At 35.1% G+C, this 144,179-nt stretch overlaps 1 long non-coding RNA gene across 1 annotated transcript; it reads left to right on the plus strand.

Annotated features, from left to right (window-relative positions):
* Positions 1-55,923: 55,923 nt before the first annotated feature.
* On the plus strand, positions 55,924-120,431 carry LOC144367009 (uncharacterized). Its single transcript, XR_013426222.1, has 4 exons — positions 55,924-56,004; positions 96,664-96,836; positions 115,431-115,550; positions 120,371-120,431. It is a non-coding gene; the product is annotated as an uncharacterized LOC144367009 (long non-coding RNA).
* The last annotated feature ends 23,748 nt before the right edge of the window (positions 120,432-144,179 follow it).

Consider the following 144,179-nt stretch of genomic DNA (forward strand, 5'->3'; position numbering starts at 1 on the left):
AGTAGTTGATATATTGCTATAATTATTTTAATAATAAAACCAAATTATTGTATGACTATTGTTTCATAAAAGTTCTTGTGAGATAAAATTGAACTAAAACCTGTATTAAAATTGAGGACTTCAGGGGAAAAGGCTTAGGTATGCAATTAACAACCTTAAATGTGTAAAGAAAGCTTCTCTAGATTGAAAGGAGAAATTTTGGAGACTTAATTTGTATTTTCTTTGTGATCATATTATATATGACCTTTTTCATAACAATTTTCGGTTTTATATTCTTTTTGAAAATCTTGTTACATCTTTGAGTTAGAAGTTTCTTGAAAATTCCAAGTGTTCTTAACATACGATTCCTGCTATTATATTTAGAGCAAAAAAGCAAACATACACCCAAGTAATTACTTAGCTAATGATCTGTGATATGTCACATTACAAAGGGAACAGACCATTAAGGAGACCAAGCACATGATACTTTGAAAAATTTAGCAATTCTTAATTTCCTAGCTAAGAGAAGCAAGAATATGCTTTACATCATTACATATGTTGCTTATGTCTTATATTTATAAATATTTTCCTATATTATTTCAGCATCTCAGTTTGAATCTCTTTGCCTCTGTCCCTCTGAATCTCTCATAATATAGAGATCTATGTTAACAATCTTCCAGGACTCCTCTTATTTATTGTTTTATACTTCTGACAGTCAAACTATCAGTCATAGAGAGATTTATTTTGTGGAAAAAATTGTCTTTAGTACACAAACTGCCTCAATCACTGAGCAGAGACATCCCAGGGTTTATTTCAGGTTAGTATGAAAAGAAACCATGATCAGTTAGGGGTGTTTGCTTCAGATGAGGAAATGGAGCAAAGCAACCTGGGCGATGGGTAATCTCCTGTCTTCTTCCACACATTAAGATAACTAAGCTCCGTGTCATGATCTAAATAATTCCTGGTTCTAACATTTCATTCTTAAATCACCTCAGTAGCTCATGTGTATTTTGGGCCTGTTTCTTGAGTGGTGTACCTCTGTCTATCTGACTTCTCCAGTGAGATGTCTTTCAGCATCTAATCCAACATGGAATTCACTATCCATACAACAAATCAAGCTCTTCACTGTAGTCCATATGTGATATTAACTGCATTCCCCACAAACACTAACAGGTATTTTCACATTGGATCTTTCCAATTATATTTTCCTGCATATTTAGTAACAACTCTTACCTACTCTTCTGCCTTTGATAATCACCTTGGTAGATTTTCTAACAATTCTGCAGGACTTGTCTGCCATAATAGAAAGAATATTCTAGCATATGACTTGCTTTCTCGTGATCAGGTCTCATTCCACATGGGTCACCTTCTCTCTCCACATTTTATAACCACACATCTCCTCGACTACTGCAACTACCCCCAGGGGCTCTCATATTCACATTCTAAACTACAGCCATAATTATCCCCTTAGTCTCTTGCCTTAATCCTTTTACTCTAATCACAGATTTCCCCAAATCTACTTCCATTTTTAATCTAACATAACCTCTGGAACATTCACACTCCCTCCTCCTAAAATTCTTCTGCTTTGGGATCCTCTGTCTTCCTGTTTCCATGGCTGCTCCTTAGCAGATCTCTAGGTCTCGGGCATCAGCTCCAGCTCTTCTTAGCCCCTTTCCCCAACTTCATGGTCAGAACCAAAGGGCAGCATAAGAGGGCATAAGTCTGGAGGCAGGGTGGGGGGAGGAGATGGAACATCCTGGTACCTACCTGCCATCAGTCCTGCCCAGTGTCTAGCCTACTGGAAATTTCTATGATCTTCCTGCTTCTTTTTAATTAATTGATTTTCTTCTTTTCTCACCTAAAACATTTTTTCTGCAGTTTACTACTGATATAAATGTTTAATCACAATCCCCTTTTGTAGGGTAAGAAACAGAATTTAAGAGAAGCTGAGGAAGTGAGGAACTGGAATTCAACTCAGGCAACTTAATTCTATAGTTTGGACTCACAAATAATACTCTACTTCCCTCTTTTAATTTCAGAGAAAAATAAAGACGACTAATTGGACAGCCTCTCAACATAACTCCTTATTATTTTATACTACCAATTTTCTATATGTAAGTACACATATCTTTTAGTTGTCTTTAGTTCCTCATTTCCATTGTGGAGGAGGTGAAATCCTTCCTGCCTCCAATAGTAGACCCTTTGAGATGGGATTTCTATTTCTTTATTCTTCTGCAATGATTTTGGTCTAGCAATTAGCTTCTTCGCCTATGAATTATTTTCTTTATGAATATAGTTTTCTTTATGAATATGATTATTAGTTAAAAATAATTTCTTCCCTTGCTACAAGACGTCTCTTCTGCCTTCAATGCCAAAATGTTGTAAATGCAACCTAGTCTAGTTGTTATGTTAAATTCCTCCCTCCCTAATCACTCACTAAACCACAGAAATATGCCTTCTTCCTAGTGATGCTTTATTGTAAATACTTTCAGAAAGATCAATAAAACTGCAGATTGGTCACATTTTAGGACCCGCGTATTTATGTTCCTGAACTTCTCTGAAGCACTGGACATTATTGTCTTCCTTTGACAGTGTGCTTTCCTTCCTTTCATTAAGTTGCCCTGTGCCTCCCTGATTTCCTGCCACTCCCTGAAATTGATATTTGTAGTTTCTTCTGTCCCTTTCTTTAGAATTCAGGATTATTTATTATTATTCATTCAGTCCTCATCTCTCATGTCATTCCCCCGATGATGGTCCTTGAATCTTAATGTGCATAGGAGTCACTGATGATCTTAAAATGGATTTCTGATCCAGGAGGTCAGAGTGGGGCTCAGATTCTGTCTCTGCACAGCTCCTGGTTTCCTGAACACCACAGGTCAAAGGACAATACCTTCCGTGGAGGACAAGGGGTGCTTTATCCATGTGTTCAGGCTCATCTTTGCTGTGAGAACACCCAGGCCTACCTATATTTTGGGCCTGTTTCCTGAGTGGTGTACCCCTGTCTATCTGACTTCTCCAGTGAGATGTCTTTCAGCATCTAATCCAACATGGAATTCACTATCCATACAACAAATCAAGCTCTTCACTGTAGTCCATATGTGATATTAACTGCATTCCCCAAAAACACTGACAGGTATTTTCACATTGGATCTTTCTTATTATATTTTCCTGCATATTTAGTAACTATATTTGTGTATCTATCAATGCTGTTGTTGCATATTTCCAACATTTTTCTTCATCTTAAAGTTTTCTTATCCCAATGAAATCCTGACTCGTATATTAGATATTTGATATTTTATTAATTTTTTTACATCATATTTTTCATTTGGGTTTCAAGCAATCACATTTCTCTATTTTGATGCATTAGATTTTTTTTCATATTTTTATTGATTAACATATAGGTTCGTTCTTAAATAATGTAATTTATTCTTTTTTTTTTTTTTTTGTGGTGCTGGGGATTGAACCCAGGGCCTTGTGCATGTGAGGCAAGCACTCTACCAACTGAGCTATATCCCCAGCCCAAATAATTTATTCTTAAGCTATTAATAGTCTCATTTAGCTAATTAAAATATTTTAATAAAAATTTATTTCAGTGTTTACATATACAAAATATTTACATTGTAGCTATCATCATAAGCATAATTTCTATCTATATTTTGCCTATTATTTCACAAAAATATTGTTATATTTTCAATAATTTCACAAATAGAATATTATTTGAGATCATTAAATTTGTACAAGTATATCCTTGTTCAAAATAAAGAAAGCAGTAAAGTATCTTTCTGAGGAACCTGTATAATAACACAAACAGTATAATTCCTATCAATATTAATTTAAATTTCTATCAGATAATTTTGAATGTGATAGAATGTTAATCTAAAGTAGATCTTATTCAGTTTACAAAGTTCAGGTTAAATTATTTTTTTATCACTTGTATATTGAATTGTACTAAATGTAGAAAATAAGTGTTTGAGTTGGCAATCTAAAAATATATTCCTGAGAAAATTGCTATGAGATGCATACCAGAAATAAATACACTTAAGGCAAAGAATGGTGAGTAGGTGTTTCAAATTTTAAAAATGAGATCTGTGAAGAGGTTTATTAGAATGACATGTTTACTTTTCTCCAGGCATCTAATATTTATTTTTAGACTCTTGACTTAGGATAAAATCAGGATAAATGAAGCAAGAAGGCCACAGTTATTGATGGGCTGTTGAGTACACATGTTTACAAAGAATTTCCCTTTCAAAGCATCTTCATAAATCAATATCAAAGTTTATTTTATCATCCCTAAGTAAACTTTATTTTAGCAAACTGATAATCATTCATTGCCGAACTCTTAACTGGTCATGTTGACATAAAACATACCCTTTAATTTTGTTCCACAACATTAATAGATGCACAATATTCTCCTTTGTATAAAAAAGCCCCTATAAATATCTGCATGTGTTAGCTTGGTTCAAATGAACCATTATTTGATGTGTCTTCACAAATAGAGCTAAGTTTAGCTAATTCTCAGCTGCTTACCAGAACAATTTCCGAATGACTTCTTTCAGATACTTTTTTGTAATTACTGGTTTCTCTTATTTCTTCAAGCTTTATTTATATGAGGAGAATAATGGACTTGAGTCAATTTCCAAGTTCAACTCTCAAAAATGCCAGCATTTATTAAAAAATTTAGTAGCCCTTTTCTTAGACAAAAGTCTGAATAGCAATATTATATATAACAAGGAAATAATGAGAACAGAGGGAAGAAATGACTGAATAATAAGCCAAGTTGGAAAACTCTGGCCAATATTTGCTTTCTATAATCTTTTGGATAAACCCTACAATTAGTCTCTCAATTTCTTTTCCTTTTTAAAATAAAGACTCAAAGGAAAAAAATATGCATGATAAAAATTTATAAGATGTTGATCATTCATTCTGGATGATAAGGTAGTATAAAGAAGAACTAGTATTGTGGTCTTTATCATGTGTATTTGTTCTCTTATTTCAAAAAATATTTTTTTGTGTGCCTATCATGTGAAAGTCACTGTTTAGTCACAATAAGAGACAGTCTCTGATCATATGAATCCTACATTCTATCCAGTGAAGGTAGGTACTAAACAGGAAATAAAATTAATCACAATTTATTTTGATTAATGAGAATTGCTCTAAAAGAGTATGCAACATAAGATGGGAACAGGGTATGGGTGTGTCAACTTTGGTGATCAAAAATCTCTGGAAGTGCTGAGCATATATCCAGAGGAAATAAAATCATTTTATCAAGGAGATATCTGTATTCCCATGCTTACTGCAGTATCTTAGACAAAAGTATCTTAGACAAAAACTGAGATAAATTAATTAAACATTAATGGATTAATGAATAAAGAAAATGTAGTGTATATATAAACAGAGGAATATTATTTGCCCATAAAAAGAATGAAATTTTGTCACTTGCAGAATATGAATAGAACTGTTAGATATTACATAATTGCAATAACTTAGGAACAGAAGGCCAAATGTCACATGTTCTCACTCAGGTGAAGGCTGAAAAAGCTGACTTCATAGAAGTAGAGAGTAGACTTTTGATCACTAGAGGGTAAGAAGAAAAAAAGAGAAAGGGATGTTGGATAATGAGTAATAAATTATGGTTAAATGGAAGTACATTTTAATGTTCTACAACATAGTAAGGTCACTATATGTTATAACAATTTATTACCTATTTTATAAAGAACAAGAAGAGAGTTCAAACTTTCACAACACAAAGAAATTTTCAATGTGTAAGGATAAGAAAATGGTAAATATCCAAATTGGATTGCTACATAATGTATACATAAACCTAATTATCACACTGTACCTCATAACTATGTACCATTAAAAATAAGTGATTGAATAAAATCTCCAAAAATCACATCTGTGCTATCAGTTGAAGATCATGGGAACTATTTCATGCAGAAGGAACACAAAGGCAAAGGCTCTGAAGTGAATCCAAACCTGGCTGTTGATGGGTGACTTGAGCTGGTTAAGCAAGTGGAGAGTTGTGAGCTGTGTGTTAAGATAATTGGGAGAAGGGACAGTGGATTTGGTGAGGCATGAGAAGGTGTGTTGGTCAACTCTCCACTACTGTTACAAAATGCTTGTGGTGATCAGCTTATAAAAAGGGAAGGCTGATTTTGGCTCACATGTTTTCAGTCCATGGTTGGTTACCTCCACTATTTGGTGGGACTGTGTTGAGGCAGTAATTCACGGTCAGGAGCATGTGGTGGAGCAAAACTGCTCAATTCCTGGTGGAGAAGTGGATAAAAAGGAAGAGAGGAGGCTAAGCTCTTAATAGTCCTTAAAGAGCATGCCTCCAATGACTTAAACTCCTCCCATTTCCCAAAGTTCCACCAGGTTCCTGTAGCACCATGGGCTGGGGACCAATCCTTTAGCACATGGACCTTGGGGGGGACATTTAAGATAAAAATATATAGCATAAGGAGTTAGAATTTATTCTGATAACAACAAAACCATTAGAAGGTTTTGGCTGGGGAAGGTGATACCTGATTTATACCTGGAAGACATCTCTTTGGCTAACACTTGAAAGTCATTGTCATGGTCCAGTTAGGAGTAAGCATGCTCTGTGTCAGCGTGCTCATATGATGACATTTAGAAATTAATAAGTGAATGATATATGCCTGTGGTGATGCTGACAGGATTGCTAATTTATCACACACAGACTTTGAGGGAGAAAGAGATATTAAACATGCCTTTTGGGTTTGGTAGCTTGGGGCAGACTGTTGTCATTAGCTGTGGTGAAGAAGACAAGGGAGAAAAAAAAATGGTGAAAGAGGAGCTTGGACTTCCATAGATCTGTTTAGGGCCCATTATTTTTAATCGTTTATAAAATATGAATACTGTTATGTGTATGTATGATCTGATTCATAAGTATCATTTCTAAATAAAATAATAATAATTTATTTAAATTATGATAGTTTCTACCCTTGAAAGCGCCCATTGCGCACTTAGTCCAGGGTGTGTACAATGGGTATGAGGATTTGCCTTAGGGAGAGTCACAATTTTGAAGAATGTGGCTTAATGAATTTGATTAATTTGGCACAATATAAGACTAGCACAGCATGACCATCAGCTAAATCCAGGTAGTCCAGCGTAGAAGAGAAAGAAGTCGTCCTGCCATGAGAAGCCAGAGAGGAACCAAAGAGGCAAACTAGGGCTGGGTTAGGTGAATGATACACCAGAAAACCACGTACTCCCCCATGCCATGTTCTTTTGAATCCCAGGTAAAACAACAAAATAAAAACTGGGCTTATTTGGTGTGTGCTTTTATGAAAATGGCTAAGAGGCTGGTAGGAAAGTAGGAGCAGGAAGACACAGCTGATTTAGAAACTAAAGAATAAAGACTTTCAAATGAGAGGTGGGCTTTGAATCATTAGAGTTCATCAAGTTAGAATTCCAGTCAAATATAATAATATAATGAGAACTCTTCAGAACCACTGCTAACAATAGATAGGCAGATAAACATTCTCTTTATATAATCCCCATATATATATATGAATTATATTATATATATATATATATATTCCAATCATATGTTCTCTCTCTATGTATATATACAGCTGTATATAGTTATACACATATATAGTCTTTAAAATATCATAATCCTCTTGCTTAAAAAGAAAGATGTATATGAATGAATAAACATACTAGAGTACTTGTTCTATGCACCTATTTTTGGTGTATGCTTTGCATGCATTGTGAAAACACTTTCTTCTTTGCCTAAACACAGGGCTTTTATTTTAAAAAAATGATACTTGGCATATAAAAGGTGCTAAAGTGTTTGACTTTATTTTTCCTGATCAGTCTTGCTAGGGATTTGTCAATTTTATTAATCATTGCTTAATAAATCCTCCCCTTATCTCCAAAAATGAGCTAGAAACACAATGTCTTAGATCCTTTGTTGTATCTTTTACTGCTGTACACATTTTTCAAGCTCATTTTTAAAATATAGGTACTTGTTTAAGGTTTGCTTTTTCCCCTCTTGAATAAAAATCTTCCTGGGTTCAAGGATCTTGTGTGCTTTGTCCATCCCTCTAATTATGTATTCACTGTCTAAAAACTGTTGTTTTCAACAGTTTCAAAAAAACAAAGCTCTGTACAAGATGTAATAAAACCCTGAGGAGTGGCCTCTGCCTCAGTGCTCCATCTACACTGGGGTATGAGTTCCTGCAAAGACTTCTTGAAGTATCTCTTGTTGGCACTTAGGTAGGGAAGAGATATAACTTCCTATGTGAGCTAAGTATATCACTCTAAAGGAAACAATAAGCATCAAGAGAAACCTCATATAAACATATTGAAATAGGGATTTCACATAGCACTTATTGGGAAATGGTAACTCCTATGCTGGGGAGAGATGTCACCTCAGCAATGCCCAGTGCCCTGGGACAGCTTGAATATTCATTCCATGTCAGTTCTATGCACCTATTTTTGAAAGCTGAAAATAGACACCTAGAAAAGTACCAAAATTAAGAAGAAGCTTGAAACTTGGAGGGAGAGCTCTTGGGCGGTTGGGACATGAAACGACTGTGGCTTTTTATTGTTTTGGTGCTCCTTATGACTATTGTGAGTGACTACTGTGAACTGGACTTGTTTCTTCTTACTTCCCCGGAATATCCCTTAGATTACCCCCAGATGGCATTGGTGGAGAAAAATAAGGCAGGCAGGCAGGCAGCCCTCTGTGGAATTATTCAGAGATTCATTTTCCTGATTCATGACTGATAATGACCCCAACATCAGATTGTGATTGTTGCTGCACTGAATCCCAAAGTATAAACCACAACAAAAAATTCCCGGTAGCTTAAAACCATGAAGATTTATTTCTTGTTCTTATTATCTGTTTTTCCTGGACCAGGTGAGGACTGTGATTGGTACTGTCAGTACTTTCTGACAAGACCTAGGATATTACAGAGACTGCATAACTTTGCCCATTATGACAGTAAGAAAAGTAGAGATCTCTCATAAGACATAGAGGCTGCATGTAATAATCTGATATAAAGTGTCCCCTGAAGGCCCAGGTGGCAATGAAGAAGTGGTCAGAGGTGAAATGATTATGAGAGTAGTACTCATCAGCAGATTGATTCATTTGCTGAATGATAAGGTTGATAGGGTTATTGGGTGGTAACTGTAGGGAGGTGGGTTGTGGCTGAAGGAAGTAGGTCACTGAGGCCATATCCTGGGTGATTTTATTCTGTTCCTGGCTCCTCACATTCTCTCTGCCAAGAACGGTGCAGCTTTCCACCACCATGCCCGTCCAGCAGGACGTCCTGCCTCAACTTAGGTGCAGAGCTATGGAGTTAACCAACCATGGACTGAACTTCTACAACTGTGAGCCAAAATAAAGTTCACCTCATCTAAGTTGTTGTTGTTAGGTAATTTTTTTTCCGCACATTACTGGGTTTGAACCTGGGGTCACTGTACTGTTGAGCTAAAACCCCAGTTCTTTTTCTTTTGATACAGGGGATTATTAAGTTACCAAGGCTGGTCTTGAACTCATAATCCTACTGCCTCAGTATCCCCAGTCACTGGGATTATAGGAGTTCAACACCATGTTCAGGTTCTTGCCAGGTGATAAAGAGCTGACTAATGCACGGCGTAATATGTTTTATTGCTTTTTAAAAAACTGAATATACTGATTACTATTCAGAATGAAAATTATTCTCTGTTGGCGGGCTACCTCTGTCTCTTCTCCTGGGAGTTGTCTACTCACATTTCTTGCTCATTATATTTTTTCTAATATTTGTTAATGTTTCTCTTTTTGAACAAAAAGCAATTTATTCATCAAAGATTTTAATTTTTTGTATCCTTAATTAACTTTATGTTAATTTTTTAAATGGAGCATCATTTTATTATTCACATTTTACATTTCTGTATTATTATTATTATTATTCCTTATTACTATTATTCCTTAACAATTGCCAGTTGACTTTTGAATACACATAAAGATATGCATAACACGTAGATAGATTTGAAGGCTAAAATAAGACACCTAGAAAAGTACCAAAATTAAGAGGAAGCCTGTGAGAGGAAAATATGACATAAAATGCTAGCTCTCATGTGAACAAGGGGAAAACACTCACTTATTGAAATGGGTTAATTGGAAATCACTCGGCATGAAGTCATGGCCTCAAAGGAGTCTCTCTATCACTGGTAAGAGCCAAGATAGCTGTTGTCAAGTGCAACTGCCCCTGAGGTCCACCTGCTTACAATCCACAGCTCAGCTAAATACAGTTTTCTTCTGTGGCTTGTACATTGTTAAACAACCAACTATAGATATTTATGATTTTTTAATGAGATAACCTTCTCCTGTCCCCTGCTACTCCTAGGTTTTGAGGGAAGAAAGATAATGGGTTGAGTACTTCTGTTGCAAGCTGTCAAATTTTATCTATAAAAAGAGAAAAAGGAAGTGAAACACATTCATTGAGTCAGCATGTGTGCTAAATCAATATTGACTTGTCATTGGAAAGTGAATAAAAAATAATAAATGAAAATATAAATAAAACCATATTACAATTACACGCAAGGCAGCTTCTGGTGAAATAGTTTCAGGTTGGTAGTACTGAGTTCACAAAGACGTTTTCTCCATATTTTAGCTTTTGGTTTTGTTTACTTGTTTTTGTTTTCACAAAGTCGTTAATAAATTTCTGCATACATTTTCTTATATTTGACAACAAACTTAAAATATGTAGGCATCTTCAGACAGTATTACTCATCACTGTTCCGGAATACATTACTTTTAGTTGGTATTAAGCCAAGATGATGACATCATCAAGAACATCATCTTCTCCGTGGCTGTCACACAGTCCATCAATATCAATGCCCATTGGTAACAGGCTGACACCCCCTATAGGGTATGCAAGGCTGAGTTAAATACTAGCACTAAAGTACTGAATAGACATTGCAATTAAATCCAAGATTTCCCTACCTCTTTAACAGCAGGGCTGCAGGATGTCTTGGTGTGTGTGTGTGCCTTCTACCATTGTCTCCACAGAATAGCTTCTTGCACATGGAAGTTCTTCAATAACTAGGAATGAGTGAAGGGTGATAACTTTGTTTCATTGAGTTTATTTCCACTGTTATGTTTCTTCAGTATAAAGATTAGTGACCATAAAGTAAAGTATGTAGGGGAAAGATATTCTTTAGTAAAAATTCTCAAGACTAAATTTTACACATGGGATGGTTTCTTACTCATTTACTAAATATGAATTACCCCCTTTTGGGCTAATCTGGGTTGGTGCTTTTCACTTTCAATAGCATGGAGTATGTGAAGGAACCCTGTATATTAAAGACAAAATTATGATGTTGGGAGCAAAAGAAGAGCAAGGACTAAATGATCAATGCTGCCATCGCTTTTGTTCAACTACTCTTTCCTACTTCCTTTTATCTTACTTTTTCTTTCCTTTTCCTGCTAGTCATTATGAATTTTGATCGTCTATTGTCACCTCCTTTCCCATCTCTCCTATTTTCTGAGAAAGAGAAAAAAAATAACCGAAAATCTCTTCCCAAAACATGCACATGCTCTGTTTTGTGGGATCCAACATCCACAACTTAAAAAATATCACAATGACATTGGGGGCATGAAGTGGAATGCTGACAAATACATTTTAAAATAATTTTAAGTTTTTCATCTGTCTGTTGGTAACTAGTCCACTGTCGTATCTATTACCTACAAAACTTCTTGAAGTGGAAAAACATACATCCTTTTCAAGATGTGTAAACACATAATACAATGGGAGGTCCCCAAGGGTTTCTCAGCGTTCCTTTAAATCATTGGAAATTCTTTTGTTCTCCATTTGCACATAATAGATTTAAAACCAAATCCTTTATCCCTCAAGATGTGACAAGGAGTTAACTTGAAAGTCTTCTTTCATGTGACTCAATCAATGAAAGGAACGCCTTCCTTGACATTCGAAAACTTGCAGTTTTACCTCACATCTCTTCACTGGAATATTGGCTTTAGCTTTCTTCTGTTGTTGGCTGACAGCTGACAACAGTTCTTCAACAATCAGAGCTTCTTGTCATGTTGACTTAAATATGTATTTTTTCAGTTTAGTCCCAATTTAAAAAAAAAGAAAGAAAGAAAACAATTACAAGAAAAAGAAAGAAAGAAGGAGAAAGGAGAGGAGAAATAAAAGGGGGAGGGGAGAAGGAGAAGAAAAGTTTTGATATATGTGCCACTTAAAATTTGAGTCACTCTTAGCCAGTGTAGTGGTGTACTCCTGTGGTCCCAGCCACTCTGAAGGCTGAGACAAGGAGGATCATTTGAGTCCACAAGTTCAAGACCTAGAGAGACCCTGTCTCAAACAAAATGAAACAAAACAAAACAAAAATAAATAAACAAACAAATATAAACAAAGAAAATAAACTTTTATTAACTTTAAAAAAACTGAGCTCTGAAACAGGTATTCTGAGATATTTATATTGAATGGAATTGTCTAAACATGTTTTGTTATAAAACATTTAAGACATAAAATAAGGATCAAGAACACTTTAATTACTTTTTTTGAATTGGCCAAATTTTATTGGAAATGAATTAAATTTGGGGAATTCTGAAATTAGAAAAAATAGCAAGTATATGACACATCTAAGATTTGATTTTACCCCTATATTTTTAGAAAGAAAACTATGGCAGATATGATTCCTTCAATCTTACTTTTCCAATAAATATATTTCCAAAATATCTGCTAACTTGATTGATATATGTAACTTCAGCTAGTTAAGTAGCCAATTAGAGAAGTTCAAACATTGCTGTTAGAAGTATATATAATCTGTGCTAAAATGGCATTTGAGTTACTTATTAAAAATACTTTAAAAGTAAAAAATGTTTGCAGTAAATCTCTCATAAGCTCTTCCACAGTAGCTTTCTAAGCTGGATCTTTTGATCTAGAGTAGGGATGAAATTCTTTAGGTCTAAGTTTTCTAACTTGCTAGTCAATCAGGATGTAATGTTTCTAAGTTTACAATAAAAACAAATCCACATTTGGGTTTGAGAAAGAGTGTTTAATCATATTTCAAAGAACAGAAGACAAATTAGTAAAGGAAAAAACATATTCAAATCACCTTTACAACTATGGTCTCCAAATAGCAAAATAATAGTTGTTATTTCAAGCATCTTTATTTGGCCTCAGACAAATGGAAAAAAATTGTGTACACTTATATTTGTTCACAAAATATCCTCCCATAAAATGAATGAAGTGGTAAAAAAATAGTGAAGGTCTCATAATTAATATATATCCCAATATGTTTACAGTTCATTGTCAACTTTCTTTTTTGAAAAAAAAATTAATTGATTTAAAAAATATTTAAAAATGCATGACAATTCTTATTAAACATATACAGCACAATTTTTCATATCTCTGGTTGTATAAAGTATGTTCACACCAATTTGTGTCTTCATACATGTACTTTGGATAATGATGTCCATCACAATCCACCATCCTTGCTAACCCCCTGCCCCCTCCCTTCCCCTCCCACCACTCTGCCCTATATAGAGTTCTTCTATTCCTCCCATGCTCCCCCTCCCTACTCTACTATAAATCAGCCTCCTTATATCAGAGAAAACATTCAATATTTGTATTTTTTGGATAGGCTAACTTTACTTATCATTATCTTCTCCAGTGCCATCCATTTACCTGCAAATGCCATGATTTTATTCTCTTTTATTGTCGAGTAATATTCCATTGTGTATATATGGCACATTTTTTAATCCATTCATCTACTGAAAAGCATCTAGGTTGATTCCACTGTTTAACTATTGTGAATTGTGCTGCTATAAACATTGATGTGTCTGTATCCCTGTAGTATGCTGTTTTCATGCATAAAACTCAACTCAAAGTGGATCAAGAACCTAGGAATTAAACCAGAGACTCTTCATCTAATAGAAGAAAATGTAGGCTCTAATCTTCATCATTTGGGATTAGGCCCCAATTTCCTTAATAATACTCCTATAGTGCAAGAATTAAAACCAAGAATCAATAAATGGGATGGACTCAAACTAAAAAAGATTCTTCTCAGCAAAAGAAACAATCTGGGAGGTGAATAGAGAGTCTACATCTTGGGAGCAAATATTTACCTCTCACACATCAGATAGAGCACTAATCTCTAGGGTATATAAAGAACTCAAAAAGCTAAACACCAAGAAAACAAATAACCCAATCAATAAATGGGCCAAGAGCATGAACAGACATTTCTCAGAAGAGGATATACAATCAATCAGTAAATATATGAAAAAATGTTCTTCATCTCTAGCAATTAGAGAAATGTAAATCAAAACTACTCTAAGATATCATCTCACTCCAGTCAGAATGGCAGCTATTATGAAGACAAACAACAAAAAGTGTTGGCGAGGATGTGGGGGGAAAGGTACACTCATACAGTGCTGGTGGGACTGCAAATTGGTGCAGCCAAAATGCAAAGCAGTATGGAGATTCCTTGGAAAACTGGGAATAGAACCACTGCTTGACCCAACTATCCCTCTCCTCAGTCTATACTCACTGTCAACTTTCATAAATCCGTTTGGTGAGAGGCATTTGGGGGACCAAGGAGATGCAGTGGCTCTGGGGTCTGAACATGACAAGTCAAATGGCAGTGATTACCCCTAGGGCATAGTAATGCAAGATCCAACAGCAAATAACATCCTATATTATTTAAACTTTGATATATTGTCATCGTGATTTTTGCATTAATCTTGTGTTTTTAAATATCGCATGATCATTTATCTTTATTCCAGAATTTTCTGTTGCTTTCTTAATCTGTCCCCAAAGTGAATGCTTCATTCACCTTGTCCTGACTAATGTTGAAACCCAGGCACAGCATCCCTCAGCATCCCTAGAAGAGCCTCAAAAAGTAGAGAAGTAGGGGAGATATCAGGTTACCAGAAAACATTTAGAAGCCAACCATTTTGCAGTTGTGAATACACAAGCTTGTCCTATCAGCATGATTTTATTAGGAGGAATTCTAAAATGCTTGAGCAAAAGGAAGTGGAAGAGTGCCATTAATTTGTTAATCAATCCAATAAATCATGAATTTCTACGTTTAGTTTTTTTTGCAGCTAATGGAAATTTAGCTCTAAAGAAACATCTCTCTCTTGAAATCCTACACTTAAATATTTTCTAAAGTTAACTGACTGATGAGAATTCTTAATCTCATCCTTTATGGATCCCCATGATAAAAGATTCAATTTAATTTTGCCTTTAGGACAGAGGCTGTTTGTTTAACTCTCTTTTCTCAAGCGGTAGAAATTAAAACTCCAATCTCAAAGCAAAACCAAATTAGCAGGAATAGATCCCCAAATTCTGTCACTTATTCACCTAGATAGCTCCCTGAACACACAGTCACTTGTCCTCTGAGTCATCTCACTACTCCCCTTTTGTACTGAGTATTCAAATAGGCCTGAAAAGAGACCAAAGGGATGCTGGCATCTCTTCCTCTGATAATGGATAATTGAGCTCAATATTATTTTATGACCAGCCCCTGTGATTTCAAATAGCCTTAACAGGTTGCACTGTATAAAATCGAGCTAGGGAATGATTCTTTTGAAAATTAGCATGTTCAATCAAAATCCAGCCGGCTTTCCCTTTCAAAGCATCTGTTGTCATTTCAAATTCATGAACCACTTTAGCACTGTCTGCGACATCAATTGGCTTTTGAGCTATCAGTTCTTCCTAGATAGCAATGTGTTCAACTGAATGTTAGTAAAAGACAATCTCAGGCTTTGATGGCTTATCAAAGTGTTTTCATTAAGCTACCTTTCAGAATCATTTTTGTGGTTTGCATTGGGGTTAGATGTTCTATACATATAAAAGAGAAATACAGTTAGGCTTATCCAAATATTACAGCTACTGTTTTACCCCACAAAGAACAATTCCTATCCCTGAGTTAAGAGTTAAGGAGATGACAGTCAAATGGTTCAGCAGTATATGTATACCCTCCTCAGCTGACTCTTAATAATAGATAGGACCAACTGGGTCTTAAACACCTATAGTTAAACCTCATGGAAAGAAATTAGAAAATAGTTAGGAAATTAAATATAGATTATGTAAATTACATAAACAGTATCTTTTTTGATAACTTAGATTAAGAGGGTTGTTTATCTAGAAAGAGGGACCTCCTATTTCAACCCCCCAAGATTTTGATTCTCACTTGAACTTTCAAACAACTTTGGACATAGTAGGAGATAGTTTCCTATGCCTCAGGTTATAGGATATAGAAAACTATATTTCAGATTATTATATAAATTAATCTAAGGATCTGAATTTGAGGAAAATTTACATTTGTTTTGATGGTGGGCCTTTATAATGCTCTAATTAATACTTCAGTTAATGAATTAGCCATATTCCATATCCATAATTTCTTTCTCTCATATAATCACATGCGTAAAGAAACAAATCCATACTTTAAAGATGGGCAAAAGTTGAAATCTTCTCTATTGGGAAAGAACACATATATAGCTTTAACAACCAATATTTTGTGAAACTTATATGTATTATTTTAATTATTTGTTCATCCAACATACATTGATTTAGCATCTACTTGAATAAGATGCTGCAAGTTAATGGAATAAGATGGTAGACCCAAACTAGTCTGTCTCTTGCTTTTTAGTATAGTAAAAGAAATGGACTTTGAAAAATAATCTGCATGCAAAATTTTCATAAGAATAAATGTAGCTACAGAATACTACATAATGCTATTTTGACTGTGAGGCACAATTGAAGCAACTCAATAAATACTATTTTAATTACCCCTGTGGGTTTGTGATGTAGATGGGAGTGAGAGAGGTGGTATTTTAAAACTCCCTTCCACACTAAATGGAGTACCCAAGACCACTGATTGTGAAATTAATCTAAATCTGATTTACCCTTAAACACACACACACACACACACACACACACACACACACACACACACACACAGAGTCCATAGCTCTATTCAAGTGATCTCAGTTTCAGTTAATATAGATTTACTTTGGTTTGCTATTATCTGTTGGCAAATGGTACTTATTATATGTTGGGTTAAAAACTAATCAGTGTCTAGGAAAACTTGCAGTAGGTTAAAGACTGAGAATGTGATAAGAAAGGAAATGGAGAGAGGAAGCTGTCCACTGCCATATCTACAGTCTTTAGCAGAGGATCTAAACAGAGTGACCCTGGTTGTAAAGTAAAGGAATATACTTATAAAACACCTGAGAAATCCACCTGCACAGTGGTTATGTAGCCCATCCCATATATTCTCCTGCTTGTAGATACTGTGCCATCCTCCATTACATTCTGGTCCACTGCCACCAAGGAGTACAGAAGTAATATAATGTCCAAAATTTCCATGTTGGGTTTCCAAGTTCTTTCTTTGGGACCCATAAACAGTACGCTCAGGGTATTTTCAGCCCTGGGGGTTGCACATTATAGCATCCATTTTTAACTCACTTGCCTACATGCATGATTCATGATTAGTGGTTTTGTGTGAATGTGTGGTTCTGAAGATGGAACCCAGGCTTTTCATGCATGTTAGGCAAATGCTCTACCACTGAGCTACACCCTCAGCCTGCATGATCAGTTTATGCACATAAGAGAATATGAACATTTTTATTTTTAAAAAATTATTTGGAATGACTTTAGCACTGGTTAAATAGTTATTTTTCATATTGCTTTATTATGAAATTGACACTTAGAATAATTATCATCTAAAAATGTGTTCTGCCATGCTACATGTTTTGCAAAGATTTTATCATCTTGAGTAATAGAAAAAACTAAATTTCATCTTCAATTATTCACCTCTAACCTTTGAATAATTTCTTATTTACTTAAATGAAATTTTTAGATTCTTCTTTGGGTCTACCCTGTATCTTAAAACAATAGTCTATCTATGTTCTCGGAAAAAGACACGAACAATCCAGATTACCATTCAGTTTTTGATGAAGAATATTGAGGGAGGCAGGTTGAACTTAGAGCCTTTCAGACTGTGGCTGAGCTTCTCTGGACATGCCATGACACTTGGCACATTGGAGAATTCATCAACTGCTAGTCTTTCTTCTGTCTTTTCTTTATTTTCACTTGCAGTTTTATTTTAGCATTAATCCCTTAAAATGACAGATCAAAATGAATAATTTCATAAATCTAATTTATAATTATCCATGAAAGGTATTCTTTTTTATCAATAAACATTAATTTTCTATTTCTGAACTGGATTTGAGTTCACTTTTTCTTGTGGTCACATTTTGCTATATAGTTCTCAAATTTGTAATGAATGTGAAGGGGAAAATAAAACCAAGGATTACATAAAGCATTTACAGCAACTTTCTAGAATGTGCCTATTCCCTAGAGTAAGCAACAATTATATTGGAAAATCAATTTCTATTCTTACAAAGATAAGTATGAATTGGTAGGTGCTCATAAAAACCTTAGCCTGAAATAAATTAAGCCTTAAGGAAACCACATTATGGGCTAATAAGGATTTGTTAAAATTGTTTTTTAAGACATGCAGAAGAAGCAATAGTTTTATGTTTTCTTGTGCTGTACCCAAGTAATAGGGACATATTCTGTGACATAGGTAAAAATGAGAGTTGCCAAATTAAAACATTTAATCTAAAAGATAAATTTATCTTGGTTTCAAAATATCAGTAAATAATACTCACTGCTAAGGTATATAATGTTGATATAACTTAACAAGTCCTTTACAGTAAGTAAAGACCTATATTCTCTGTTAGGAAGAGTGACTTTTAATTTAAATGCACATAAATGTCCCCATTTGACCTATATATGCTCTGTGTATTCTTCTATGAGCCAGTGAGGAAGTCTTCTTATCCTAGAATTGACCTTCGTTATATTTATTGCTAAAACAATGCCTCTCTTATAACAATTGCCTTATGAATAATTTCTGTTGAAACTGAAGTCTCTTTATAACAGCTTGCTGAATAAGTCTATGGTATATTTTAAACATGTCTATAGATACTCCGTTCTGCTCAGAATCTACTTTGAAATCTTGAACCTAACAAGGAAGTCTGTATTATATAAGCAGCTTCAGTAGACAAAATTAGATCGGCTTCAAAAACAAATGTTTGTTTTCAGAGTCACAAAGGAACAGGCCCTTCCAAAAAAGAAAGAAAGAAAAAAGAAAAAAAAGAAAAAGAATACAAAGGGACCACTTGTTATTTAATTTATGAAATCTTACCAGTACTTATCTATTCCTTTGGGACTTCTCATACTTCTTCCTTTTTTTTATTAAGGGAAAAATGCAAACACCACTAGAATTCACACATTAATGATTCTATAAATGTTATAAATGACACAATCTGAGTTTGATACTTAATTTTTTTCCTGAGAGAAATTTTCCCTAGGCTAGAAATGAAGGAAGCATTGATGATTGACATGTATCGTAACTTTGTGCACGTGTGTGTATTTGTGTGTATGTGTGTGAGAGAGAGAGAGATTGAGATAAATAGAGAGAAAGGGGTACAGAGAGACTGAGAGACAAGAGAGGAAGAATGGGGAGGAAATGTAGGTGTGGGAAGAACATGCCAAAATAAATGAGAATTCTAGATAATATTATAATCATGTTACATTTTGTTACTTAATAATTTAAGGCAGGGCTTATACTTGGTGTTCTTGGTGCCCTTTTAGGTTATTAGGTTCTGCCATTTAGAAGCCTTCTATCCAAAAAATGTTTGCCAGCTGACTTGGTTAACACCTGTCACTGTCTTGTGGAGCAGAGAAATGGTTTTAATAAAGCTCTTTCCAGACAAAAGAGAAGTGCATTGTCTCTCTCCATGGAGGGACGGTGGCTTTTGAGATCACGGCGCTGTGTGCTTGCCTCTATTTAGCGTACAGGGTTGCTCAACTAATAACTGGGCTTGCTCATTAGAAGATGTTTCTGCCATCACTTGGGAATTTGAACTGTTGGTATACAACTTAAAGTTAATTTTTCATGGAGTTCACCATTTCCTTTTTGTGTTATTCTTTCAGCACAGTTGCCAAATATAATAGTTTTATTTCTCTATGCAATATATATAAACTGTATTGCATATAAACTGTAAAGATAGCATCTTAAAATTTTGTTTAAACAATTCTGAAAACTCATGCAATAATAAAAAAGAATTGTTTTCTACCAGAATGGAATTAAAGTCTCAGTAGAGAGTTCAGAAGTCACTAAGGTAAGGAACAATAGTGCCCCCCCCAAAAAAAAATGGCCTCTACTTTTCTCCTTTTTCTTTAAAAATTTTAAGTACCATTATTAATATATTTATCTGTCTATAAAGGCTCTTATATATATTTAGAGTTTATTTTTCTTTACATCGCTCACAATATGATAGAACAAAAATATTTCACTGTCAGATGACAGGCACAGATACTCTCGGTGGGAGATGAGAAAATAGCAAAGGGTACATTCAGTAAAGATTTCTGGCTGATGTTCTTAGACAAGAGGAACACTGTCAGCCTGAACATGCGTCTGCCTTCCTATGATTGGCTTATTTCTCGTCTGTTCTTTGGGAGAATATGTTTCTTTATTTCATTTACATATCACTTGCATTTAAAATAATGGGGGGGGGGAGAGAAGAGAGACAGAGAGGGAGAGATAGAGATAGATAGATAGATAGATAGATAGATAGATAGATCAATTGATAGATCATATCATCAGATAGAAGCAAGGGAAAGACAACTACAAGATTCCATATTACTTGTCTCCTAAATCTGGGATTTGCACCAATAGTTAATGTATTGCGATTCCATTGAGACATAAGCTTCTTCTAAAGCTATTTTATACTAACCTATTGTGTTGGTCAACTTTGTATTCCTGTGACTAAAATACCTGAAAAGAACAATTTAGAGGAGAAAAAGCATATCTTGGCTCAAGGTTTCAGAGATTTAGTCCACAGTTGGGTTGGCTGACTCCACTGCTCTGGGCCAAGGTGAGGCAGAACATCATGGCAGAAAAGCATAGTAGAGGAGCACTGCTCTGCTCATGGTGGCCAGGAAGCAGAGAGAAAAAGGGGAAGGGCCCGCAGGGAAAATGAAACTGTCCGGGGCACTGGCCCCATGACCCATCTCCTCTAGTCATACCCCACCTGCCTACAGTTCCCAGTCAGTCCATCCAAACTAAGATGTACTGATTGGGTGACAGCTCTCATAATCTCGTCCTTTCTCCTCTGAAATGATTAATGCATTCCTGCATTAACACAGGAACTTTTGTTGGGCTCTCATATCCAAACCATAATGCCTATCCTAAAGTGTCCATAATGTATTTCAGCCAAAAAAGGGATGTTTAAGGTGAGAGAAAAATATTTTCTTATGATTGACAGTACCATTTCCAAGATTGTTAGCATTTAAGGATAAGCATCCAGGCTGTGGACCACCTAATATTTGGTAGTATTTTGTAGTGTTTAGGAATGGTGGTTCTATAGACAAAATTAAAATCCCTTATGATAGAATCCTTGCCATTTTTGGAAAGTTACTTGATTTTTATAATGCACCCACTTTTTCTCTTTCTTCCTCTCTCCTTCCTTCCTTCCTTCCTTCCTTCCCTCCTTCCTTCCTCTAACTGTAAAAAGAAAAGAATAATTATAGCAACCTACAATTATAAGATTGTTTAAAAAAATAAATAGCAAAATATGTAAAAATATTTAGGAGTGTCTTCTATTAGTTTTCTATACTGGTGTAACAGATTACCACAAATGAGTACCTTAAGCTACATTAATTATCTCACTGTTTTGTAGTTCAGGCATCTGAATTGTGTCTCAGTAGCTTGAGTTGAGGGGTAAGCAGGACTGTGCTCTTTGCTGGAGGCGCACTAAGAATCTGCTTCCTCTCTTCTCCAGTTCTTGGAGGGGGCTGGCCTTCCTAAGTTGCTGGCTCTCTTCCATCTTGCAAGACAACAATGAGTAGTCTGGATTCTAGTGTGTCACCTTGCTTTGACTCTCTGTATCCCTCCTCCACATTTAAAAGACCCTTGTGTTTGAAGTAGGATCACCTAAATAATCCAGGATAATCTCCCAATTCTAAAGTCAGGTGATTAGCATTCTTAATTCCCTACTATACACAGCTTAACTTATTCACAAATGCCAGGGTTTAGGATGCTGACATTTTTAGCAGGATGACATAGTCCTATACCTAGTAAGAATTTTAAAATATCAACTATTGTTAAAACACTTTTTAGGATAAATGTGTGGATTTATTAGTTTTTTATTATCATCAAACCCAACACAAGGATAAGGAAATTATTGTTTGTAAAAAAAAAAAAGTACGTGAGTTAGAAAACGAAGTGTGTGTATTGAAATGAATACTAAAGAGTGAATGATCCAATTTTTATGACTCTTGGAGAAGTACTCTTTTAATTGAAAAAAAAATTCTAGTGCATTTGTTTCTATCTAATTTGAGCCATTCAATTCCATGCACAGTTAATGAGATATTGATAAAAATTATTGGGCTCCACAGAGAAGTATAATATGCATATCTGACTTGTTAAATTCAAGAAGAAAAAGTCCCCAATACTAAGCAAGGAAAGGGAACTAATAAGAGTGCATAAGATTTTAGACATCACATCAGATGTTCCGTTACTTTGATTCATTCTCACAAATGTCATATGTGATTCAGGAATAATTGTCCTGTTTTATGAATAAGAAATCTAAAATTTAGAAAGGTTGAGCACATTAATGAAATTTGCACAGCTAGCGAAATGTGAAGTTAGTGAATTGATAGGCTTTATTTTTTTTTAACTCCAAGTACTTTACCTTCTCTCCATTCCCTTCTGCTTCCTCTTTAAACTACAGCTTATATTGGTTTCTTATCTGTACCATTACTTTTCTAACAAGACACATTTTAGTCTTCATATAATACATGACATTCATAGCATAAACATACAAGCTATAATACAACATTTTGGACAGTTGTGACATCATTTCCTAATGCCCCATTAAGTTAGCAGAAACTACTATTTTAAGGGCAAATAATATTTTCCATTCAGTAGTTGGCATATTTATAATTTTCAGTCTATGCATGTTTTCAATTTCACACCATCTGATTCTGAACTAACAATTTCAGGCCAGTGATATTTGTCTTTGTCTTTCTCTTAATGAACCAAATGTTTCCAAAAACATTTAATAATGTAATTGTGTTACTAAGAAAGATAAAGCCATTTCCTCTGCAGAAAGTATTCTTACTATCCCCTGAAGATTGGAATTTAGTTGGGAGTGACCCACAAGAGTGATTAAGGTCAGTTTGGTCACGCTTGGAAACTGGTTGTCTTCAAAGACAAAAATTTTATTCAAGATTCTTTTCCCTTTGATTTCTTCTCCCCTTCACTTATTCATATTCATACGATAATAATAACAATAACACTCTAATAGTTCATAAAACTTTAATAATAATGTCCTAACAATTCGTGAAGCTTTGTACTAGATTGTGAGCAACTTGAAGGCAAACATATTTCTGCATTATTCCTATGTCAATTCACAGGGGCTCATGGTAGGATTGTATATAGAGTCAGCACTTAACCAATGCATTTTAAAGCACTTTAATGAAGCTGTTTATTTCTCTCTCCGCATAAAGGCTTTTGTTTTATAACAAATACCTTTATGCAGTTATAACAAAACATAAAAGCACTTCTAGCATCCACAATTTCCTTCGGCTTGCTATCTTTGAGCCCATTCTCCACGCTTCACCAATTCTCTTGCAGAAGACCCTAGGCGAGCAAAGTTGCTAGAAATGTAAATTATTCCTTCATAGCTTGAAGTTAAGGTAAGAAAAAAATGTATTGGTGAAAAGTTTCAAATTACTGTATACATAATTTGTAGACAAATCAACAAAAATTATAAATGGTTCAGTGAGCAAAAGCAGTATACACAAAAATAGATTAAAAAAAATGAGAATGTGTCTTATCTTTGTTAGCACTGGTATTTCCTAATTGTAAAGCATCTCTTACGGAACTGCAGGAGATAGAAATATATGACTTATTCATAGTTCCAAGAGAATACATTTTGGAATCAATATATAATTGACTTAAACTGTAAAGAAAAAGGATAATTTGACCCATTCCATTTTTGAACTCTTTATTGTGTTCATTACATAGGAAGGCAATGTTCTCAAATATTCTTTTTCAGAGAAAAATAGAATGCCATCACTGAAAAAGAATCTTCCACCAACATTGATGATTATATTGAAATTCTCTAGACAAGGATTCTCATTGAGACAAGAGAGATGTGTGAATTAAATGCCGTTCAAGTGTTAAATGCGGTTCAATTTCTACAATCAGAATTAGGGATACATTTGAGGTTCACCAATTAAACTTTGGCACTTTGGAATCAAATGAAATTTTAATATTTCATCTTTATTATTGTTCCAGACTCCTGTGTGTTTTAATTAGACACAGAATTGCACTTGCTCTTTGATCATTTGTTGTTTTCTTGGTTGCTGACTGAATTGCCATAATTTGGAATCTTTGACAAAATGCTGGTGCTAGTTGAAGTGATTGACTCGTACGACAGACTATATAATGAAGTCTAGATAATGTGCCACCCACAGGAAGGTGACAGAATAAAGGAGAAAGGTCAGTGCAAAGGGGTGTTTCTCTGGCACCTAATTCTTAGTCAAGCCATACGTTTTGGAGTTTGGATGGAGGCACCTATATCTAATTCCTAGGTTTCTAGGTGGGGCATCCAGTATCACTCCCTTATTTCTTAGCCTTTGTGAGACAAGTTGAGCACCCACCAAGTGGAATTCTGAGCTTTTTCTTGGCCAAAGTTACTCTATAGTAAAGGAGAAGTTTAATGGTTCTGCTGTCCTTCCTGTAATGTGTCAATCCTTACTTTCTTCTCAAATAAGACATCTCACCCTTCTGTTTATGGTAGGATTGTACATTGAGTAAGCACTTAACCAACGCATTTTAAAGCACTTAAATGAAGCTGTTTACTTCTCTCTCCTCAAAAAGCTTTTTGTTTTATAACAAATTTTCCCTCCTTCAAAAATAGTCTTAAAAGATTTGAGTTATATTTTTAAATTAGTCTGAGCTTATCTTAAGCATGTTTTGTTCTCTTGACATTGTGATTCTTTTACATGATCATATTTGATTTTATACCCCTCTTTCCATTTGTATAGGTCATTAAAAATATGAGTTCATCATAAAGCTCCCTGTCATTTGCATTAATTTAAGTGCCTTTTTCCCCCTTCCTCTCTGGAATAATTTGTAATTATATTAGCATCAGTTTTATAGTCTTCAGGCTTTCCTGAGTTGTCAATATTCTTCAAACTCTTAGAATACAGACAATATTTCCTGGAACGTTTTAATGTTTTATTACTATGAAGTTATTTCTTATTTCTTATGGACTGAGTTGTATATATTGTGTGAATTTTTGAATGAAAATAACGTAAGCATGTTCATCAGGGATGGGGAAACCACAGATGTGTTCCGGTTTTTAATTCCTTGATGTAAATACTCCCAGGGTGACAAATTTCAAGCTTCCTGCACAGCAACACTGAAGAGAAGTAGGGAAGACATGTGAGCAACTGTCTCTGGGAACTGATGTGTCTTGGTTCCAGAACCAACTCTAGTTGCAGATGCTTCATCTGGAATTTAGGGATCACTGTTAATTTTTAATGAATAAAGTACGACAACTACTTTTTCATTTATCTATATTAGACATTGTACATTGTCTTCTTCTCACATACAGGGTTTAACAGGTCATTCCCCTTTGCTTTCCTCCCTCCTCCTTTCAATGCTATTGAGTGACAATCTTTGCTTGAATCAATATTAAACTTTAGTATGTTTATGAATAAATGATTCACACTGAATGCTATTCTGTACTATTGTTATTTTTCATTTCCTACTTTCTACTAAAGTCAATGATTACCTTTTTTAAAAATTTACAGTTTTCTTTGTATCTATTGCTAATTTTTTGCATATCGTCTAATGATTTCTCAGTAGAGCTCTCTCTTTCTCTTTCTGCATCTTTCTCTCTCACTCTCTTATACACACATACCCCAGCACACACCCAAAACACACACACACACACACACACACACACACACACACACACACACATTCTCTTGAAGGCTTATCAGAATAAAAAGGCAAGGAAATGGCAGACAGCATGGTGGTGATGACCACCGTGCATTTACCTTGCTTCACTCTGCTTCTTACCAGGCTCTCTCTGCCTGGTGCACACCTGCATTCTGGGGTGGCCTTTTGTCATTGAACTCAGGAGGATGTTCCACTTTCTCTCCAGGGTTTGTGGTTTGTCTCCCTGGTTTTCTATTTTCCTGTATCTCTCTCCATATTGGTTTACTCCTTTCTTTATTTGTGTATGTATCCATATATCTATCTATATTCAGATCTAGATCTATCTATCTCTATATCTTACCACTATTTTCTGAGAAAGGGAGGTAAATATTTTGAAATAGTATTGTTTTAGTGAGCTTTTTTTTTTTTTCTGCTGTGACCAAAAGACCAGACAAGAACAATTTTAGAGGAGGAAAAGTTTATTTTAGAGGGCTCCCAATTTCAGAGGTCTCAGTGTGTAGAAAGCCAACTCCCTTGCTTTGGGCCTGAGATGAGACAGAATATCATGGCAGAAAGATGTAGAGGAGAAAAGCAGCTCAGAACATGGAACCAGGAAGCAGAGCAAGTCTCCTCTTACCAGGGACAAAATATAAGCTCCAAAGGACCTACTCCTAGGAATGTACCTCCTCCAGCCACACCCTACTTGCCTACAGTTACTAAGCAGTTAATCCCTAAAAGAGAATCAATGCACTGATTCAGTTAACGCTCTCATAACCCAATCATTTTACCACTACACTTTCATTGTCTCATACAAGAGCTTTCAGGGGACACCTCATATCTAAACCATAACAGGTGTATATCTGAAAATGTCTGTAAGCTGTTCTGCCATTTAATTGATGGTTTGAGTGGGCACGGATCTCTAGACTGAGATTCTTTTTTTCATCAATACTTTGGAGGCACTTTTCAATTGCTTTCTCTTATCCACTTTTGCTATTGAAGAAGTTGAAGACATATGACAGCTCTCTCTTTGTATGTGAGTAGTCACATCTTTAGAAGTTTGAGGCACATCCAGTACTACCATCAAAATGTTGTGTGTTGGGAAAACCTCAGATATGTGAATCCCCATCAGCTCTTGAAATATGACAACTCATATCCTCAAGATCTTGAAAATTTCCCCAAATTATGTCTTAAATAGTTATTTTTTCTTTTTGTTTCCTGATGGTACTTCTTGCTTTTTGGATATTGGATTTTTAGGGTTTTTAAAAAATGTTTTTCTTTTATTTCTATGTCTTTCACCTGAAAGAGTTCTTCAATTATAGTCTCTCTCTCTCTCTCTCTCTCTCTCTCTCTTTCTCTCTCTCTCTCTCTCTCTTTCTTTCTGCACCAGGGATTGAATCCAGAGGTGCTTAATCACTAAGTCACATTTCCAGAACTTTTTACTTTTTATTTTGAGACATGGCCTCATTAAGTTACATAAAGCCTCGCTAAATTGTTGAGGCTAATCTTGAATTTGTGATCCTCTTGCCTCAGACTTCTGAGCCACTGGGATTACAGATGTGCATCACCAACGTCCACCTTCAATTATATTTTCTTACTCTTCTAGTCAATCTTTAAATTTGTATTCTTACACTGGTAATCCCAAAATCTCTCTCTCTCTCTCTTTTTTCTTTCTTTCTTTCCCTGATAGTCTCTATCACTCTGAGGCTATTAGAAACATTTTTAAAAGATTTCTTCTTCTTGCATGGTAGCTGTTTTCTCTAAGATCTTTAACTCCTTTTTCTTTAATTTTCTGTATCACAGATTAAGAGACTTTCCCCAGAATTCTAGTGATTCTTGATTGTCTATGTCTGCTAAAAGTGAGGTCCTGACAAGGTGATTGACAGGTGGTATTTGTACTTAAAGACTTCACTGGGGGCTTTTGTTGACATTGGGAGGCAAGTATATTTAAATATTTCTGCTTAAATTTTTTAGGTTCTGACAGAAAATAATCTTCCAGTCTTTTGCTTTCAGGGTTATGGTTGGCCAATGTTTTTGGAGCCTGATGTGGGCAGGGAAGTGGGTATGGGAACAGAAAAGCTCTCAGCTCTCAGCATCCACTTTGCAGAGGTGATTGTGTTTCTTTTTGAGGATGAGATTCCCACCCTGGATCATGGGGCGTTTTACAGCCCACAGAATCTCAGTTTTAATGTCTCCAGAGAATGAAGAATCTGTGTTTGCTTAGTTAGGATTGGATGGTCAGTTAGTCAAGGTGGTGGAAAAGATTCTATGCATCAAATTACCATTAATCTTCAATAGTTTAACTCATCCTTCTATTTATCCAGAAATACTTGAAATTCCCCATTTTGAGCCTCCCCAAAATTCCGTGCAATGGCTGAATTTTCTCTTAGTTTTTTTCTGTTGCTGATTTTGGTTTTAGGTTTTGGTTTGGTTTTCCTTTATTCTGTTGGATCACTTAGAATATTTGCTGTTCAGCTTCTAAAAGTTTGTTGCTGTTGTTTCTTCTATATTCCCTCTACCTTTGCAGGTTTAAGTCTAGTTAAAGAAAAAACAACAAAAAACAAACAACAACAACAACAAAAAAACCACAAAGAACAACAACAACATTCATTGTAGCTTTAGTGGAGTAGTGAAGGGAAGAGATCAGACCCATGGTTAAATCTTCCACCTTTATTCTGAAGCCTTTTCTCTGAACTTTGTGACATCTGCTTTTCTAAAGCACGAAGCACATTCTGGAGAGACCCTGGTCTCCCACCTGATGATCACAGACTCTAAGAGTGCATGTTCATCACATCCCAGCGTTCCTGTCATTTCCACTCCACTAAGTCTGCTCTCTGTGCTTGCTTGTCATTGTATCCATGGTAACAGTTCCCCTCCTTACTCACTGAAACTTCAGAGAGATAAAATAAAAAGGAAGTCAGAGCATCTTTGTGCAAAATATGTTTCCTTTTCTGGACAAAGGCTTGCTTCAGAACAGGAGATGGTGATGATTAGGTGGGAGATAGGAGAGAATGGAACAGCATAATTTCTGCTGATTACAGAGTGTTAGAAACCTCTACAAATCAACAACAACTTTGCTGGTATTAATGCTGGCTAATGCTTTTCTTTGGGGCTTTATCTCAAAAGATGCTTCTTATTGTGTGAAATTAAACAACACATGTTCAAGTAATTACAAAGATATATGTGTCTACTTGTATCCAAATTATATTTGAGGTAGGAAAGAAATTCTAATTCTGCAGAGTTTGGGAAATGCACAGAACATTATTTCCTTGTGCCTTAAGAGAGAGAAATAATTCCCAAACACTAAAATATAAAATCCTAAGTAACATTTCCTTGAATATGACACTTCTGCAACCCCTGCCCTTTCTCTGGCATGAACCACGGGGGTAGGTTGGGGAGGGGCCGTGAAGCTCATGCCCAGTCTGGTGCCATGCACATGGCTTCCACAGCACTGGAAGCACAACCTGGTCAACTTTCAAGAACATCTTAATATCCTCTCATTCATATATGGACTCTTAGAAAGGCTGCCTTGCAGAAATAGAAACTAGAATGGTGGTTGTCAGGGGCTGGAGTGTGAGGCAAATGGAAAGTTCCAAGGATCTAATGCACAGAATGGTGATTGTAGTCAATATTGTATTGTTTACTTGAAGATGGATAACAGTAGATCATGAGTGTTCCAACAAAATGCATGTTGTTTATGTGAGATAATGGGTGTATTAGTTAGCTTGGTTGTAGTCATCATTCACAATGAATATGTATGTCCAGTCATGTTGCATGCTTTAAGTGTATACAATTGTTTTTGCCAGATATTCCTCAGTAAAACTGGAAACATTTTGGCTTTAACTTGTCCTTTGTCACACACAAAATAAACAATATTGTACTCTATGTAAGAATATCTTAACATTCCCCGTTATTTTCTCTGTTTTCTGAGCTTTTTCACCATTGATTTTTGTGTCCCAAACAAGAGAATGAAGACTATAAGCTTCATACTGTGGTCATGTCTACATAATCTGCAATTTGATAGATTCTAATGATCATCTTTCTCCATCCATTCATGTGACCCTAGGCAAAGTCAGTTGTCCTTCAACCTGCTCCAGAAGTGTGGGCCTGCTGAAGGAGCCATCATAAATCCTCCTTTCTCCAAACAGACCATTAGCAACCTCTTCCTCCTCACAGTTTCTGTCATCACTGAAGCAGATTTACAGCCTAACTTCTCCCACCACACTCCCTCTTGTCCCAAGCTTCTTCAGGTTTTACAGATGCAAATCCACTACCCTTCAAGTCCTTGCCCTAGAAAGTTATAAGAACATCTCTTACCCAGAAAGAAGAAATCATGCCCAAGGATGCAGCAGGAGAACTGTGGACTTTGAAATTGAGGTTGAATTCCTCTTAGAAAAAAATGTATGACTAGCTAGCTCATGACTTTGGAAAAATTACTCCCTATACCTGAAACTCTGATCCCAGTCTCTTAAAGTCTTCTTCTAGAAAGTTTTGAGAATTAAAAATATTTGTAAAATATAGCTTTTTCATAGCTATATTTTTATAGCTTTTTCATCTAGTAAATATGGTTGTGTAATTAATAGGAGTTAATATTACTATTTGCAAATTCTGATACAAATTAAAGAATAATCATAATACAGTATTTAAAAAGTAAATAATACCTACATTTTTTTCAACACACTAAATAATAAATAGATATTTTTATTTTGCTTCCCTAGGTTAAACCAGCAGACAGTACATTTCTGTCTCTGCAACCAATGTGTGGAATTGTTTGGCTTATGAAATGTGAGCATGATTTTGAAAGTTACTTGTGTCAAAGAACACATTCATACTGCTAATGTAGTTTAAACTAAGTATCTTTTAAATGCCAGGCTTGAAGCCTTTTCATTAAAAGATTTATTGTCTCTTCCACTGTCAATAGCCATGCATTGTTTTTGAATAACTAATAATGATAAACATCTTAGATAAAAATTTAGACAACCTAATATGCCCAATAATGAGAAAAGATAATATTAACATTTAACTTTAAAATGACCTTTCATTCTGTCACTAGAAGTTCATCACAGTTAAAATTCAACACATTTCTTACTTGACCTTGGTGAAAATGTAAAGACCTGTAAGATGGAAGACCTCAATGGGGAAGTTGGGATTTAAAAAGACAGAGCAATCTGTTAGTGACCTAGAATATCACATTGGGTGTTTTGTTATGCTGCTTCTGGGATTTAGTAATGGAAAATGTTGACTAATTTTGAGAAAGAAGCCATATATAGTTTAAATATCAACTCTATCTCAGACAGAATGAAAAGCAGAGCAAGACTTTATCCTCAAGAACACACTGTTTAGTCAAACAAAGGATTGTGAAGTGAAGCAAGATGAGCCTTAGATAACTTGAGAGGCTAAAAGAAGCAGAAGTCCAGGCTGGGGGATGAATGGGGAGTTTCAAAAGGATTCTGAGAGGACAACATTTAAGCAAGCCATTGAATAAGCTAGTCCAGTGGAAAGACTTGCAACATGTTTGAAGAATTATCATTTCCAAGTGCTTTGAAACTGTTGAGCAAACAGTGCCGTAGAACAGGATTCAGGGATGATAATTGCTTGCACTGTTATTGATTTCCACTTCACTATTTCATGCTAGTGCACAAAACCAATTTTTTGCAAACAAAAATTTTGCTTTTCACTGTTTTGTAGATGGCTTTTATGGTGCTGCAAAGCAGAGCTAACAACTGAGTATCATTGAAAAAGCCACGTTTCATGAAAGCATTCATCTGAAATGCTCTGCTTTTAAAGTCTGGACCTCCTTCATGTCTCAAATGTATACTAAGACTTTCCTCTGTTTTTTTGGTTAGTTCCTAGCCCTGTTTTTTTTTTTTTTTTTTTTTTTTTGTCTCCTACATCGTTCTCTTCCTTTGATAGACTTCCATCTCTTCATCTCTTTATGTTTGTTTCCTGCCTGTACTTTGCTTCCTTATTTGACATACAAATCTCTGTGTGCCCTGCTCAGTGGAGTCCTGGCAAGAGACTGCCCATTGTGGATAATAGACAGAAGGCCATAGTATGTCCCTCTGTGATATCCAATGGGTGCCCCAACTCTATTGTCCTAACCTTCTAATGTCCCTGCAGTTGGGATAGACATAAGGGAACAATTAGCACCATTACTACTGTTGAAGGTGGAGAGAATAGAGGTACAACTTTACCTTACCCTGTGGGGGAATAGAAAGTAACCCCAATGTCTCTCATATATCAACTCTTCTCCTTCATTGCACATTTCCTTTCCACAAATCATTGAAAAATCTTACTTTAAAGAAAATCAAAAGTAAGATCATAGGATTCTTATGCATTGCTCTACTTCTGCAGGTCCTGTGACATTCAAGCAAGTGTCAGTATCAATCTTTTCTTCTTGAATCATTGATTTTTTAATCCCATATTCTTCTACCAACAGCTATTAATTGCAGCTGTCTGTCACTCTGGGGTGGACAGGAGAATAAAGGCTGTCTTTTCAGTCAGTGAATCTGGTGGTCTGCAGAGCTGCAAAGAGGTACAATGATTGAATTCTGCATCCAGGCAACGTTTTCAGGGACCACATAATAGGCTTACCCATCCAGCTACATGCCAGCCAGCGTAGCCCAAGGAGGGTTGCACACTTCTTCTTTTTTTCTCACTTTGGTTTGATCTCTCAGTGTTCTCTGTTTCTAACATTTATTTTTGATGCTTTAATTCTCTCTTTTTTAAAGCTTACATTTTACTCTAAAGATATAACTGAAATCAGGGGTATTACATGAACAAAGCAGCTTACACATGTTTTTCACCGACCGAAGGCAGGGGGCGCTATATGCAAAGAAATCTGCAGCAGCAAGAGAATTTTCTAAGACAGACACCTGAAGCCGTTTATCGTGCCACATTATAGAATTGCTTTAAAATGTATCATTTCTCTCAGGTGCTGCCAAATGTACGATGATGCATGTCCTTATGGAGATACACAGACAGCAAATGTCACACACATATTCTTCTCATCGAAGAAGCAATGTGTTGTAACTAATAATGATTTCTTCAAATCACAGATTAATTGGTGTGCAATTAATTTAGCATATCCCAAACATAGCAGAGTATCCTCCACCTGAGTTCATCTACAGTAATGAAACATTTATGCAGATTGTATCATTGCTAGGATAATTAGAAGTTATCCTTCTCAATAGAAGCTACAATCTCACATTAACCAGATAAATGAGAAGTTAGAGAAGATTGTCAGGGGCAAACAAAACAAAGTAAACAAATAAATAAAAAACAAAAACAAAAACAAAACCCCAAGTCTTTGTTTTTCCTTCTAAATAGCTGGCATATTTTGAATGTTTTCCCCAAATGGTTAGAAGTTTAAAATTTCTTGTTCTGTAACTTGAAAACAGATCAAAGGAAAAATGGAGAGCAATGAGCATAAATCACAGGAATTATAAGCACAAAAGGTAAAATGTAGTACAGAATATTACATAATTTCAAAAGCCTCCTAAAAGAGCCAGAACTACAAACTTCGAAAGGTCAGTGAATATTGAAGTGTTTTGACATGCCATAAGGATAAAAAGCCTCAAGGACAGGCAATTTGAGTTGTTCCAAAAAAAGGTATTATTTCTCTAAAACATTCACTTTTGAGATTTCCCCATATTATAGTTATCTTCAGATTAAATTGCATAGGCAAGATATGGGAGACACTTTAGAAAGCTTTCCAGCAAGCCAAGTCCAACATCTAAGATGAATCATTCAGGATAAAGTATTCATCTCTAAGTGTTCACGTCTCCCAGACCTTCGGAAGATGCCAAAGTAAATTTGAATGTTTAGAGGGACTAACAGAGAAGTCACATCCATAGAATGAATTTCCAGGTCCAGTTCATAAATACTCAAATTACATCATCTAAATGTAATGTTTTAAAATTCAAAATGAGAAGAAATAATATATTGACCATATCAGCTAAGGTGGAATTGGTGGTGAATGGAATTTGTACTGATGTTCTTTGTATGTGGGAGTTTGTTCATTTGGAGAATTAGTAAAAAATACTAAGAAAAAAAAAACTTCTTTAATACCTTGTGATGACTTAATTGGACTGTTCACATATTCAGGGACTTCACTCCCACCAGCCTAGTGACTTAACACTCCTGGTAGTTTCAAATAAAACAAATCAATAACAAAGCAATAAGGCAAGAGAGGAACAAAATTAATGTTTTGCTTGTGATAACTACATCCCAGGGGGCAAGAAGAGATGTTGTTGTGTTGCTACTAATTTTCATTCTTGGAAAGTAATGTGACCAAGAGAAAAGAAGAAATATGTTATAGCTTAAAAATGTTTACCTGTATGTTATATAATACATTTACTTACGGGTAGCTGATAATGGAATGTCTTCATGTTAACTCTTCACTGGGTAGTAAAAGGGAGATGGAAAGAAACAGAAGTCACATTTCATGTCCTCAAAGATGTTAATAGTTTGTTGAGGGAAATGGAGTCATACACATTTAACCAAAGGATAAAAATGCATGATGAGGAAGATCAAGTCCAACTGCTGTCCCAATTAGAACAATTTTGATGTGTCGAGGAAAAAAACAAAGGTCTGAAAGCAGAAGTACCTGTGTTCAAATATTGGCTCAATGATTTTTTAGCTCTGCTCTTTATGCTTGCTCTCAATCTCTGTAGCCTATATCATCAACAAAAAGAGAGAAAACTGACTTTTCTTGTATAATTATGAGGATGAATAAGAAAATATATGTAAAATCTCTTGACTCTTATAACACAAAATTGCTATTCCCTTGAAAACTGCATCACTTGGGACTTGGCACTTGGGAAGTAGGTCAGCAATAAAGTACTTGCCTAGTATGAATGAGGCCCCGAGTTTAATCCTCAGTAATGAGAAAGAAAATTAAAACAGAACCAAAATATATGTGCACGCGTATGTGCACACACACACACACACACACACACTCACACACACAACACACACACAGAAAACCTCTGTGCCACTCCAGCAACTAGATCCAAGTATCATGGTTACATATGGAGCCTCTCTCTGAGCTCAGAGGCAACAGAGCAGCCCCCATGGTTCAAAATCCTTTTAGGTTTGTTTCCTTTTCTTTTCAATCCTTTTTGCCTCTTTATGCTTGTTTAGAGGCAGAAATTATTAGGTCCATGGGTGGAAGAGAAAGGGTTATAGAGGCCAGAAGAAGGAGGGTGATAAAAGCAGAAGAGAAATAGGGACTCTGTCTGTCATGGATCTTATGTACTATGGAGCAAAGGAGGACGTTCCCATGCTTTCACTCTTGTAAATGACACTTACTGACCACATGATGCTCTCCTGGATGCTTATGTAACAGCATGTGAAACAGACCTTGTTCACGGAACTTGTATTTTGTGAAGTCAGGAGTCAAGTGTCAGGAGTCACAGGGGCAAGTACAGTAGATGGTAATAATTGACAAAAAATAAATAGGAAGTGGAAAAAAGTGTGTCATAGAAATGCCAAAGTTTACACACTCTGGCCAGGGGAGGCCTTAGTAAAATACAAAGGACTTGAAGGAGAGGGTTGTACAGAGACCTGGCTAAAGGGAATTCTCAGCACAGAGAATAACAAATGCACAGCTCCAAGTAAGGGGCAGATGCTTGAGTAGAGGGAAGGAAAATCGGTGTTGACAGAGTAAAGCAAGTAACAGGTTGGGGGATAGCGGGATAAAATCTTATGGGAATTTAGAGGCTATCTTAGTCTGGGTTAAGACAGGATGGGGCATTGGAAGGTTTATCAGTCATCCGCTGTCATAATAATTCAATGTAATAAATCATTCACAAAATGGATTGCTTAAAGCAACAATCATCTGGTAAAACTCAGACATGTTTAGGTAGCTGGTGTCAGCTGATTTAAGGTGAACTTCTTTCCACAAAAAAGACTCGGTTCAAGTCTGCTCTATGTGTCTCTTATCCTTTGACCCTGGGCTACCTGGGGTATGTTTTGCTCATAGCAGTGAGGTCAAGTGCGCAATGCCAGATAAGCCTCTGATGTTGCATCCACTAATCTCAATGGGTGACGCAGGCCATGTGGCTGTTGGAAGCCAAGGGGCAGGAACATTCACTCCACCTCTGGGTTGGAGAAGTGTGATGTCCCATTTCAAATGGTGTGGTCGCCATGGTAGACTCTATCATGGAGCTTGAAACAGACAATTACATGACTAATTTATTTTGACAGAACAGGGCTGGCAGCTGTTGAAAACAGACTTGAAAGGAGGAAAGAAGACTTGGAAGGATACCAATCCAAGAATGACCGTGGTGGCTTGGATATGGACGGTAGCAGTACAGATAACAGGGGATGTTTGCGTTAGATTGTATCTTGAGATTATAGCACGACAGTTGTCAAAGAAAAATTGCAAATTAAAGGCAAGAAGCTTTATTCAAGACTCTGGAGTAGGGAAACACAGATTGTACCCAATTCCACTGAAATAAAAGATGAGCGGCTTCCTAGGTCCTGGGGTGAGCAAGTAAAAAAATATTAGAAAATGGTACAGGGGAGGTCAGTCAATGTGATTAGTGTTTGCTAATTGTCCTTCTTACCTGTGGTTGCTAATTGTTCCTCATCAAAGGAGTTCAGCTCCTCTTCTCTCACAGGAGAGTGGGGAAGTGGTACTATCTTCTTCCCTGACTGTAGGGTGACAAAGTGTTAAACCCATGAGATTCCACAGAGACTAAAATTCTTAATGTGTGTATATAGAAATCAGAAAAATTCCTGGCACATAGGAAGCTTTACTTGTTCTTAAAGTCAGTAGATTCTCCAGAGTATGAGACCAGGTATAAGAAGAAGGAAAGGAGTCAGGAATAACTTACAGGTTTTTAGCCTGAGATTTTGCAAAAATGGGGTTGTACTTTCCAATTCTGGGAATGCTATAGGTACAATATTATCATATAGGAATGGTAAACCTGTAACAGTTCAAGTTTGTGAGAGCTCAGAAAATGGCTTAAAGTGGGTAACGTAATTTCCCTTTCTTACTGGCAAAGGGTGAATCATACACTGTATTTTTAAAGGTCTGAGTAGGATGTTAAAAGATTTTGATCTTAGTTCTTTCCTCTCTGACCCAAATTAGACACCAGTAGTTATAGGAAAAGGAATTGGATAATAAATCAGGAAAATATATTAATTATCATAAATCTTCTTAAAAATACTCTGAGAAACTTTTGAAAGTTTGGTTGTTAACTTTAACATGAATTTATTTGTGTCTTTAAGCCATCACCCCTAATTCAGAAAGCAATGAATTTGTTTGAACAAATATTCGTATAAAAGCTGTGCCTTATTTACCAGAGTGTCCCCAGCTTTCAGAGCAATTCCTGCCACTTGGGATGGGCCTGATAAATATTTATGGAATGAATGAAACCACAGGCTGACACTTTCTCTTTAGAGTCATGTGTACACGTGCATATTGCTTTTGAAACGCTGTGAATTATTTGACTTGTAGCATGGGCCAATTCTGCTAACCTGCAATCTGCCAACGGATAGATCAATATATTAAAATTCTTGACTTGAGGTTCACATTAACATTTTTTAGATAAAAACATGGCCAGTAGGGTAAATTTCATCCAACCTCTTGATAGAATTTCCAGGCAGTAGTTGTTCTATTAATGATTACATTAAAAACAATTACAAAAACAATTGGGATTTTATTTCATTTAGATCAAACAGTTTGCATAATGTATAGGCATAGGTCTAAATATTAAATAATATGTTTTTGTGAAAAATTGTTTCTCTCTAGTACTAAAGCTAAGGGTTATCAGATTTAGTTTTCTGGTTTTCTTCCCTCCCTCAAATGCTCCCCTCCCCCTTCCTTCCTCCCTTTCTTCCTTTCTTCTTTCCTTCATCTTTCTTTTTGCAAGAAAGTTTGATCTTTGAATGTGAAACTAGATGCAGAGTTGGGAAATAAAGTTTTTTTTAAAAGATTAATAAAATCAGAGTTTTATCATAAATGATACATTTTGTTTATTTTAGATTATCCTGATCCATAAATTCTTGGAAGACATATGTTTAAAATGTTTCTTCATAAAAGGAAAAGAATATCTATGAGCATGTTGCAAAGGTGTAATTTGAAGGACTTTTGCGTCATTGTATCCTGATGGAATTCTTTAATAGTTTGAGATTTTGTTAGGCTCACAGGGATTTCTTTGTAAAAAGAAATAATGTAGAGGAGAGAAAAAAAGAGAGCAAATTGGTACACACACACACACACACACACACACACACACACACATAAAATGGTAAATCTTGATTATCAGCTTTATTGAATTAAGGGACACTTAGGAAATTGGTAAAGCACACTCTTGGATGTTTCTGTGAGGGGGTTTCCAGAGAAGATTGCATGTGGGTCAGTGAACTGAGATGAGGTGACCTGGGAGAGTCACATGTGTGACCACACTGAAGGACTTAACAAGCTGGAGTCTGGAGTCTATGAGCAATGGCAGAAGGCTGTGACTCTCCTGAGAGTTCCAAGCCTTTGGTCTCAAACTGGGAATAAATTCCTCTTGTTCTGAGACTCCAGCTTCTTAGACTCCAGCTAATGATTTTTCCAGCTCAGTAGTGTACAGATGGCCATTGTGGAACTATCTGGCTTTTGATCATGAAAGCCAATCTAATAAATCCCCTTTTATTATTTATATATATATATGTATAATAAAATATTATGTAAATTATATTTGTATTATATATATATATATTTCTTATGATAACATGAATAATTATATAAATTTCATTGATTCTGTTTTCTAGAAAACTCTAATATACAAAATAAAAGAGCTGATGGTATCTCAATGTTTGTATTGATGTCCCTCCATATTTTGTATATTGAGCTCCTCCCTTCGAGGCAGCTGTATTAGGAGGGTGAGGGCTTTGGTAAGTGAACGAGTTGTGTTGAAGCATTTGGTAATAGAATGAGTGCTACTATAATGGTCTCCAAAGGCCAACACTCCTTGCCTGCTCTGCCACATGTGGTTACAGCAAGAAGACAGCTGGCTATGAGAAGTGGGTTTCATCAGGCACCCAATTTAACAACCTCTTGATATTGGACTTTCTAGACTACAGAAGTGTGATAAGTAAATTTCTGTTGTTGATAAACCACTAAGCCTATGGTATTTTGTTATAACAGTTAAACAGATTCAGACAAACAGCATAGAGAATTACAATTCTGCCAGCATTCAGCTTGCTTACTAGACGATATAAAAGTATTTAATTTAAAAAATATGCATCTTATTTACAATTGAGAGAGGAGAGGTTTTCCAAGAAATGAAAATCAGGTGTAACATTTCTCCTCCAATATTAGTATAATTTACTTGTATTTTGTTCTCAACAAATTATGCATAAACTCAAGTTTTGTGCTTTAAAACTAATTTTTAGTGATGATATCAGGGCTGTTTTACATTCATTTTTTATTTTTCTTCAATGGTAATATACATTTAGTGTTAAGTCTTGCAGTCCTTAAGCCTCTTTGTTAAGTGGTTAATGATTTGTAAACAGACATTTAAAAGCTCATTAAGGAAACCTAAAATCCTTGTGAAAAGTTATTCCCTAGGTTGATCCAATTTTTGTACATTGACTCTGTGTAGGATCCTAGAATTGATTTTTTTTTTATTTCTACAAGCATTTGCACAAGGAATTCCAAGGGCCTAATACAAAAACTTGTTGAAACATTATATTCTGATTGGATTCTGTGAGCTTGATTAAGAGGTTACTTCCAGGTCAATTCTTGTGATTAGTGGACAGGGGAGAGCTGTGACACAATCTTATTTGTTTTTAAAGCATAAATTTGAGTTGAAGTTTGATGTTGATTGGTAAGGAAAAATTAGAACCAATTATATATCATTATTTATATGATATTAAAATATCATAGAACCTTCCTTGTACCTAAGAGATCTAATAATAAAATAATATTTGTGATGAGCAAGAAAGGAATTCTTTTATGCTATTCCTAAGACTTCATGTAATTCCTGAGATTGAGGAAGAAATACACGAGAAAGAACATTAGAAACATCCATAATAATTTTTATTCACTCTTCTGTTATTTTCCCCTAATTTCTTATTTGTCTACCCATATTTGTGTGCTTTATGACGGTTAAGAACATGTTTATTTATTTTTCCTAATCAGCAGTGTTTTTATTTATTTCAATTCTCTAGCTAATCTCTTTGACATCTTTGTGACCCAAGCACAGGTTACAATAATTCAAAATTTGATTTCTATTATTTTTACAGATATGATTAGATATTTATATTGATATTCACCCCTTCCTTTCCTATTATGTTTGCATATGCTCAGATATGCACAATTACAAAATCTATATCAGATTTACTGTAGTCTCAAAGACACTCTACAATCCTTCGAGTTGTTTGAGAATTTTCCTTATGGGTTGCTAAGGTTGTTGCAATGGGATTTCACAGTATTCAAACACTTGAGTCAATAATTTTTTATTATGGTTAATACTCAATTCTACTTACTGTTTTAATTTATTTCCAGGGGGATATTTAGGTGGAAGTTAAGTGACAGAGGATTGGGAAATAGGTACCCTATTATTTATATAATAGGTAAGTATTATTTTATACTTTAAAACTTATATACCATTGCTTTAGAAAGAGGCAGATGTTCTCAGCCTTTTAAAATCAAACTTGAAAATTGGGAGATGGTTCATCAATGGAAAAACTCTTATCTAGATGTTTGGCTGATGAACACATCATTAAGACATTTTCAGGGAAAAGAGAATTTCACTGTTAATACTGGAGATGTGTGTGTTGAGGACAAAGCAAGATGAAGATATCTTTCCAAGCAAATTTAGTTGTTTCCATTTCAAGTAGTGTGTTGAGACTGAAGTAATGCATTGACTTTCTTGGGTCTTTAGGCACCAGGGAAAGCCTTAACAAGCATCCTCATGTTTTCATTAAAACAGAAGTTGGTCTTACAAGGAAAAAAGAAAGTGTTTTCTTTCAGAGGAAGATAAAACAGAAGTTTAGTGAGGAAGTCGTTTGGAGACGCAGGGGAGGCATACACACATGATCAAATTACCTTATATGTATAATTTGTTTCATGTGCTTCAGTAGTATGGATTCTGAAGAAAGAAGTGGATAACATTAAAACTGTAGAAAAGTACTGTGTTTTCACTAAGAAGTTCACTTTTAAGTTTAACATATTTCTTCTTTAACTTCTTGATTACTTGAATAAGTAATGGGATTAGATTATTATAACTTGTATGAAATTTTCAAGTTCCACAATACATATAAGATTTTTCTCCATAGCATTTCATTAATATATAAACAATCTGAAACAGATGCATGTTTGCTTCATAGAACAGGGGAATCAAATCGCCAATGAACCAACCAATAAGCCAAAGTATTTTTAGAAATTTTACAGGTACTTTTTTAAAAAAATTATTGATAATGATTTGATATGTGGGGATCATTAAAATAGAGGCCAGTTGAGGTTAGTTATATATAAAACAGATCATTTTAACCTCAAGTCATTCATTCTTTTTTCTTTGACTGCTACCTCATATGACTCTTTTTTGCTTTTTTAGACCTAACTACACACAGTGTTTTAATAAAGTTACTAGTCTAACTGGAATAGAACATTCACATGACTTTTATTTAATGTATTTAGAATAGACTTTTTGCATCAATGGTAAAATGAATATAACACATGGCATGTTATCGTAATGCATTTATATTTTTTCATATATAACTAGCTCTTTAGAAAACAGTTTAAAGAAAAGTTTAAGTAGAATAATGTCACATGGAGTATCTTTAAAATTACTTGCTGCCATGATTTGGATATAGTTTGAGTGTCCCCAAAGTCTCACAGGTTGAACTTAATCTCTATTGTGAGGTGATAAGAGTGTGGACCCTTAATCTTATAATGATATTTGGAGGTGGGGCCCTTGGTGTGTGATTGGGATTGGATGAGATCAGTAGGATGGCTGAATCTGGGCAGCATTAAAAAAGGAAGAGAAACCAAAATCACACAGGTGCATGCTTCCTGCCTCTTGCCATGTGGTTCCCTGTACCTCCACAGGACTCTGACAGCAAGAAGACCATCACAAGATGCACCTCCAGAACTGTGAGATGAAATAAGCTTTCTTTCTCGATAACTTATCCAACTTGTTATATTTCGTTTCCCTAGCAACGAAAAAGCAGATTATTACATATGCCAAAAAAAAACCACTTAAGCACTTGATAATTTTCAGTTAATCAAATGGTTGTTCTTATTTTCATTAGACACTTAGAAGGATCAAAAGCAATTCTTTACTTTTTTTAATCAGTCACATTTTAGAGGGATGGAATTGAAAGTTATGATACTGAAGAGAAAGTAATTTCAAAATATTTTTCTAGAAGATCATAATGAAAGGAAAGCCATCATTTGTGAACATTAACATGAAGAAGACTCTTTCTCTGAAGAAGTAGGTTAGTTAACAACAATGTGCTTTTGAAGGTATTTGCTCCAAGTCCAGAAGACCCCCGTATTGCCAACCTGAGTGCTATGAGGTTAGGGAAGGGACCAGTGAGAACATCTTTCAGATCAGTAAAGTAAGTTGGGAGAATCTTAGGCTTGTTCTATTGTTCGTTGTTGTTGTTTCAAACTTAAAGCAAAGTAAACATATATAAAGGCTGTTCTACACATCAATGACTGAAAATACCTGAAATTGATAACTCAGTACAAAAATCCTCACTGAAAATTACTTCTGCTTTCATATTCCAGAACTGAAAAAAAAAGTAACCAATTAGTTAACAAGTGAAAAGGGAACATCACAAACAGGCCTATGACATGTTCATGGATGGCTTTGATTGAGGGTTCTTTGTTGTTTGTTGACTCTTTTTCTATTGTGGGATCATTCTATATATTTTCATGCCTATTTTTCCCTGAAAAATATATCTTTGAAACTTCTCAAGTTTGTAAAAAAATTCTTGTTAAATTTGAGTTCAAGTTGCATAAGGCTCAGATCAAAGCATTTCTATCTATTTATATATACAAATCCAGATATGCATATGTGTGCATATGCATGTTTTATGAAGTCTATTTTGAAGACAGATGAACCGAGGATCATACTGAAGAGGAAAGTAAAACAGATTTGGAGAGTAATATAGTAACATTATCAAATTCCCTTTAACTCCCATTTTTCTAAGGACAGTCTGTTTTGGAGGATTCACTTAGGAATAGCCAAATTTCTATGATTTAATTGGATATCCAAAAGGATAGTCAGCTGTACTTTTTTTCTAACTTTGAGTTTAGTCTTCCATTGTTTTTTTTTTATGGCTCATTCAATGTTTCAGAAAAAAAAGTACCATCATTTATTCTTGGAATCAATACTTTTAAAATAGCAGATGTTTAAGATCTAGATATCTTCCTTGGTAGGAAGGTTAAGTAATAGCCATCAGGAACTTAATTTCGATGACAAATATATAAATTATTAGAAATCTCAGTACTCCATTCTGATGAAACTTGATTCCAAATCTCCAATTTTTTTTTTTTTTTTGCTTTTTGCTTGGCAATAATAGCATGCACCAAGCTTTAGAAATCCTCACCTAAATTCAGGAGATAAAATGAATTAAACAATATGAAGTGTCAACAACTGAACAATCTCAAAAGATACATTTGCTTAAGATTAGCCTCTGCAGAAGGCAGCATTGAAGATAAGATTTCTGTATTGCTCTTGAAAGGCCATCTGCTTTTCCTCAGTGGCTTTTCAAGGAGCCTTTCTTCCAGGCCCGTGTGCTGCATAACCACAGTTTGAAGGGCCAAGGTGAAAACTGCATGGTATCTCTGTTGATAATGCTTTCACTGATCAGGTGGTTTGGGTATGGTGCTGAATGATAGGAAGCACCTGTGTTTTCTAAAAATCCTGATATTATTTACCCAGTAAACACTCTGGGGACTAGAATAGTTTGTAACTTTACTCTGTTTCCAATAGCTAGTCTTCCTGTCTTCGAGAATTGTAATGTCTCATCAGTTTGAATCTTTACTGCCACATGGTTTTGCTTAAGTCCTTTATTAACTATTTCCAGCAATAATTTCCAGCAATAATATCAGTATAAACAATTGAGAGACAGCATTAACTCTTCATTTCCTTATAAGTAGGAACTATAGTATTAGATTTAAAGATTATGTTAGAGTAGATTGAGATTATCTGATTGATCCTACTTCAGATATGGAGGGCCCAGTTGGACTATCAACAAGACAAATTTAATCCTTTTTTTCCCCTACTCAATCTTTGAAAACAGAGAATAAATAGAAGAATCAATCCAAGGTAATCATTTGGTAGTGTTAAAGAAGACATTCTTTCTGATTTCCTAGGCCTATGAAATGATGCTCCATGGAAATAGTACACTGTCCCAAAGACACCTGAACAGGTGAGCCTGTTCGCCTGACTTCAGAGCACTCTGGCCAGGAATGAATCATCCTATACATAAGTGTCTTGTTTATTTAAAATGTTAGTCTAGCTACATAAGGATATTCTTTTGTTATGTGTTTGCCACCAGTCAATTTTATATTAGTTTTATGCTTTGTGCTTTTACTCATAAGAGAATTTCACACTAAGGCAGATAGAGGAAATGGCAATTATCATTGAATTTGATTTCCCGTTCAGTCATTTCCAATTTTCTTTACCCTAGAAAATCTGGTTTATTATTGGATCAGAAATAAGGTGATTATCCCTAATTGTATAAAACTATTATGATTAGAAATTTAAAATTTGGGTGTGATGCAGTTGCTATTAACTTGTAAAAAAAAAGGGAAATTAACTGTTTTCCATACTTTCACTCACAAAACACTTTTGACACCAAATCTTTGCAGGGTTCTGGGGGTGGTTCCCACACCAACCGATTCCCCAAATTGCTGGACACTAAAATCCCACGTAGTGAGTGTCCAGGTTCTCAGAGAAACACTGACCAGTTTATTATAAAGAACATGGAGACAGAAAAGTCAGATGAAGTGGTGCCTTGTGTCCCTGTGAGTCAAACTGTGCGGCTTCCCTTGCATGTGGATGTGCTCCCAACCTTCAAGTTCTCTGAAACCCATGTTAGGAATTGTTTCAGAGGCTTTATTACATAGACATGATAAATTGTTAATTCAGCTTCCAGAACTTCTCGCTTTCATGGAGGATGCAGTGTGGGGAGGAAAGCCCTAAGTTTCTAATCCTGGCTGGGTCTCCCTGAGGACCAGCCCCTGTTCCCAGGCTATCTAGAACCCCATCAGGTGCCACCTTATTAGAACAAAAGACACTCCTTCACCCAGGAAATTCCAAGAGATTTAGGAGGTCTGTCTGCATCAGGAACCAAGGTCAAAAGCAACATAGGAAATAATAAGGGGAGTTCTGTGCCAGGGACGGGGAGTGAAACCTAAATGTTTATTTCTTTTTGTAAAATCCCAATTGCGATGTAAAACAACACACATTTTTATTGTTATTTTTACAAGTGAGAAAACCTTTGTAAATATGAGTGTATGTGATATAATGTAACCCAGAGGCATTCTTTAATTCTTCTGAAAAGAATTTAAATTCACTATTAAAAAAATCACATTAACATCTTTGAAATCGATTGTTGTAGGCCAAACAATGGATCCTATAAAATATCCATACCAGTGCATGTGGCACTGTCATGGCAAGAGGGTCTATGAAGGTATGATGAAAGGTGTGGACCTTCAGGTGGGAGGTAATCCTGGATATGCAGGTGTGCCCAACCTAATCATGTGAATCTCTCAAAACAGAGAAATATTCCCATTTTGGTCACAAAGAAAGATTGTGAAGATAAAGTTGGAGTTAGAGAGATACAGTACTGTTGATTCTGAAGAGGAAAGAAGGGGGATACAAACAAGGGAATGTGGTGGCTGCCAAAATCAGAAAAAATGAGAAAACAGTTTGTCACTCAGATGCCCTGAGTTTAGCTCTGAGAGACCCAGGTCTTCCAACCTACAGAACTATAGGATATAGTATATTGGTGTTGTTTAGGCCGATAAGCTGTGGTAATTTGTTGTATCAGGATTAGAAAATGGATGCAAGAGTAGTTTTTAATTACTGCCTTTCTATCCCACCCCTAGTTGGGGCTAGCCTTCTTATTGTCAAAAAGATTAGAGTTAGTCAACTTATGCTTTACTTACCATGCCACAGAAAGTCTGCAAATTTCTCAATGATTTTTTTTTTTCGTGTCCACTTCACCATCCTTCAAGATTTAGGGAGACATGAACATCTCTCTTGTGAGTAGTGGCTGTCTTCTTTTATAACATCTTTATTTTTCCTTACTGCCATATAACATTGGCAATATATTCACTACACCCTTAGATTTTCAAAGTAGTTATGAAGCTTTTCTGTCCACCATCTGAGATTTGTTAAGACTAAGCTTTACTTTGAACATGTGGGGACATGCTTTTTTTCCCAAAAAATGAATATTGTTATCCTAAATGGTTTTCCCTTATATATAATCTGATTCCTTTCTCTTATGGCTTTTAAAATTCTCTCCTTATTCTGTATGTTGGGCATTTTCATTATAATGTGCCTTGCTGTGGATCTTTGTGATTTTGTACACCATGTATATCCTAAACTCCTTCTCTTTCATTCCTCCTACTGTGGCTGCCAATGATTCTAATGATGTGGTGTCTTCATTTGTTTGGGGCACTTTCTTCCCTTGTCTTTTCATGTTGCTCGTGTGTCTTCCTTTCCAGCCTGTGGGTCTAGATTGTTATTGTTCTTATCCTATAGGTTTTTAGTGCTCTTATAGGGTCCCAAGACCTCTCCTTTGTAGGGAAGAACAATGTTAACAGATCCCAATATCAACAATATTCCACCTATGAACAATTTGTTGTTATTAAGATGTTTACAGTTTAGTCTTGATGTACAGAAATGTTGGATTCAATTATTATCTAAAATATAATCAGTAGTTTTGTAAAAAGGTTTGCAGTTTCTGACAGTGGACAATAAACTGGGGGTGGGGCTTAGGACGATATGCTGAGGAGGTAGGATGTGAGGACATAGAGTTAATATATCTTAGGAAGTATGAAGGAGAAATCTAGTGAAGAGGGTTAGTAGCAAGAGAATAGATAGGAAGCAATTTAGGGTAGGCGAGTACGTGGGATGACAGCAGAGTACATAAAACAAGCACACATATGTATTTAGAAAAATACAGATGTTCAAACAGTAAAATTTACAGGGGGAAAGAAAAATGAAAGAATAAAAAGGAAAAGAATAAAAAGTGCCTATACAACACCTCTATATTATATTATTCAGATGACTCAGTCCTCAAAGTCCTATTTCATGCAAAGTTCTTGGTTTCACATATGTTGGGGATGTGAGGGCCAGAGGATGGAGGGGTAGAAGAGAAAAGACAAACCAATCAACCAACAAAAAACTCAAGGAAGAAGCCAAGGTTGTAGTTAGCTTTAGAGAGCTGTATCTTTCCTGCTTCTCTTCTCGTCCAGTAGGTGGCGCTGTCTGTTGTAAGCTGGTGTCCCCCTCTGGATGGGAAGACTGGTCCTGGAGCAGGGCGCCTGGATGCTGCGAGTGGCACTCACCAGTCCCTGAAGAAAGACTGCACCTCACGGGTCTCTTTTTGGGACCATTCGCTCGTATGATGTGAGCGCCCGGTAATTTCTCCCAGATTTCCCAGTTCCTGGTCTCTCCCTCACCCCAGCAGTTCCCAATTGAGGAAACTCTCACCCTGGGGCTCCCATGGGCAGCTCCCTGGTGGCACTGCACCCCTGTGTTGGGCAACTACTATATTGGGTTAGCGCTTCGGGGAAGGGGGGAAGGTTGGAAACCTGGTATCTGGCCACTGGAGAGCCCATCTGGGAACTGCCCCCAGCTAAATGGCGAGAATGTTGAGCCAAGATGGTGTCTGTCTGCTTTTAATGCTGGCTTGTCTTGTGGGGTGGAGGGAGCCTGGTGAGGTGGGGGGAGCCTGGTGAGGTGGGGGAGTCAGGCGATGGTGTTGTGCTGTGGGTAAGTGGTAAGTGACTTGCGTGGAGCGGAGCCAAGTCTTGGCGATTCTGCTAAGGTGCTCGCTGAGTCTTGTGTGGACTGGAACTTTGGGCTTTGAGTCCTGCTCCAATGCTGGTGTCCTACTCAAATTCTGAGGCCCAGAGCCCCATGTGGGGTCACAGCGCTGGTGATTTCTGTAGAGTGCAGCTGTATAGGGGTCCTCTAATACTCTCGGAAATGTGGTGTCTACCCTGCTTTTTTGAACACTATACTTTTGTAGTATATTTTAAAGTTACTTATTATAATGTCTCCTGCTTTGTTCTTTTTTGCTTAGGATTGCTCCAACTATTCTTATTTGTGGTTCCAAACAAACTTTAAGACTTTTTTGTTCATTTTGTTGTTGTTTTGTGTCGTGTCCTATCATTGGTATTTTGATAGAGATTGCATTGAATTTAGAACTCTAGTACTATTAGTTCTACAGGTGCCATCACTTGCTACGGACTACATTGCTTTCTGAGAGTTGTATTTGCTGAAATGTTAAGTGGTCTGAAACCACATCAAAATGTAAATTTCAATGGATGTAGTCTCTAGAGTCCCAATGTTGGATGGGAGTTACATCTATATTTAACATTCTTGAAATTCTTTCCATTATCCTGGAAGAACATCAGCTAGGTTGGACCGGCTCATTCCACAAAGCTTCTTTGCACTACAGGAAAATTTTTAAGTGGGTAAAAATGCATTGAAAAAACTGTCATAATGCAGGCAGGTTTGGTTCCTTGGTTTGGTTTTTGGGTTAATTTAATAAACTCTGTGGTGTATACTTGGCACTGGTACTATCCATTTAGCAAAGGAACAGGAAGAAATTTGGGGTCAAATGATGACCTCATTGGGACATGGAGCAGAAACTGGGATGCTACTACATTGCCAGAGCTGACCTCACCAGATGCAACCAGGGCCTCTTAAGTGATTAGAGGCCTGTGAATTCAGTATATACTTAGGAGACAATCAAAAGCCATACAAAAGTTGAACACAATATTAATGACTAATTAAATTTTTATAGTTTAGAACCAGGGGATGGACTGAAGTACCGCATACAGTGAGTGATTAATTTGTAATGAGAGCAAGAATAAGGAGGCCAAACCATTCTGGGAAGGAGAGTAGGGGAGAGTACCTGTCCTGTATAGATATCTATTCTGGTTGTCCAAACACCAAATCTTCACACATCACACCCTCATCCTACTAAGTTCTCATCATTCTTAATATCAAACCAAGGAGAATAAATAGGATCCTAGAATCAAAAGAAGTCATCCATAAATGACATTTAAGGCAACAGAACATAATTTAGCTATGAATAAGTGTCATAGAATTCTACTTCTATTTAAGCCTTGGTTAAAGACTAACACTCTGGTTAGGCAAAGGTTTGCTAAAATTTGGGGTGCTCAATTTGTCATTGCAATTTAAAAAGAAATTGACCATGTTTGAATTACAATTAAAAAGAGAAAAGCTATGAACATTTTTTGAATATAATATGTATCTTTTTTTCCCCCTGACAATAGATTTGAGAGTATTGATTCATTTTTGGTGAGGCAATCTTGCTGGAGACTAGAGAAAAGGTCAGTTTTCTGCAAAATTACTTTCATTATGTTGTCCCTGAAGGTAAAAGACAAGTTAATTTAAAATTGCAATTACATCTTTGTACCAAATATATCTAGATTAAAAATAACAAGGAGTGTTTTTTTTTTTTTGGTTAAATTTTAAACAAGTGAAATTAACTCAAATGTCATTAAGACTCTGTTTTATTTTAAGTAAATGTCTAACAGGAGCTTGGTTACTCAAAATTAAAATGTAATTCTTTTGAAATAATTGTAGTTTCAAATAACTGATTTTAATGACAAATTAGAAATTCGGTAAGAGGATTTGATTTCTATTTTGATTATGTATATTAATTTCATTGAACAAATTATCTGCTTTTTAATATGCAGACAAATATGTTTACCATGGAAACAGTATTCTTGTTGATTACTCAGTAGAGCGCTATGTTTCATTTCATACATAATTTTCCCTGAAAAAAAAATTTCTATAAGATCAAGTATTAGGTCATTTCCCCCACACTAATGATAGATTTTCAGGCAGAGGAGAAGAATATTTGCAGGTTCCCTATTGTGCTGTTGCTTTACATGTTTTCTGTTCTCAGAAACAGAAGCACAAATATTAAATAATTTACCCAAGTCACAAATGTAGCAGATGAATTTCTAGAAAAGATTTGTACCTAAAAATATATAGATCTGACAGGGTCAGAATGTAACAGGTGTTCGTGGCCCAATCCCTTCCAGAGGCATTTAGCTCCAGGTAGCTACCCCTGGCCTGGGTCACCAGAGGCTTCCTTGAATCTGGGAAGGAGGGTCACATGGTATCCAGGCAGAATCATATAGCTTGCACAGTGGTATATTCTTCAGTGAGGCAGATTCCTAATTTGAGAACAAAGATCCTCTACCTCCATACTCACCTGACCACTAAAGATGAGAATCACATCTTTCTCCCCTCTGTTGACACAGCATGACTTTGCAATTCCCCCCCTCTTCATTAACATCACTTTAGTTTTCAGAGATTCTCTTGCCTGGACAACTGGTTTGTTCATTATAGGAACTTCTTCAAAGACCCATCTGTTCCTCAATGGACTCAGGAAAGATCATGCATGTAAAGTTATGCTGAAACAGACATTCGGATTTTTCATTAGTCAACATTTAGCCTAAGTATTGTTACATAAAATGAACTAGAAATTTTTCCTGATTTTAATTTTTATTTTGTATATATATTTTTATACTTTTGTAGACATATATGGAAATATTTGTGCATTTGTAATATAACATCCATGTCTATCCTTTCCCAGTTTTGGCACAACAACATCCTTTAAACACTGTCCACAGAAAGCTCACAGTTATTGGGTGATGTTACTACACATTCAGAGAAATAGTGCAACAGAAGCAGATCCTTTTGTGGGGAGATTCACATTGCAAATTATAGCATCAAAGAATATGATTCAACTTGATTTACAAAAACGAAACATAATAACACAACACAAAACAAAACAAAACAAAAAACTGGTGAACCTTGCTTAATCTGGCATTTCCCAGCAGCATTTGAAATCCTTTATTAAAAATGCTTTTTACTACTGACATCTTGTTGACCCCAGGTATATCGAGGGAAAGTTTGACAAATACTTCCCTAGGTTGTACGTGCAACACTGACACCTTTGTCTCTTGTCTTTATCTCAAGGTTGTAATCTAATAATATGCTCATAAATAGAAACACTTTTATGAACTTCTACCTTCTCTGCCAAAAACAAAACTCACAAACAAACAAAAACAAAAACAAAATGGAAACTGCAGCTTCTCTTGCTGACATGTCCTTGTTCCCATTGTGACTTTAGCACTCTTGGATTTGTTTTCCTTAATCCACCTCTTAATGATTTCCTGTCTTTATCTTTATGAGTCAGCCCCCCAATATCAACTATTATTCCTTTGTTGATTCTCCTATGATCACTAGTTTTCATATTTTATCACAAAGATCTCAGATGACTAAAAATTAATACATAACTGAAGCTTACTTTGTATCCGAGTCCAAAAGTTTACGTTTTTATTTTGTTTTCTGTTATCAGTTGTGTCCAAACAAATTGCCCGGTATAGCCTATCAAAGGTTTTTCAAAGAGATTGTTAAAATTAATTGACAAATAGGCTCACCCCAAATTTGAATATAAATTTCTGCTCAGTATTACAGACCCTGGAAAAATATAGACCTAAAGATTATATTCCTTGTCAATTTTTAATTTTATAGGTTTAAAAATGAGGGAAAAAAACTTATTAAAGTCCATGTATTAAACTATTTTTTTCTCAAATGAGCCTGATAAAATTAAACATTATATTGGATGTTTTAATATTTGCAATTACAGCTAAAGCGGTTCTAGCTACCTATATGGAGTTTGGGGTTTCTTTAGCAAACTTATTCCTAGGCTAAGGTCCATGGAAATAACCTTAGGACCTCAGAGTGCAGAGATCAAGGTGACGTCTCTGCTATGTTCCATTTTTAAGAACATCCAAAGAGTTAGAAGAATGTAGAAGAATATCAAAATACTAACGTTTCCACCCTGTTACCACACAACAAACTTAAGTGACAAACAGGTCCCTAGTCCACAGTGAAAATTCCCAATCAAAATTACACTATAAAAGTCAGTGCTAGTTTTACCAATGATCATGGCAGAAATGCAGTAGTTTCAGAAAAGGAGGGACAGAGCTCTCCTGGGTATTAGCTTCATTCAATATCAGACTCAAAGATCACAACATGTAAATATAAAATCAATTGACTGAAACCTCTGTGAAACCAATTAAAATTGACCTACATGGTCAAAGAACCCTAAGGGGAAGGACAAACAAACAGCTTGTCATTCTATTGGAGACTGGCATTAAAATACTGTTGTCTTCTGGCAGGGCTTAGATACCCAGTGAGGTAGCAGCTATTCTCAATGCGTACATTTCTTTTCCACCCCACCACTCAAAACTCAGTAGTTTCTCTTTCTCCATCAACTTTCATGACACTCATACCAGGAGACAGAGTTGGAAGTGCAAGGTATCTAGTGACATGACCTCTACAATGTCTTAGGTCCCAGTATTATTTTGTAGTACAGCATATAGATGAAGCCAATGCCTAATGCTGTGGATTTTCATTTTCTTTCCAGTTATGCTTTCTTTTATCAGCAAAATACTTTTGAGGTTTATCCACACTTTTTCATGTATCATTATTACTTCATCTCTTTTATTGTTGAATATTATTCCACCATATGGATAGGCCACATTTTGGCTCATCCGTTTACCGATGAATGGACATTTGTATTATTTCTGATTTGGAAACATTATATTATCAAAATATAACACCATAAGTAAGACCATTAAAAATAACACTTGTCTGAATGTTCAAGTATAAATCTTTCATTTAACTTTTCCTTTGTAACCCAGCAAGGGGTGTAATTATTTTGTCTTATTATAACTTTTTTAAAAAATTGAAAACTTTTTTTTGACAAAGTTAACAGTGACATTTTACTTTTTTTATCAAAAAAGAGCAAAGTTTCCAATTTCTTAACATCCTCATCAATACATGTGTGGTAAAACTAGTCATTTTTTAGCATTGTGATAGATATGTAATACAATCATATTACTATTGTTTGAGCTATCATTTCTGCAATAAATGTTGAAGATTTTTTCATATGCACATTTTTATTTGCATATTTTATTAGGTTGAGTATTCATTCAAATAGTTTTGCCTTTTTCTTATTCAATTTTTGTCCACTTTTCACTAACTTGTGTTTATTATGTGTTTTTCTGTGTACAAGTTTTTGAGTCAGAAATATGTTCTGAAAATATTTTTTGTTTCTCTGTGGCTTATATTGCTATTTTATTAATGGTGTCTTTTGAAAACACAGCCTTAAACTTTTATGATCATTTTTATTTCTTTTAGGGAATATGCTTCGGGGCTATCTCTGAGAAATATTTTCCTAATGCAAAGCTACAAGGATTATTGACTATGTTGCTTCTAGAATTTTTAGAGTTTAGGTCTATAATCCATTGCAAGTTATCTTTTGTGAGGTAAGGGTTCAGGATTCTTTCTCCACCATTGGATCTCCAGTTGCTCTAGAGTGATTTTTTGAAAAGACAATAATTTCCCCAATGACTTATGTTGACTTACTTTTGTTGAAAATCTATTAATTTTACATGGATGAAGTTATTTCTAGATTCTGTTCTGCTTCATTGATATATATGTCTACTTTTATGCTAATAGTTGGACTCTTGAATACTATATCTTTCAAGTAAGTTATGAAGGCAAACATTTTATCTTCCAACATTATTCTTTTCACTAATCGTTTGGCTATTCTGGGTTCTTTGCATTTCCAGCTAGACAATTCTATTTAAATATGTAAAGATATATTTGTGGAGAATTGCCTTTGTTTTTTTAACCTTTATTTTATGTATTTTCATGTGGTGCTGAGAATTGAACCCAGGACCTTACATGTGCAAGGCAAGTACTCTACCACTGAGCTACAGCCGCAGCCCAAGAATTGCCATCTTAATAATATTTAGTTTTATAGTATATGAGCATATTTCTTCATGTATTCAGGTCTTTAATTTTTCTTAACAATGCTTACTAGGAATCTCTAGTGTTCTTAGAACTCTGTCTTGGGTTGCAAAGTAGCAAATTATATTCTTCCTACCAAAGCAGAAGAAATAATATCTTACCCAAACTGATATAATGCCCAACTCAGAAGATCCCAGTTCTCACCAAATATAGGCTTGTACACACCTCCCAGCCAGCCTATATTAATACTGTCTCCAAAAAAACCCTCTTGATCAGGGTTCTACCACATGCCTTCTTCTCATTGTTCTGCTCTTCAAATGCCTATCCTGTAATTTCCACTGTTAGTGCCCCAAAGCTTAACACTTTTTTTTCTTTTTTGGTGGTGCTGGGGATTGAACTCAGGGCCTTGTGCATGCAAGGCAAGCACTTTACCAACTGAACCATATCCCCAGCCCAACACTTTCTTGAATTGCTCTACTATTCGCACACACTTCAGAACCCTCTCCACTTTAGGAAGGGGGAAGTCATCTGTTGATACGAGGAAAAGGGGTTGGAAGAGAATCATACTAATTTACTACTGCCTCTCTCAGGAAGAAATGAAACGTTTTGCTGATGAACTCTCTATTTGGAACAAGGCATTAAGACTGGGAATGAAGCATCCATACTTAGCAAAATTCACAGTCACACGAATTTCCACAAATCATTTTACTCTTTTGTTTTTAAAAGCATGGCTTATCTCCAACTCTGAGTAAATCCCAGTGTCAACATTTTCTGTTCTTGTTTTCAGCCTGGAAAAATTTGTTAGGCAAATAAACTCATGCAGATTCATTAATTATGCTTTTTTTTCAGTGATAATATGGGATTCCAAAAGATGTCTAAACTGTGATTACCATTATATTCTAACCATATTCTTAAGCATATATTTTTTCTAATCTTTACTGATGTTTTTCTCTTGTATCTACAACTTTTAAGACTCGTCTTCCAGTGTTGATTTTTGAAATGTTACCTAGAATAATGTTCTATGTTCTTCAGGTACTCAGGTACTGAAATGCACACCTTAGATGACTTCATATTTTCTCAAATTCTTTACATTTGCCCTTTTTCTACTCTCAGGGGAAGGAATTATTCTCCCTTTAAACTCAATTCCTTCATATGAAAATACGTCTATCCTCTTTGATCTTTTTTCATTTATTGAATTTCCCTACACAACAATTGCTAAATATTAATTAAAAAATAAATCATTCAAAGTGCTGAATTTACATCTCTTTGTGCTCTGAATTTTGACATATGATATTCTATTACATAATCTCATTTTTCCTTATTGTTTTCATTTTCCTGTTATTGATGATGCTTTCCAAATATCCTGAAAACAGAAAGAAAAAAGAACACCTAGATGTGCCCTGAAGACTTTCTTTTTATTTTCTAATATATATATACACACTGAACACTATTGTTAGAATAAGTTTTAATATGTTTGAAACCTTGTCATAAAATAAGAATAATTCTGGGAATTATTGACAGTTCATAAAAAGCTTTGGTTGTTAATAAAGCAAGGCATAATAGAATCCACAGGTTATTTTTCTTTTCTGCTTCTCTGTGGACCCATTGTTCCCAGCCTTGTCAAAAAAAAAAAAAAAAGAAAGAAAGAAAGAAAAAAAAAAGACTCAGTGTTTTTGATAATCAGTTTCAACCATCTCTCCCTGCTTGCAATGGTTTGTTAAAAACATGCTTCTGGCAATCTGTAAACCCAAATACAATGCAAAGTTTTCATTATTCTTCAACAAGTTAGACTGTCTGAAAATCCAGCCAGCACAGAGGAAAGCAGAGCTATGTCTGGGGAAGAGAATGAAAGTGAAAGCCAGAGTTTAGCCAGAGGGAGACATGCAGACTCCTGGTCACTGTGATCAGCCGGGCCTGAAGCCAGACTCCTTTCTATAGCTTTCCAGTTAATGTGAGTTGATACATTCACTCTATTTGTTAAAACTACTTTTGGTTGGCTTTCCAAAGCCTGAATATAAAGTATTCTGAAAAATCAGAAAAAATAAGTAATGGGAGGAAATTTAATTGGTAGTGAGAAAAATTGAGAGTAGAAGAAACTTACAATTAAAAGACCTAAAACTGTGGGATCAGTGGAGTTAAGATCAGGTGGACTGCAGAAGAGTATCTCTTTCAAACTGTTTTGATTTTTTTTTATTAGAAACAAAGTTGTTGATTAGACTAAGGCCTATTATTATCTCTGAAGAGAGCCCCTTGGTTCAGTAATATCAGGAATCAGATATATGTGAATTCTATAATATACCTTTGGATGAACAAAGGTCTAAGCTTTGATTTCTACTGGCTTAACTAAAATAAGAAAGAGAATGGTGCAGCTTGCTTTGGCCATCAATCCATGGTGACTGAAATAAAGTTAGCTAATCACACATCACAGGAGACTGTACTGGCTGGGTCTTTTGCCCCCAGCAAGGTGGGGGAACAGGAACCCCAATTGAGAGTGCCATTGGGAAATGGGAGGACTCAATTGTCTAGTTTTGTGTGAATTTCCTGCACTACATTATCTTCCTGACCAAATCAATTACCTCCCATTCTGTTCACCCATGATGAATTAGCCTTGTGGCAAGGGGCAGACCATTCTTAGCTCATTAGCCCAGCACATTAGTTTGGAGGTGGAGGCCTGGAGGGAGGCTGTTGAATTGCAAGGCAAGATTATATATAGAAACCAAAGCCTGCAGGTGAAAGATAGGAGTACAAGGTCCAGATTAAACAACTCTAACATAACAAGATCTGTCGCAGAAGCTGAGCACTGAAACCAGATCTGGTGCCCAACTCCTTATGTTATGATAGCTGGAGGAAATAAAGTATTGCAGGACTGTAAGCTCCTCGTGACTAGGTGATAAAGATCAGGGGTGAGTCATGTGTCCCACTCCCTGAGAGAAGCCAGACTTTTTGAGTCTGATCACACCAGGAAGAATGTCAGATGTCTTACACATAGTTTCTCTTTCTTCTCTGATTGGAGTTTTGTGATGATTACCTGTTTTATCTTCATCATCATACAATCAGTGTGTTGAGGTGTTTAAAGATATGTTTAGCCATGAACTGTTGCACCTTGAGGTCATATCTGCACTTGGCTATGAAGACTCCACTCTACCCCGAAAGCCTAGTTTGCAAACAATGAAATAACTAAGCTTCAGTTAGACACTCTCTGAAGGACTTTGCTTATGAATTATTCATTTGCATATTTCTGGGTTGGGAATTTATGAAATTTTATGAATTTCAGGAAGAAATAATTATGATGGCTGGCATGTCAAATGACAGAGGTATAGAAGGCATCCACCATTTTTTTTTTCAGAGAGAGTGTTTCCACGGATCTTAGTAAGATTGCTAATCCATGTTTTGATTCTTCTAAAAACAAATATGGGGATGTGACCTATTCTGACAATTTTGTTAGAATAAAGCATTTACTATGATATTTTTGAAATGTGTGGTGCCTCCTTGAATATAGTGCCCTTGTGCAGTGTACAACATTTATTACTAGACACTCTGACACTGGGTAAGCCACCAAACAATAAGGAATCACACAAATGCTGAAATTGAGAGCATAATGTTACGAGAATACTAGTGTGGTATAATAGGGTAAGTTATATGAAAGAACTTCTAACATCCATTTTTCCAGATAACTGAGATTGCAGTGAAAAGATCTTATGACTCTCCTCAGATGTTTAGACCTAGCACTGTAAGCAGTAGTGAGCCAGTCAAGATTTTAAGATGGAAAGTCACATCATTAGAACCCTGACTTATGAAGTGCAAAGTATGAAATGGCAACAGTAGAAACTAGGGTCAATATGATAAAGAACCTGAGAGATTTCAGACAGTGTTGAGCACCCACCTGGTTTTACCAGTGTTGTTTATATCACGAGTAGTATTTATTTACCCTTAGTCCTGCCCGGGGTTTTAGTCCTCATAACAGAGGAGGTTTGGGAGAAAGACATGTTGGTCTCACATTGTGTATCTCACAGATTTTATTCAGAAAGTTGACAAAATATATAAGATAGTCTAGAAGAATACATGTATAAAATAATAAAGTTACATATATTGTAAAAAGGGGAGAGAAAAAACACTGGTTATATAGGCCTTTGTCATAGAAAAATTTGAAATAAAAAGAAAATAGTTTTATAGGAATTGTTAAGTTGGAGAATGTACCTAGGATTTTTTTTTAAATGATGTCAAGATTGTAGGCAATGAAAAAGTGCTCAGGAAGCAGAGAGACATCTGTGATGTCCACTTACCAGCTCCTGCCTTCCCACCATGGACATGGCCTTTTGGACTACAGCAGATGGAATCTACAGGTGGGATTTATGGGATTCCTCAGCTATGGGAAAACTTGAATTGATACTTCTTGATATCCCAGATTGTTTAGTGACAAACATAGGTAAAATTTTCTAGGGAATCAAAGATTTTATTACTCTAGATAGTTTTTGGATATGAGATACCTTTCTAAGGGTATTTCAAAGATAAAAAATATTCCTCCATGCCATCTAAGAAGTTTACTTGAGAAAGTTAATTTGAGAAGGAAATTAACCATATCACCTGTTTTCCATCTTACCCAGGAGAATCAATGGACCTTTGGCCCATTGCTTTAACTCTTTTCTCCCAAAGCAATTCAGAAGCATTTTTTTAATAAGTGATAAAAAAATGAGTTTTATGCTCAGTCTATTTCCTACAGTTTTGGAAGCCTACTGTAAGATATGGAAGAAGTTTGTGAAGGACCAGTTGACTTGGGAAATAAGATGGCTTTCCTGAGAGAAGTGAAATGGAAAGTTTTCCAATCCTGAGATGACTGAAGGAAAATAAGGAAGGTGGCTTTTCACTTCCTCTTTCACATACAGTCTGCATCTTGATTGACTGTGCTGTAGGTATTAGACAATTTTAGAATCAGTTTATAAATAAGTATGTCTCTCACATTTATAAAAAATGTTTTCTTTTAAACTGATGAATGCTTATCTTCCTTTTTATGAAGAAAAAATATCTACATCCCGGCCAAACATATGGTGTGCTTTAAAACTGCTAGCAAATAACGTACATAATTGGACAGCCCATTATCTTGATTATTATTATTACTTAACACGAATATAGCATTTGACTAAAACGGTGTTCACTCAAAGTAACTGACAAGCATTAATTACTTAATGTGTTCATGTTCTTTATGGATAAGTTAAATATAGTTGAGTATATATGTGAGTACGCACACACACACACACACACACACACACACACACATACACAATTTCAGGACTAATAGGGAGTTCAAGGAAATATTTGTTGCCTGCCAAATGTGTGTATCATAATGTCTGTAAAATTCCCAACAAATGTACATCAGTCCCTGTTCAGAAATATGCTTTCAGTAACAACATTTATGTTCACTTTCAGATTCAAGTGCATTTAAGAAATTCTCAGATACTTTTAGACATGTTTTAGTACAAAGGTTATTTTATTCAGGAACGTTTTTTGTTTGTTTTCAGTTAAAAGTTTGTGATAATTTCTTTCACAAAAGATAGTATGGTGGCCCTATGTCAGCATGCTTGTATCTAGAGTGGATGACTTGAATAAATAGAAAAAACACAAAAACCCTCTTCCCTTTCTGAAAATACATTTATAATAGAGACTCAGTGCTATCAGATATCCTCTGTTCTCCTCCGGGTACTGGAATCTCATGCCTGCTGATGAACAGTTAGCTCCCCACTCTGGGCTAGTGGCAACATACAGCTAACTAGTACCGCAGACAGATTTTCCTTTCAATGTGGCAGAGTGCCCAAATATGCCTGAATTTAATTGCTTTTCCCTTCAGTTGTCATATTTTCTTTAAGTCAGGTGGAAATTGGTATTCTGGGTCACTGAAGGACCCTCTAGCATGTGCAGAGTGAAAATAATGATGGTTGGTGGTTAATCATTTCTCGCTCATTAGAATCTCTATAGAGAAAGGTGAGAATGAAAGTCTCCCTTTAATTTCAAACCCCACAACATTCCCCTCACCCATCTAAGACATTCTGACTGAACATATCACGTGGGCCAGTCCATGTCACATATATATTCATGACACTGTGAATTATTTTTATCTCTCAACTAATCAACATTTCAGTTTATAAAAAGTAAATAGAAAATACAAAATTTCTCTCCTGAGTCTCATCTATTAGACAAATCAGAACTAGATAGGCAATAAATACTATAACTGCCAGAATGTTAGGAAGTAAAAATTATGGTAGAAGAGTAAATCAGAGTAGCATGACCCATCCCCTGGGAGAAACTTCTAGAATATGGAGAGAAGAGGCTTGGACAGGGATTAAGATATCCCATAAGCCATATCAATCAACTGTTTTACTGTTGTGTTTCTTTAAGTCACTTTTGCTTTGTAGTGAATTCTTTTTAATTAAATCCTATTTATAATTGAAAAACAAATTCTTTCTTCTGAAAATCTCACAAAAGACGGGTTTTCTACCTAGATAATACACATATATGCACAAAAATAGAACATTTTAAGGATTTACGTATAATACCCATCCAAAGACTTCATGTGTGGTTTATAATATGTTAAAATCTCTCTATTTGATAAAATGCAAGGAAATGAAAAGTTCAATTTTTATATAATAATAAGCTCGAGACAGGAGAGTTATTAGGTTAATAGCAAGTCATATTGTCAACAACCTTAAATTTTTAGAGTAAGGATTTTTCTATAATTTTCATAAATTTTGAAAATACACAAATGTACAAAATACATCTTAACAGAAAATAGGACTGATTTTTAAGAAAAATTGACTGCTAACAGTATAAAAGCACCAAGGAGAAAAATACTACAGTTGAAAAGAAAAAAGTTTGAAAACATTTGACAAGTTGTTTGTGTAAATAATTCTGTTCAGAGGTGGTGAATCATAGGGACTATTAATTCCAAGTCAGTGGAAAAACTGGCAGAAATATCTCCTCTATAGGAGTTCTTATGAAAATTCCATAATATTCATCAATGTAATTCTTAATTTTGTATTCTAAATTTCAACAAGTTAACTTTATTAAGTCATGATTATAGCAATTTGGTTCAGTTACTATTGTATATGTGTGAGCATTATATCTCTAAGTCAAGGATATCTATACTTATGTTCTTTTATAAAATAATTGTTAAGATAATTTTCCACCTTCTTAAATTATTCTGAGGTGAAATCAGTTAGTGTTATTGGATGGTTTACTGATGAGGAAACTTGATGAGGATTAGTAGTCTTACTTGTACAGAAAGAGAACATTACTGCAGGATGATACCTGAAACACACCACTTAGATTGTCATTGCCAGGTTTTGTAATTCAGCTGATTCTCTAAACCCAGATAGGAAAGAGATATACCTGTCTTTTTAGATGTAGTTTTCTCAGTGTCTAATACCGAAGACATACTTATTTGTGGAGTGTATACATGCTCATTCTAAAGTTATTTATTTTCGTGTTATTGAACATTTTGTACAATATACTTAGTTTAGTTAATATAAGTTCTGTGAACAAATATGATTGGCTAAGACAAAAGTATAATGGTTTTGTATAGAATTGAACATGTTATAGTTGAAATTTCTTTAGTGACTCTTTAAAGAGAATATTCATACACATACCATGTACAAGTGTTTATTTTCTGAGAACATACTCCTGTTCAGTCAAATAAATTATTCCAGTCAGCCAATAGATGAGGCAACTTTTATCACTCTTGAATTTTCTGCACAACTATAAAGAAAGAGTAACACATAGCTAGGAAGTCTGGAAGAAAATTTACAAATCCATATCTGTTCTTCCATATTTTTCTTCTATTATTCAATGAAAAAAAATAGTTTGATGGTAAATTTATAAGATTAATACTTAAAATAGCAACTTATTATAAAGTAAGTTAAGTCTTCCAGATAATTTAAAACATGGACTGTAGTTTGAATTTTTAAAGTAATCTATCTCTAAATTGGACTATTAAAACCAGTACAATTGTTTTCTTGTAAGAAGAACCTGCATCAGGAACCAGGGTAATTTCTTATAATTTTGGACTTGCAGGATTTGATTTGCAAATAACCTTTCAGAAATTCTGATCAGAAGTTATTATAGATATTTCTGATTAGTAAAATTAATTAATAAGTACAATTTGTTTAATAGAAACATTTTCTTTTGAATGTGACTCACAGGGAGCAGAGGTCTCTGTCTTTCTGGTGGCAAAAATATTGAGGCCCAATGAACTCCATTTGACTATAGGAATTGGTAGTTTTTTTGATAGGAAATGCTCTGAGGTAATTAATTTGCTTTTCCTTCAAGGTTTTAAAATATTCAGCTTGATCTTTTGTCCACCTGATTAACCAGTTAATTAAATTTTTATGTAAGTCTCCTGACCTAGTTAATTTGCCAGGAGCATACATTAATGGAGAGTAGCAGATGAGGTTCTTCCTGACCCGTCTGTACAAATCGTTGCCCCTCATCTACTTCCACCAGAAGGAGCTCCTGCCTTTATTAACATATGGGCCCTGGTGGAAACACACAAGCAAAAAATAAACACTAAAGCAGAGAGGTTTTGAGAATCTGTAAAGTTTCACAGCAGAAGGAAAGTCAGTGAGTGAAGAAGGAAGATGTGAGAAACCAACCTGAAAGGGTGGCTTTGAAGAAGAGAATGAATAAGTGAATATGCAACTAGTTTGTGGGCTGCAACATCTTACTTTCTAGGCATTTTCATTTATTCAAAGCCTCCTACAGCTTTTACTTAAAATTACAATGCTATTGTAAAGTCATTGATTTTTAAGACTTTAAAAGTTTCATCATTTTTGTTACGGTTGCATTATTTTTTGGTGCTGTGTTCTGAACCTGGGGGCACATTACCACTAAGCTATACCCCCAGTCTTTTTTATTTCTTATTTTGGGACAAAGTCTCACTGAGTTGCTCAGACTGGCCTCAAACTTGTGATCTTCCTAATTCACCCTTTCAAATTGCTGGAATTATAGAAGTGCACCACCACTCCAAGCTTGACAGGCCTGTATTTCAGATGCATGATATATATGTGATTTAGGAGGCTGAACTTGGAGGTGGACAACTGTTTATTAGAGCAGGTGAGTCACTTGGACGCCTGAGAAAATGGGCAAAGGGGTTAGGACAGAGGCATCAAAAAAACAAACAAAAAAAAAAACCTGAAAATTGCTCTTAGTGTTAGGCCACCTTTAGGAACAGACAATGCATTTCCTCTTAACCCTGTCCTTCGTCTCCTCTTTTCCCTCTTACCTGCCTCTGCTTTTCCTTTCTTCCTCTTGATCTGAAGATTGAAATTTTTATTTCCCAGGCTACAAATTCAGGTTCAAATTATTTATTCTGTTCTTCCACGAGGACACCATTAAATATAGTTCAAAGACCTCAGACCTAATCATAATAGTTTCTGAGGGGAAGTGTTGGTTAGTTAGAAACTTTTTCTTTTTAACAACAACAAAATTCCCAAGTTGGGGCTGCGTGTGTTTCACATACCTGTGAACTACCTATCCGCTTTCCCTTTTTTATCTCATTAAAATAAAAATCAAGGAATTCAAGTAAATTCCTTTCACTTATTACCCCAATTGATCGTTGTATTCTCAAATATCTGTGAAGAAAATTAATGAGCTTTTGCAAAGTTCTGAAACTGTGCATATCCTTGGAAACTAATGTTGTATTTAGCCTCAGGCATGATGGATTGATCTAGTGCACTGCTACACTTCGTGGCTTCAGAAAAATGATTTATAAGAAGAAAAGCAGGCATCATTTTGTTTATGATTTATGGGTTTTGATCTTTAATCTTGAATTTTTATATCATTAGTCCTGAGAAAGGGATATTATAAGACAGGTGCAATGAGACTTCAAATATCTTCATATGTATAAATCAGTTTAGTATCCCTATATTGCTTGTGGTTTTTATGATGGAGCACATAATCACAATGAGCACATAATTTTTAACCCTCGCATAATTTTTCAAAACTGTATCTTTGCCAAATTGCATAACCATATGCATATTCATGCATATATCCATAAATATATATGTGTGCAGGTGAAAAACACAATTTAAGTTTAAGTAAAGATTACATGAGAGAAATAGTTTGCTTGAAAGAATTTAATAATTAAATACAAATATTTCATGTGGAAAATGAATTCCTTTTTAATATGTGAGGTCACCTATACTTTACAAAATAGAAAGATTTTCAAAGATTTATTGACCCAAGTTCAAGAGAATTGCCTTTCTTCTTCTTGCCAGGCCCCAAACAAATGAATAGGTTATTTTTTATATACGAGTGAGTAAAAGGCCCAGTACTCTATAGAGACATCAGTCAGGCAGATTTTTCAAAAAAGACCTTTTTTTTTTTCCTACTCAAGATAACGTTAAAAAATTATTCTACATTACCTGTGCTGTTTTCTTTTCTTGCTATTTTTTTAATCCTTCATCCAGTGTTCTTTCTCCTTGAACAGTTTCAAAGGTTTAAGCTAAGCTTGAAGTTTCATTTTAGAAGGCAAAATATAGCTAATCTTCCATCCAGGCCCATGAAAATCTCTTGGTCACTGCTTTTATTATTTTATTTTATGTTGTTGAGGTAACTGAGCTTCTTATCTATAGCTCATATGATGGAGAATTGTTAGGAGTTCAGTCAAAAAGGCAGAACCAGTAGGAGGTAGATATTATGCGATTCATTACAAGTAAGCATCTTAATCATTTGTGGGAGTTGGCTAGGAATGTTCAGAGTCCAGAGGGCAGGCTAGACCACCTGGGCATGATCTACCATTATCACCAAATGCACTATTATTTGATCTTTAATTTTGAACATGAGGAAATAGCCTTTTAACAAAGAAAACAAACATTTTGCTGAAGTAGTTCAATTGAAGATATTCTGGGGGAGAATTAGTATTAATTAGTTTTATAATTAGGCATCTTCATCTCAGGTTTGGCATCATTATACATTAAAATGCTTCTCTTAAAGCCACTTGAAAAAAGAGTTAGTTTAAATAAGATTCCAGTAAAAATTTTAAAAAAGGGAAACATAAATATGAAGATAAATTCTCATCATTTTAATCAGAGCACAAATAGAGTCAAAACAATAAATTTCTTCAGAAAGTGAGAATTTTCTGAAGAACCCCACAACACTTCTTTCCTGATTTTCACCCCATATCTGGTCCCTTTTGTTTGTGACATGCTTCTTGCACTAATTAGCTCTGTTGTTTGTTTGTAAATATCTCTAAAGTAAGCTAAAATAAACTGTAAAGCAATTTGATCTTTAAAATTTTTCTTTCTAAAGTCACACAGAGTGTCTAACCCAAGCCCAATAATTCAAGATTTTACATTAGTCTCCTGTTTAGGATAATTGAGTCTTACTGACTTTTCCTGTGTTATTTCATAGCAAAGTGAGAGCTTATGTGTACCTAATAACTGCTTAGTAAATATTTGTTGATTGATGACAGAGGCTGGTTAGAAGGGTTTTAATGAATCATTAGTACCTTCAATTAATAAATCATGACAACGATATGAATGTTGGCTCAGTTCTTCTTCTAAGACTCTGCTTGCACAGACACCAATCTTCCATGGGTGGCTATGAGTTCATTGCTTTATATAGATAATTAAATATAATATTTTTAAACACAGACAATAAAACTCTTCCAGTTAATATTCAAAATTTATGTCTAGATGCATCTTCTCATGCACACACAAATATTACTTTGATTTGGGAAAAAATGAACTATTAACTGCTTTCCCTCTCCCATGACACATCAAACTATAATTAATTTTTACCTATTGAGCACTCCTTCTCCTATAACCAGAGCACACCATTCAGCACAACAGAGAGAGGTATCACAGAGGAGCTTTTCTGTAGTGGGAACGGATTGTTTCCTAATTTGCCAGTAATTTTGCTTCTTTAGCATTCTTGGTGCCTTCACCAGTATAAAATATTAAAAAAAAAAAGCCAAAGCAGAGAAAACAAAAATTTTTTGGTAATACTTTCATTTATTATTTTCACTTTCCTTGAAGTGGAGTAAGTTCATTTTTTACTTTAAAAATTTGGCAATGATTTTCTCATAGTCTCATAATCTCATTTCACTTCTTGCTGGTGAGTGAGATGACCATTTTGTGGGTAAATATCTCTGTGAACCTCCAAATAATGTTTGAACATTTTCCTGAGGTTGGGCTCAGAGAGCTTCTGGGATTTCCTAAGGTGGAGAGAGAGATCCACTGCTGGGTGATCACAGACCTGCCCTCTTTTCTTGGTAGCTACTTTTGACAAGTACAGAAAACTGAACACCTGAGGACATTGAGCCAGAGCCATGGGGTAGTAAAGCCAAACCCCATTACTGATTAATTATATTTATTTAGTTATTTTTTTCATACTTCATGACAGAGTTAAGAAAAGTATAGTGTTTTGGCAATTGTAGCCTTTTGAGTCAGGCAGACATTACACATGTAATTGTAATTAAAAGCAGTAAAAGGGGATACTGAGGCAGCATGAAAAATGGAAAAATGAAATGGGAAGAGCAGAGAATCTAGTTTTCAATCTTCAGGAACTCCAGGGCTTCAGGTCTGGGGATGTGGTGCAGTGATGAAGTGCTAGTTTAGCATGCAGGGGACCCCGGCTTTGATCTCTAGCAGGACTGCAACAAAAACAAGCATTCCAAAAACATTCAGTGTTTAGAGTAAGAGGAATTGGCAAAAGAGGCTAAGAGAGCAGCAATAAAATTGCAGGAAAACAAGGAAAAATTGCATGTCATGGGAAAAAGAATAAGAGAGGGCTTTGTTTTGAAAAGAAGAAAGCAGGCAACCGAGCCAAATACATGTGTAATGTCTGACCAGAAAGATCAAGGAAAATAAATATGTGGCCACTGCATCATTTTCTAAGCTACTGCACCCCATTATTCTCAGTGCTAATGTGCTGCCATCGATTGATTTTTGAGTTTGGTGCTCCCTACATTGATAGCACTTTGTCTCCAACTGTTGTCGGTGACTTGAGCACTACAAGAACAGTGATGTTATTAGATTGAAACACATATCGATAGGAACAATAGTCTCACTTGCTGTTGAGTGTTCAGAGCTGTCTCTTCCCTCGAGGAAGATCCTTGACCTCTGGATGCAGGAACTAGTGGACTAATCCTACAGCATGCCATTCTTCAGACACACATCTGAAAGCTGTTCCCTTCAATTTTCAAAAATTCTCAGCCAGGCATGGGGCTACATGACTGTAATCCCAGCTACTTGGGAGGCTGTAGCAAGAGGAACACCATGAGACCAGCCTGAGCAATTTAGCAAGATCTTGTTGTAAAATAAACGAATAAAAATGGCTGGTTATGTAGCTTCATAGTGGCGCACCCCATGGATTCAATCCTGGGTACCACACAAAAAAAAATTTAAAAAGTTCTCATGGTGGTGACCTGATGCTGTGATATTGGGCATTTCCCTCTTTCTTGTTCATTCACTGTAGCTTCCTGAAATCATCTTCAAAAGAAACTTTGTGTACTTGTTTTTGGTTCTGCTTTCAGGGAACCCAAATTAATGTGGATTGGTAGTTGAAAGGAGATTTTGATTTGTAAGAGTTTTGTTCATTTGATTGTTTTGAGTTGGGGGAATTATAAAAATGTAATGTCTAACCAGAAAGATGCAGAAGTGAAGGAGAAGAGTGAATGCAAATGAGAGAAAAGGGGTCCTTAACAGAGGTTGACAACTCAGGGAGAAAGTGATAGAATTCACCAACAATATACAATTACCTTAGATGGGCACACTCAGTGATACAAACAGGGAGAAAAAAAAATAGGTGCTATTTTGTAGATTTTATGGTGGGAAAAGCAGGGACTTTCTTTTGATGGTTTCCAAATTTTCCACTCATTTAGTCAATGTGCACTTACTGAGTGATCTCTGGGCTAAACACGTAACCTATAGAACAAGACAGTCCCCACTCTCTTGGGAAAATGTACCCTTTTCAGGGAAAAGTTTGTGGGTGCAGGGTCCACGCTGATTATGTGTAAATTTTACCAACAACAAATGTTACCACATCACATAGCCTGGAAAATAATCTGGACTGATAAATGGATTAGAATTTACAAGAGGAAACAATGTAGAAGTTGAGATCTGTAGAACTGGAAGATGTTGTGAGTTGAAGGATAAATGGGTGCTGGCTTTCAAGGAGAGGGAAAGAATATAAGGGCAGAGATGAGAGTGTTTCTAAAGACTAGAAAATGATCAATGTGCCTGGGTCATAGGGAATGAGGTACAGTGTCCTCCAAGCTGCAGAAATGGGGAGCTGCCAAGTGGAGCAGAATCCAATTTGCCATGCTAAGAACTTTGGATTTTATTCAAAAGGCACTAGGAAAGTGCAGGGAATGTTTAAGTGAGGAAATGATATGATTACAATTTGTAATTGTTAAAGGTTACTCTGTGATAGTTTTGGTAGTAGAGAATAGATAGAGGATAGATTTTCAAGCAGTCAGACTAGTTGATACCATGCTTTCTAGTTTTTCCCCCCTTCATTATTCATGTAATTTATTACTTATTACAAAGTAATTCACATGTAGCTAAAACAAAATCACCATGAAAAGTACTTAACGATCTATGCAACTTTTCCATCTTCTTTGTTATTCTGTTTCATAATTTTCTGTTTGTTATTATTTTTTTAAGATTTTATTTTTAAAATGCTGGTCCACAAAATTGATGTGATGACCTATCGTGAAGATTAGGAGATGGTTTTAGTCATGAACATAAAAGATATCTTTGGTCTCAGCTAAATTATAGCTAGGGCAGATGCAGATAAGTGGTCAGACTCAAGTATTTGTGAGAGAGAATCAATGAGGCTTGGTGTGAAGTGGTTTGGGAGAATGAGAGAGAGGCACCAAAAATAACTTGCAGATTTGTTGCTTAAGCAGCTGAGTGGATGACTGTGCAATTTGGCACGTTAAGGGGCATCAGAGGGGCCTACATGAAGGAAACCAATGATATTTCAGTTGTCACACTGGGTGTTAGAGGTGCTTATAAGGTATCTTGGTACACATGATGAGTGGGCAGTTACATACATGCATAAGAGGCTATGGAGAACTAAGTCAGGGATATAAGTTTGAAAATTTCCAGCTTTATTATATATTGAAGTCATAGAGATAGGCTTCATAATCTAAGAAAATAGTATACTCTGAGACAAGTGTCTAGGACTGACCATTTAATTTTTGCACATGTGAAGCTTATTTACTTAAATTGTAGCATAACTATTTTTTTTCTAAGCTCTTTTGTATTGTTTACAAGATAATTTTACTTATTGTAATACTTGGAATACAAATATACTATAACACATTCAAACTTTCCTCTTAACATTTAGATTTTGTCTACATTATTTTTACCATTATTCTAATAATGTTGGAATAGGAACTAGATTCATATAATTCAAAATCTTAAAAGGCATGTAAAGCAAAACTTGAAAGACTTTTTCCCTCTCAGATACCAACCATGACCTAGATGCTATCTAAATCCATCTCTAGTCTCAGCCATCACCAGTGGACAAGGGTGTTGGCAACATCCCTCACTTCCATTCTCCTTCCACCATGCAGCCCAGACTTTCCTGCATCTGTGCCCTAGACTGCCTTCTAGTGCTGATCTTTACTTGATTTTCCCCTAAACTAAAGCTTTGGCTGTTGCACTCATTGCATAGGTAATATTGGTAAAGAGGAGACTTGGTTTCAGCTCTTAAATTAGCATCACCCTTTCTATCAGTGTTGTGATAGTTGTTGGTCCTGCTTTATCAAAGTTCACATAACTGGAGTATGCATGTAACTTCATTCATTTTAGGCACAAAGGGGATGCTATTGATAATTAACTGAGAAAACAGAATAAACTACATGAGATGACTGGTCATCTTCATTATAGCAGAGAGCTTTCTGTTCACCAGCATTAAGTTTATTTTCTTGATTGTGAACTACTTCTTTCTTAAAGACTTTGGAAAAATTTCACCTTAGCAAATGGAAAGGAAGGAAATAGGGTGCTGTTGGTGCTAAATGCACCCAATCCAGCCTGTGACACTTACAAGGCTTAAGCACCTATGGCATACCTAGAGTGATTGATTGGAAATTAGTATTTGTATTCATATGCCAGAGTCTTAATTATGGTTTTGTGGTTTGTTGTTGGTATAGGAAAAACTAGAAAAGTCCAAGTGCTTATGATCAACTTCTAGTTTTACCTTTTATGTCAAGGAAAGTTGACACTCTAGAAGTGTGGTGAAAGAGGCTTTGGCTGTGGATTATACTTGTCCTTTTTATTATTTATCTTTACATTTAAATATAAGAGATCAAAGATGTTTGATTGGGGGAATTCGATTTGATTATTCTTCTATAATGCATAAAAGGTAGCAAAAGTTAAATTAGCATAAGGAATCCAAAGCAATGTCTTCTAAGGAGAGTATACTTAAAATTTTTAATTATTTCAGTGTAAATCATATTCTCACATAATTCACAGAAAACATGGAAACATTATTTTTGAGGCTCTGTCAGATTTGCTAGACATCAGAAAGTTGTTGCTTGGAAGACATTGATCAGCTAAATCCAAATATTTTAAGTATCTGAAAAGTTAAATTGGAAACTGAAAACCCGGGCTGTCCTATGCTTCTTAAGGATACCGAGCACTGGATCCTTTAATGCAGAATTATTTCACACAGCTCTCTTGAGGTCTCAGCATTAGGCAGTCTACCACGTCTAAATGTTATAATCAATCCATAGATGAACTCCTAAAGAAAACGAATGTTCCCAAATTCCATAAAGATTGACGATGGCCCTGAAAGGATGGCATATATTTTGTGACAGAGCAAGATTTCTTATCTGTCCTGGGAGCCATTGACTGCAGACACATTGCTATTCAAGTAGTGGTAGTTAATGATTTAATCTTTATTAATAGGAGAAAAGATTCCATTTGTTTAATATGCAGGTTATTTGTGATGCTAAATGCAATGTAATTGATGTAATTTAAAAGTTCCAGGGATAATGTCATGATTAATTCATCTGTAAACAATCTGGCATCTTTCATTTTATTGAGGCAGGCAAAATTTTTAACTAGATGAAATGTGGGTAAGAACATTTATGACAACAATTATCATTTAAAAATATAATGCAGTATGAAAGATGAATGTCCTACAGGGCATTCTGCATTTGCTGTAAGGTCTTAAGAGCTGTAATTTGGAATGATTCATCGTCTCTGTATGAAAGAAACACGAGGACAGCATAACTAGCTTTGTGTCTTTGGGCTGAATAAGCCTTTAGAATTTCACAAAGGAGGTTACTGAGTGTATTTCAAGGGTCAATTTCTTGAGAGTTTTGCTGTCTCTGTGCAACTGTTCTCTCATTGAATCATTTGTTCATCCATTCAATAAATATCAAGGAGTACATTTTAAAGGACAAGCACTTTGGAAGGGACTGGGGATGTGTATACACATGTTGTTTCTGCCATCAAAGTAGAACTAAAATATTAAAGAAGATAGTTGAAGTCAGACATAAGTAATATACCAAGGTGTATATAAAATGGATACTATGGGAATTATGAGAGGGGATTTTTGAGTCAGGTGCTAAATTTAGGATCTAAGGATTAGAGTTTGAAAATATTATTTTATAATATGTCCTAGTAATTTAATTTTAATAAATGGAGGTGAACTCACTGGCCACCTATTTTCTAAAAATGTATTATTGAGTATCCTTTCATAGAAATATGCTGCATGTGAGGTCAATAAAACTAACGTTTTCTTTAAATGAGGCTTAAACTCTTCATATCCAGGTCTGCCTATACAACCAGTGGGTCCAGTGAATGGTGGAAGGCCTAATTTCAGGAAGAAGTATGATAGAGTAATATATCCCAGAGAAAGCCAAACAGATGGGCTTTTTATTCTTTGTGTGTGTGTGTGGGGGGGTGTGAGTTAGGAGATATTTATTTCATGAAATAATTTTTTATGTTCTTTACAGATAATATGGAAGTTATTGTTACATATGAGTAAATAGAAACACAGAAAGAGTAAGTAAATTGCCCAGGGATGCATAGGTGTAATAAGAAGAGCCAGGATTTAAATTAGGTGGTGAGGCTTCAAGAGACCCTGCTTTTCTATGATGTCCTTGTATTCTATTGCAGCCTCTTGGATTTATCAGTAGTTAACTCGAGATATCATTTGGGATCTCTTGGATTCACTCTTGCTTAGTAATAACAAATAAATCATTTAATTTGAAACTTGAGAAACTCAAGTTTGAGTTGAATTATGAAACTCCAAACTTATTATTCTGTAATGAGTTCCTCTACCAATTTATCTATAATGTTAAAATTAATATACAGGTGCAATGATAGTGATATTTATTCATCTAAAGATACTGTGAGTTTCTAAAGTGTAAGAAATCCAGAACTGGAAGAGAATGCAAACATTTTGAAATGGGCATTTAGAAAAATGAAACAATGCAGTGGAGATTCAATTAGAGACTAGTAAAAGGCATGCTAATCACCTAAAAATCTGACTGAGTCTGAATAGCAGGTACTGGCAGTAGACCAACTGGCATGACTTTATGTCTTGACTTTCACTAGCATAAACAGAACGCGAGTGTCTGTGTGTCTGGGAGCCAGGGGATGGGAAGCTAATGATCCCATCTACTCAGGGTTACTGAAGGGAAAGGCACTAAGGCAGATGGATAAGGGAGTAATTGGAATTTTAGGAATATATATTTACATAGTTTTGTACAGTTCAGTAATAATCCAGATAAATTGCCTGGGCCAGATGGTTGGTTTATCTAGCCATGCGGTGTGCCTTTTTGTATGCAAATGAAATGTCTACATATCAAGAGAGCTTTGGGAAGAATCCAAAATGAAACAGCCAATTCGACCTAAAAGGTGATAAATTTAGGGCCCAGAGAGGAAATATTGGAGGTTGACAATATTGTTTCCTAATATGTCCTAGTGATTTAATTTTAATAAATGGATGTGAACTCACTGGAAACCTAATTGTTCTCTAATGGCTGTATTGTTGAGTAGTCTTTTGCTTAAGTATGCTGCAGAGGAGAGCAGGCCAATATAACTGAGTTTTCTTCAATTTTTTGTTTATTCAAACCATTTCCATTTTAATTTCTCAAAAATTCATTCATTGTGTTAAGGAGGCCTTTAGTGATTAAGACATAGTAAATTGTAGTAAATTCATAGTAAAATCAACAGTCCCAGGGAAATGCCAGTCTGAACTAAGATGATGAAGCAAGTACAGCTGGCCACCAGATTGGGAAGGGGTCTACAAAGTCATGATTGAACTGATGCCCAACTCAACACATGTAGATGGCACTCAAATACTACCCTTGATTAGGGAAAATGTGGCAGTGAGTCATCTAGGATGAGGAACTAGAGCAAAATTTGAAAGAAGGAAAAATTCTAGATGCAACAGGAGGCTAGAGTACTGGAGCAAAAGTCCCAAAAGTGAGACCATGTGGCTGGCCTAGGAGGCCACATTAGATGGTGCAGTGGGTTAAGTTGTCCGATCTAGCTGGTAAACTCTTTCATGTCCTTCCTTCTGCTAATAATTTCTGAACCCTATTCGAAGAGGGAAGCATGTGATCCAAGCCCAGAAAACTGATATTATTCCACCTGCCTGACAACAATGATTGGTCCAAGGAATAAGCATGTGACCCAAAGAGGGCCAATTAGATTGTTCCCTTGGGATTATAATCTGGGAATTGATAGGAAGAAACTCCTTTTATCTCTGAGGTTGCTAAACTAAGATGCTCATAATAATCTTCCCTGGTTTTATGGAGGTAATCTATTAGCAGTAAGAGATAAAGATCTATCTCTTTAGGATAAACAAAAGGAATCAGTGGTCATATTACCACAATTCTGTAACCTACACTTGAAGTCCTGATTTAGATACTGACTTATTTAAGTTCTATACCGATCTAAACAAAATTAGCCACTTAACAATAACCAGTCACTTCTCCCTCTGTCATGGTCAGCCAATAGTGTGTTTTTGTTTTTATAACAAGATCACAACTAAGAAAAACCGGGATTGATAAATTTGATAAAAGAAGGTTGTGGTTAGAAAGAGGAATTTTCAGAATTCAAGCATTTAAAACTGCATCAGTTCTGAGAGATGATAAGATGTAATAGAAGGAATGATTGATGAAATGTCAGAGTTTATCAATGTGTAATTCCTAGAGGCTATGGCAATGAAGGTTCAGAGACAAGGTTGAAGAATGCTTAGCTGTTTTATTTGCAAAATTATCTAGAGGGAGAGGAGATTAGAGATTAATAGGTCCTAACAATGAAAATATTCAGATTAAGGTATATGTAGAGAGAAAAATTAAAAGGGAAAAAAAGCTGTTATGCCATAGAAGGGAGCAAAATAGTAAATGAAGTTCTGCTATTGTAATGAAAACTACTAAGCACACTGAGTATCAGCCTCATGCAGGCCACTAGATTATGTCTATTTTTAGATATCCTATTCAATTGTAAGTTTGTTTGTTTTGTTTTCGTTATTTTGAGTAACAAAGAAAACATGAAGAATAGAAAAAGAAATTTCTTTGGGAATAAATTCTGCAGAAATAGCACAGTTTCTACCCAGGGAGATTTTGCCCATGAGGGATGTCCACTTAATGAGAGTGTTATATGGTGGTTATCACTTTGATTTCCCCAGGAATCAATAAGGATAGCCCAAGGTCATAGTGTGGCAAGTAATTGGGTCTCCTAATTGATCTCCACTAGGTGGCAGTATATAATGGTTTTATTAACAACAATAGATTTGTAGTTTTATTCCCTTTGAGATTTTAAGATTTTGCTATGCAAGTTGGTGTTTCAACAAATAATGTTTCTTAGAGAAAAATTTACTGTGATTTTCTTGTTTTATAGATTAATCTGTGTCGCAGACCATCAAATAATGAATCTTATACAAAAACTTTGATCAGTGAAATAGTCTGATCTAGGACTTCCAGAGAAAGAACATATTTTTCAAAAGAAAAAAAATATTTATGACATTCATTCAAAGACATATACAAGTCAGTGGTTGACCAGCATCTTCATTCTCATTAGGTTAGGCAGAATTAAAATGTTTCAGGAACTTTCCACTCCATTGTGTTTGCTCACATCTCAAAATGGCATAATTTTGGCACACACATACATAAAAATACCATTTGTTATTTGATTAATAGATGTCTCCTATATAGACGTATACCACATGATATCAGGAGCTGTAAGTTCCAATTCAATTATGTAAATCATAGATTTTAAAAGGTCCTAAACTGGGGATGATGGCAGATGCCTGTAATCCCAGCAGTTTAGGAGGCTGAGGCAGGAGAATCCCGAGTTCAAAGCCATCCTCAGCCTCAGCAACTTAGCAAGATCCTAAGCAACTCAGTGAGGCTCTAAGTGCCCCCAGGTTCAGTCCTTAGTACTCTCCCAACCTCCCAAAAAAGCCCTGAGAAGAAGTACTGGGTAATATATAATATTTTTTAGCAAATGAATGATCACAAAATACCTTATTGTTTGCATATTGAATAATCATGCATGCAAAGCTAACACACCCTCTTTCACTGAACTTCAAGAAAACTTTAGTGAATACCAGAGAGAGAGAGAGAGAGAGAGAGAGAGAGAGAGAGAACCAAGAAAAATGAAAGAAGGCTAACAGAGTTAAAATCTCAGACATGCCAAAAATGAATGATACAGAGGATTTAGGTAGTCAGAAGCTATGCTAACTGGTTTCTAAACAAGGTAAAGAACTCCACGCTAGGAACACATTGTATCTCAGAGGGTAAAACAATAACATCCCACTTCTCTCCTCAGCATTACAAATGTCATTTGCATTTCAATGATACTACACTCTAAAGAATATGTTCTACTAAGTTTGTTAGATAAGCCACATGTGCTGTTTCAACTCACATAGTAATAAACTTGATCTAGTTCTTTGGCAGATTTGCATAATTCCCTAACTGTACTACCAGTGATTCCCCATAAGAAATGTATATAGACTCTCTATGAAAAATAGTGTTTCTGAAAGCCAACCTCCTATGTGGATTGTGTTATTATTTTGTTGGAGAATAATGCTTAGTTCTTTTCTTCTTGATCCCAGGAGTTTTTCCAATTTCTTTATATTTCTATCCTAGAATGTTAAATTTTCTCAAGCCCCTTTCGAAACCATCCACGCTTTCTACTCGTTTCCACCTGTTAATTTTGAATTTCTCTTGGTCTCATATTTACTGTCCTGCTTCTATTGTATCCCCCCCTCCCCAGCTCCCTTAAATAAATTGTGGCTTCAGGTCTTCATGCCTCAATTTTTCTTCCCCACCAAATGGCTTTTCCAGAAAGCTCCAGGGAAACCTTACAGAATGGTGGAAGGCATTTATTTTTCCTGGGCCATGAGGTTTTAATAAAAATTATTTCTTCTTATTGTATGAAATAACTGATTCATTATATTTTAGTGGTATTTTAAATTAGAGTCCAAGATATGATTGTAATCACTGAAATGCATCAAGTCTCAGGCTACTTCTTAACTCAGTCATTTTCTCAGTATATCAAAGAGGTTGTGCAGCTCTTTTACATCATACTTGTCTTTGAGTTTCTTCCCAACGGGTCTGAGGCATCTCTTTCTAGAAATGTGGTCAGGAGATTAGGACTATTAAAAAAGAAATGAGAAAAAAAAATTGCTATTCCAATTCTACTATTCCAAGTGGAATTCTGCAGGGAGTAAAATGCTAAAAATTTTCGAAGTAATACACAGAAGACTCACACCCAGTGGTATGGGAGGGGTTGGTCTTGGCTGACTGACCCCGCAGCAGCTGAGCATGGCCACATGGGGGGAAACACAGTGCCCCATGTGGCCACAGAGAGTACTAATGTTCAGGATCCATGAGCCACACTTCCTTCCTGTGCAGGGAAGATAGAATCCTATTTCCTAGGGAGGGACTTCGAAGGTGGCTGAATGGAGAGATGGCATAACCATCCTGTGGTGCCCTGGGTGGGTAACCCTGTAGAGAGAAAGTCAGACCATGGGCTAGATATAGAATATTCCATAGATGTAGAGAGGCCTACAGTGCAAGCAGAAGTTAAAATGAGATGAGCTCAACCATTGGTCTCCATTAGACCCTGACCAAGTTAGGAAAAAAAACACCTGTGAATTAAACCCTTCTCCAAAGTAAGACCTATTGCCAACATGTTGGCAATGAACAAGAGAACAGAGGTATTAAGTTAGGACTAACTGGGGTGTGAGAGGAAGGAAGTAGATTGAAAAAGGACTCCTACCCATTGGCCTAGAGGTACTCTTGCTGTGGGTAAGAGAAGGAAGATCATGGAAGCCTGAAAATAAACAAGGCTTTAAACATTTGAGAAAGACCTAAGTGTTCAAACTAAGTTTTATACCAAATGGGTCTGGTTTTAGATACTCCCCTCCCAAAATGGAGCAAATTTAATGGGGGTAGGGGGGTTATAAGAGTGTTGAAAAACATTGAATCAATAAAAGGAATCATCTGATTGATTGATTGAATTGTACCTTTTGATTAATTGCCCTTACCAATTGATTTAATTCATGTATGAGTAAATTTGTATCCTTGGTATAAATATTCTGTCACAGAGGGCAAGTCATTTAACTTGATGTGAGTACTAACTAAATGTGAGTACTAATTTACATTTTCATTTGTAAAAACAAAGGAGTTGGGCTAATGACTGTTAAGGTCTTTTCCAGTTGTGAGTTTGTATATATGTACAATCTGTCCATTTTATATTGAGGTCACCAATGTCCCTTTGTTTTAATTTACTTTTATTAAACTGTTGTATGGAGCTGGCCTCATTGCAACATCAATTTTCATGATAGCAACCAAATCAAGGAATGTAAAGTCACAGATATAAAATAGAACAGAGATGTCTGGTCTATAGAAACTGAGTCTGCCATTCTGCAAACATATTCCAGTCAACTGCAAACAGGAGTTTCTCAGAAGCTGTTTCTGGCTCTCCTCTTCTTCCTTCCATGCCCACCCTGCTCAGCATGGCTTAAGCTGGGGGACAGTAGATGTTGATCCTGGAATATACAGCATTTCCCTGTTTAAATCCCTACTTTATACATGTTGTTTCCACTAAATATTTATTTGTTTATTTATTTGCTTACCTTCTTGATCACTCTTCTCTTGCCTAGCATGTCATTCTGATAAATTCCATTCTTTTTTCTTCTAGAATCACCTTAAAAATGATGTATCTGTGACTTCCTTTCACTCTCCTGATCTGGTCTTCTCCACAGCTAAGTCTTCTGCTCTCTTGTGACATCTGGAATCTGTCTCTATCACAGCATGTATGTATCCTCTAAGTACTAACAGTTCTATTCACTATATTGAAGCACATCCTAATGTATTTCCCAGAGTAGTTTTATCCCCATGTCTGATTGCATGTGTAAGTACCACTGAATAAAACCTTCATGGTTGCTAATGGCCCCTTAGTCAGACTTAAATTAGTTCCTGGTCCCTCAAGGAGCAGAGTGAATGTCTCACATGTAAACAGATAACTGTTATTCAATACCTAGACCTCCCACTCCTACATTTTATTCTACTGAATATTTCTCTCTCATGGCCCCTTTGTTTTTTATTTGGTCTACCCTTATAGGCCTCTAATTTCACTTTTCAACCAAGTCTTTTCATTGGTTATGAACAGATTCTGAAGATATGTTAATATGGGTTAACATTTTTTTAATTACAAGGTGATGCTAGAACATTGCATTTAAAATTATTTTGTGACCAAGATTTTTTGAAAATTTGCTCTAATTATCCAAAGATATATACTAAGTTCTTAGTCAAAATAGCAAAACTAAAGGATTCACCATGTTCATAATGGATACATTCTAATTTTAAATTCTAAATAAGAAAAGGCAGAAGGTACACAAGTTTTGCATGAGCAGAATTTTCCTTCCATAACTGAACCAGGAATAGAACATATGTCAATTTTATTCCTCACTTGGGAAAGCTAATATCACTTCTTCTGTATCCACTTTTGTTATATTCAGTAGAATAAATAATAAGAAAGTGACTCCATTTGTAAAGGAGAATGGTCCAGAAAACCTTGAATAGAAATTTCAAATAACATGGTAGTTACAAGCTGAGTGACTTATTTGTCATGGAATCAATAAAGCTATATGTGAGAGGTGATGGCAGAAAACTAGACAAAAATCGTATAATATTGCAATAGAAGTACACCTGGAAATGCTAAGAAATGAATTTGAAACCTATTTCATTGCTTGAATGGAGCCTGTGTTCTGAATGATAAGAGAACCCATTGTGGATTTTCTATCTGAACGATCTTTTGTAATTTAAGCCACAAGAACATCATTTGAAACTGCCCAGTGGAGATTACACAGTACTCTTCATGTAGTCTGAAACAGGCCATGGGCTTGGAATTAGTGAAGTAATTGATAAATATAAAGCTTCAGCATGACACATAATTTAATTTTCTAACGTTGAAATGGAAACTCAGCATCTCAGAAGTGGGCTGCAATCTCAACTGGCATGCCTTCTTGTATAGTGGAGCAACTGCAGATAGGCAATTATTTTCTTCCAAATTAAATAACTTTGTGATGCTGTTTGCTGAAAGATGCTGCTTTCTGACAAAGTCACTTTGTGAATGGCCACTTAGGAATGAACATTGTGATGGTTCTTCGAATCCTGTGGACAGTTGATTTCCTTTCCAATTTATTTAGAGCAAGAGTTTTGTATTCGACCCCTGTTGTGAAATCTGGATTTCTATGTGTGAAGAAGATCCAACAAGTCTGTAATGAGTAAAGGCACCTGAAAATTGTAACAAGTCAGCCAGGGCAAAGGCCACTGCTTCACATTATAACTTCCCAGACTAACTCAGTCTGTCCAATGCAAATAAGAAAACCGGTCTCTCTATTCACACTGTCTTTTTTATGTTGTTCAAGGAATAAGAAGTGTGACAATATTCTCTACACCTCTACTTCTATAGTTTACCTATCAGAATGAAAGCTTTATTTTCCCCTCCATCATATATATATATAATATATATATTTCTTCCATACATATGATACATATATATAAGCATATATATATATACACATTCCTTCTCTAAATATTAACTAGGGAAAACATATACATATATTATATATGAATATCATATATGATATATAGCACATATATGATATGAATATCATATATGATATATAGCACATATATGATATATAGCATATAATATGTGCTATATATCATATATGATATATATGTGTTATATATCATATATGGTTTGCCCTAGGGAAAAACATACACATATATCATATATGTGTGTTTTTTCCAAGTTAATAAAAATAATCACATTTTGAAGTAGAAGAAAACTACCCCAAATTGGAAAGTGATGTGGTAAATTTTGACATTCATTTTTTAATTTTTAAAAACAAGGTGGTTAATTAGCAACTTGTATAATTTGGTAAGACAAGAGCTGACTCATCCCTTCTCTGAGTGCTCCTTCCCTTCAGCCCATCTTGCTAGTCCCACTTGTTCTCACTCTTTAAGAGCCCCAGCCTTCCCCCACTTTCAGCTCTACTGCTGCTGCTTAGCCTTGCCTTTCATTATTGTCTTGACTGTTAGCAATCATGTCCTAATTCTTTTCTGTCACGTTTCTTATTCCATTTTCATATTACTGTCAGAGTAGCCTGTCTAAAATGCAAATCTCATTTCCCTATTTATGAAAACTCCATCACTTCTCGGAACCTATTGAATTCATTTCTAATTTCTAAATGCAGTATACCAGACCTTCCATGCTTGGTCCCTGGCCGAACAAGCAACTTTAACCATCTTCCTTTCTTACATTCACAATGAAGCTCCAACTCCGCTCAACCAATTTTCTGAATGTTGGATGTCTCAGACCTTGTGACACTTTCCTGTATTGTAACTGTGGCTTGAAATGCTTTTCCTACTTCACTCTTCCTCAGAGAATCAAGATTTAGTGCAAGCATCGAGTCCTTAGGGAATTCTACTCAGATCTCCTAAAGCTCGGTCCTTCTATGTGGCTTTCCAGCGTCCTCTTTTGGTTAGTAACATAGCACTTTCCATTACATGATACATGCTGGTGTATATCAACCTGACAGAGTGATATATTATTCAGTTTTGTATTCTTGGGACCTGGACTTTGTCAGAGAAATGAGATGCTTGCTTAGTAGAGAGAGTCAACAAATGTTTCCTATAATCTTATTTTCTTCAAGGGTTCATGGAAAACAGGAGTATCATCTAGGATAAGCGTATGCTGTCTGGACCCTCAACCTGCAGGCATATTTTCTAGGTGTTTATTATCTGTCTGGAATTCAGAACATTAACTTCTGGATTTCCTGAAATATATTACACAAGGAAATTCTATACTGTTGCTTTGATCATTGGTGTTGTTCATTTCAATCAAAACACATCTTGAAGACAATCATAGTCTTAAATTCACACACTTGGCATCCAATAAAACAAAGAGAATATCAATGCCAGTTTTTTCCTCCTTCCATGTTTTCCTCAAACTTTGCAATTTTTTTGACCTTAATATCTTGTTAACAGGGGAGGCCCTGTTAAATGTTCTTCCCTGTGGGCCTCTCTACCACCTTACTCCCTGGTTTAGCTACTGTTTCCCTAATTATCCGTTCTTTAGAGTGACCTCATCTGTCTCTAATCAATCCCTTTTTAACAATTCAATTTCTTCAAAATTCTGTTCCTAGCCATCAGTTTTCTCTAATCACTGCTTAGTAGTAATCTTAGCCATTTATATATTTTTTCTTTTATTTCTATGTTTTTACCAAATATATATTTCTAGATGTAATATCCTTCATAATTGCCAGAAAAAAAATGGCCCTTTCTGAATTAACATGTACAGAAATGTGCTTTTTCTACAAGGATAAGTTTCTACTTGTGCATCTCCTAGCATTGTTGTTGGAGATGCTATCTTTCAAATAACTTTTGGATGAAAGCATCAGCACTATTCGTAATTTCTTATGTTTCTCATCCCTACAGTTATCAAATAAAGCATCATATTGTACATGACTGTGAAGGATTTGAGATTTGATCATATTTGCAAGCTAACAAGTTATCTGGGTACAATGTCACAGAAGACAAAGTACTCTAGGGTCACAGATAATGGACATTCTTACTCATAGTGCAGGAGGCAGCACGAACTTCATGTCACATCGGTTTCTTATGACTCCTCAGTCTCATGGTGTAGGGCAGAGAAAAACCTAGGTAGCTGCCATACATACAGTGCATTTGTGTCCCAGTTGAGGAATGCTGAGTTCAGGAATCCCATGTCTTTTATAAGAAAAAGCAAACCAAACTACGAAATCTTTGCCCTTAAAGAAAGACACCATCTCCATCTTCCAAAGAGGTAGACAATGCAAACACTTTTTAAAGATAGGGACAAAAAGAGCAATTATTTCTGCTTCTAAAACATGTAAAACCACAACATACCCATAAAGAAATGCTTCCCAATACATGTCTTGCGTGTTCTGTCTTCTATCCCCCACACTTTATAGGCTGTGTGAACTTGGACAAGGTCCTGAGCTTCTTACAACAGTTTTCTCATTTTCAGTGGAAATGCTACTACTACTCAAGACAGAGTTGTTGTAAGTTGATACATATAAAGTGCCTGTAGTGCGATCTGGCACATTATATGTGTCTTTAAGTTGACTTGCTATTGAATAACTAAATAGTAATAGACAGATGCAGTCATCAACTTCATATTTACTTTTCCATTGCTTTGCCACTGTTGCTTAGTGTCTCCCTTTCGTGTACTGCTCACTATACATTCTTAACTATGATTCTCTAAGCACCTGTATCTACTCTCTTCATAATTTCCACAACTGGTTTTCTAGAATAAATTCCCATGGTGTCATTCCATTCTTCCTAACACTTTTGATGATCCCGGCTGCAGATAGAAGTTGACTCTTGGTATGGAACTCAAGTTCCTTGCCCATCTGACTTTTTGCTAACTTTCTTTTCCATTTACATTCACCAATTTGATCTTCTTAATTTTGTGAACATTGATAGGCACATTTAGTTCCCCAAACCTCTGTTTCCGCTGGGCCCTCAGCCAGAAGCCATTTCTTCATCTTTGTCTATGGAAATCCTTATAAAATTACTAAGGTCATTCCATGCCATTGCTTCCTCAAAGCCTTCTTGCAAGCACATACTCTGACTTGTCTATTTTCAGTGCTCCCTGGTTTGTAAAATCATTTCCAGTGATGTGGTCCTCTTGCTGATCATCTACTCCCTGTCTTTGTAGTCTTGTACTTCAACCTTCTACACATCTAGTTAACTCACATTTCCTTGTCACTGTATTCTAAAAATGCTCTTCATCCATATGTATTGATAGCTCTCTTTCCTACAGCCTTAAGATGCATCAGGATGGCCTCCTTCTGGACATGTGATTTGCACTTATCCAAAGATGAACATAGCCCTATTCTGCTTCCCCTATCATATACTAAGTCTTAGTTCTAAGGTTGTGTTCCTACAAGTCTACACACAACTCATTAAAGTATCACAGGCTTAACATTTACTATTATTGATATAATGCCTATTTTTGTATACAAGGCTTATCTTTTTAATAATTCACTGTGAAGTTCCCCATCAGAAAATCACCTGTAGGCAAAACTGCAAATACTAAATAAGGTTTTCATAAACATAAAGAATGAAAGCTCTTAACCTTCTCAATTTAAACTGTGTCAATTAAGACTGTGTGGGAGGAGACTTATTGCAATTAAATAATTGAAAATATTATGTACAATTATAGTTAAGTGAGAAAAATCATATGAAGATTCAAGAGAAATGTGTCAAGGAAAAACTAATATAATTTTTTTAAATTCTGTATATTAATCTGAACTCACAAGAGAACTAAATTACTATTCTGAATTTTTATTTAGTTTCTCATCTCAATTGTGCATCTCTTTAGTATTTTTTGAAATGTGTTTCAATCTTGGAGTGACAAATTTCTTGAACAATCACAAGATTTTTGTTTCCATGTGTTCCTTATAAAACCAAATTCATAGAAAATGCTCAGCAATGGTCCTTGCTGTATTAAAAAAAAAATCAATCAACTTAGAATGCTACACTTTGTTGATATTTATATCTAAATCCTTAAGTACAATGATTGAATGATTTATTTTGCATATTTTGTTTATTAAAATATACTCTAAACAAAATTTGATGTTAATGAAACAAAACAAAAAAAGCAAAACAAAGGTTACCATTAATATAGAGGTAATTAAAAATCAAAACTAACATACTTGTGACCATATCAAATGTTTGTTGTAGGAAGAAAATATGTAATTCATGAAATATAGTAAAAATTGTCAGTAAATATGTGACTATTAGGGTTTACAGTCTCTTTCTAAAATTTGCCCATATATTTCTGCTGTGAACTATATGCAGTTAATTCAGAAAACCTAGAGGGGCAATAGGGTATTAGAAATGACAAACAGACACGCACATACACACACACATACACACACACACACACAGAGAGAGAAAGCTGAGACCAGGTGGGATATTAATTTCTGGTGGAGATTAATGACACAGAGCTAGCTCCAGATGTTTATTATATAGATTTTAATATCAATTTTTTTAGTGTGTGTGAGAAAGTTTCTTCAAAGCATGCAGAGTGAAGGGCAACGTTTTGGGAAGTCCAATTATAATTATCAACTTGGGCTCATAATTCTTTACCTCTGGATGCTGGTGTCTGAATTCAGGGCCAAGACTGATAGTGCCATGCCATGCATAGAAACTCCTTTGAACAGATTGTCACCATAGCAACTGGGCAGTCTCAACTTGGACCTTTGCACAAGGAGTTCCCTGCATAAACCCACTCCTGTCATCAGACAGTCAGAGACCATGATTCAAATCACCACTCCAGACACACATCTAGTACAATTAATAAAAAGGGTAGTGTATGCCTTTTAAATACATGAGATGGCACTTTACCATGTACTAGACTTTTGTAACCAGAGCACTTGCCCTAGATCCTGCAAAGAAGTACTGAGAAGGTGATAGGAGAGTGTGTCAAAACAAGATAAGGAACTATGAGACACTTTCCTCTGCCACTCTGGCACTTTAGTTAGGTGTACCCCTACTCCTTATGTGGCATATCATGTCAAGCTGTATTATAATGGCAGTAGATCTCAGTTTGCCCTCTTAGTCAGTAGTTCATTTCATTTGCTAGTGACTGAAGGAAGACTTCTTTTCTGTGTCTGATGACCAATGAAAAAGTGGTCAGTATCTGTGTGAGTCATTTCCAAGAACTTCTTTCTCTCTTAAATCCAACTTTCCCTGTATTCTGGCACAGTTTTCCACAAATTGCAAAACTGGACCAATCTATCTATTTAGAGTAATGAGGATTACAAAAGAAATCTTCTTGGCATCATAGCAACCAAGCACCTATCTCAAATTCTCTTCTAGTTGCTACAATCAATTTAAAAATTAACTCGTCTATTTTTATTTTTGGCTAAGTTTCTATCTTTCTTATCAGCAAATCTACTTGCCTATAATAATTTATTTCTTATAAAATCCATATAGATTCTTTTAAAATTGAAGGCCTGGAAATTGTTTTAGCACCATGAAACCTGAGCAAGAAATAGGCACATCTGTTCAAAGGAAATGACATATACAAATTTTGATGAGAAAAAAGCAGTACCTTAATTTACAAACAGAAAGTTAGGCAGGACTTCCTTTTTATTATAATTTTATTGATACTTATTTACATTATATTTTTATTGACACATAATAATGTATTAGTACATATTTGCAGAATACAACATAATATTTTTATTTGTGTATATTTTGGATAATAATCAAATCAGGGTAATTAGCATATTTGTGTCACCTTAAACTTCCATCATTTCTTTCTTTCTTTCTTTTTTTTTCTGTTACTAGAGATTGAACCTAGGGACACTTAATCACTGAGCTACATCCTCTGCCTGTTTTTATATTTTTTATTTTGAGATAGAGTCTCACTAAATTGCTTAGGACCTCATTAAGTTATTGATGCTGGCTTTGAACTTGTGATCCTCCTGTCTCAGCCTCCAGGAGTTACCAGTATTACAGGAGTGTACCACTGTGCCTGGGTCCATTACTTCTTTATAGTGAGTATGTTCAAGATCAGTTCTTTAAATTTGAGATATACAACACAATATTATTAACAATATTCATCCTACTGTACCATAGAACAACAGAATTTATTACTCTTTGTAATTGCACATTGTATCCATTGACCATTCTCTCTCCAAATCTGCACACCATATTCTCCTCAACCTCTGCTGACTACTATGCAACTCTGAACTGAGGTCAACTAGTTACAATGTAAAAATGTACAGTAAGATAAAAACTGGTGAAAAATCAATATTCTTATCATATTATTGTATAGAGATGATTGAATTTATTTATAAATGAAGATAATTAGGCTTTGGAATAACAATTTTTTCTAAAATCATTCACTTAAAGAAGAACATCATTAATAGAAGAACATTTAGTAATCTTTCCATTTTTCCTTGTAGAATTTGATTGCACACATTTAATTGGCCAATTCTGATATTTTCCCGAGATTAATTCATTTTTAGAAAACTTTTTCTCCAGTTAAGCATTATTTATTCATTTTTAAATTATATTTTAACATAATTTTTATATTTGACTTTTAAAATTATAGCTCTATATTGGGTGAAAGAGTCGGGTTTTGAATGCTAAAAAATATGGCTGATGCTACTGAACTAATACCCATGTTATGATAGACCATTTGTAACTTGAATAATTTGAAATAAGTTAATCTTAACTGTAGTCATGAATCTTTTCCCAATGTTCTTTACAGTCTTTGGAATAGAGTTTGGATAGATTGCACAACAACTCCATAGAGATGAGCAGATAAATAGGCAGCCAGACAGTTCCTCGTGCATTGTTCCAACATGAGCAGTTCTATGCAACTACGCATGCTCATTTTAAAAATAAAATGTGTATGTAAAAGACCACATTATTCTTGTGATTATGAATGCAATCATAGTTTAATATTCTTTGTGTTTTGGTTATTGAAAGTCTGTAAAGCAGTTTAGGAAAATGTTGAGTTTCCTAGGAAATATGTCAACATTTTCGATTACAAAGTGTATCATTTTACTGAGGATCTAAAAGGGTACAATGGGCTTTCCCAAGGGAGAAGCCGAATTTTTCACAGTATGCTTTTCTTTATTGGAAATCCTGTTTTAAAATCACAGAGGTAGCAAGGCAGAATTCTCAAAGGTTGTAATCAATCCAGACTTTTCCTACACTGAAGGTTCTAAGGAAAAAAGCAAAAATAAAAATAAATTTGACAGTCATTGTTTGCCAAGGCATTATTTAACAATAATTTAAGTATGCATTACGTTTTAATTGCTGTAAAAAGAAGTAAAAGATGATATATTGAACATTCCCATGTATAGGTTCTGTACTAAATTCTATGGACACAGAAATAGTAAGTTAGATAGTTACCCTACTTTCCATGAAACCTGCAATGCAAAGGATGAGATAAAGCTGAAACAAATAATTATACAAACTGTTACTTAACGACAATTGTAAAAAGCACAGCATACTGTGAGAAAGAATATATTGTGAGTATAGAAGTACTTCCTAAGGAATGGACTTTTAACCCAAATTGGAGCTGAGAGGAATAGAACTAGTAAGGTAGAGCAGTGCCTAAATCAGCTGACACTAAATTAAGAATGATTTTTATAGTTTAAACATACATGCACATTTTTAAAGAAAACTATGCAAATTAGCTAACTTTAATCATCTGAAAACATGGATTGGCATGATCACATATAAATAAAGACCAGATGGCAGGGTAATCTAGTGATGAGAATTAGAATAATCAGAATTTGTACTGATGTTAAAAGAGAAGAAGATTTTGGGGTAGGTGGAAGAAGAGGAATGTTCTTTTTCATTTTGTTTATTTAATATGCCACTGATGCATATGATACAGCTAGTAGATTCTAGAAACTGTGTGGAGCTCTGGGAATCCAAAGTAAAACAAGCATTGCTTCCTTATTTTGAGAACCTTATTGTCTACAAAAGGCATATGTGAGTACATGTGTATTTACATTATTTTTTTTTCAGAAATGTAGTGTAATATAGGAACCTTGACAGAGGTCATTGCCTTGAGAAGAGAGTGAATTACTGTACAAAGAAGTTGAAAAATAATTCTAATGAAAACTTATTATCATGCTAAATGCATACTCTATGTTGCTACATTCTGGAAGTGAAATTCGGAGTTCACAGGGTGTGCAAATTTTAATTTTTGTTTTCAAATTATGTTCCTATATGATCATGCCTCATATGCTATGCAAACTTATAAATATTAGTAAGAAATTATTTGAGCTATTCTCTTTGCAAATAAGATCTACTCTTCTAGTAAATTTCAAGTATACATTGCACTATTATTAATCATAGTCATTGTGCTTTACATTGGATCTTTAGAATCTATTCAGATCTAGCTTATCTCCAGTAGTGACTATGTCCCCATTCTCCTACCCCCAGGTCCTGGAAACCCCTATTCTGTTCTCCACTTCTCTGAGTTCAAGTTTTTATATTCCACATTGCCATCTTCTCTGATGTAACTGAATATCACAGATGGGTTATTAAAATGAACAGAAATTTGTTGTCTCATGGTTCTGGGATCCCATATCATAGAGCCAGCAACTGATAAGAACATTATTGTTGCATTGTCACATGGAAGAGGGCAGAAAGGGAAAGAGGGGGTGACCTAATCACCCCTTGAAGGTCTCACCTCTTAATATTGTTGCAAAGGCAGTTAAATTTCAGCATAAGCTTTGTAAGAAATAATCATTCCAACCATGGCACATACATGAGATCTTATGTTATTTGTTTGCTTGCCTGGCTTATTGCACTTAATGTACAGTCCTGAAGGTTCAATAGTGTTCATCCCAAGAAAATGTGAAGGTTTCCATCATATTTTTATGGCTGAATAATGTACAATTATGTTTGTATGTGTGTATGGAGTTATTTCTTTATCCATTAATCTGTAGACGGACACTTAGGTTGTTTCCATTTCTTGGCTCTTATGAACAATTCTGTAAAGAACCTGGAAATGGCCTACTGATTTCAATTCCTTTGAACAAACATACCAAGAATTGAGATTGCTAGATCTTGTGGTAGCTCCTCTTTTGATTTTTTGAAGAACCCTTTTGCAGTTTTCCATTAGGCTGTGCCAAATGACATTCCCACCAACATTGTGGGGACGATAAGGGCGTCTTATCTTCACACTCCTGTCAAAACTTATTATTTCTTGCATTTTGAGAATAGCCATCCTCAAAGTCTGAAGTCATGTATCATTGTGTTTTAATTTACAATTCCTTGATAATTACAGATGTTGATAACCTTTTCAGGGACCTGGTGGTCACTTGTATATTTTTAGAAAAATATTTATTCAGGACTCTTGCCCACTTTTTAATTGGGTTATTTTTTGCTATTGAGTTGAATGACTTTCTTATATATTTGAAATATCACTCCCTTGTCTGATAGACTGTTTACAAGTATTTTCTTCCATTCTATATGTTGCTTTTTTGTTTTATTGACTCTTCTCTGTTCCAAAGGTTTGTAATATATTGTAGTCTAGCTTGCTAATTTGTGTTTTTGTTGCTCTGTTGTAGTGTCATATCCAAAAAATAATTGCCAAGATCAAGGTCAAGGAGGTTTGCCCCTGTGTTCTTCTGGGGGTTTCACAGTTTGAGACTTCCCATTTAAGTCTTTAATCCATCTTAAGTACATTTTTGTGCATGGCATAAGGGGAAGGCCAATTTTCCTTTCCTCGATGTGGATATCCAGTTTCCCCAATACTATTGAGGACACTATTGCACATCATTTCAACCTTGAGAAAGATTAGCCAACTATATACCTGTGGGTATATTTCTGGGCTCTGAATTCTCTTCCATTGTTCCATATATCTGTTTTTTTTGCTGGTACCATGCTGTTTTGATTGCTATAAATTTTTAATATAGTCTGAAGTCAGAAAAAAATGTCTTGTTCTTTCTCCACGATTTTTTTTCTAGCTTTTTCAACAGTCAGGTATTTTTGGCTCAATATGAATTTTATATTTTTGTATTTCTGTGAAAATTGCCATTGGCTATTTTGGTGGACATTGCATTGAACTTATAGATAATTTGGGGGTAATAAGAACTGTTTAACAATAGTAATTGTTCCAACTTATGAACATAGAACACCTCTCCATTTATTTGTGACTTCCTCAATTTTTGTTGTATAGTGTACACTAGACAGATATTTTACTTTGTTCTTTAAAATATATTCCTTGGTATTTTGTTCCTTTCAATGCTACTATAAATGGGATTACTTTCTTATTTTTTTTTCAGATAGTTTATTGTTAGTAGGTAGAAACACAACTGCTTTTAGTATGTTGATTTTATATCCTCCAACTTTACTGAATTTGTTGTTGGTTCTAATAGCTTTTTAGTGGAGTAATTAGGGTTTTCTATATGGAAGATCTATTGTTTGTGCAAGCAGAAGCAATTTAACTTCTTTTTTGATCCGGGTGCCTTTCATTTCTTTTTCTTGGCTAACTGCTGTGATTTTGATTTCCCTAATTACCAGTAAGATGGAGTATCTCTTTGAATATTCATTAACTATTTCTACTAATTTTGTTATTGTTGTTCTTGTTTTAATTGAATTACCCACTCATATACTTTGCACCTTATCCTACTTTTCCATGGTAGTTGGTAGAAGGTCAAAATATATTATGAAATTTGCATATACCAAAGTGATAGTTGTCACTTATAACTTTGTGTATATTATGGTATTTTCATCTACCTAAAATCCAAATTTCCTTATAGAAATATTTTATTGTATTCCTTTGAATTGTATTTCCTATTCACAAAGGTGTTTGTTTGTTTATTTATTTATTTATTTAAAATTTACATTGTCTTAATTGTCTTTTTTTTCCCCCATTACTGAGGATCAAATCTGGGAATGCTTAATCATTGTGTTATATTCCAGCCTTTAGTTTTTTAAATTTTTTTTTAAATTTTTGAGACTGAGTCTTGCTACATTGCCCGGGCAACCCTCAAACTTGTGATCATCCTGCTTCAGCCTCCTGAGTAATACACATTTTATTAAAAAGAAAAGAAGTTCTACTTAACTAAATGTTGTTTTGCTGTCAAATTTGGCACTCTACTCTGTATCTCAAGTACATGTGATGTGAAGTAGGAAATGACTTCATATTTTTCCTATGAAATCAGTAGATAATTTAAAACATCATTTATTAAATATTCTATTATTTCCCCATTGACTCAATATTTCACATTCATGCTAATTGTTTGCTCTTCCTCCTTCCCTCCTTTCCTTTCCTCTCCCTTTCTCTCTCAGACCTTCCATTTTTCTCTGAGTTGTGTCTGTATCATCATCTCAATATCAGTATCTATCAGTAAAGTGTTATTGTATATTCATCTAGGGAGGAACATCCCAAATACAATTGTTTTAATGTTGGCTATTTCATCTTCTAATATAAAATTTTGGACACAATTTTCTATTTTATTTTAAAAACCAAAGTAGGGTTTTGACGGTAGCTTTATTTAGTTTGTAGCTCAATTTGGGGAGGGCTGTTGACATGATCACTCTACAGAGTATTCCAGTCCATGAACACAGTGTATTCCACAAAATGACTTGTTATTTTATACAAGGACTAAACTAGAAAAATAGTAGTACCAGGGACATTCTTAATGTTAAGGATTGCTCTTTGGCATTTAATTGTTTTTATTGTTTTGTGGGTGAAATTTTCTAATCCTTTTTTTGGGAGATAAAAACTTGTTATATCTATGTGTCGATCTTAAATTAATAATTTATTGATTGCTCCTTTTTGTAGCTTTTAATCAACTCTTTTGAATTTTGTCTCTTCCCACTCAATTTGTATACTTTTTTTCTTTTCTTTAGGAATATTTAGGGTTTGATAAAGATATTTAAAATTAGTAGTAATTGGGTATATCCTTATTTGTTTCTCATGTTAAGGGAAGTCTGTTTCTCTATTAAGTATATCTTATAGAATATTTTTCCCAGTAAAAGCAATTTCCATATTTTTCTAGCTTAAGAGTTATCTTTCTTTAAAAAAAAAATAGGAATGGGTCAGACATGGTGGAGCACTCTTATAATTCCAGCTACTGGGGAGGGTGAGACCTGAGAATCACAAGTTCAAAGTCAACTTCAGAAACTTAGCAAGGTACTAAGCAATTCAGTGAGAACCAGTCTCTAAATAAAATACAAAATAAGGCCAGGAATGTGGCTCAGTGGTCAAGTGCCTCAGAGTTCAATCCCCAGTACAAAATAAAATTAAAAATTAGGAATGATATGTTTAAGATGTTTATAACTTATCTACTTATCTAAGTGGCAGTGATAAATAGTAGTTATAAATATGTGTTTCCTAGTCAAAAGTGTGTTCTGATCAGAAGATAAAACACTAGCAAACTCCATAATAGGAATGACTATTGATGTGCAAGTGAATAAAATCATAAAGAGAAACTATTTCTAATAGGAAAACCTTGCTTTGATTAGCCTTTATAAATACCTCTTTATAACATTATAACATTATACTATTATGTTGTAATTGCTTTGTAATTGTACTTGGAAATAGTTGAGGACATCCTTCATACTTACTCTTGGTATTTAGCACAATGATGACACAGTAGCTCTTCAATAGCTTCTTTTTAATGAATATAAAAATTAGGAATAACCAAAGGGATACTGTAAGGATTAGGCTGAAAAACCAGAGAGAGAATACCCTGGATTAGAAAGTTAGAGAACATTGGGGACTTTAGCAAGGTCCATGTCAGTGAAATGAGGTATGTGAGAGCTGGAAATGTAGGATAAGAAATGAAAGAGAGCTGGGCATGGTGGTGTACACCTGTAATCCCAGTGGCAGGGGAGGCTGAGGCAGGAGGATCACAAGGTCAAAATCAGTCTAAGCAAAAGCGAGGCACTAAGCAACTCAGTGAGAACCTGTCTCTAAATAAAATACAAAATAGGGCTGGGGATGGGGCTCAAGAGTTGAGTGCCCTGAGTTCAATCCCTGGAAACACCACCCACCCACCCACCCACTCCAAAAGAGAGAGAGAGAGAGAGAGAGAGAGAGAGAGAGAGAGAGAGAGAGAGAGAGAGAGAGAGAGAGAGAGAGATATGAATGAGAAGACAAAAATTAGAGAAACATAGAGGAAGTGTTTTAAAAAATTGTAAGAGTGACCAGAAAGAAAGAAGGGTTGGCCTTGGGAAAGACAGTTTTAATGTCCTCACTTTAAGAATAAGAAAAAAGTCATTTTGGGGTTACACAAAAGGCTTTTAAAGGAGCTTAAATTTGATGGTGTTTAACCTCTGTTTGAAGTAGATATAATTGAATTTCACATGATATATAAATTCTGGTGTTTTAAATGCCTGCGATGAGTACTTAAGTGGATCCATTAGTTTACATTCCTTATTTATGGAGAAAAAAAATATTTTGTGATCTTATTTTAGGGCAGTCAGAGAAATATAGACATAACAGTAATTAAAAAATACATTTATAGACTTGGGTTCCTATGAAGAAAAGTCTAGAAAAGTAATAAAAAGTCATTTCCCGCTTACTGATCATAGCATATTTCAGGGGTGGGTCATCCAAAACAATTTGCTACATCTGGGAAAGAACATTCAGTCTCCTTTTGCATAATGTTTGAAGTAAGCTTTTGTACACGATAAAATGTGAAAGCCTGTACAAAAGTTTTTATTATTCAAAACTGCCTTCCTTGCAGAATATGTCATCTGGATGTTTACATAAAGATTCAAAATTTGTATTTTATTTTCTTCATTTTGGGTTCAGCATGAGCTGATGAAAGAACAACCAGGTCAGCAGTTTTGTCGCCAAAGAAATGCAAGAAAAGAGCATCCAAATTGCACTTAGCCCCTCCTTCATGATACTGAGGGTTGTAAAGAAGATGCTTTTCACTTAAAAATTTGATGCAATTAACCAGCCTTTGAATTTTCTCACATCAGCAAATCTTGTATTTGAGTGATCCAAATGACTGCTGACACAAACTCTCAGCTAGGAATGAATAGTTTATCTTAGTGTGTAAAAGGTACATACCGTTGCTCCTCCAACTGGAGACAGGAACACATATGTTACCAGAGCTCCCAGTAATTGTTAATTGGTAATGTCTCTAAGCAGTAGTTTGAGGCTAAAGTCCAACTAATGAAATCAGAGGAATAGTAAGAAAACTTGATTTCTGACTTAGAGGTTTGATTTGATTTCTTGAAAATATATGTTGGTATATATATTTGTCTGTGATACCTAAAGTTTCACTTATTTAATTTTCTACTTCTAGGAGAAATCCACTGTACTTGAGATGCAGTAGCACTTCTGCTCTCATGGTTATCACATTGACTATGCCTTGGCTATTCAGAGTGTCATGGTAGAAACAGAATCCACTTTGAAGGAGTGTGAACGAGAATATGAATATATACCGCACCAGTTTCTTTCTTTCTATTTTTTTTTTTTTTTTTTTTTTTGCAGTTTGTCCTTAAACCAGTAGCTATTTTTCTGAGCCTCAATTTCCTCACCAGTATCTAGAAATAAAGCTAACCACCTTGGGGCATTGTTAAGTTAAATAAAAGATGTGTATTTAACTGCACACAGTAATGATGAGTGGTAAGAAAACTGCACCTGTAAGTGTTTTACTTCTATAATTTCTCCTAATCCTCACAATAACTACATGAGGTGGGAGCTCTCATTATCTCTTGAAGGAGTGACATATTTAGAAATCTTAGATTGCCTTTGTTCTCTGAAAACTATAACTTACTTCTTTGTGCTTTGCTGTAACTCCAGACTATCTTTTTTTTTTTAAAAAAATTATTTTCCATGTCTGTAAATTACATTATAGAACCTGAATAAGTTCTGATAAGAAACACTTTCACTGTAATTTCATCCTAATTGAATAGTTTATTTATTCTAACACAGAGACAATGAATCACTTCTTATTTTCATGTGAACTCACTTATTCATCTAGTGTTCTTTACTGTATTCGTGTTGTATTGTATTGCTTGAGGGGTATAAATCCCCTGTGGTCTCTGCTGCCATGTAGCTTATGTTCTGGTGGGAGGACACACAGGAATCATAAATAAGCAGACCAATACTGACACCTACAATAACCACGCTGGAGCCCAGGAGAGGAAGGACTAGGACAACCTAAAAGGATTGTGAAGAAGTAGAGAGTCCAGAAGGAATTAGGAATTAGAACCAAAAATTATGATGACAGCTTCTTTCTTATTCTCTTTCTTCCCTTTCTTTCTTTTGTTCCTTTATCTTTTTTTTTTTTTTTTTGGTACCAGAGATTGAACCTAGGAGTATTCAACCACTGAGTCACATCCGCAGTTATTTCTATCTTTCTCAATAAGTTGCTTAGGGCCTCCCTAACTTGCTGAGGCTGGCTTTGAACTCACGATCCTCCTGTCCCAGTCTCCCAAGTTGTTGGATTACAGACGTGTGCCACCGTGCCTGGCCATGACAGCTACTTTCCTTGTAGATGATCTCCATCAGATTTCTACTGTTAGAATGTTATTAGAAAGTAGTTGACTACGTCAATTCATCTAAGACAGAAGGAATCTGGCTTATAATGTTACAGAAGATCTTACACAAAGTGAAGTATATGTGGGGACGTTTATCATATTATGCATCAAGAAGAAGTTGAGAAAGATAATGAATCTAATATTGATTAATTCAGTAATCAAAGTATTTTCATTTGAGTTTCAGGATCTTTCTTTTCTTTTGATCTCCCTTGCTAGAGCTGTTGGCTCAAAGTAACTCCTCTCCTGTATGCAAGAACTTCTCAGCAGTTCTAGTCTTTATTTATATCATGTAAACATTAAACACATTTAAATAGCAATATTTGAATGTAGAATGCTTGAGAATTCCAAATCAAAGAAGGACTAGTATTCCATTGTTTAGTGCATTTTATGTACCACACAGTCACTTAATCTTCATAGCAACCTTAGTGAGTAGAAATTTTAACCTCTCTCTTGTGGAGGTGGAGAAAATGAGATTCCAAGGGATTATATACTTTGCTTCTTACCACTCAGGTAAATTTGGGGTTCAGATTTAATTCCATAGGCTCTAGGCTTTTGAACATAATTCTAAACTAAAGGAGACTCCTGGGTTTGTCTAGTCTATGAATTGAAGAATGATGTTATTTATTCATTTTTCCCCTTATAGTTACTCAATTAACATTGCTCCTTTTCTTCATTAATTTAAACACTTATTAAGTACCTCCTCTGTGGTAAGTATGGTACATGTCTTTAGTTTTAGTGACATAGAACAGACCCAACCCTAGTCCCTACATAAAAACTTAAAAACTAATATAGACATCATAGAAATTAAATAAATGATTGCACATATATAAAATTATACCATGGATCAATGCTGTGGAATTCAGGAAAGCTTATGGAATGGTACCTAATCTAATCTGGAGGCCAGGGAGGTGCCCTTGGGATAGTGACATTTGAACTGAGATCTAAAGGGTGAGTTGGTTAGGTCCACCCTGTAGGAGAGGTCCTTTCTGGGAAAAGGCAATGACTGTCCTTCTAATTTGCAAATTTCAGCTGGACCCATCAGCATATCACGCAACGGGAGAAACAGCTGCTGTAGCAGTGGACCCAGGCGTGGTGTCAGCCCTGGGGAAGAATTTCTGCAAACTCAGTGGTGATAATCTCAGCAGAAAAAAAGTCATTGAAAGGGATGCTCTTCTGGATTTCAAAACATATCAAAGAGCCAGGTAGGACCAAACTAAGAGCACTAGAATGACCCAGCCTCAGATTGATTCTTGAAACAGACACCCCCACTAAGCAGAGTCGCAGGCAAACCAGAGAGAGAATTTTGTTCCCAAGGATCCCATCTAATTAGTGCATGTAACTTCCATTTGTGCTCGGTCTCCTTTCCCACTTCTCTGGCTCTCCAAGCAGATTATATATGAAATGCTTTTGTCAGAACAGACTTTATTATTGATGATAAAATTTATTAGTTATGGGGATTTTACTACATAAAGGATTTGATAGTGACTTACATCAGTTGTTCAAAATATTTCTTTCAAATATGCTCCCTGACAATAGTTAAGAGCATAAAAACCCCCTCTTTTCAAAGGTGTTTTAACAGAGTCCTATCACCAGGCTTAACATATTATAATAACTGCTATTTATTAACTGCTTCCCATATTGCCAGTTGAGGTGCTAGCAATTCGAATCTTTTAAAACTTGCAACAACCTTATATGTTAAACACCATTCTCTCCCTTTCACAAGTGTGGGAACTGAGGCTCCGAGAAATAACATATACAAGGTCAAGAGTCTTCTAAGTGGGAGGCTGGCTCCAATTCCAACCTCTCTTACTTTGAATTTTATGCTCTTTCCACTCCCCCTTTCAGTTGAAGACACATGTGTATTCTGAAGACAGGAGGAGCAGGCTTGGCCTGACACAGATGATAGGTATAAGAGGCATGGTATACGTGGTGCACTTGGAAATAATAAATGAAATTACTGCTACCAGTTTAACATTTCAGAAAGCCTGTGCAGTCTGTTCTTGGTACCCTATTCTTCCTTCCTTCTAATTGGGTGAATTCCCAAGTTGATAGCACTTTTGCTTTTCCTACATATAAAAAAAAAAACCACAATATACTCAGTGATAAGCAAATACATTCATGTTCCTCTTTTTATTGTTCTTTGCAAGTAATCCCTTGAGCACCTCCTCACTGTCTGGCAGAAAGCCTCATCTGTCTGCCTTAAGACTGCTCCAGCTGCACAAGCTTTAGGGTAGAATCCTGGGAAGTTGGTCTGACTTCCAAATCTCCATGAGCATCACACTGAACTCTGAGTAATCCACAAGCTTGGTTTCATGCTGCTTCTGGTGCTGCTGTTGAACAGTCGCCCCGTGGAGCCCGTGGAGTACTGGTTCTCTGATGTTTCACATTCTATTCCGGTTCTTCAAGAGGGATAATCCCATCTTCCTGGGGTCTGAGGAGAGAGTTGGCATAGGCTCCCTGTACTTGGAAAAAGAGATGGTGTCTTCCTTTTGTATCTTCTAAAATGAAAAGAAGCTTTGCTCAGTAATCTCCAAGCAGCACCTTCACACTTCCATGGCCATTGATGCAGCGTAACTAAACCCATATTGATCAATGGAAAGAAGGGTGGGATCTTCAATGACGGGCAGAGGCTAATCAGTTCTCATACCAAGTCTGTGATTGCGCTCAACCTACCGCTACATAGTCATGCAAGAGTGGCAGAATGAAAAAAGATTTGTTCAGGTAATAAGAAAGTGGAAACATACTTATGGGTATAAAAGTTAAAAAGTATTGGCAATCAACTTAATTTACACAGGAAGTGTGAAAGAAGAATAAGCTAGCCATAGAGTGCACTGTATAGGTTTTTTCAAATGTCATCCTGGAAGGAATAGTTTACAATCAAGCTTTTAATATTTGATTAGTACAAGTAGCAGTTTGACTTGGGGAAAGCATTCTGAAAATTTTAAAATTTTGTTCTACTAAAATATAAGTAATATTTCTTTTATTAATTATTTTCTTTCAAAAATAAGACCTCTGGTATTTACTATGAGAGCGAATACTTTTGTGTTAGAATGAAATCTCTGGATTGTTTAAATATAACATAAGAAAATAATGAAATGTAGACAGATTTGGCTGCAAAATTTGGAAACATTCATATTTAATATCTTTCTTTCTGAATGATGCTTCATACTAACAGAGAATAAAAGCCATTTTCTAATATTTATTGTAAAAGGTGATAACTGAAAATGAATGAGTAAAGTAGGCAATTATTTTCATTGGTGATCACAATTCTGTCTCACAACAAAACAAATCTTGTTTTGGAAAATTATATTTATTATAATTAGCAAAAATCCATTTAATTGAGTTTTCTCACTGGTAAGAAAGTTCTGGATTTGAGTGCACATCGTCGTACAATTTTATTTATTGCACATTTATATCCTTTTATAGCAGATACATAGATCACTTGTATAACTGTGTCATTAAGACTAAGTAGACATTTTTAGGGAAAAAATGTTGTTTATCTTAAGAATAATGCAACTGCAGAACATGAAAATAAGTTCTAGTGGCATAACTAAGGAGACTTAACTCATTTAATCTTTTTATTACTAGCCCGCTTTATCATTGGAAATAAATAAATTTATTTATTTATTCATTCATTCTCCCTCAGTCTGAGTTTCTGAGTTTCTTGCTCAGAGTTCCTGTTTCCCAGGGCTGCTTGGGTGGAAGATCCTCCATGGTCTTTTTTCCCAGGAGATCTTACTGCTGCTGACAGGTCCACCGTCCCCTTTGTTGTCTAAAGGCTCATGAAGATGGATTTATGCCTTCACTTGTTTATTCATTCAAACCATTTTTGGCACTTATAATTATTCCCATTTTCTCTGTCTTAAGTGCTCCAAAGAACATGCTCAAAGTAGCTAAATAATAAGCAGCAGTCCAAGTAGGATAAAAAAAGACTTTGTTTTCAAAATGTGCCTTTGTTGTTTGTACTTTGGCATTTATAGGATTTAGAAATCACCCAAGGGCATTAGGGCTGAAAAAATATGGCATTCATCCATAAAGCTTTTCAGTCCTCTCTTTAATCACCTTAATTCTTTTGGAAAAATTTTGGTTCAGTTTATTGGCTGACTAGTGTGTGGTTATCTCCCCCGATTCTGATGAGTAATATTTGACCTTTTCATTAATAGGTGCTATCTTTCTTATATCTATTTTTGAGTCTTTTTCAAAGGATGATGGCCTAACGAATAATTCTACTGGAATATGAAATTCTAGGGGAATTGAAAGCTATGTTGTAGAATATTAAACAAAGGCAATGTGCTCTTGCGCGCGTGCGCGCTCTCTCTCTCTCTCTCTGTCTCTCTCTCTCTCTCTCTCTTTGGTGTTGTTCATTTCTCTAAGCTGTATTGATTTAAAAATAACATAGTGATCTACATCTTTTTAGCCCCCAGCTCTTAGTAGATTGCATTTAGACTAAGAAAATGTTCATTGAGTGCCTACTCGACACCTACTCGACACATTTTAATAAGCAACTTACCCTGAAGGTTTATTAAAATGTAGATTCTGATTCAGTACCTCTGGGATTGGGCTGTTAAGCCCCCATTAATGTTGGTGAGAATGTAAAGTATTAAAGTTATTATGGAAAACAGTTTGGAAATTCCTCAAAAAATTAAAAAAAAAAAAAAAAACAGAACTACTGTGTGATCCAGAAACTCCATCACTTGGTACATATCCAGAGAAAATGAAATTGGCATCTTAACGACACATCAGCACTCCTGTATTAACTGCAGTATTAATCCCAGTATCTAAGGTAAGGAATGACCCTAATAGGTCTAATAGGACAAATGAATAAAGCAGACGTAATACACACAAATGCACACATACACACAATGAAATATTATCCAGCTGGAGGTAAGAAAGAAGTCCTGTCATTGGTGACAATCTGGATAAATAACCAGACAGAGAAAGAAAAACACTTCAAAATCTCACATGTGAATTCTAAAAACAAGTTGAATTCACAAGAACATGAGTAGAATGGGAGCAACCAGAGGCTAGGGAGATGGTGGAGGATATTAGTTATAACTTATCAATTATAGATAAGTTCTAGGGACCTAATATACAGTATGGTCACTATATTAGTTAATAACGATGTATTATATGTTTGAAATTTGCTAAGAGACTAGATTGCAAATGCTCTCTTGACATGCATACACACATGTGTACACATAACTAATAGAGGTCACGGATGTGATAGCTTGATTATGGTATTAAGTTCACAATGTACATGTATATCAAAATTCTTTTGCATAGCTTAACTATACTCAGTTATTGTCAATCACACACCAATAATGCTTGGAAAAAAAGAGTGTTACCAGGTGAAATTATAATTGAGAAATTGAGGAAAACTTTTATGATAAAGTGCTTCCAAAGATACTGAATAGCCCTAAAAAAATTAAATATCTACATAAACACTTGTAAATGAATATAGAATTACTCATAATAACCAAAGAGTAGAAAAAACAAACTTCGATCATATGATGAATGTGGTATAGTCACATAATGAAGTACTATTTTGTAATAAAAAGGAATAAAGTACTAATTCATGCTGCCATATGGACAAACCTTGAAAACATTATGATAAATGAAATAAAGCTGTCTCAAAGGACTGTGTGTTGTATGAATCCATTTATATGAAATTTTAAGAATAGGCAAATCCAAGGAGAGAGAAAGTATTGAAAGAGAAGGGAAGAGGAGAGTGACTTATGGGTATAGCGTTCCTTCAATAGTTCACAACTCTTCACTAATTGTAGACTTTTGAAAGCAGTGAACTGTTAGGTGTGAACATTATTTGTCAACAAAGCGTTTATTCGAAAAATAAACAACTGATGGTACTGACACTTGGATCACATTTGAAGCAGCTGTGTGTGAGTCTACTGAAATCCTTGTATCTAGCTATGTCTAGCTATAACTGGCTATAACTAGCTATAACTAGCTATATCTAGCTATAACTGTCTATAACTGGCTATAACTAGTTATAACTAGCTATATATCTAGCTATATCTAGATATAACTAGCTATATCTAGCTGTATATCTAGCTATAACTGGCTCTTACTAGGTATAACTAGCTATCACTAGCTGTAACTGGCCATAACTAGCTGTATATCTAGCTATAACTAGTTATATCTATCTATAGCTGTCTGTGACTGGCTAAACTAGCTATAACTAGCTATATTATCTAGCTATAACTGGCTATAACTGGCTATAACTAGCTATAATTAGCTATATATCTAGCTATAACTGGCTATAACTAGCTATATATCTAGCTATAACTGGCTATATATCTAGCTATAACTAGCTATATACCTAGCTATATCTAGCTATAACTAGCTATAACTAGCTAAAACTAGCAAAAACTAGCTATATATCTAGTTATATCTAGCTATAACTGGCTATATATCCAGCTATATCTAGATTAACTGGCTATAATTGGCTATAACTGGCTATAAGTAGCTATATCTAGCTATATATCTAGCTATATCTAGCGATAACTGGCTATAACTAACTATAACTAGCTATATATCTAGCTATAACTGGCTATAACTAGCTCTAACTAGCTATATATCTAGCGATAACTGGCTATAACTAACTATAACTAGCTAATATCTAGCTATATCTAGCTATAACTGGCTATAACTAGCTATGTATCTATCTATTTCTAGCTATAACTGGCTATAACTAGCTATATCTAGCTATATATCTAGCTATAACTGGCTATTACTAGGTATAACTGGCTATAACTAGCTATATATCTAGCTATATCTAGCGATAACTGGCTATAACTGGCTATATCTTGCTATATCTGGCTATATCTAGCTATATCTAGCTATATTGGCTAAATCTATGAAAGATTTTGAGAGGTGGGAACTGAGAGGTGATGTGCTTGATCAAGGCAATACAGATAGCTAATTTGAAATTGTAACCTTGTTGGAATAACTTCCGGTTCACAGCTAGCAGCTATGAGCCACTCAGAGCCGCTCAGATGGCAATCCTCAGCACTTGTGGTCAACGTTGCCAAGCTACCGGACTACCAGGTCAGGAAACGGAGAGTCAAATGCTTCAGGGCATGTAACCTCTCAATTCATAGCCCCCTCCTTTAGGGATAAAGACCCTTCCAGATTGCGTTCCATCACAACAGCAGCATTTAGTGTTCCCTCAGAGTGCAGTTACATTAGGTATAAGATAATTGGCTTATAGATGTTAAGGTGCTTATGTGTGATTGGTGGGCATGCCCTACCTGAACCCTGTAACAGCTGTATGCATTCCAAAAATAAACGAGCTTGCTGGGAGGTGGACTGAGGTTGTCACCTACCAGCTCTCACCAGCTCCTGGTGTCTGTTTCTTTGACACCATCTCTCTCTCTCTCTCTCTCTCTCTCTCTCTCTCTCTCTCTCTCTCTCTCTCTCTCTCTTTCTGCCTCTCTCTCTCTTTAAAAAAATTATATTGTTGAGTCAGTAGTTATATATTTGATGCAACCATAAATCTTAATAGATATTTACCAGAAATTTTAAGTTTGTTAAAACAAGCTCTTATTTACTTTTAAAAAGTCTCCCTCTCTGTCTCTTTTGGTGCCCATTAACGAACTAAACAATATTTAATACATTGGAGATTGTGTGTAGGATATAACAGGACTCTCTCTATAAAATAGCAATTCTTTGATACTAACAGTGTCAATAAGGTAAGTAGGCAGAGGAAGCCAATTGACTGTGCATGCTTTCCCTTTATTGGTAAGATTATGTGTCAACTTCCTAATGGCTTTGAAGGATTTATTTCTTTCTAGAGTTCAAATTACAACTCTAAATAGAGATGAAGCAATTCACTTGCAGAGAGGAAAGAATTTGGATTAGACAATAAAATAACAGGTAACAGGACTGTACTCTAAATACAAAGTTTAATTTTACCAGGATGAATCACTGAGAGCATTCAAAGGGCCGCAGGCAATGAGACTTGAATTTGAAAAGTAATATAACTCATAGGCACAAATAAACAAACAGTATAAATGAAAAACAAAACTCAATGACATTTATAATGGAGAAAAGTAGTCAAGAGTTAATGAAACTAAAAGTCATTGTGAAAAAATTTCTTCAACCTGCAATATGGATATAGAAGCAAAAATTTCAATTTCCAATGAGAAATTTAAATAATGGATAATAATGTAGTGATCTCATCCAGGCCCAAGGCTACAAATACCTATAATGCTAAAGATTTTCAATTATTTCTTTATGTTAGGTCTCTTTGTCTCTTGAATTCTAGTCTTATGCATTATGTTGCTTTCTTTAAAATGTCAATCTAATATCTAATAAAATGCTTAAATATAGTTTGCCCAAGAAGAACTCCTGATTGTCTTCCTCCCCAATTCTCTCTCTCTCATAGTCTTCCTCATCTCAGCAGACAGCAATTCATTTCTTCCATCTTCTGAGACCAAACAATCCAGCATTATCTTGATCTTTTTCACATCCTGCAGAATTTGACCATGTTGCAACATCCCCATGGTTACTACCCTGTTCCAATCCCCCATTATTTTTCAATCAGATTATTATGAAGCTTCCTGATGGATTCTACTTTTCCTCTTGCTTTTCTCACCCCCACCACCACAGTCTCTTCTCAACCCAACATCGAGAGTAAGCCTTTTATTACCTAAGTCAGATCATAACATTCATTCATCTACTTAATACATCCAATGTCTGTCTGTTTCTGTCTTTGTCTTGGTCTCTGTCTCTCTCTTTCACACATGTACATACACACAGACACAGAGAGAAAGAATAAAGGATTTATAATGTACTCCAAACTCTCAGATGTTCTGGCTTCTTTGCTCCCTCTTTGACCTAACCCCCTACTTACTACTCACTTCTTTGCATACCTCAGTGAAGTTATACTGGCTTTCTTACCTTTTCTTAAAAAAAAATTAGGAAAGTTCCACCTTGAATTTTTTGATGTGGCTGTTCCCACTTTCCACAATGCTCTGTTCTCAGATACCCTCATGCCAAATTCTCTAATCTTATTTGAGCTTTGCTAATCAATGACTAACCAATGACTCTTTTCCTCACCACTCAATTTAAAATGCACTACTTGTGCTTAGAGCATCATTGGCATATCATAAAAAAGAAAAATAGCATTTAGAAGTTTACTTTATGGAGAAGAACCAGAGAATTGAGCAAGAAATAAAATATTGTCTGGAAAAGGGTAAGTACTATTCAGGAATTTTAATCTTTTCCAACTCTAACCTTTATCCAATTCTAACCTTTTTCAATTCTAATCTTTTCCAATTCTAATTCTCTTTCTTAATCAGACCTATACAGGACTAAATTTGGTATTTGGCAATAACTCACGCTTAACAATGTGGTCCTCCTGTCCCATTCTACCAACCACAGTAATTAACACTGGGATTTTTAGATCTATTATTTCCTTAATTTTTTAAACAATTTGTTTAATCTACATATCTTTTATATAACTTATTGCATGTTTATGTACTAAACTTTTAGATATTTTCATTGCACTTAACTTTATATAGAATTTTATAGTATGTGATTTTGAATATGTTCTATTATTTCATATTATACTTCCAAAATGTTGGTGTCTATTACTATTGTTTAAAATTTGTTCAACAATATTTGAGGGGTGTCTATATTCCACAGTGTAGACATTCACTCTTCTCTAATGAGAATTTGGATTATTGTACACTTTTCTGTTTTTAATGGCACCATTCCTGTTTAAGTCTCCATATGTACATGTTCTCTCTTCACAGAATTCTAACTCTTTGTTTTCACATGTACTCAGGGTTACAGGTTCTAAAATTAGCCTGAAATTTGAAACATAGAGCAATATCCCGCTGGAAGCCAAAGGTCTCACCTCCCATTGTCGGGTGCCTGACATACTTCCAAAAGGCTGCCTTCCAAAGGAGTCTCGGCAGAGCTTCCAGAGAATCTCTGACAAGGGCTTTTGACCTCCCATGAATGTTTTTTTTCAGAGCCCTACTATACTATCTGTGTTACTCAGGTTTATCTCTGTGCCCAAAATATCTGAGAAGAGGAAATGTTTATTCCAAAAATAACCTCAGGGCTTCAGAGGTCTCAGTCCATGACTGGCAGGTTCCAAAGTAGAAATATCATGGCAGAAGGGTGTGGCAGAGGAATGCTTTTCAGCTTTTGGGAGCTGGAAAGTACAAAGATAGAGACAGGAAGGGGCTAGGGATCAGATATAGTCCCCAAGGTCACACCCCCCACTGACCTATGTCCTCTACCATGCCTTACCTGCCTATAGTTTTCACCAGTTCCTAATAGTACATTCAAACTGTTAATTCATCAAATAGTTTAATCCACTGATGTTGTCAGAGCTCCATTTACAGTCTTTTTTACCCCTGAACATAGCTGTGTTTCCTAGCACATGGGCTTTTGGGCTACAGACCAGATTCAAACCTTAACACTATTCCAAAGTCTGTTCTCACCGCCCACCACACTCATTTTTGGAGTATAGCTCCCAGAGACTTTCCTGTGGAGCTGAAATTGGTGGGTTTTGCTTCTTTTGTATTGGGTGAGAAAAAGTAGGCCTTTGGCCAGTGAGAATAGCTTCCAGATTCATCTATTTAGAAACTAGAAAGCAATTTTTCTACTAAAATGGTATAATGGTTGTTTTAGGTATTCTTTTTTTTTTCCTAAATATTGTTAGCATTAAAAATTTCTAGGAAATTTATTCTGAGTACAAAATAACCTATTTACAAAATGACCTTTGGAATATAACCTGTTTACAAGTTAGGGACTCTAGATAATGCATCTCAGAGCTAAATGCAAATAGTTTTTCATTATCTGTTGTTATGGATCATCTGCTTCATTGCTTCTCTTCATTAGTACAGATAATAGAGACCTAACTGAATTACTGCTTTCAAGCATATCCATTATTTTTGTTCTGTCTGATCGAAGTTTCCTCGGGTCTTTAAACATCATTTTGAGTTTGATATTTTAGCTCCCTGTTTTTGAAATAAAAGAGAACCCTAATGTAACTAGTGACCTCCACAATATGCCAGTAGACACATAAGCTAGATAAACTTTGCCTACCTTATTAAGCAGACCTTTACTAAAAAGTAAGTTAGGATATGGTACAGGGTATCAGGAATTGGAGGATATGTAGAAATAGAGTTTGTTTTTAATAAGGCTGTCAGTTCTGTACAGAAAACCTAATGCATGGAGGCCACTTTTCCACTTGTGGGAGATACCTACGCTAATAAATTGTGCCCTAATAAAACTTAAATTCAAATGGGGGGGAGGTGATAATAAACATTTTAGAACTGATCATGCCACAGTGAGGAAAGGAAACTCATGAGGAGACTCTGTTAAGCATGATGATCCAGGAGGTCCTCTGTGAGGAAGTGATATTTGAAATGGGTCTGAACAATGAGATAACACCAGCCCTGGGAAGAACAGGACAAAGGCCTACCAGACAGAGAAGAGCAATGAGAAGATTCTGAAATTAGAAATAAGTTTGATATGCTGGAAGAACAAACAGAGGTCAACGGGGCCTTCAATATAGGATTTTTTAAACTCCATGTTTAATAGTCAATGAAGATCATAATACAGATAAAAGACGAAAAAATTAAAACCTGGTGGGTCAAAGCAAAAGATTTGTATAAGAGGAAATTATGTGTGTGTACAAAAGGAAATAACAACATGCATCCCAATCTCTACAGGTAGCATATTAGTTATTTTTATTGTTAAGATAATAATAACAAAATTTACTAAATTTTCACTATGTGCCAAGCCCGCTTCAAGAAATTATAAGTAAACTCACTTAATCCTTAAAGCCTTCTTGTGGATAGACACTATAAAAGTATATATTTTAATAAATCAGGGAATTTCACCACAGATGTTTAGGAACATTTTCCAAGGTCCACAAACAGAGAGTATGTAATGGCACCCAGATCCGAACCTATGCAGTTGGATCAATCACTATAGTTAATAACACACAGTGTGAGTGGTGGTGGGTTGCAAAACTGGCCACTCATTATTCACATCTCAACATGAATACTTTTTGCAGTGTGACTTTGAGCTGCTCACATTAAGAAGGGGGATCATGAGTTCAAAGCCAGCCTCAGCAACTTAGCAATGCACTAATCAACTTAGCAATACCCTGTCTTAGAAAGGGCTGGGAATGTGGCTCAGTGGTTAAGTGCCCTTGGGTTAAATCCCTGGTCTCTCTACTCCAAATAAAAGATGTTAGTCTGTAAGTCTGCATGTCCACTACTTCATGGATCTGGTTTTGATCGTGTCACTTGCTTTGGCCCATGAGACTTTACCAAACATGATACAAGTAGAGGATTGAATAATGCTTACACATTGAGAATGGCCCTCTCCTGCTGCTCTGCGAGCACTGGAAATACCTCATGATCAAGCCAGGACGAGTGGGCTTGCTGATGAGTGGGGAAGCCCGCTTAACTCTGTTATCACAGGCAATACTGTGTATCACAAGACACATCAGCAATAATAATAATTAAAAAAAAACATATTTCCATTTGCTGTAGCTAGCTGATCACAAATGTGAGAGCAAACCAAGCTAATGCTGCTTGGAGCACAGTTAATTCATCTCATTTGAGTTGAGCTCAATAGCTGATCCACAGACCTGAAAGCAAATAAATTGCTATCATATCAAATCTAAGTTTTAGAACAGTTTGTTACATAGTGAAAAAATTTACTGACATGAAGGACAAAGCAAAATGACTCCATTTGTGTATTTGAAGACATTGATCAATCACTCTGCTTTCCTTGTATGTCTGAAATGGTGTTACTCTATCTCCAAGCAAAATGAAGAGAAGTTAGTTCAACTGTACTTTTCTCGTGATAGTGGGACCAATATAATTGTTTTAATAAGCTTGCCTTCTGAAGACCAAGACACATGATAAAATACAGAGTTAGTGAACCTATACTTCTTCAATCTCCCCATTTTTCTCATATCTAATTTCAATGTGTAACCAAAAAGCACAATGAGAGTACGGATAGTAGATGGCACAACTGTGTCAGCACTGAAGTTAGGGTGATTTCATAAAAGCTTTCGTAGACTACTTTGTATGTAAAATTCATCATGGATATCTTTTGAGCATGGAAAATTTGAAATTAATGATGTCCAAGAAAACTTGCTAGCTAGTAAAAATATGTCAACCACCTCTGACATAAAAATAAAGAAGAAATATCTAACATGTTGTTCATAGTGCGAAGTAAGCAAGTTCTTTCAACTGGGTCAGCAAAATCAGATATTACATTCACCAAAAGATATGCTCATCTGTTCAATTCTACCAACCTCTGTTTGGCCTGATGGGAGTTATACAAATATTTACCTCACTGATTTAAGGGTATGGAGTTAACACCCTTCCAAACTGATGTCAATCCGCATTTGTTAGAAAATAAGGTCAAGTTTATTACCATCCCACATTTCACTGTACTCACATGAATATGTGGGATATTACTAAGATTCAGGGAGACAGAACAGTTACTGTTACACTATATTCCCAACAGGATTTGTGAATAGCAATGAGGCCCAAAATAGAACAAATGGGTTCCATGATAGTCAATTTCATAAAATGTGAGAGAACATTATTGTAAGGCTAGGGAGAAATGTCTGTCAGACATCTTCAATGTCACAGAAAGCACAAGAGTGAGGAAAGTGAAAAGTGTAGTACCCAATTGACATGGCACTGAGAAATCAAAGCATCTCAAGGTAGTCATTTCCAACCACTCTGCAAAAACTCCCCTTAAGATTTTAAGAATTTCAGCCTGCACCTTGGACAAATGAGGTTGGGAAGACAGAGAAGGAGAGCCAAGAACATTCGATTTTCATTAATAGGGGACACATTGTCACATCACCTGTCTTAATAATCATTACACATCTCTCTCAGATATGTTTTCAGAGGACTCACTTAGGCAAAGATAAATGTTTCCACTGCATTCTATTCAATCACAAAGACCAGAGTACATATTGTTTCAATTTGTGCTGTGAGTGTTCCTTTTGTCTTTTCCAGTAAATATGTATTTTACACATGTCAACAAGGCAGGAGAATTTTTTTTTCCCCAAATGAAGCTGTTTCTCATCTACAGAAATAAGAATTCATGGTGATATCAATAAAAGCACTGCCTGTCTTTTTAAAATCTTATTATAAGAACAATATGACTCCCCAAATCTTCACAGATTGCCTATAATTTATCTGATGAAAAACTAAGAAAACAAAGAAAGTTTCCTTATATTCCTTATATTGTATTAGATGGAATACATTTCACTCTAAAACCATCTGTCCCTGAATAGTCACATGTATTCATATATTTATAAAACTCTCAGGGTAAAACTGAGACAAACACACTAATGATTAATTTATATGACAGTGATACCCTGTGTGTCTTATAGAATTGCTACTAGATATAGACAACTATCCTGACACAGCTAATACTTCCTGTGTATGCTACATTCTAAGGAAACATCAAAGTCACCCCAGAAGGAAAACATCTTATTGTTGTTCACAACATCTTAAATGCAGCAATAAAAGATATATTTCAGCAGTTTTACAATATGCTGTTGTCAAATCATCTGATTTGCTCATTTGATGACATCTTCATCCTTAAGAGCAAGTAGTTGAGGAAGAGTCTTGGAAGCAACTTATTTGTGAACAGTAGCCAGGGTACCAGAACCTATTATTTCCTATCTCCTGAATGTGACAGTAGTCCCCCTCCCCCATGATTTCATGGAGAGGGAAAGGTTAAATGTATAAGTGTTGGGCTTCTTCATTTAAAAAGCTCCAGTTTTATAGTATTTATATATTTAGGTTTTGTACTATTGAGTTGTGCTGATAGAGATTATATTGTATTAAAAAAAATCCATAAAGCTGATGAGATAATTTTATGGTGCCTCCATTGCTTTTTCTGATTTTATTTACCATAATGATCATATTAATGCAGATAAAGTTGACATGTAAGGAACAGAAAATGAAATAGTTGTCAGGTTTGAAATGCATGCGACTGAATTGCATCTCAAAATGATAAAATAACTTTTGCTGTCTTTATATTTTACCAGGTATGTCAATATTTTCCACAACTAAAGATATTAGTGGACATATTGCTTGATTGGGTTTTTAAGGAAAAATTAAAACTGTTAGCACAATTTAAAAAAAATAACTCTGTAAAAGTTGAATATAGAGGGGAAATAGTTTTTAATTTTGATTACCATTAAATTATATTTTCCACGAGTATTTCTTTTTCTATGTCTATGGAGTATCTATGAGTTATTTATATATTCTATTCTCATAGAAAAAAAGTGGTTATACATTTAATAATAGGCTGAGAATATGAGAGTTTATAAAATGTTCATTTTACTTTGCCTAATTTGTTGAGAGTTAAAGACCATTTTCTCTTTAAAGTTCTGTCAATTATCTTTTAATTCGGTCTCTGGACTTGCCTGCCCAAACTCGGCTTACTGGTGTGGCATTTGCATCTCTCTTGACCTCTGGCAGAAAGTAAGTCAGAAATCTTACTGAGTGTGACCCTGGGATCCAAAATCCCGTCCCTGGAGCTTCTCGTGTGTAACGCTGTTTACATACGAATCCTTGTACTTTTGCTCTTGGCCACTCCTTGGGTACCCTCTGTTGTGTCAATCGGCTGCATATGTTTTCACAGGAGGTAGTATCAAAGCAGTAATCATCTACCATATGTGACTGCACCACATGGGATTCTATCACTTTTGCCATTTCCTATAAAGACTGCATGATAGGTATTGCGCCTACACATTTTGTTTTACATGTGAGTTTATCCACAAATGATTTCTAGACCCCCAATTTTAGCTCCATTCAAGGGTTTCAAGAGGAAAGACTAACAAGTAACGGACAGAATTCCAGCAGGTAGGTCATTATTCTACCACTCATGGTTCTCACTTGTCCTTATATTCTTCAAGAGCTGTCAGCTTTCAGCAGTCCAATCAGTGTCTACCTTCAACGTAAAATGTTAAGAGATGACAAGGTGAAGGAAACGCCTCCTTACTCTTGGAGATACCTAGTCCTTGATGTTCCTGTGCTCTAACTGAATCTTGAGCCATGTATGTCCTAATGAGCACGCTATCTTTCCTGACACACGTAGAAGTTAGTCTCTGAAGACAAAGAAAGAAATTTGCTGCATTTTGAGGGTATTGCCTATGCGATCTGAAATGCCTAATAATTCCTATGCCAATGTTTCCACCTCTGTAAATTTATTGAGATCGTATAACAAAGAATGAGGTGTTGCTTTGTTGCTATCTGGCTACTTGCTAAATATTCTTTTACCAAACTTCTGGAGAATATTGGCTGGCGAACACAAGTTGGCCTCTTGTCTAAGTGGCAATCGCACATGATCTCAAATCCTATTCTTAGAAACTTGATATTATTTGGGCTGACTGATCAGGCAAATATCCAAAGCTGTGATAAGTACAGTCCAGCCAATGTGTTGAGAGAGACTGTATACAGTGTATACATACACACACATAAACACACACTCACACACACACACACACACACACAACCACACAACTATTTTAAGGACAAAAATACATCCCAGTAACAAATAGTGTACTTGAATTTGATTATCTGTGTAATCTATAAAGTACTCCAATTTCTTGCAAAAGAACAAGAAGGAACAAGGTGGTCTAAAATTTTCTTAGCATGAAGAATGGAACAAGAGCTTCCCAATCTCATTTATTTTTTTTAGTTCCATTAACTCATATAATGTCACAAAGGATTTGAGAAGATTTTGCTATTTATATTTCTCTCTAAAACATTTTGATATATTTGAACTTTGAAATCAGTTAACGTTCCTATACACCTAACATTTCTGAACATCTTACTAGTTTGTTGTAATAATTAATTTCTTTATTTTCTCTTGATCACTAGTAAGGCTTTACCTGATATTTAAAAGATAACACACATTTCATGTTCTTAATTTGCTAACCATGCTGTATTTTTTAAAAAAATTAAACATTATTGCTATTGATAAATATTGAAAGCTATCAGGATTTGTATTGTAGACTTTAAAAAGTATGTTTATGGGTATTTACAGAGTAAGTGGCACATATGACCTTTGGGGTTCTTTCCTATATTCAAATCTAATGCATTTCTCTTTCACTCAACTCTAAAATTGTACTTATTTTCTCTTTCTCTATGTATCTATTTTGTATACTTATTTTTGCTCTGATTTTTAATACATATAGAGTTTAAAAGAGTTCTTTGGTTTTGTAATTTTTTTATCTCAGGTTAAAGTAATTTTTCTGGATCATATCATCAAGTATTTCTTTAAAGTTTCAAATATTGTACTGAACAACATTTTTCATGTTTGTTGGCATCTCAGAAATAAAAAATATTTTATTTTATTGATAACAAGCTATAAAATATCCCTTTGGTCTTTCTCAATAAATGCTTAAATCTTTCATCAAGCTTCCTGCTTCCTGGAACTTCACAGATGAAAACATTGTTCTATAAATCCCATTTACCAAAGTATAATAATAGTGAAATCAATGTCTTAGGGAAAAAAAATGTGTCTATCCAGTGTCTCTTTAATAACCACTGAACAACAAAACCTGCAGGGAAATATTTTTCCCTATTCTCTGCAGGATGCACTGAATCAAAGTATTTTCATTAAAACTAATATAAAGTGACAAAAAGCGGAGAGTGGGAGAATGCTCCTTGTTTATTTTCCTTGTTATTGCCACATATCATATATTGATAAAGCAATTTTAAGAGACGTATGTGTGATATAATTCATTGAAATTGACTTTTCCTTTTCATAACCACATGCACATTTTTTACATCTGCAGCAACATTCCTTTTGAATAGCTACCTGCAGTTAATTTTAAGTTCCCATTGATCTTCGGTGGCCGAGACAAGTTAAAGTGATGATAAAGCAGACAACCTGAATTATCAGCATACCAAATAGGATATGAAAACTTGGTCATGCACGGGCATTCATCTCTGATAATGTATAGTGGCGGACTCCAAATTTAAAAATATATTGCATGTTTTCCAAGTTAGAACAGATCAAAACGTGGAAAAAAAACACATGTTTTTATTTTTTTGTGAGGTTGAGTTGCATAAGTTTTGTTTAAACTGGCAGCAATAAAAAAAGCTATGAAAAAGAGATCAAATAATCCCCTATAACAAGTATATCCAGTAAAACTGTATAGAAAATATAAAATAAAATTGGTCAAATATTAAACTTTATATACACTGTTGAAAATTTTCTTTTTCTTTATTTCTCCCCCACCCTTTTTAATCTCATGAAACTGAGAAGACATGTAGAGGGAAAATATTCTTATGTATAATTCAATGTGAATCCAAGGTAGCAGTAAATTCTAGAGAGAATTTCTGAAAGAGATTTAGGCAGGGAAGCAGATGGATCAAACTGGGTCATGTTAGACAGGATAAATATTATGGCTCCCCTTCTGCCACAGAAAATAGGAAAACTATAGAGCTACATTGCTGATGCTCTTTGAAAATTGGCAGCTACTTTTAGGTAGAAAAGACTTGAAGTATTTGCTTTTTTTCTTCTTCTTCAAGGTTTTGAAATGGGCTTTTTGTCAAAAAATGTTCTCTGTGATCATTCTAACTAAATACTAACTAAAATCAATCTCAGGCTTCCATCCCATATCTTTCCTGGTAGTAGACTGCTTTATAGAGCTCTTATTGACAAACAGTAAAGTGCCAATTTATAACTCTCTATGGTTAAATGGAAATAAAAATAAGAAAAGCTACTTCATGGGGAAAAGCAATTTTAAAAGTGAAAAGATTGTCCAAGTGAAAAGAAAAACCCTTAAGTGTGGCAAGTCAGCAACATGCTAGAAATTATGAGAGGGAAATGTAATTTAAGCAAAGAATGGTAAAATAGTCTTTACTGTTTCAAAGTTAGCTAGTCAGACAAAAATTCAAGCATTTTCTTTTGAAATGCTTAAATTGCTTTCTACACTTCTCTTATTATACATTATATATGGCTCTGGAGGATTTTGACCAGGGTCCTGGTTTGTACTATCTCTCCTAATGCATTATCTTTCTGAGGGTAAGACGTAACCACATCATGAGCCAGCTGTCCAGAGCTGACTCTGAGCATCTCTATTAAATTTAGCATTCAGTGAATGTCAAGTTAATAGCTTGAAATCAATTATATCGAAAATATTTATACTAGAGAAAGATGCAAATACTTTAAAACAGGGCATCTTTTCATCTAGAAAGTTGATTGTTAAGTTTACCTGTGTCCCACTGTGTATATGCCTATTGAATCTGCAAATTATATTGCTTAGTAGAAATTCAATACATATTTTAGAATAAATTAATATCTGCATATGTATTTACATAAATTAGACGATAAGATTTATGTATGCCTCAACCAGTTTTTACATATGTCTATGCCAATAATCTGCTTAAAAGTTGTCTTAAAAATACTGTGTTAGGTTAAGTATGGAAAAGTGTGGGGTGAGATTTGAGGGCACTGGTGGTGACATAGCTGTGTGACCAAGTGGTAACCTATCAAAAGGCCCTTTCCCTCTCTCACCCCTATGAGTAACAGGGTCACAAAATGAAAGAAAATTATATGAGTGTTTTGGTTTTGATCTTGAACGTCCCACAAAGGCTCATATGCTAAAGGTCTGGTTGTCTGTCTGTGGCACTATTGGGTGGTTGTACCATAGGAGGTAGGGCCTAGAGAAAGGAAGTTAGGTCATGGGCACTGTATCCTGGAGTGGGATATTGAGACCTCAGTCCCACCTTTCTCACTTTGCTTTACAGATGCCACATTTGAGCACTTTTCCATAGCTCCCCACCCCGGCCCACTGCACCACCATGATGTTCCACCTTACCAGTCTCCAAAACAGGGCCGACTGACCATGGAATGAAACTTCCAAAATTGTAAGCCAAAATATTGTTTTTCTCCTTAAAAGTTGTTAATCTCAGGTATTTTATCACAGTGAAGAAAAACTGAGCAAATTACAGTCTTTATAAATTGTAAAGTAATTTGATTTTAGAGCACATAGTAATGTAATTATTATAGGAATCTATCTAAAAGATGGGAAGCAGATAGAAAAGGTACAGGTATGCTCACACCTCAATGAGGACAAAAGCTTGAATTCTTCATGTTCTAATTGCTAAAGTAGCAACAATGTAAAAATACATTTCTAATAAATATGACTGATATTATAAAAATCCATTCAAAGGTGAAAAAAATTATTTGAAGTCTATTTGAGTGAGTTGACAGAGAAACAAAGGATGGATTTTCATGTCAGAAATTATAAAGTAAATTAAGTAAAAATAAAGCCATACTCTCTCAAAATACCCAGATGACTACTGTGAACTAAAGAACTAAAAAGAAAAAAGAAAAACTACCCATATGCATTTATACTCTTTTGGTTCTGATGAGGAAAAATATGAAGAAAATAGAATTATTTGCCTAAAAAATCAAAAATAAATAAATAATATTTTTGAAACTTATTTTTTGGCGAGAAAAAACAAATGGTACATTTCAACAAAATCTTTGTCCAAATTAAGAGTGTTTCCTCTTTCGTTCATGTATTTGAAAATTGACTAATTGACTATTAGACTCGTGAATACATGCACTTGAATGTGAAGGTACAAAGGCTTTCAATAAGCATTGGAACAACATATTTCTACTTGAGATATATAACTGTGTACATTAATGCATGGTAAAATATTCCTCCATGATCTTATTGGCCTAGATTCCTGAACTTGAAGACAGAAGTCTTAATGCTGTATCCTCTTCTATCTCTAGATTTGAGCCTTCCACACAGAAAACACCTAATGAATATTTGTTGAATAAATGTTGAATTACTCATTAACTGAATTTTCTGTCACATATTTTGTGTGCATAATTAACTTAGTAATTATTCTTTCAGCTTGTCTTCTTATCTTTGACCTATTTTTTAACACAAACCATTCTTTCCATGACATCAAGTTAAACTTGAGGTATCTTTTTTTGTTATCTCTTAATTTTTTTGCATTTTTACATGATTAGATAGGTTGTCAAATAAAGCAATTGCTCCAAGATCATACTTTCATACCTGTTGTTTTACTTATGCAAAGATGCATTATTTTCCAATTCTTTTTGTCTCAATTGCTAGTTCAGACCCTTATTATCTCTTGATTGAGTAATTGCAATAATCTCTGAACACATTTACCAACTTCTACCCCACATGATCCACAACAGACTGTTTTTAACACAGCAGCCAGCATGAGCTTTAAGAAACAAAAATCAGAATATGTCACCATCTGCATTAAACCTTCCAAGAGCTCTTATCTCATTCAGTGTCAAAATCAACACCATTACAACTGCTCACAAGATGCTACAAATTTTGATCCTTAATATCTCTCTGATCTGTTCCCCTGCTAATTTTTTATCCTGCCTCCTTTAACCAAGTCACATTGACTCACCCTTGTTGGTTCTTTCACACAGCAGGTACATCTTCTTCTTAAAGATTTTGAAGTTCCTTCTTCTGCAAAAAGAGAATGTTCTTTCCCAAGATGATATATACTTGGGTAGCTCCTTTATCTCCTTCAAGCCTTAGCTTAAATATCAATCTTTTATGAAGCACTTCTCTGACATTTGTATTTAAAACTTCCCATTGTCTCCTCTCCATCCCTAGGACCCTACCTTATTTGTTTCATTTATTAATAGCAGACATTTGCTTTAACTTCATAGAATTGACTTCCTTAATTCTAAAGTAAAAGAATATAAAATGTATAAGGGAAAATACTTATTCACAACTGTGCCCCCAGAAGCTAGAAAAGTGCCTGGCATTATTGAAAGCAGCCAGTAGGTGTCTCACAAGTGCATGAATGGATGAGTGAATAAATGAGTAACAACAGAAATGTAAATGATAGAGGAACTTCAAAATTAAATTCTTAATTCTAATATTCAAAGAACTTGATTTGCAGTCAAAGCTCCGACAATATTTGACTTTAGCAATGTAAGGCAAATTATCTTGAGAGGGTCCATTTTTCTGAAGAATTAGTATTAACCTCCTCTTGATGTTCAGAATATTGTAGAATTACCTTCAAAAATCCTATAGTTCCTCAGGGGATCAGCTTATAGACCCCTTAGAGTCCCTCTCCCTTTTTCTGCCATCAAAATTTATCAATAATCAGCGCTCAGCTCCTTCATGAAGCAATCCCTAATTGGATATGACGTTTTCATCTGTCAATCTTCCTTAACACTGTAATTTCCATATCATGCTCATCAAAATCTTTTAAATTATATCTATATTGTACTTGGCTTACCTTTAATTAGTAAGCATTTGGGTCCTTGAACATTTGGCATTTATGTTTTAAGTTCTGAGTGATAACAGGTTTTTGAAAACTATTTTTATGAAATATAAAAAGATTCAACATATTATTTGATCAAATTTTAATTTTAATTTGTTTATGAATTCTTTTTGTTTAAATTACAACTCAGAAACATATGTAATATATAGTAAATTAATAAAAGTAGCCTACAAAGTAAGTGTTCAATGTGTAATTCTCAATCTCTATATTGAAGTAACTTGGGAAAGAAAACATCAAAAAGCCATTTTTCAAAAGTCATTTTCTATTTGGAGAGGTTGCTTTAAGGTAAGAAGCAAGGAATATGTTCACGAAAATTTATATGAAATTGAAAGACACTGCACTTGGAAAAAATAAAGTGTCTCTTTCCATATTTTAAACCTTCACAACAGTTACAATTTTAAAGATAAAATGTCCTATATGATCTTGTTTTGCAGTAGTAATCAGAAGTTATAGACCCCTCCAGAAGAAAATTCAATAGGATCCACTTCTAAAATATATCGACATATTTGCACCTTCACTTATTAGGAGAATTTTTAAAAAGTGCTAAAAGCATAATGATAATGTTAAATGTTGTTTGTTGAATGATGGAAAGTATTGATCCTTATTTAAATGTATATGTGTCTTTATGTGCGTCAATAGAAACAATTCCAAAAAGTTGTGTTTTAGTAAGAGACAATTTGAATTGTTGGGTATCCTATATTTTAGGTTATTTTCTGTCATTTCAACTGCATAACCCCCATTTCATAGTAATTTTTTTCCATCAATATTTTGAACCAGCATTAAAGTTACTTCCTTTGTTTTCTGCTTTTTCAAATGATGTGTGTCAAAAAGATTTTAGAATGTGGAACATTGTTCTCTGAATTGAAGTGTGTTTTAGACACAATTTTAAAAGTGGGTGGGATTCTAGGCAGAAAACACATTTTATACACTTACACCTATACAGACATATGTATTGAGCTGTATTTATATTTATGCCTTTATTATCTATTTATATTATATGCCTTGAATATTATCTTCTATTTGGTATATGAATGATGACTATCTCAGGAGTGAAAAAAATGAGTCATGATACATGAGTCTACATTTACATTAATTTTCCACATTTGCAGAATAAAAATGGTCACTTTACAATAACACTTTGGATTGGGAAGTTGAGCCATTTCTATTATAGTACCTGCAGGAATTTATTCCAGTGTCTGTGGTGACCAACATTAATTTTTAAAAGGTTCAGGCAGAAAATCTAAAAGAGAAGCACAGCAATTACTTTTATCTGTAACAGCAAAGAAAATACAACTATAAGAATTATATATTTCTAAATGCCCATAAGAACAAGGGAGGATATTAACCAGAGATAGTTTACCTTTATAAAAAATATAGGAAATGATGCTCCAATATATATTAATTTAATTATGTAATTATGTTTTACAGCCAACCTTGAAAAGGTTTTAGCAAGAAATAGCAAAATATATTTTATAATTCATTTATCCTTTCAAAATGCACTTAACTATTTTATAATATTGCAACATATGTTGCTAATAAGAAGGTAAAAAATTACTTTATTGTCTTGGGCACATTTGAAGTTGTCTCTAAGAAGAAATGATGCAGAGGGACATATAGTCCTGCAACAAGAAAAAAATATGGTGAACTAAGTAGAATAAAAAACAATCTTGAAAATCAGTTAGAGAACAAAGTTAGTTTTTTTAAAAAGTCCAAAAATTTACCAATAGCTGCTAAATAAGAGCAGCAGAAGTTACAGTACTTATTGTGCAGAAGCAAATGGTGGTAAGGATGCATTACAGAAAGGCTGACAATTCCCATTAACAAATACCAACTTGCAGAAAAAGAAATCCAAGAGGTCATATGATGGACCACATGTGCTCCCAAAGTCAAAGTATACTGAAGGATTGGAAAAGTCAAAACACATAAGGTCACAACAAACAAAAAATGAGATATAATCTCATCTATATGACACTGAAATTTTTAGAATATAAAAATTATAAACTGGAAGAAAGAATATTATTTGAAATAAATAAATATCAAATTAAGCACTAGTTAATAAAAACTAACAGTGTTATGGTTTGGATTTTTAATGCCGTCTGTAAAGCTCAGATGTTAATGTAGAAATGGTCAGAGGTAAAAATGAAGACATAATGTGAGCTGTACCCTCATCGGTGGATTAATCCACCTGATGGATTAATAATTCGAAAGGACTATTGGATAGTGACTGTAGACAGGTACAGCATAACTAGAGGAATTAAATCACTGGTGTGGGAGTATACTTGAGAAATATATGTTGCCCCTGGCTCCTTGCTCTTTCACTATGAATTCTGGCTGCCATGAGCTGAGAAGCTTCCCTCTGCTGAGCTTTTCCATCTTGACGTTCTTCATCTCAGGACCAAAGCAATGGAATTCATGGCCACGGACTGAACTTCTGAAACCACGAGCCCAGGTAAACTTTTCCTCCTCTAAGTTATTCTTGTCTAATTTGGTCTCAGTGAGGCAAAGCTGACTAACATAGTCAGAGCATCATGGAGATAGCAGAATTAAAGAAGCAAAGTGAAACCCAAATAGTACCTTTACAGAATAATTAAAATAAGACATGTAATGGGATGGAAAATGTGCTGAAAATGCAATGGCTGATGGTAAGCTAAACTTGGCATTCACTCTAAGGAAAATATACTGGGGGAATTCGCATGAAGATGACATATAAGGAAGAAAAAGATATGTAACTTGAGGGTGATTAGTGTCCCTACATAGCAAATCCAATAACTCAAAGAAGACATTTATTTGGAAATGCACTGCAGGATGGTATAGCAAAGACAATGGAATGATCTAATCTCTTAACGTATTTGGCAAGAAATTACAAAATATACATAAAAAGTAAACTGGAATGCCAGAAAAATTTGATAAAGAATGATGACTGATTGTAATACATTTTTGTTAAGGAAAAATACTTTGAGAATGGTGAACTACACAAAGACAATACAGCAGGTTCTTACTGTATGGAATCTAAAATGTTGTTGTCCTAGAGGCAGAGAGTAGATGGTGGTTACCCCAAGGCTTGGAGAGAAGGAGGAAACAAAGGGGTATGGAGAGGATGGTCAAAATGTACTTTGTTGTAGTTGGAAGAAATAAGTTCTGCTGTTCAGTTGCAGGGAAGAGTGACTATAGATAGTAATATGCACTATGTATTTTAAAATAGCCAGAAGAAAGGATTTGGAATGTTTTCCTCATAACAAAATGGTAAATATTAGAGGAGATTAATATAATAACCATGATTTTCACATTGCACAATGTGTGTCTTAAAACATCACATGGTAACAAATAATTATGTACATTTGCTGTGTCAATTAAAAATAAGAAATAAAAAAATAAATGTACTTGAGCAAGAAGGTAAGAATTATTCTCATATGGCTAGAAAACGTGTTAGTCTGGGCTAACATCAGATTTCATCAGAGCAGCAGTAAATGCCAGAAGACAGAGCAGCAATATCTCTTATTTTGTGAAAGACAAAGTGTAACTCTGTTCTTGTCAATGCAGTCACATTTTTATGACTGTTTTAAGAAAACTGGGAGTGTTCTACAAAAAAGAAATGACCCTAGGAAAATAATAACTTTAAAATCTTTCTGGTAGAAGACACTTGGATGAATAAATCCACCCAAACTCATTAACCAAGATAAATTACTGAAAGTGAGAAATATGTTGACTTATAGAGTGATGATCACAGTGTAATGTAAACATATAAGTCAAACTAAACACCCAAGTGAGATGGAAAATGTGTAAAGAGAAAGCAAAATTTTTGAAATACAAAAACTGAGCAATAAAAGCAGAAGAGCAAGCTAATAAATTCATTGTAAGCAAGCTAACAAATGTATAATGCTTATAATTTCATGAGGAAAAAAAAATAAAATAATTTCATGATATCTAAAACTTCAAGTAAAAGGTAATAACCTCCAAATCATGATAATTCTAGTGATTTATTTTTCTCAACACAAAGATATCTATGAAGAATTAGAACTTAAAAGCATTATTTTTTTCTAAAATTAGTTATTTCAGTTTTTTCCTATTAAATTAAAAAATTATAGCTAGTGCTTTAATATAAAGCATACTGGGGAATGATATTGATCAAATTGTAGTTATATTGTGTGCATGTAAGAATACTTAGCAATATTTAGCAATGAATTCCACTATTACATGCAATTATAATGCACCAATAAGAAGAAAAAAATCAAATTTATTTGAATATTTAAAATAAAATAAAACATTGTATTTAGCAAAGATTTGTGGAAGAATCAAAAATTATATGAGCATATGCTGATAAAAAGACAGGGTAGATTATTATGGTTTTAATTAGTCGGCTGCAAGCCTAATGCAATGAGATATCTCCCACTTAATTTCAGTACAAAAAGAAATAAGCTCACATGATGATGTAGATTTCTACTATCATGTGCTTGAATAATCTGTTTTCAAGACAAATTGTAATTCTAATTTTCCCATTTAACTAATGAATGACATCTCAAAGTTATTGCCAGATGTGAATTCCTTAAAGAGATTGCCATCTTATCTTATGGATATGCATTGCCTTTGTTTTAAACTATGTCTAGGGAACAAGCAGAAACATTGGATATGTTCATTTTTCATTTTATAGTCTTTAACGTGGAAAAATACGCTGGCTCTGAAGAAATCCAAAGAGGACACTTCCAGGCAGTTCTCATAACGTGTAATACCACACTGTCTGAAATGATAGTAATACATCCTTTCCTTTACAAACTCACAGATTTTATTATTGAAGAATACAAAAGAATTGAATAACAGGGACTTGTGATGGGATACTATTCCCTTGGATAATGTGAGAGCGATCATTTTGTAATGTGCCGTTCATTTCTTTGTGGCACGATTAGAAAATTGTTTTCTTGTCTGGATTGTGCTGAATTTTTACTCCAGATGGAGTCACCATTGTTCTCCCTCAAACAGTGTGGTCATTCAAATGTAGAAAAATAACAAGATGGTATGATTAGTCTAGAAGTTATGCTACATACCAGATTTACTGACTGAATATTTGGTTTCCTTTCTTCCCAAAATTTCTTTGTGTTAATTTGTCTTTGAAATGATAAAAGTGATTCCAAATGTCCAAATGAAATGAAGCAAAACGTCTTGTTCTGTTACACAAAATTCATGTAGATTAGGAGTTATGTATGAAACATCTAAAGAAAGCCCACAGTAAGTGGGACAGAGAGTATTTTCCTTCATTCTGCTATGGCTGGATTGCCTTTGACTTGATCTGTAGGTAGCCCTCTATTATTTGTCCAGGGCTGGTATCTTTTGAGCACTAATGTGTGCTATATCTAAGGTGAAGTCTTCTATCACCTACCTGAGGTTGTCTCTGTACCCTAATCTCTTTTGAACTATTCACGTTCCATAAGAAAACCACCAGTCTCCTGTTGTTGCTGTTTCTTCACTTTAACTTTCCAAAGCATCTACTGAAAACATCTTTTTATTCAACACAACTGTGTGCCATCCATTTTTTGTAGATCCTTGGAGTAGACATATGACCAAAGTTTCCTATCTCTTGGGTCCTGTACACTACTGAAAGCAGTGGATGATGAGCAATACTGTAGGAACTAAGTTATAGATATTAGAGGGAAAAATGATACCAAAGAAAAGGAAAGTAGGGCAGTTAATATGGAAGGTGAATAAGATAGTTTGTGGTCACAAATTGGATTTGTGGTCCAAATATGATTTGAACCAAGACATGAAAGAAGCAAAGAAATTTGACAGGTGTGGTAAGTACATTTCAGGAAAAGGAACAGCTAGTTCAAAGGTGGGACATGGGACTGCTAAGTTTGAGGAAATAGCAACAAAGATGAAAATAAAACAAAAAGGAGATGAATAAAACAAGGTGAAGTCAGAGGCATTTATAAGGACTTTTCTCAGAGGGAAATGCAATTTATGCAGTGTTTTCAACAGAGTAATGTTGTGAGTTTGCTTTTTTAAAATGAATACTGTGGTTCACCGTCAGAACAATGCTATGGTTGGATATGGTTTGTCTCCCAGAGGTCCATGTGTAGTATTGTCTAATGTGACAACATTGAGGTTGTAGAAGTTTTAAGAGGTGGGGTCTAGTAGAAGATAGCTACATCCTGAGGCTCACACCCTTGTAGATTGATTAATGATGTCCTGCAGACTGGATTCAGTCTTATTTGTCGTCGCAGAGTGCATTTTTATAAACCAAGGCTACCCATGTGTTTTGTTGTTTCTACATGTGGCTTTTTTTCTTTCGAATTTTCAACTATTGGATGATGTAGCCAAGGGTACCCTCACTGGTACCATGCTATTTAAACCTTTTAGCCACCAGAATCAAATAAGCCTCTTATAAAGTATCCAGCTTCAGGTATTTTGTTGTGGTGACACAAAACAGGCTGAGAAAGAACGATTCCAAGGAATCAAGGTGAAAGCAGGAAGAAAAATTGATCAAGGAAAGATAGACCTAAAAAGCTATTGGGGTCCAGCTGTATTTAGAAAGATTCATTGAAGATAAAATGAGGCTATGATAGAAACAGAAAAGTACACGATGTCTCCAAGAGTTAGCATGATTTCTGGAAGGAAAGAGTTGCTTTTATACAATGTGGAGTGAATTACCTTTGACATCCTAAACTCCTCTATTCTCTTAGGAACACATTTGCTAGCTCTTCTACTTCTTTAATCTCCCTGTTTCTTTGTGCCTTGGCTTCCTTTTTTCACTTAGATTTACTTTGCCTCACTTTTCTTTCCAACTATGTTAACTGTTCTAACGTAAGGGTGCTTACCTCCCCACCTACCTGACCTACTTGATCATCTTGAAAATGAAATCACAGTCCATAGGCATTTTCCAGCAATTTGTCTCCACCAGAATCTTTTGCACAAAACTTCCCTCGGTTCCCAAATACAGCAGAACCCTGTGGATGGGTGCAACTACACCTTCCTCTATCCCCTAGTTCTCCCATTTTAATGACTTTTTTTTATCTCGGTCTATAAACATGTCCAAGTCTTTCCTCTGAAAAAAAGGAGCAAACTAATCCTTCTGGATACTCACATTGTTTTGTTGTTTGTTTTTTTGCCCTCAAACCCAGCTTAAATTACAGGACAGTTTGTTATTGAATCTCTCTCCTGCCTAACCTTCAGATCTCTGGCAAATTCATTGTAAAATTCATCTTGGTCAAAATGTTCCTTGGAATGTTTTATTTTTAAGAAGTCTAAAGGAACAGGGAGATGCTGTTGTATTGTTAAAATTATTTTAAAAATAATTCAGATGATATTTCAAGTTTGAAAATGATAGAAGCCCTGAGTTCTTTCCATGTGTCCTTTACCCTGAGGTTCCAAATTATTGAAAATCTTGTGCACAAGGACCCTCTTTCTGTTCCCTCCAGTGCTGAGCTCTCAATCCTTTGGGACATGATGCTTTACTCAAAGTTTACTGATGTAAATGATAGTCTCATTAAAATAAAAAAACCTTCATAGAAACATCTAGAGTAATGTTCTAATATCGGCATATTATTAGAATAATGTTCTAATAAGTCTGAGTACTGTATGTCTATACAAAACTAATTATTGCACTTATTATTAACATTTATTATTTCCTATTTTTTATTAGCCATTCTAATGGATATGAAGTGTTATCTCTGTGGTTGTACTCATCCCTTGTAATAAGATTTACAAACAAAAGCACGTAAAGAGTAGACCAAAACAAAATTTATATCCTTTTTCCTATCCTTTTACCCTAATTTTTATGTTTAAAGATATTTACTTTCATAGTTGAAATTCTGAGGATCTATATGGTCATCCACTTGACAGTAGATGAGACCAACTCCTTCAGTGAGAATTAAACACAACCAACATTGTGTAGATCAAATTTTAAAGAGATTATACTATGATTTATCATGTGTGTGGTGGAAATTAACTTCAAAATACCAACATTTGTCAAAATGTGGAGGAATTTGTTCCAGTGCTCTATAGTACAGTAGGGTAACTACAGTCAACAATTTATTATATCTTCAAGTTAACTACAATAGCCCAGTTTCCCCAAACATAGATAATGATAACTTTTGGGGAACATAGAAATATTATTTATCTTGTTCTGACCATTGCATATTATTTATATTAATTTAATTATCATAACTTATCCCATAAACATGCATAAATATTAGGTCTAAATTAAAATTTTAAATGAAAATAAACATTTTATGAATGTAATATTCTTCCAGAATAGCAGTCTTTCTCAATTAGATATCACATTTTGATAATTATGAACTAGAAATATACAGATTAAAATAACTTTGGACATCAAGAAAGTACTTTTGGGCTGGGGATGTGGCTCAAGCGGTAGCGCGCTCACCTAGCATGCGTGCGGCCCGGGTTCCATCCTCAGCACCACATACCAACAAAGATGTTGTGTCCGCCGAGAACTGAAAAATAAATATTAAAAATTCTCTCTCTCTCTCTCTCTCTCTCTCCCCTCTCTCACTCTCTCTTAAAAAAAAAGAAAAAAAAAGAAAGTACTTTTTCCATATCTTTGTCAATGATTTTTTTTCTTTTCTATAATAGTCATTCTAATGAGGGTGGAGTGATATCTCATTGCAGTTTTGATTACATTTCCCTAATTATTAGCATGTTTAAAGTCTTCATATTCTTATCAATCTTCATATATCTTAAATACATAGCTACTTAAGATCTTGCCCATTTCTAATTTTTTTAAATTAATGTCATTATTGTTGAATTAGAAGAGTTACATACATATTCTTGATATTAATTCTTATTGGATACATGATTTGCAAATATTTACTTTGAAAATTACATGGGTTACATTTTCACTTTACTAATAGTGTTCTTTACTGCACATGAGTCTTTAATTTTAAAATGTAGACAAATTATCTACTTTTGCTTTTGTTGTTTGTGCTTTGGTATCACATGCAAACCAACAATTCAAAATCCAACATCATTTCTTCATTTGATTTTGTTTTATTTTATTTTTGGAGTAATGGAAATTTAACCCAGAGATACTTTACCACTGAACTACATCTCCAACACTAATTTTTTTGTTGTTGTTTTTTAATTTTGGGACAGGGTCTTGCTAAGTTGCCAGACTGGCCTCCAAATTGCTATTCTCCTGCCTCAGTCTCCTGAGTCACTGGGATTACAAGTGTGTGCTGCCACACTGGTTCCCTGTTTTCTTCTAAGAATTTTATAGTTTGGAATCTTATGTTAAGCTATTTAATTCATGCACATCAATTTTAATAATTGATTTTAAGCTCTATTTTCTATATTAATGAATAATAGCAAGGAGTAGTTTTATTTATATATTCAGCAGGTTTGAAAAGCTATACCTGACATTTAACAAATTCTTAATAATGTTTGAGATCTGAAAAACAAATGAATAAATAATAACAAAAATGTTAATATTCTCCTATCTTGGGAACTATTCTAAGAATTTTGTATGTGTTTAACTCATTTTGACCTTGAAATTTATATATTAGTAAAGAAACTGAAGCATGAGAAGTTAAATTGTTTGGCAAAGATTTTATCAAATAGTGAGTGATAAAGCTCAAAATTCCTGAGCATATAAATATGTTGGATGTTGGAGCAATTTATGATCTTCTAGATGACAAACTGAAGCAAACAGATTTGGAGGTTCTCAAATTTGGCTTAGCATCAGTATTTCTTGGAAGAGCTTTAAAAATAAAGGTTCCTGGACTATGCTCTAGACTTACTGAGATACTGAGAGCTTGTATTTTTCAAACCATCTTGTGTGGTTTTGTGCAGTCAGACTGGCATCTGCCTAAGCAAAACTATTTGGGAATCTCTGAACATCATCAAACACTAGAATTTCTTATTTGTGTTGGTATGGGGAATGAGCAGAAAGCACTGGAATCACATTCTTGCTGCTATTATCAACTATTCAAACTGTCTACATATGAGAATGATAGAAATTACTTGACTATAGAAAGAATGTTTTGGTGATTTGTAAGGCTCTGTTTGCTAGGAACAAAATGAGGGGCATTATTGCTGGTAGGAGATAAAAGCAATGTGTTAAAGAAAAGTAGACCCTAAATTTGTGTATGAAGACCCAAAGTAGGGGAAAGTATAAATCATTCTGTGCAAATAATGTAGAAAAAATAAAGAGAGCTGAAGGCATTCTACTTTGAGTCACTTATTTATAAATAAACAATATCTGAATGGTATCAAAAACATTTTTCTAATGGTCAAAATAACAGTGTAAGCAAATCTACTAATGACTGCATAAAGAATGGATGACTCAGCCCTGCAGACGTTTCAGGTATCAACAGGTGATATAGTGACAGAAAGGGCATTCTATTGAGTACGATTTTGTTCTACGACAATTAGAAAATTATTTCAAAATTTTAAGGCATGTGGAGTCTTATTTTCACTTATGTGTGAAGAAGCCATTTGTAACTGCAGGAAAATCTCCCCTTTCTCCATAACTTGAACATGAATTTGGATCCTCACCAAGAATTAGAATCCATTACAATTAGAAATAACTGCATTTAGGGCTCAGGCAGTGGCCATCTATGTCTCAGCAGTGTGCATTTGAAATAGCCTCATTTGGAAAACAGGAATAGATATGAACTTATAATACCTATAGCTAATGTGAACCACTATATCTAATGTTTTGATTCTTTGAAGTTTGAAATCATCAGGAAACAATGGTTTAGATAGAGGTGTTCCCCAAAACTCTTGTGTTAATGCAGGAATATTTGGAGACGAAGTCATCAGATTACCGGAGCTATACCTTGATCAGTCCATTCGGAGGGTGGTTACCATCCAGAGGATACCATCAGGAGGGTGGTAACTTTAGGCAGGTAGGGCAAGGAGGAGGTCGGTCAATAGAGGCCTACCCTACAAATATTCATTCCTCCCTCTCTCTGCTTCCTGGCTGCCATGAGCAGAGCAGCTTTCTCCACCATGTCCTTCTGTCATGATGTTCTGCCTCATCTTGGACCCAGAGCAAAGGAGTCAATCAATCATGTACTCTGAAACAGTGAGCCAAAATAAACACTTTCTCCTCTAAGTTGTTTTTACTAGGTATTTTGGTCACAGTGATGCAAAACTGACTAACACATCCCCTCATATGGGTTTGTACACAGAGAACCCCCTTGTGACAGATGTAATATGTTAATATGTGTTTCCCTCCTTGACCTGGGAAAAGCCATATTATCATGCATCTCTTCCTTTGTCTCTTATCTTGTGTGTTATGGTATATTTTATTTGACCCATAAGTCTTATATAAAAACAAAATGTAATTCAGTGAAACATTTTGACCAGGTCATCCAAACAACTTCTGTTCATAAGTAAGATACAACTTCTAACAAAATTACTTCATGTTCTGATCCTACTACTTATCAAAGATATATTTAAAAATCCAAATTAGACATCTATTAGTGTTCTAAAAAATTCCAATGTGATGTAATTACTCTATTTACTAGAAATTACTCTATTTACTAGAATAAATATGGTATATTTTTCCACCAATGAATTTATCATATAAAGATGGCATTGATATATTACAGTCAGGATTGTTTCTAAAGCACTTTTGTAATAACAAGATAGTCTGTCTTCTACAAATAATGATGCAGGAATGGTATATAGAGAGAAAAATTTCCTTTTTCCCAGAACAATTCTACTATTACATTAACATTTGACTTATAAAAAAAGCAAAATATTTAGACTGAAAAAAATTCTATAATCTTCCCACTTTTCCATTTTTCTTAACATTCACCTTTAAATTTAAAAATTTTTACCTGTTTCTGGGATGATAATGTGTAAACTCTGCCCTAAAAACAGGCATTAATGAGGGAACAATTCACCCAAACTGATTTGCTTTGGCACATTTCATCTGTTTTGGAACCTAATATGCATCTGTTGTCATTACCATGAAAATGGTTCTGATTACTAATCAGATGTTTTAATTAATAATAAGTTAATACCTCTCCTAATGATTTAACATTTTAATGAAAATGTAAATGCTAGATGTATTACTAGATGTATGAATTTGTGTGCCTACTGCAGATACTAAGTTTGCTTGTGAACTACTTAAAATAGTAAAATTTCAGGCACAATATTATTCATGATTTTCCTAAGGAAACTAGTAATTTTCTATATTTCTCTGCATTTTCCCATTCCGGTGGCATGTTAGACTTGATTGATAGTTGACTTTCACCATCAGTAGGAAGAATCCTTGATTTGAGTGAAAGATCAGGGAATATGTTTCAGCCCTTATCGCAAAGGAACCCTGAGCACTATTGTGCACTAGTAGCCAAGACTTCCCACAGAAATTTTCATCATACTTGGCTACTTCTAGTTTTTACTTCAAGCTGTGTGGCCAGCTTTCAATTATACCATTGTGAGCTCATGCTTCACCTATTAATTAGCCATTAAAAGCAAGTATTCTAAACAGGGAGACAATCAGTTAGAAGGAAGGAGATGTAGAAGAGCAATGGGGAGGTAGATATGAACAAAGTATGTCATTTGCAGGTTCAAATATGTCACAATGAAATCCATTATTCTGTATAATGTAAATGCACTTAAAATAAAACAAAACAAAACCAAAAGTCTAGTGTTCTGTGAGGCTCAGCGGAGAGAAATAGTTTTTTCCTGCTCTCACTGGCTATAGGCCATTCCATGTAATTCAGTGTTTCACTAACCTGTTGCATACCAATAATTCCCAAATTTATTTATTTTGCCCAAACTTTTCTTTGAGCCAAGACTCACATGAGCATCCCTATTTGAATATCTTGAAAAACCAGGTGAGGATCTGTTGAAGGTACAAAACTGTTCTCATAATATCCATCTTCTCCTTTCCTACCCCAAACTAGTCATTTTCCAGTGTTTCGTGTACCAGGGAATGGAATATTCAATTTATAGCTGCACAGCCCTGAAATCTTATTGTATTCCCTTCCATCAATTCTTATCTAACAATCTAACCCCAAATATTACCACCAATATCTCTTAAATGCTAGAATTACTAATTATCATGCCATTCTGGTCCTAGTTGCCTCTTTCAGAAAACCCTCCTCATCAGGGTACCTCCCTCCATGGACTCTTTTGTGATGCAATTCTCTTTCCACTGAAAATTTCAGTGGGAAGTCCTGGCTTCTAGAGTACAGCAGTGCTCTGGGTTCCTTTGTGATAAGGGCTGAGACATATTCCCTGATCTCTCACCCGAATCAAGGATTCTTCCTACTGATGGTGAAAGTCAACTATCAATCAAGTTTAACATGCCACTGGAATTGGAAAATGCAGAGAAATATAGAAAATTACTAGTTTTCTTAGGAAAATCATGACTTATATTGTGCCTGAAGTTTTACTATTTTAAGCAGTTCACAGTACTCTATCCACATCGTCTTTTTATGTCATTCAATAGACTATTCTCATCTCATTTTCTAATCTTATCCAATTTAAACTTTCAATAATTATCCTATTGCTGCTAATTTAAGGACCAAAACATTTCATGAGGACTTCTTGTTTGCATATGGTCCTGCCTGCCTTCTGGCTGCTTATTTTTTCAAAGTCGGCTCTATCAGAACTTCAGTTATAGCCTCCTTCCTTCCATTTCCTCAGACAGATCAATCATGCTTCCTTTCCTCACAGAGCTCTGAATGTGGATTACCTCTCTAAAATACAGTCCAACTCCATCCCTTGTCTTTGCTTAGTTAATCCCTGCTTATCAGATCCATCTCACCCCAAAAGTTGTTTACAACTTTCTAAATGTTCAGATGAAGACAGATTATTATGCTGCACAACCTTACAACATCATACTCTTTTTCTTTATGCCGTTTACCTTTCTGTTCTCCCTGTTTCCTTCCCAATGTGACAACATTTTTAGATTGGCTTTACACAAACTTTCCAATAAGTAGTAAAGATTTATTAACACACATTTTTATATAAAAATAAAGAATATTCAAAGATATTCTGACTTGGTGGTAGTCGGAGCAATAATCATAATTGTCTCCTAGAGGCATACTGCCCAGGGATATACTGGTTGCCAGCTTATGAAAATGGTGATTCCTACAGTTCTCCAGAGAACAAACTTTACAACTATTTCCAGTCACACCAAGCAAGACAGTACTGAACAATCACTCAATTGTTGTTTTACCTTTTCCCTAGGATCACTTTGCTTGTCTATTTATATAAATACACATACAAACAAATGTCACTAGGAATTCATTGCCCTTGGACCTCCAAATTACATCAGTACTAGAAGTGGGAAGAAATTATCTGGAATATACCTTTTGATAAAAATGAACAATTATAATTGTTCTGTAATATTATAATAGGGTAAAATTGTGCAGAAAAACATTTTCCCAGTAATATTCACATGGTACACCTGATACAGTTGTTTCCACTCCTTTCTCCTCTGTAAATTATCATAATTTAACAAAGAAACATTTTTGAATATACCCATAATTTAAAACACTAAAAATATTGACAGCTAGTGCCTGTGTTTCTAAGTCATTTCAGCATGAATTTATTGATGCATGCTATAAATGGTTTTTATAAATAAAGCAACTCAGGCTTACTGCTTAATTGTTACAAGTTAATTTCAAACATTTACTTCATTCCAGAAGGACATTTAACAAATAGCAAGAGATGATCCTTTGTTTGGGAGAACACTGTTCTTTGCCATTTCCTTTACGAGCTTCTAGTATAAATTATTTTTGAACCAGGAAATATTTAAATAATTTAAATTAGTGTAACATGGATTACCTAAAATTAAGAAGCAGTTATTATTTTGGGCCACTTAACAAGTAAATAATCTTCTTAAAAAAAAAAAAAACTTCAGTGAGAAATTCTAATACTAAAAGCTCAAAATGACTATCTTCCACAGTTATGAGTTTCCAATTAGTTAGTAGATCTTTTTAAAGATACAGTTTAGAAATATGCACGTGATGGAGCTAGAATGTACTTGACAACTAAGCTAGTAAATATAACAATAGATTAAAAAGCACAGACTTACTCAGTTATCAGATAGTTATCTCAGACTGAGATCCATATTTTCCCTATTTCATGATACTCAGGTTGAGCCCTATAAACATTTCTCCTCTGCCAGCTGGTGTAAGGTAATATTATTGAGCCCTTCTATTTCACTATCATTACGCAATATAGGTGGCCTGTGGCCTCTGCCGATGAGTGAGCTGTACCTGCAGGCCACGTTTTCCTCATCAACCTCTCTTCCCAAATGTCTCTAACCAGCTACATTTTTCTAGCCATGGTGGTCTGCTGATGGAGATTCATTCTGGCCTATAAAACCTCTGACCCCTTTTTTCATCTCTGAATGTTGTGTGTAACTGTGGTAACTGTGTTCTATGTGAAGAATCTGAGTCTTATCCTGTTGGACTACTCTTTAGTTTATGTATCCTCTTTTGTTTTCCCAGGGCTAAATATTTTCACTTGCTACTTCTAGATTCCTTACAATTCTTCTTTACCTCCCTCCCATCATTTATTAATCATTGTCTAATAGGTAACCATTCCATGATTTAAATTTCCTTTGTTGAAATAAATAGTATGATTTCTGTATGGGATGGGACAGTGATTTATATATTTTCCACCTCTAAACAACAAACTGACATGTTGGATGAAAAAGTCCTAAATAGGATTCACTAGCATTAAGTGAGTTATAGGACTTGGCTAGGTATAGAGTACTTCAGAATATAGCATTAAAATTAATTGAATCATCTATGTTAATAAGAAAATTGTGCAGTTCAAAAGGTGCAATAACAACAGAAAAGAAAATTCAACTTAAATTCAAAAATATATAAATGGGAGAACATTTTTTCCAGCAAATTGAGATTAGCTGTAAGAAAAATAAAAATGCCATATCTAACATTGTCACACCAGAAATATCTGCTATAGTCAGGAATGAAATAAGAGTGCCTATTTTTACCCGATTTCAAGGTCAGTTTGTGCTAAGTGAAGTAAGCCAGTCCCAATAAACCAAAGGTCAAAAGTTTTCTCTGATATGTAGAAGGTAACCCATAATAAGAGGCTGGGGATAATGGGAAGAACAGAAGTGTAGTAGATTTCTATATGAGATGGGACACTGAGTTATATAGTTTTCTACCTCTATGGAGAATTGAAACAATGGAGAATGGAAGTAAGGTGGGGGTGGGATAGGCAAAGGAAAGAAAGTGGAATGAATATGACATAATTGTCCTATGTACATGTAGGAAAACAACACAGTAAATTCCACTCTCATGTATATCCATAAGAATGGGACTTTAACTAGAATAAGATATATTCCATGCTTGGATGATTATATCAAAATGGATTCTGCTGTTATTTATAAGTAAATGAAATTATAAGAAATTAAATTATCGCTATTTGCGGATGACATGATAATATACTTAACAGACCCAAAAGGATCTACAAAGAAGCTGCTAGAGTTAATAAATGAATTCAGCAAAGTGGCAGGATATAAAATCAACACGCATAAATCAAAGGCATTCCTGTATATCAGCGACAAAACCTCTGAAATGGAAATAAGGAAAACCACTCCATTCACAATATCCTCAAAGAAAATAAGATACTTGGGAATCAACCTAACAAAAGAGGTGAAAGATTTATACAAAGAAAACTACAGAACCCTAAAGAGAGAGAGAAGAAGATCTCAGAAGATGGAAAAATGTACCCTGTTCATGGATAGGCAGAACTAACATCATCAAAATGGCAATATTACCCAAAGTTCTCTACAGGTTTAATTCAATGCCAATCAGAATCCCAAAGGCATTTCTTGTAGAAATAGATAAAGCAATCATGAAATTCATATGGAAAAACAAAAGACCCAGAATAGCAAAAGCAATTCTAAGCAGGAAGTGTGAATCTGGAGGTATAGCGATACCAGATTTCAAACTATACTACAGAGCAATAGTAACAAAAACAGCATGGTACTGGTACCAAAACAGGCAGGTGGACCAATGGTACAGAATAGAGGACACAGAGACTAATCCACAAAGTTACAACTATCTTATATTTGATAAAGGGGCTAAAAACATGCAATGAAGGAAGGATAGCATCTTCAACAAATGGTGTTGGGAAAATTGGAAATCCATATGCGACAAAATGAAATTGAATCCCTTTCTCTCGCCAGCCACAAAAGTTAACTCAAAATGGATCAAGGAGCTAGATATCAAAACAGAGACACTGCGTCTGATAGAAGGAAAAGTTGGCTACGATCTACATATTGTGGGGTCGGGCTCCAAATTCCTTAATAGAACGCCCGTAGCCCAAGAGTTAATAACAAGAATAAACAAATGGGACCTACTTAAACTAAAAAGTTTTTTCTCAGCAAGAGAAACAGTAAAAGAGGTAAATAGAGAGCCTACATCCTGGGAACAAATTTTTACCCCTCACACCTCAGATAGAGCCCTAATATCCAGAATGTACAAAGAACTCAAAAAATCAAACAATAAGATAACAAATAATCCAATCAACAAATGGGCCAAGGACCTGAACAGACACTTCTCAGAGGAGGACATACAATCAATCCACAAGCACATGAGAAAATGCTCACCATCTCTAGCAGTCAGAGAAATGCAAATCAAAACCACCCTAAGATACCATTTCACTCCAGTAAGATTGGCAGCCATTATGAAGTCAAACAACAATAAGTGTTGGCGAAGATGTGGGGAAAAGGGCACACTTGTACACTGCTGGTGGGACTGCAAAATGGTGAGGCCAATTTGGAAAGCAGTATGGAGATTCCTGGGAAAGCTGGGAATGGAACCACCATTTGACCCAGCTATTGCCCTTCTCGGACTATTCCCTGAGGACCTTAAAAGAGCACACTATACGGATATGGCCACATCAATGATTATAGCAGCACAATTCACAATAGCTAGTCTGTGGAACCAACCTAGATGCCCTTCAATACATGAGTGGATAAAAAAATTGTGGCAGCTATACACAATGGAGTATTATGCAGCACTAAGAAATGACAAAATCATAGAATTTGCAGGGAAATGGATGGCATTAGAGCAGATTATGCTAAGTGAAGCTAGCCAAGCCCTAAAAAACAAATGTCAAATGTCTTCTTTGATATAAAGAGAGCCACTAAGAATAGAACATGAAGGAAGAGCATGAGGAAAAGACTAACAGTAAACTAAGACGAATGGGGGGAGAGAAAGGGAGAGAGAAGGGAAAGCATATGGAAGTGGTAGGAGACCTTCAGTGATACACAAAATTATAAGAGGTTATGAGGGGCAAGGGGGAGGGGGAAAAAGGGAGAGAATTGAACAACAGCAGAGGAGGTAGAGAGGGAAGATGGGAGGGGAGGGGAGGGGAGGGGGGATAGTAGGGGATAGGAAAGGTAGCAGAATACAACAGTCACTAATATGCCATTATGTAAAAATGTGAGTATGTAACAGATGTGATTCTGCAATCTGTATTTGGGGAGTTCAAAACCCAATTGAGTCAAATGTATGAAAGATGATATATCATGAGCTCTGTAATGTTTTGAACAATCAATAAAAAAATGAAAAAAAAAAAAGTCCCGACAGGCTTGCAGTTAAGTGAAGCCCAGTTCACTTCCACCCATTCTGCTGACTCCTCAGCAGAAATCTTCCCCTTCTTCTCAAAATAGAAAGCTGACTCTTCAAATAGTTGAAGGGATATCAGGGGAAAACAGCCTAAGCTAGTTCCATCCAGCTATTTTATAAAGCAACTAATTCATGAAAGTGAAGTCCTCATGACAATGACTTTCCCAAAGGCTTCACCTCTCATTACCACCCCAATGGGGATTCAGTTTCAATACAGGAATTTTGATGACCTCTAAACAATAGGACCTGACTATTCTACTTCGCACAGGAGTTTCTAGCCAATGTTATTGGAGAAAAACAAATTTGACAGGCATATTTAGAAAAGAAGACTAAAAACTGGCACCATATGTTATATTACTTACCTTGAAATTCCAAGAGAATTAAGTCATTACAAAGTGATAGGGGTTTGATAATAAGACCACATAGAAAAATAATTCAAAGTATGAGTTTCTTGATATACTGGAAATAATTAGAAATTAAGCAAGGTCTGAGCAAGCTCTCTCCCAAGTCACATTTTAAAATGCCCGAGGAAGCTGAGCATGGTGCATGTCTGGAATCCAAACAACTCTGGAGACTGGGTCAGGAGGGTCACAAGTTCAAGGCCAGACTCAAAAACTTAGAAAGACTCTATCTCCAAATAAAGAATGAAAAGGATTGTAGATGTAACTTGGTGGTAAAGCTGCCCTTAGTTCAATACATAGTACAAAAGTAAATAAATAAATGCCAGAGAAGATCTGAATAAGTCAAAGGAGTATATTATGTTGTAGAGACAAATATTAAGTACCACAAAATAATAAAATGTCCCTAAATTAGAAAATAATCTAATGAATTCCCAAATTTTTAATAGCTTCTTTAAATCTGAGAAATGCTGGAACTAATTGTATTAGTCAACTTTTTATCACTTTGACTAGAATATCTAATAAGAACAACTTAGAAGAGGAAAAGTATTTGGGGTTCATGGTTACAGAGGTTCAGTCCAGGTTGGCAGAATCCATCAATGTGTGAATGATGTGAGGAAGAATATTTGGGAGTGATGTTGGCAGGGCAGCGGTGGAGGAGAGCTGCTCACATGGTGACGTGGAAGCAAAGAATGCAAAGGGGAAGGACTGCAGGGGACATGAACACTTCCAAGGCCCCCAGTGATCCATCTCCTCCAGCCATGCCTTTCTCTAGTTATCACACAGTTCACTTAACTAGGACGGACTGATATGGTCATAGCTCTTATAATTCAATCATTTCATTAAAGAACATTCTTTCACTAACACAGGAGTATTTTGGGGGGAAACCTCACATTCAAATAATAATATTCTGCCCCTGGCCCCCCAAACCTCATGTCCATCTAAATTCCATATGCATTTAGTCCATCTCTAATAGTTCCCCATGGTCTTAACAGTTCTAGCATTGCCAAAAAAAAAAAAAAAATCCAAGTCCAAAGTCTCATCCAACAATCAAGGCAAACGCTTATCTGTGAACTCCTATAAAAATAAAAAAAAGTAGATATCTAATATACAATGGCATAGAATAAATTCCCATTCCAAAATGAAGAATAGACACATGGTTGCAAGATGTGCTCCCTAAAGGGTTTGGACAGTCCTGCCTCTTTGTCCTTGCCAGTCACAGCCTACATGGGCTCTCTCTCTGCTTGGCTCTCTCCACACGCAGCAAGCAGCTTCTCTTGGCAGGCAGTCCATGTGACTGGCATCTGTTAAATTCTTGGGTCTCCACTCCAGCTTCAGCTTCACCTTCACACTTCACACCTTGCCTCTCAGGGGCAGCCTGCAGGGATTCTGACTCTGCCATACTTTGCCTTCCCTCCCCCAGGTCTTTGTTGGAAATCTTAGTGGAAGCCTCCATGATCCTTAATTCCAGCATTCTGCATTCCTGCAGAACCCAGGCTGTGTGGATGATGCCAAACTCTATCACCAGCTCTCTCTGTAGTGGGATCCCCTGGGAGCATGGCTACAATGGCCTCTGAGTGCCTGTGTGGCTGCATATGGTACAACAGCAAGACTGGCTGTTGGAAAATAAAAGAGAGTTGGCCTGGCCTGTGTAGGGGGACATGTAGAAGAGGAGTAGAAAATACATTTTGAAAGTTTTCCAGGGGTCACACGGTGTAAAAAGCACTAAGGATTTTAGATTTTATTTTTATTCTGATAGTAAACTATCAAAAAGCACTTTCCAGGACAATGGCATAATTACAGACATATATTTTGAAGAAATGGCCAGAACTGTCTTATATACTGAACATCAAGAGTGAAAAAAAGTGTAAGACCAGGAAGCTATTAAAATTGTCTTTAGGAGAGACAAATTTGGTTTGGATTAGGGAGGTGCTGAAAGTCCTCCTATTAGGGATAGGATGAGAAAATCCTAGGAGCTGCCTCCCATCACCTCTATTCAAGGAATCCTGGGAGACCAAGCCCAGCATGGAGGAGGTAATTTCCATCACACCCACCTGTGGACTTTTAGTAGATTGGCCTTTCCTCAGCCTTAGTGAGACCTGAGAACTCTGTGAGGTGAAAATGGGAGAAAAACAAGCTAGTGGATATCAGTTCCATTCTGTATATACCTTAATATTTGTGTGCTGTAACCTAATCTATTAGGAATCTGCAATAAGCTTTGAAAAGAAAACTGTGCAGAAGAGTGAATTATTATCTGCTGAATTTTCTTCTGTGTACATATACCCTAAGGGTCTATTGCTGCTGTGGTGACTTATGAATGGTAGATATTTGAGGGTCTCCATTGGCTCCAACCAAAGATCATCTCTATGTGACGTCTATAACATAGAGTATACTTTACCATAATTTCTAGCCACAGAATGATCTACCTATCATGCCTAGTCATGAATTTTGCTAATGCTTGAAATAGGAAACTTTCAAAGTGAATAAATTATCAATCTGTTGGTGAATAACTTGTATTCTTCTTGTATTAGGTATGACATGAAAGGCATTTTATTTCAGGGAAAGTCACCAAAATCAGTAAATCAGTACTGAACTTCAAGAAGCACTGTGTGAATACAGGAGTGATGAAGAGAAGACATTGTGCCCCAAAATCACATATAACAATGTAAGTAGTTATTGCAAATTCGATTATTTTAGTAAGTGAAAGATGAGGTGTATAGAAACATCATGATTTCTACATTTTGCCGACTTATTCAAAAATTAATATTAGTTAATAATGCTAGGAATTTTTCTAGGAGCCAAGGTTGTAGCAGTAAACGATACAAAAATAATTTGCAATTTGTGAGAAAATTCAATGTCTTTTTTACTTTAACACGGATATTCGGCTACAAGTTGTACCAAAGGAATATAGATTTTTTTAAAAGCTCATAATATGCAGCTCCACTAGTAATCACCAGAATGAAATATACTTCTAACTGTGATTGACAACCAATCATCAAAATCATTTCCAGACTTTGAGAAGTTATATAATTCATATTAATAAATATCATGGAAACTTTTAAGATATAGGCTATGTTTCTCACCTTTGGTTTTTCTTCACTGTTCACAACATTAATATTATAAATTATTCTTATTCTCCAAAGAATTATCTCTTTCAAGACATTCATCACCATCTCTGCCACATTACTTATGTATATTTTATTACTTAAGAAAAAAAGAAATTAAATGTCCAAAATGAAATTGGTATCGTTATAGGGATTTAAGTCTTTAAAGCAAGGGCATTAAGAGCAAGGACTGAGTTTATAGTCACTATTTTCTATTCTATGTGGGCATTGCTCAGCATTGCAATAGTGAAATGTTCAATATTTTACCCAATATACTTAATTTTGGACACTGATTTACACAGTTAATTATATGTTGAAAGCTTTAGAGGTGACTACAGGGAGACATTTTTCTCCCCTTAACTTCATACCAGTGAAATTCTAATTGATTATTTTCTGATATAGTAAGAAATATACTTTGAACGTGAAATTATTTGGAGAAAGATGCTGACTTTTATTTTAAGTATTAGAAAGAGTATATTGTACAATTAAGCTGCTCTCATATTTTCAGGAAAACACTTATAAAAATATAAAATTTGCAACAACAATATATAAGCCTACTAATGTTCGGAGCATAGGATGCACTATTGAGAAAGAATTTCCATACAAAATAATTCACTTATGTATATCCTGGAAATTAATGACAAGGTGTCAGATATGGAGTCTTCAGGGATTCCTTTTACTTATATTTTATTGATTCTTTTCAGTTATACATAACAGTAGAATCCATTCTGATAACATTATTCAAGCCTAAATTATGTATTCATTATAGTTGCCATTCTGACTGGAGTGAGATGAAATCTCAGTATAGTTTTGATTTGGATTTCTCTAATTGCTAGAGATATTGAATGTTTTTTTACATATTTGTTGACCATTTTTATTTCTTCTTTTCAGAAGGGTCTGTTTGATTCTTTTGCCCATTTATTAATTGGGTCATTTGCTTTTTTTTTGGTATTAAGCTTCTCAATTTTTTTTGTATATCCTGAAAATTAGTGTCCTTCCTGAGGTGCAGGTGGCAAAAATTTCCTCCCATTCTGTAAGCTTTCTTTTCATGCTCTTCATTTTTTTCTTTTGCTGTGAAGAAGCTTTTTAATTTTGTGCCATCCCATTTATCGATTATTTATTTTACTTCTCGTGCTTTACGGTTCTTGTTAAAGAAGTCAGTTCTTGAGATGACATGTTGAAATGTTGGGTTTTTACATTTTTTTCTAGTATGTGCAGCATTTCTGATTTACTTCTGAGGTCTTTGTTCAACTTTTAGTTGATTTTTGCACTGGGTGAGAAATAGGGGAAAACGTTCATTCTCTTACATTTGGATTTCCTGTTTTCCCAGCTATCTTTTCTCCAGTATATATTTTTGGTGTCTTTGTCTAGTATGAGGTAACTACTTATGTGGGTTTGTCTCTGTATTCTATTCTATTCCATTGGTTTTCTTGCCTGTTTGGTGAATATACTATGTCGTTCTGTAGTATAATTTAAGGTGTAGTATTGTGATGCCTCCTGCTTTATTTTTCTCAATAATAATTGCTTTGGCTATTCTGGTCCTCTTATTTTTCCAAATGAATTTCATGAGAGCTTTTTCTATGTTTTCTGAAGAACATCATTAGAATTTTATTTACTTATCTATTTCATACATGACAATAGTGGAATGCATTACATTCATAATTATCCATTCACAGCACAATTTTCATAACTCTCTATATAAAGTATGTCCATGGCGAATTATGCCATTATTCATGAGCTCTCTTATTGATTTTTGTTGCATTACAATTCTTAATACACCTTTATACCAAAATTTATCATGTCTCTGTTTGTATATAAGTTATGTTGACACCAAATTCTCATCTTCATACATGTATTTTGTATAATGAGGGTCTCCTTCCACCATCCATGCTATTCCCTTTTTCTCACCCTTTCCCTCCCACCTCTCTTCCCTATCTAGAGGTAATCTTCCTCCCCTGCTCTCCCTCTCTACCCCACTTTGAGTCACCCCCCTTATTTCAGAGAAAACATTCGGAATTTGTTTTTTGGGGGATTGGCTAGCTTCACTTAGCATAATCTTCTCTAATGCCATCCTTTTCCCTGCAAATGCCTGATCTTATTCATTTTTAGTGCTGAGTAACATTTCATTGTGTATAAATGCCACATTTTTTTAATCCATCCATCCACTGAAGGGCATCTAGGTTGGCTCCACAGTTTAGCTATTGTGAATTCTGCTACTATAAACATTGATGTGGCTGTGACCCTGTAGTATAATGTTTTTAGGTCCTTTGTATATAGTCCAAGAAGTGGAATAGCTGGATCAAATGGTGACTCCATTCCCAGCTTTCCAAGGAATCTCCATACTGCTTTCCAAATTGGCTGCGCTAGTTTGTAGTCCCACCAGCAGTGTATGAGTGTACCTTTTTCCCGAATCCTTGCCAACACTTGTTGTTGTTTGTCTTCCTAATGGCTGCCATTCTTACTGGAGTGAGATGGTATCTTAGAGTAGTTTTGATTTGCATTTCTCTTATTGCTAGAGATGATGATGAGCATTTTTTTTTGTATATTTGTTGATTGATTGTGTATCCTCTTCTGAGAAATGTCTGTTCAGGTCCTTGGCCCATTTATTAATTGGATTATTTGGTTTTTTGGTGCCTATCTTGTTGAGCTCTTTATATATCCTAGAGATTAGAGCTCTATCTGATGTGTGAGAGGTAAAAATTTGTTCCAGGATGTAGGCTCCCTGTCACCTCACAGATTATTTCTTTTGCTGAGAAAAAAAAATGTTTTAGTTTGAATCCATCCCATTTGTGGATTCTTGGTTTTAATTCTTGTGCTATAGGCGTCTTATTAAGGAAGTTGGAGACTAGCCCCACATGATGAAGATTAGGGCCTACTTTTTCTTCTCTTAGATGCAGAATTTCTGGTTTAAATCCTAGATCCTTGATCCATTTTGAGGAAACTTTTGTGCATGGTGAGAGGTAGGGATTCAATTTCATTTTGTTGCATATGGATTTCCAAGTTTCCCAGTAGCATTTGTTGAAGATGCTATCCTTTCTCCAGTGCATGCTTTTGGCATCTTTGTCTAATATAAGGTAGTTGTAATTTTGTGGGTTAGTCTCTGTGTCCTCTATTCTGTACATTGGTCTACAAGCCTGTTTTCATGTCAGTACCATGCTGTTTTTATTACTATTTCTCTGTAGTATAGTTTTAAGATCTGGCATAGCGATACCACCTATTTCACTCTTCCTGCTGAGAATTGCTTTAGCTATTCTAGGTCTCTTATTTTTCCAGATGAATTTTATGATTGCTTTTTCTATTTCTATGAGGAATGCCATTGGGATTTTGATCAGAATTGCATTGAACCTCTATAGTGCTTTTGGTAGTATGGTCATTTTAATAATATTAATTCTGCCTATCCATGAGCAAGGTAGATCTTTCCATCTTCTAAGGTCTTCTATTCTCTCTTAGGGTTCTGTAATTTTCATTGTATAGATATTTCACCTCTTTTTTTAAGTTGATTCCCAAGTATTTTTTTTTTTGAGGATATTGTGATTTGGGTAGTTTTCCTCATTTCCTTTTCAGAGGATTTGTCACTAATATACAGAAATGCCTTTGATTTATGGGTGTTTATTTTATATCCTACCACTTTGCTGAATTCATTTACTACTTCTAGAAGTTTCCTGGTGGAATTTTTTTGATCTTCTAGATATAGAATCATATCATCAGCAAATAGTGCTAGTTTAAGTTCTTCCTTTCCTATAGTTATCCCTTTAATTTATTTTGTCTGTCTAATTGCTCTGGCCAGTCTTTCAAGAACCATGTTGAATAGAAGTGGTGAGAAAGGGCATCCTTGTCTTGTTCCAGATTTTAGAGGGAATGCCTTCAGTTTTTCTCCATTTAGAATGATGTTGGCCTGAGGCTTAGCGTATATAGCCTTTACAATGTTGAGATAAGTTCCTGATATCCCTAGTTTTTCTAGAGATTTGAACATAAATGATGCTGTATTTTGACAAATGCTTTTTCTGTGTCTATCAAAATGATCATATGATTCTTATCTTTAAGTCTATTGATGTGATGAATTACATTTTTGATTTCCGTATGTTGAACCAAACTTGCATCCCTGGGATAAATCCC

The sequence above is a fragment of the Ictidomys tridecemlineatus genome, chromosome 10 (assembly GCF_052094955.1).
Source record: "Ictidomys tridecemlineatus isolate mIctTri1 chromosome 10, mIctTri1.hap1, whole genome shotgun sequence".
NCBI classification, from domain to species: Eukaryota; Metazoa; Chordata; class Mammalia; order Rodentia; family Sciuridae; genus Ictidomys; species Ictidomys tridecemlineatus.